We start from the raw sequence: 144179 nt of genomic DNA, 5'->3' as shown, positions 1-144179 counted from the left end.
GGGACAGAAATGTTACAATCAACAAAATTATTTAAAACGTTTGGGCTATAATTCCAAGCCACACGGTGACAATTCCTCTGCATTTGGCATCTTGTGGTAGCTGTCAGTGTTTGTGAGAAGAAACCTGAGAAAATTCTGTGGCACTTCCAAACACTCAGAACATAGATCCAGAAATCGAGGGAAAGACAAATGGAAAAGCTAAATCAGAACCCAATGCCTATGTAATCTAAGACATACAGATTAATAATTCCACAAGCCATTATATTATCAAAGGTATTAGGTGCTTACTATGTGCATAGCACTGTACTAAGTGCTTGAGAGAATACATTACAAATGTACAAGTAAAAGTCCTTGGGTATACAGGAATAATTCTGAGCATGTGTACTCACAGATCAGCAAGGGGGACAGCACTCTGCAGAACCACAACAGGAAAACAGAAAGGCATTGAGCAGCTTTTTCCTTTCCTGAATTTAAAAAAGCTGCTCCCACTTTTTGGCTTGGATTCTGGGAAATGCAGTTTCCGAGTATCAGGTACTGCATATTGTACTCTCCCAAGTGCATAGTAGGGTGCTCAGCACATAGTAAGCACTCAATAAACACCCAAACTTGCACGCTTCCCTACTTCAAAAGCTCACCTCCTCCAGGAGGCCTTCCCAGACTGAGCCCCCCCCCTTTATTTTCCCTTACTCCCCCTCCCCCTTCTTCACCTCCTCCCCACAGTACTTGCGTATATATGTGCATATTTATTATTCTATTTTATTAGTGTGTATATATCTATAATTCAATTTATATTGATGCTATTAATGTCTGTCTACATGTTTTGTTGTCTGTCTTCCCCCTTCTAGACTGTGAGGCCGTTGGGTTAGGGATTGTCTTTATCTCTTGCCGAATTGTACATCCAAGCGCTTAGTACAGTGCTCTGCACATAGTAAGTACTCAATAAATATGATTGAATGAATGAATACGATTGAATGAATGATTGATTCAGTCCCCTGTCCTCAGGTCCACTTGCAATAGTAGCCTGAAATTGCCAAACCGGGCTCTTCCAACATTGAAAATGTCACTTTCAGCTATTTTTATAGTATGACTAAGATGGAGGCAATTTTCATGTGTAATAATAATAATAATTATTATGGTATTTGTTAAGCTCTTACTATGTGCCAGTCATTGTTCTAAGCAGTAGGGTAGATACAAGGAATTGTAGTTGTCCCACGTGGGGCTCACAGTCTTAATCTCCATTTTGCAATAAGAAATCACTGAGGCACAGAAAAGTGCAGTGACTTTCCCAAGATCACAGAGCTGACAAGTGGCGGAGGCAGAATTAGAACCCACGTCCTCTGACTCCCAAGCCCATGCTCTTTCCATTAAGCCACACTGCTTCTGCAGCGTGTAGTGTAGGTACAAATGGATTTTTAACAGTTTAAGCCCTTCTTTAGGAGGAAAGCCAGAAGGACATTTCAGCATCACAATTTACAGAAAGCGCAGTAGTCATTTACTGCTCATCATGATCATCTTCAACAGCACTGAGAGAAAAGAACGACTTTCCCTGAGGAGCTTAAAATGTAAAAAGTTTCGCAATCAAACCTAATTATCTTGTAACTTCCCCAGCATTTAGTACAGTGACTGGTATATTGTAAACACCTAAATAGTATTAAAAAAATGGAGTGTTAATGGGTCCTACCTTAGGCCTGTTGGTTGGTGGGCCAGAAACCCACATAGCACAATCATTCCTTCTTATCTGAGGCTTTTGATCACCACTAGTTGATTGCCCTAGTTATAGTGGTTAATTGTCTGCAACTTCACTTATCTCTGGACCTTCTTCCATGAATCTTAGTATGTAACAATGACCCGATTAACTTGAGCTTTCTGTGCCTCCATTTGCATCCTTGAGGTCGTTAACATCTTTTAACTTGAGAAGTCTAAAAGTCTTCTGTTTCTCCCCCACCAGAAGGCCCCTTACCTCTTCATGGTTGCCTAATCACTGGGGAGGAAGAATGGCCATCACCATTACCTCTTTGCAGAAGCTAATCGTTTTAAATAATCATCTAGGTCTGGAAAGGGATTCGATTCCTCCAGGGCCTAGCTTGAGGAAGCAGCTGGAGGGAGTCGGATGTTAAACACGGGAGAACAAACAACAATAGGGTTTGATTGAATTTTTTAGGCTCTGAAAAAGAAATGCTATTTTTTCCATGTCTAAAATTTCACACAAAAATCCTTGATTTCAGACCCTGTAATACTTGTGTAATTTGAAATCTCAGATTTACCTCTCTGCCTGCCTGCTCTGGGCCCCCTCTAATTTAGTGTGGTAGAGTGTGAGTCCATCTTGGACTCCCCAAAATCCCCATCTCCCACAGGATAGGGAAAAGGAACTCCTGGAACCCCATTTTCATGAGAGATCCCTTTTATTTAATTACTGAACATGGGATTGAGTACCGAACTGTACCATACATAATTGAAGTACTTTGTTAAGCACGAAGTATTTTTTTGTGAGTTTTCAATGCTGCCATCTAGTGCCATCAGAGAAAAAACTTTGGCATTAATTAGACAAGCAACTAATTATCTTCTACTATTGTCTTGATTGAATGGACAGAGGTAAGAACAGCTGTGTACTCCCAAGGGACGAAAGGGACGACCCTTCTTGGGGAGAGGGAATGAAATGTTAAGGTGAGTTGTCCAGAAAGGCCCGCAATCCTATCAGGACAGGCCGTCCTCAAGAAAAGTCGGAAGGTTGGGCCAGCTTAGTTCTGTTTGAAAGTATCTCACTGGATTCATATTTTGTAAAGATTCATCATCTACACCTCCTTTACAGCTCTGTAGCATAAGAGAGGCATGACTAAACCTGAGCTCTGGGTGCATCTAAAAGAATTTTGGCTGTCCTAAAATAATTACCTAAATCCTAAAAATGCTCCATGATAATGTGGTAGCTGGGTCAGAATTGGAGGTTCCTGTCAATCAGTGGTATTCATTGAGTGCTTTCTGTGAACAGACCTCTGTACTAAGCATGTGAAGAGTACAATGTAATAGAGTGAGCGGTCACATTCCCTGTTCACAAGAAACTTACAGTCTAGGGTGGGAGCTTACGGTCTAGAGGAGATCTCTCTCTTCACCTCCAGAGTAAAACAGGTCTGGGCAGCAGGTTCAGACTTGAACAAATCAAAAAAGCCAATGTGTCCTTTTGGCAAATTCCAAGGCATATTTTGGCTCCAATGTGGCATTAAGATGGAGACCAAATCGAAAGAATATAGGTAGCCTCCAACCTTCTTTGATCAGTAAGTGATATTTATTTGTAATGGTATTTGTTAAGCACCTACTATGTACCAGGTACTGTACTAAGAGCTGGGGTAAATCAGAGCTAATCAGGTTGGATACAATACTTGTCCCACATGGGGCTCACAGTCTTAATCCCCATTTTCTTCTGTTCCTCTCCACTTCCCTCTACCTGCATGGTCACTCACCAGTAACTACTGACATGGCTTTTATTCTGTTTTTTTCATAGAGATGTCTGAGAGGAACTGAGGAAGATCTGTGTTCCTAATGGAGAGGTAAGTGGGTGAGGTGGTGACGTTACCCTATCACCCTCTAGACTGAAAACTGGTTGAGGTCAGGGAATTCGTTTTATTGTAGTCTCCCAAGGGCTTAATAGAGTGCTTTATATACAGTTAGCACTCAAAAGCCATTTATTTAATAATTGTGGTTTCTGTTAAACACTTACTATGTGTCAAGCACTGTGTATTAAACTCTGGAGTAGATTCAAGAAAATCTGTGCCCGTGTGGGATTCACAATCTAAGGAGGAGGGAAAATAGGTTTTGAACCCTCATTTTGAAGGAAATGTGGCACAGAGAAGCTAAGTGACTTTCCAAAGGTCACACAGTAGACGAGTGGTGGAGACAGGATTAGAATCCAGGTCCTCTAACTCGCAGGCCCTTCCTCTTTCCTCTAGGGCATGCTGCTTGATTGATGAAGGATATTATCTATTTTGACACCACTGATTATTTAAGTGAGGGAAGGAGGGAATGTGATATCTCAGTAAGGTAGTGTGTAGAAAACGAGTCTAATAATAATTAAGGTATTTAAGAGCTTACTATGTGCCAGGCACTGAACTAAACACTGGGGTGGGTACCAGCAAATTGGGTTGGACACAATCCCTTCCCACCTGGGCTCACAGTCTTAATCCCCATTTTTCAGATGAGGTAACTGAGGCCCAGAGAAGTGAAGTGACTTGCCCAACGTCACATAGCAGACAAGCGACGGAGCTGGGATTAGAACCCATGACCTTCTGACTCCCAGGCCCATGTTCTATCCATTATGTCAAGCTGCTTCACATGGGAAAAGTCTAGTCTAGTTGGGAAAATTATTCACTGGACAGAAACCACAACTACTCTTAAGGTTTTTGTTTTATTTTTAAACAGGAATAAGCACTCCAATTTAAAGCAAGTGAAAGCAGTGTTTGGTAGCAACATAAACTACCCAGAAAGCTCTTCCTTGTCCTCAGCATAATTCAATCCGAAGTGATGTACTGAGTAAGATTTATTATATTTCTTATCTAGGACTCAGAAGAAAATTGCTTCTTTTCTGAATGCTAAATTAAGCTGAAAACTCACAGCTTCCAGATTTTAGTCATTTTATTATTTGAATATTAGTGCACCTAGCTCTTCAGTGACAAAATTTATATTTTATTCTTAAATCTTTAATTCATTCAATAATGGTATTTATGAAGTGTTTGCTGTATGCAGAGCACTTTACTAAGGCCTTGGGAGAATGCAGTGCAATATAGTTGCTAGATATGATCCTTGCCCTGAGAGTGTTAATCCAGTTAATTCCCAGGACTAGATGTCTGATCAGCAAAAGTTTAACTTCCCAGTCAGATATAATCCATTACCTCCTCCATCTCCCCCACATTTTCTTTTTCTCACTTTCAATATAGAGAGAATGAGAAAATGTATAGCGACCTCCCCAGTAGATCTAACAACTTCACAAGGGATTAGCTTTCCCTTGACACAGTGAAGCACAGAATTAGATCAATTACCTACGGTTGAGGCAGAATTCCCAGCTTCTAGATAAAACAAACCCTGGCATCTTGTGGGAGCACTGAATGATCTCTGTCACTGTCTCAGGTCACCAGGTTTCTGTTGCTGAGGAGATTTGGCTGGGCAGTCATATTTATTTCCTTGTTCCCTACCTCTGGGTTTAAAAGAATGTTCCCTGATCCCTCGACATTTACAGGGGATCACTCCAAAAAACCCTAGTGAAAACCAGCCGCATTTAAAATATGACCCTATTCTTAGCTGCTTTTGCAAGTGGACTATTCCAAATTAATTCTTACACGGCTATTGCAAACATCCCATTGAGAGGAAATACCAGCAATGCTAAACATACATAGCACAACCTTTTAAAATTACACAGCTCAAAATGAGTCTCTTGATTCCTAGAGAAATGAGAAGAAGAAAATCAAAGAATGGAAAGAAAACACAACACATTTCTTTCCTTATTTGGCATAATAGTTTTTTGAACAAATTCTAAAGGCTTTAAGAATACATTCTCAAAAAGCCTGGATTATTATTATTTTTTAGTTGCTCTCCTCTCAAACCAGCTTGCCCTTCACAAGTAGTCAGGGTTCAATTTTAGATCAAACTTCATTACTTCCTATATGCCAGACATAAAGAAGGCCCATCTGTCATTCAACTCGCATATTCCATCTGTTATTAAGTCCGGTCAGTTCTACCTACACATCTCTAGAATCCTCCCTTTCCATCCATTGACTTGACTACTGCATCAGTCTCTCTTTCCTCCTGTCTTTCCTGTCTCTTTCTCTCCAGTCCAGGCTTCACTCTGTTGCCTAGATAAATCCATGTTTCCCCACACCTCAAGAACCTCCAGCAGTTGCCTGGAGTTACCTTAGTCCCATTTTTGTGGATGAGGAAACTGAGAAGTTAAGTGATTGCCCAAAGTTACCCAAAAGGTAAATGGCACAGCCTGAATTAGAATCCAACTCCTCTGACCCCTACCTGCATGTACTATTTCTACTAGGACACACCACTTGTTACAAGTCTTATCTACACCAGGCCTACCAAATAGTGGAGGTGTTTTAATGGTATTTAAATGTTTATTATGTGTCAAGCACTGTTCTAAATCCTGGGGTAGATACAAGATAATCAGGTTGGACACAGTCCAAAGGGAGAAGGATTTAATCTCCATTTTACAGGTGAGGTAATTGAGGCTGAGAGAAGTTAAGTGATTTGTTCAAGGTCCCCACACTAGACAAGTGGCAGGGCTGGGGTTAGAACCTAGATCATTTGACTCCAGGCCCATGTTCTGGGCACTGTGGCCCTTTGGGCCACACTGGGCCACTCTGCTTCTCTGGGTTGAAAAGGTTTTGCATAATCTTCACTGTAAAAGTTCCCTGTGATAGCTGGCTGATCATTTGAGATTTTTGTTTAGTATTTGTCTCAATTCTGCATTGCCTGATTCAGAAGCCATAGGATGAGTTTATACTAAGCAGCGTGGCTTAGTGGCAAGAGCACGGGCTTGGGATTCAGAGGACGTGGGTTCTAATCCCGGCCCTGCCACTTGTCTGCTGTGTGACCTTGGGCAAGCTGTTCAACTTCTCTGTGCCTCAGTTACCTCATCTGTAAAATGGGGATTAAGAGCGTGAGCCCTACTTGGGATAACCTGACTTCTCTGTATCTATCCCAGTGCTTAGAAGACAGTGCTTGGCATGTAGTAAGTGCTTAATAAATACCATAATTATCATTATTAATTGTTATTATTACAGCAGACCATTTTTTCCAAGGAGATGATGTCCTACTTACCTTCTAACTGGTTTGGGAGTTCCCTCAATTGTCAGTTGTCAGTCATAACCCAAAGGATCCAGACAATTTTGTGCTGCCCTTTTACTCCTTTACCAGCCCATCTGGACTCTGATGATTGATTGGCCTTGGTTACTGGGGTATTGGAGTACTAAGGTCTGGCTCATAGGGAAGCTCTGGGATGCCTAGTGATTTATGCCTCCAGAAATTTTAGTTTGATCTGCATGGACCAATCCCCACTTGGGACCCGGTGTAGATTTGGACCAAAGACATTAACCAGCTCTTTGCATGTATTTAAGACTTCCCTCCCTGCATAAGAATAGGTCTCCCTGGTATATGATGGCCAAATAAGAAGCAGCATGGATTAGGCACTAGTATAACCAGTCAAAGGATCTGAGTTCTAATCCTGACTCTGCCACTTGTCTGCTGTGTGATCTTGGGAGACTCACTTAACTTCTCTCTGCCTCAGGTATCACAGTTAAAAAGGGGATTCAAGCTGTGAGCCCCACTTGGAACATGGACTGTGTCCAACATGATGATCTTTTGTCTACCCCAGTGCTTAGGACAATGTGTGGCACCTAGTAAGCGCTTAACACATACTATTTTAAAAAATAAACAAAAATATTGGGTTTGGAGTCACTAATTATGTCATTTAGGCAGTGGATTTTCTCATTTAACTAACATTACCCTGCAAGGGAATGTTGCTAGAATTAAATGCTTGCAGGGTGTTTGAAACGATTCTCCAGCAGTACAGCTATGGAGAGAAGTGCCCAGCCTTGACACTTCCCATTCCGGAACTGAACAGGCCTGTCTGATTCACTGGAACAGGGAACAAGTAGAGATAGAACACACTACTGACCTGGGCCTGTGTGGGGTTCATGCAATTTGGAGAGTTCAGAGGCACCACTGGTATGAATCAATTACCCTATTTGGGATTCCAGAAAGGGCATTAACATGAATTGGGTCCAAGGCTCCAGAATAATTCCTGGAGTCTGGAATTGTTTTGGGAATCATCGTAACCTCTCCCTACCATGGACTCACCCAAAAAGAAAATCAAATCAGTCAATCTATCAGTGATACTTATTGTATGTAGAACACTGTAGTAAGTGCTAAGAAGAGTACAACAGAGTTGAAAGACCCGTTCCATTCCCACAAGGAGTTTGAAGCCTAAAGGGAAATGGTCCACATTAGGTTTACTTGTTCCAGATGGACTTACTTCAAGAGTACTTACCACATGGGACAGAGGCGGAAGGAGCATGGGCCTAGGAGTCAGAGGTCGTGGGTTCTAATCCAGCCACTTGTCAGCTGGGTGACTTTGGACAAGTCACTTCACTTCTCTGTGCCTCAGTTATACCTCATCTGGAAAATGGAGATTAAGACTGTGAGCCCCGCGTGGGACAACCTGACTACCTTGTATCTCCCCCTACCCTTAGAACAGTGCTTGGCACATAGTAAGTGCTTAACAAATACCATTACTATCATCATTATTATTATAATGGTAGGGTTGTGATTTCAGTACTGATTTGCCAATGATACGCTCCCAAATGGGACATGCATATAGAATATTTATAGAAGAAGGACTTCAGGATCATCACCTTCCAATTCCAAAATGGATCGGTTTCCAACATCGGAGGTATGCCCCATGCTGGAACAGCATTTAGTATCCAGTCTCAGGGGAAGAAGGAAATAGCGAATTTCCTGCCAGGGTTATCCCAGATGGCACCCCCTGCAGAGTAATGCTCTTGATTAAGGAATCAGAACAGTGTCCAGAGCTTAGAACAGTGCTTTGCACATAGTGCTTAACAAATACCATCATTGTTACTAGAGATATTATGTGCAAAAGCACCATACAAAGTGCTGGGGCTGATATAAGATAATCAAGTCAGACACGATCCCTGTCCCAAAGAGGATTCAAAGTCTAGAGGGAGAGCAGATACATAATTGATGCTATCTTTAACTGATGTGCTTGTTCCCCTATGAGGAACTAGTCATAGGTTGCTAATTGGTGAGCGATGAAATGGCTCTTTGAAATAAAAAAATCAATTAAAATAAAAGAAACATTCCCATTTCATCCTTATCATCTGCTCCAGCCACCAGTTAAAATTAGAATACAAATACATAGCCATTCAATCACATCTTATCTACCTTTTGGAATCCTAATGGAAATTTTTCTTCATTCCTATCAGCTCCTTTGATAGGACTTTCACTATTTAAAAGGAGGAACATACAAGGGTGATACTTCTTTTCACCTGTTTGAACGTTCAGAGGGAAAACAATGTTATTTATAGCTAATTATTCTAGTAGATCCTGCATTTTAATTAGCTCTTCAACTAACATGAAAAAGTCTTGTTTTGTGCCACAACACACCACTTGCAGCTAAAATTAGCAAAATGTCAACTTGTCCAACTTGCTGTGTGCTCTGATGATACTTTTCTTACAGATTTCAAGATAAAAAATTACATTTATAAAACGGTGGTTTGTGAGATGTGAGAGTTTGAGAGAAAGACATAAAATGATTTCCTCCAGTCTTCTTGGAATATTATGAATTGGGAATGAAATGCAATTATCCTTTCCCTCTCACCTCTGTCTGGAGTACAGAAGATGGATGAGCAAAGCAACTATCTCATATTGGCTGTCTCTTTTAAAAAAATTCAGGTTCCAAATGATTGGGGCAAATTATATATCATAGCAGCACGGCTTAGTGGAAAAAGCATGGCCCTGGGGGTCAGAGGACCTAGGTTCTAATTCCAGCTCCCCATTTGTCTGCTGTGTGACCTTGGGCAAGTTTCTTAACTTTTCTGTGCTTCAGTTTCCTCATCTGGAAATTGGGAGGTCAATCTTATTCACTCCTATGTAGAACTTTGAGCCCCATGAGGGACAGGGATTGAATCCGACCTAATTATATCTTCCCCATTGCTTAGTACAATGCATGGCACATTAGTATTGTTATTGTTGTAATATTTTTATCATTTTGAAAAGCCTTCTCAGTGAGGAAAATCCAACTATCCTCAGAAATCTGTTTCTGCTTGAGTCATAGTACATTCTAGCCCTTCTATTCTACATCTGTGGCTTTGGAGATCATTCCTTCAAACAAAATGTAGTTTAGTGATTTCTTTTTTTTTTTTTTGCCAGAAGCAACGTTTATGTCATCTATGGGGCTATTAGCAATGAGCACATCCTGTAAGTATTCTTAAACAGTAATACATCAGTCTGGTTCTGTACCAAACCTACAGGAAATATTCTGCTCTGCATTGTAGGGGAAATACAGCTGTGTTTAGGTTACCCAAAAAAAACCCCAAAACTATCCACATGTACTTCACACATTTCCTGCATGCTGGCTTTGCTTTCTCTATCTCCATTTGATCTTCACCCTCGGTTTGGGATCTGCCTTCCTTTTCTTGCTCTGTAATTCTGAAAGGAGGTCCCAGGGTGTGGTGCATTTTTTTCTGTAAAGGATTTGAAAAAGTGTTATATTTATACCCAGTTGCTAAAGGTAGATGGGAATATAATCATTTCCCCTCTCTGCTGTCCATATTAAACATGGAAGACTGAGTACTACAGATGCAGTGGTAAACATGAGAATAACATTCCATAAACTTGAAGAGTTATCAGTTGAAAAATAATGCAGGTGAGGCATTTTTTAAATGCCTGTTATAGGGAGTTCTTGCATATGCAAATATAACCACTACTTACAACTAATAGTTAAATATCCAGAAGCCCAAGTGTCATCAACTTGCCAAGAGTTAACCAATTAGAAATACCTATTGATTTTGGTGGGGTTTTTTTTTTAATTGTCAATTCGACTTTTTTTTATGTCAAACATCAAAATCGATAAAGCCATTTCCTTGAAAATGATGTGTTACCAGGTGACCAAACTAGGGTATGATGTCTCCATTTGGGCCTCTTAGCTGCCCATTTTCTCATCAAGAACTTTTGAGGCTTGGAGAAGGGAAAACCCTTCGGTTGTTATTTTCCTCCTTCTTTGTTAGCTTAACAAATAAAAACTGCATTTTTCCCTACTGGTGACAAATTCCCTTTCCTGAAGGGGGCTCATTCACTTCTTGCTGGATTACAGAGAAATTGTTGGATGGGAGATGTAAGTCAGAAGAAATGTCTTAAAATTATGCGGCTCTGCAAAGATGACTGCCAATCCATTGCTTATGGTGAGGCTGCAGAAAAACAATCTCTCAATCATTCGCCTTTACTGGGAGATTACTGTGTGCAGAGCATTGTACTAAGTGCTTGGCAGAGTACAGTATAAAAGACACATTCCCTACTCACAATGAATTTACAGGGAAACAACTCACTGGAACCTTGTCTTTCTCCTATTTGAAATTAGATTTAATGATGTCTCTATTCAATGAGGGCACTGTATTACCGTACTTGTTCTTAGTCATGATTTCCCCTCACACTATGTAAATGCTTTAATAGTAGCAGTCAGGGCTCCCAGTGCCAAATATTGTTATTCCAGGTTATTCCAATAACTTGTTATTCCAGTGGGCAAACTTGTCTGGCATGGGTGAGGCTAGATTAAGTTCCTAGTGGTTTGAAGATGGTGAAATCCCCTAAAACTCCCATTTATTCAATTTATTAACTTTCTGCTCCTTCTCCCCTAATCGGAATACATGCGGCTGCCCCCTGCTTCTGCGAACACTCCCCTCCTTAAACTCGTTGTGGGCAGGGAATGTCACTGTTTACTGTTGTATTCTATTTTCCCAAGCGCTCAGTACAGTGCTCTGCACTCAGTAAGCTCTTATGATTGAATGAATCAATCTTATGATTGAATGAATACATCTCCAGGCTATTTTTGCCAAGAGTGAGAGGGTAAGGGGGTGTCTCAGCAGAGATGACAAGGGTGGAATAATGATGGACAGCTCCTACCATCCACCTGGTTTGGAACTCTGTGCCCTCGGATCCACTAAGACCACTTGTCTCCCCAACTTCAAAGCCTTCGAAGCAGGCTTTGTCCTCGAAAAGGCATTCACTGACCAATCCACCCTTCACTTGTCCTATCAGCCACCCGGAGCCCGCATGTTTGCTCGTTTTACTCCGTACCTCAGTGGGAACACAAACAGCAGGGATAAGAATATGACTATGATGCTGCTCAGACCACTAACACCAAAATGAAATCCTTTGCACAAGTTCTTGGTCTTGAAGTCTCAGGACAAGGCTCAGGTGTTGTTAACGGCAGAAGACTCCATCATCATGACTCAAAAAGCAGCGTGGCTCACTGGAAAGAGCCCGGGGTTGGGAGTCAGAGGTCATGGGTTCGAATCCCAGCTCTGCCACTTGTCAGCCGTGTGACCGTGGGCAAGTCACTTAACTTCTCTGTGCCTCAGTTACCTCATCTGGAAAATGGGGATTAAGTGTTAGCCTCACATGAGACAACCTGATTACCCTGTATCTACCCCAGCACTTAGAACAGTGCTCTGCACATAGTAAGCGCTTAACAAATACCAACATTATTATTTAACATTTTACATTTTGTTTCTTCCCATTGAATTTGTGTTTTCTAGTTTGTTAGCAGTATGAATAGGGCCTGCACCCCCTTGCCTCCTTCATTATACTGTAAATTCTTCAAGGATGCGGAGCTCTCATCCCATTTTTATTGGTTGCTCCTTAGCACCTAGTGTCCTGCTTTGCACATAGTTCACGCTCAAGTAATACTGATGATGTTGTCCTGTAGGACAGCCAAAATGAACCTGGGGCAATTGCCACTTTGGTCTGTAATGGAATATAACCCAGATTTTAAAGCCTTTTAATGTAAATGTATAAGGTGGTGATTGCATTGTTTGCAAATGGTATACAATACCTAAGCTATGCTGGGTATTTAGTATATCTCAAGTTTTAAATTCAGATCTGAGGCGTTTTAAGGGGTTTCTTATTCTTCCTTTCCCTTCCTAAATTAAACTCCAGAAGGGGACACTGGGGTCAAACATCCTTTTGAATGGTAGAGCCTTAATAATGTCAGGATAGTCCAGCAAAGCAAATGCTGCACCATGTGTTAAAATGTGTATGCTTCATTATTTTCACTTACGATTACAAGGAAAATAGGAAATGACACCACATTCATTTAGTCTCATGAAAATTTAGATAATAAGAATAACAAGTGGTATAAGTTCATCTAATTTTTATTAACGATCTTCATATCTAACTTTTCTTTAGACGCTGTGCTCTAGTGCTCCAAAGACAGTGCATGACCACAAGGAAAGTGAGATACACACCAACCAAATCACACTTCAAGGACCCTTCTAGTGTCATTTCACTTCTACCTCCCCTTCACAGAGAAATGCAGTGTGTCTTTCTGCATCGTGTGAGGATGTACCCTAATATGTTCAAATGTCATAAGCAAGCTACTATGCCTTTAATACTTAGGCTCAGTAAACCAGAATGGATCTTGAAATTTCTAGGAAATGGAAACATGATTAACACTGTGGGGATCCATTTTTGAATTAAAAGTGAAGGAAATTACACATCAGAAATAGCTGAAGATATTTCAAATTCACTGAAGGACATGTGTCAGCAAAATATGAGCTTCCTCACTGAGAGGAAAATGAAAGTGTTCTCATTGACTACTGCTCTTAACTAAATAAAAAGCTCAGCATAACTATTCTATCTCCGGTTTATATTAATGTGACAGGGCCTAAAGTCATCACAACTCATGGCTTCTGAATTTATAATAAGATATAAGATTGCAGCACATTTGATTCTAAATTGTACTTTTTTTCTTGAAGATTTATGTTATCCTTTCATCTCCGACACTATTGTCTCATTCCCTCAGGTGTCTATCTCATTGCTTTGAGGCAGAAAATGTCCCAGACAATATCACCAAACAGTCTCCATGTTTTAGACAGTTTCCTCTCACACCCAGCCTGTCACTCTTTACTGTTCCCTAATGTTTTCCAGAAATATGCCTGGTCAAATATATCCACTCACTAGTATTATTATTTCCAGACAGGGCTTGTCACTTCTATAATATGGAGTCTCCCATCAAATGATGGGCTAGCCTCTTCCTGAGACTTTAGGACCAAAAACCAGAAAGAAGGAATTGATTTATCATAGTGCTGGTGGTTTGCACAAATCACACCCTCTCATTCCTGCCAGGCACATTCCTACTGGGGCATGGAGTGCAACAAACAAATAGACAGGCAGAGGTGCTGCACTTTGCAAAGGACATCTAGAAACCTTGGGGTTCTCAGGACTATTTTCAGCCAAAGTGACTCAGCACAAGGTTAATGTTACGTCTTTACACTGCAGACAGTTGATTTGAAAGCAACTTTGGCATACACTGTGCATGGTAGCAAAATATTTCCAGGATTCTTCCTGGACCTGACCTTGTGAAACACCCTGGAGGGTTCTAACCCCTAGGGGTTCCTTTGGTCAGATACCTTCATCTTTGATGGTATAGCCTCAGCAGACAGTACCCTACTGCAGAGTTAGGACTAGAACCCAAATCTTCTGATTCCCAGACCTGTGCTCTTTCCACTTAACCTACAGCAGGGCTATACTTCCCTATTGTAAAACTGGGATGGCTATATTCGTATAACCTTCCATTTTTGTCACCACCTTCAGATTTGCCAACTCCTTTGAAGTGTTTTTAGAACTTTTGAAAGTCAAAATACTGTCAATGATCAATTATCCAAAGAATGATTTTATTTATAAATTTCCAAATTTCATAACCAACCGTGAATTATAGTTTCCATATCTCTCGGCTAGAGTGAAGCATATTTCCTCCAGAGTTTATGGCAAGAGAGAAAATATACATATCTGCCTTTCCTCTATTCTCTTGGAGATGGGCAAGTAATGGATATTTCCACAACCCTACTAAGGGATGCGAGAGAGGCAGGTTAACATGTTAACCTATAACTCTTTCCCAAGAAGCAGTCACTTCACAATGACTAGAGGATATCGAAAAAAGTGGTAGAGAGAGTTCACATTTTGCTTCTAGGACTCTGAAGAAGCATTCATCCTATTTGGTTTAACTCAGTACAACTAAATCCCCTAATCCAGAAGGAGATGGGACCATGAACTATTTGGATAAATGGGTTTTTATTTGAGATAAAATGTGGTTTAAACTAGCTTCTGGAACTGTTGAGGGTTCTTTTCAGAGGGACTGAGCACCACACTATCAATAGTAATAAGCTATCAATAGTAATAAGCTACCTGTGGGAAATACAAATGGAGCCCAAGGTGCAGTCCCTGCCCACAAAACCACCATATAAAACTCTCTTCCCTGACTTGAGGAGGAGGATCTTTGATTCATTTTTTATAAGACAATTTTATTCTTTATGTATGAGTCCTATTCCCTACCTCCCTAATGGTCCAAAGTTCTGAGCACTTCTTTCTCATCCACTAAATTGTAAATTCCTTAAGGTTAGGACTGTCCTGAGATGTCCAGCCTTCAGCTGTAGCAATTCTTTTGAGTGATAATAATAATTAATGATTATGGTGTTTAAGTGCTTACTGTGTGCCAAACACTGTTCTAAGCGCTGGGACAGATGTAGAGTAATCAGGTTGTCCCATGGGGTGCTCACAGTCTTAATCCCCATTTTCCAGATGAAGTAATTGAGGTACAGAGAAGTTAGATGACTTGCCCAAGGTCATACAGCACATAGGTTGAGGTGGCTGGATTAGAACCCATGTTCTGACTTCCAAGCCTGTGCTCTTTCCACTAAGCCACGCTGCTTGAAGAAGAATCATACATTCAGTTGTATTTATTGAGCACTTAATGTATGCAAAACAATGTACTTGGGAGAGTAATCTAACCTGAAATTGATTCACTTTCTTACAAGACATAACATTAGTGTATATTTCTCAAGATATCACTCAATATCTTTGCAATTTTATCTTTGATTCCGATGATCTAAGGACACTCTACTGACTTTAAAAATCAACCAATTCTGACAAAGTTAGAAATGGATCTTCTTTGCCTCCTTGATTTTCAAATATCTAATTGCCTGGCTTGGCTGGCAAAATGTCATCTCTAGACTGTAAACTCAATCAACATTGTCATTTAGGGCACTTTCGTCTCACCTTGTTCCACATGATTGCTTGACTTTGATAGCAAAAGTATTTTCTTATAAAAAGTAAACATTCCCTAGGAGGTACAGCGCTGCTATTCTTCCTAAAAATCACTTCAAGCAAAGAATGTACTTTTTCCTGATACTATTTCACTTGCATATGTTCTGGAAAAGTTTGCAGAATGGATAGGAGATATAACTGTGGGTCATCCTGCCCTGAACTAGAACAGACCTGAATACCAATAGTCAATACCCTAACAGAGTGAGTTGCCTCAGAAATGGAAGATAAAGGGTATCTACTGTATTAGGGAAACAGACAAGAAACCTTTAACCTTCTCCCCCATTTTTATGCTTTAAACAAGAAGGGTAAGGTCCAAACAGTCCCTTGAAAGAGCTCTGTGTAAACAGCTATTCCTTCCATAGAATAGAAAAGAATTAGCTTTATGGCTCAATGGCATCTTTAGTTAAGTACCTCTTGCCCTAAATGGCTGCTTACTGACACTATAGTGAGAGTTATCTGGTTGTAGGGGATCACTTAAGTAGTTTTTTTCCCTCCGGTTTGGATCTAAAATTTATGTCAGAGGGATTCTGAAGCTGACCTAAACTATTAAGCCAGTCAGAATGGAAGTTTTAGGGCTTTAATACATCTCTTCATTCTTGGTTGCTATTTTCCTATATCATCTCAATTGAACACCCTTTGGAGCAGTAATGTAAAAAGATGGCACGCCTAACCTATGATCACAAAGGCAGACAACCAGCTATTTCTTGCCCCAGTCAGTGTCACTTCATAAGCTGACTGCTAGAACGTCCCTGAGAGGGATGAGATTTTTACAGAAGTGCAGAAGTGCCCTGGCAATACATTCTCAGAGTCACACATTCATTCATTCATTCAATAGTATTTACTGAGCACTTACTATTTGCAGAGCACTATACTAAGCGCTTGGAATGTACAATTCGGCAACAGAGACAATCCCTGCCCAATGACAGGCTCACAGTCTAATAGCTTAATCATTTTTTGCCAGCTATTTTGAGTTTCATTTGAAACAAACGATGTCTTCGGTAGATATTAAGTTTGGCAATGCCCTCGAATCTAGACATAATGACCTTTTTTTTCTGGATACCACAAGAACAGTGCCATGGATTCAGTGTGCTTAACACACTGCCCTAAACTCTAAGAATGTGTACTGTTTATTACACTGATGTTAAGAAGATTTTACAATATGTGAAACTGCTCAGATTTCTTCTAGGGAGACCCTTCTTCCTGAGAATCTGGTTCAAATCACTAGGGTGATGATGCTAGCAATGTTAAAAATGAGGAAAGTATAAAACTTATCAGTTATTACAGAAACTATAACAAAAAAACAAGTAATTTCCTGCAATAAAGTAGGATAAACTCATTTTGTTTTAAAACCAAACATTTAAGTTCATGGCAAGTAAAGCATAAAATGGGAGCAGCAACTCATAAAGTCTCAGCTGCAGTTGAACTTATTTTTAGAAATAGTACAGGAAGAGAAGGGCTTGGGGAGAATGTACTTTTGGAGCCTATATCTAAACAAAATTCTGATACAAATTAACTCCCAGAACGGAACTGCAAGCTCTGGCTGTACCAGGGCTCGCTGAAGAAGGGCAAAGGCATCAACGAATTGGGAGGGTTTAGGGGAAAGAAATAGGGCTCTGTGATTCATAACAAAGAGATTACCACCTGTGAGATGCCTTTGAAGAACACTGCTGACATCTGAGACCCTGACTGATTGAATCCCAAGAACAGTCATAAGGTTGTGCAACCCCAATACTATTCTGGGATTTTGGGTCGGCATCTGTGCTGCTTGGGACTGTTTGTTGGAAGGTAACTCTAAGCTACTTATCTCTGAGCAACTTGGAACTGAAATTAACTGTCATGTTCCCTAACCATGACCACATTGTCAGTTTTGTTTCTCTACCATCCATCTCCACTTGAAGCATAGTGGAGATGTCTCCGTTGACTTCTGAGATGGCCCCAAGTCACGTTATATTTCCTGACAGTGTACTGTTTAGCTAGTAGCACAACAAATATATTCAGAATCACATTCCTTTTTCAAATTCATTTTTGCCTGAGTTTTGTGCTTCTTGACTGAATCCCTTCCCATCGCATCTCAGGAATACCATTTATTTATTAGATTTTAGGCTTTGCCAAATATCTTATTAAAACTCTAAGTCACAAAGTAATGTCACTGATCCTTGTGACAGTTTGGGAAGAGAAGGTCAAATCTTTCTAGTGGGGGAAAAGATTCATGTTGAGCCAGCTATTTTCGAGAAACACGGAAAGTTTGATGAAATTCAAAAAGGGCTTTTTGCAATATTTCTTCAGAGTTCACTCTTGGTTAAGGAGGCTGTTTACAAACCAGGCATGACTACAGTTAGCTGAAAGCAGAGAAAAAGAGGTTAGAGGTTGAAGGGCCCTGACTAAACTCAAGTTTCAGGCCTCCTTCAACTAGGGAGGTAGTAGATCCCAGTATGGCAGGCTACTGGAACAATCCCCTGAGGATGGGTGATCTGGCCAGATGAGAGAGCCCCCAACCCTAATAGGAATAACCACATGTTTGTGTCCTTCTGGGCGTGGAAAATGTCACTTTCTTATTCTCTACTTTTCAAGTGCCTAGTACAGTGTGCTGAACCATGCAGGTACTCAAAAAATGCTACGAGAGAGGTGAGACTGGAGCCCACTGGGCTGGCCTCGAATAAGCAGGGTGGCATAATAGATAGAGCAGGGCCTGGCAGTCAGAAGGTCATGGGTTCTCATCCCAGCTCCACCAATTGTCTGCTGTGTGACCTTGGGCAAGTCACTTCACTTCTCTCTTCCTCAGTTATCTCATCTATGAAATTGGGATTGAGACTGTAAGCCCCATACAGGACAGGTACTGTGTTGAACCGAATTGTACTTTCCAAGTGCTTAGTACAGTTCTCTGCACACATTAAGTGCTCAAAAAATACGATTGAATGAATGAATGAACCCAATTTGCTTGTATCCACCACAGTGCTTAGTACAGTGCCTGGCATCTTTAAGTGCTTAACAAATGCCACAGTTTTATTGTTATTATAGCATCGGGGAGAGTCCGCACTCCTCATGCAAAGCTCGGGCTGGCCTGAACCTCAGGATATGGATCTGTGTGGAGGCTTTTTTAGTTGGATAAGCCATTATTAATGGTATGAGAAAAGAGCTAAATGCTGTAGAACCACTCATTCCTTTGGGTTTTCTGTAAGCAGAATTGTTATATGTTTGAGGGTCACACTTTAAGAAAAGCCAGTTATTGCTAATAAATTATTTGTAAAAATATTAGCAACTTGACATAGTATCATTACATGGAACAAAAGAAAGTGTAGGGACTCTATTATTTTCTTGCATGTACAGTGTGGGAGGGTGGGGTTCCGTGGAGGAAAACGGAACGGTCCAAGATGAGGAGGAGATGACAATAAAGAGAGAGAGATGAGGCACAGATTGAATGAGACAGAATAAGAGGTCATGCCTGACAGAGACATAAAGAGTTAGATGCCAACACACAGAAAGAAACATTCCCAAAGCATACACTCACATGTTACATACTCTCCCCTAATTGGTTTTTCTTTATTCAGCAGTGACAGGAGGAGCAGAAGAGCAAAATGGAGAACACCCCTCCAATTTGCCAAGCAACCTTCTTTCATTCTTCAGGCCAGAAGATTGTTGCCGCTCTCCTGGATGCAGATTGACCAAATTGTACATTCCAAGCACTTAGTAAAGTGCTCTGCACCCACCCAGTAAGTGCTCAGTAAATATGATTGAATGAATGAATGAATGAATGATCCTAGAACTCTGGAAATCACAAAGGCCGCAGCAGCATCCTGATTCTGGAGTAGGAACCTGGAGCCAGGCGGCCAGTGGCAGTTCCTTAACTTGCCTTCCTCCCACACTTCCCTGCTGTGGAGCCTCACGATAGGCTGCAAGGATCACTCTTACAAGAGACTGTGAAGAGAATGGGTTGGCTATAAATGGAGGCTACACCAAAGAAAATGTGCAGAGTTGAAGGAAGTAATGAGGCCACTGTGCATGGTAACTCTGCCTTTAATTCTACCTAGTGCCATGGTATAATATATAAATAACAGGAAGATAAAAAGAGAAAGTATACAAAGGTATACACGAACCACATTGGATTACCATCTTCTGCTTATTCTCCCAGTCCAATTAAGAAGTCATCTCAATTTTACGAAGTTTATCAAGAAAGCTAAAGTAGGATAAAAGTCAACTGGTTATTTTGAGAATTGAGAGTGAGTATACGTTTGGACACCTAAACAATTACAGTGTAGCGGTAAGAGTTCTGTGGACTGTTTCTCCTGGATTTTTTCAAACATTGTAAACATAGCCCTTAATGAAGGATATCCCTCATGTTTCTTCAGACGGCTCCTGCCTCTCTTTTTCTTCTTTCTCAGGTACAATCCACTGACATCATTTTTCTTGGGTTGTTTTCTTTCTACCTGTTTTAACCAAATCTTATTTGTACCTGGGTGCAAATGCAGGTGAGTTTACAATGACTTATTCCAAAAGAAGAGTGATTGAGGTTACTCAGGAAACTCTATATGTACTTCACCTCTAACCAACCTTCTTCATCAATCAATCAATGGCATTTAATGAGCGATTACTGTGTTCAGAGCACTGATTTAAGCTCTTGGGAGAGAACAGTACAAAAGAGTTGGTAGAGATGTTCCCTGCCCAAAGCAAGCTTAATGTAATTCTAGGGTGCTGTGACGTTTCTTGAGTTTCAACAATCAATTTAGCTTAATTGGATGTACAATAGTGAAACTTTGCTGACAGCCTCCTTTTAGCTACTTAACATATCAGTGTAATCTTGTGTTTTGAACAATTCTGTCAGTTATATATTCACAAAAGGGAGCACATAATATTATCTATTATATAGAGATACAACCTTATAGATGTCTATGCACGTAACTTTAGATTGATAAACCTTTTTATAATAATTTGTACTATTTGTTACGTGCTTGCTATGTGCCAAGGACAGTGCTAAGTGCTGGGATAGATTCGGTAAGATCAGACACAGTCCCCGGCCCCCGTGGAGCTCTCAGTCTAAGGGGGAAGAGAAAACAGGTAGTTAATACCCACTTTACAAATCAGGAAACAGAGACTCATGAAAGTTAAATGACTTGCCCAAGGTCACATGGCAGGCAAGTAGCAGGGTGGGAATTAGAACCCAGGACTTCTGACTTTTTTAAAATGGTATTTGGTAAGTGCCAGGCCCTGTACTAAGTACAAGGGTGGATACAAGTTCAACAGGTTGGACACAGTCCCTGTCCCACACAGGGCTCCAAGTCTTAATCCACATTTCACAGATGCAGTAACTGAGACACAGAGAAAGTGCCAAAGGTCATACAGCAGACAAGTGCCAAAACGGGGATTAGAACCCAGGTCGTCTGACTTCCAGGCCCGTGTGCATTCCACTAGTCCATGTTGTTTCTTTGTAACAGCCAATACCCAAGAAACCCTATACACAATCAAACCTTGTCACTGGTAACACAGAATTCAAGCTGTCCCTGGATTCCTTAGATGAATATGTGGAAAACAGATCACAAGAGGCTAGTATGGCTTTCGGCGTGTTACAAGCAGAAGTTGGTGACAGGGACCATCAGGGTTCATATTAAATTGCTATAAAATGTATGCACCTTCAGTAAGACTGTTGTGCTGTTTGACCTTGTTTATAGTAGTGAGGTCAGGGCCTGCTAAAGAAGCTAGTCAGAGTCTTGCTGCTCACTCATTTCAATAGCACCACCATGCTAAATATCAAATAGCAGGACAATATTACTAACTTCTGTCAGTGAAGACATACCAAAAACATGTTTCACTGTAAACATGGAATATCTGTGATGTGGGCACATGACTGCAGCTCTGACTTTTGTGGAGTTAACATTTGCAGTCAAAGCCGTGAAAAAATGGGAAAGCATCCAGATCAGGTGACATTCCTGCAGAAATCAACAAGCAGAGAAGGGACCCATTTAGCAGACATCCTCATGAGATTTTCTTCCATATCTGGAACACTAAAGCAACTATACTTCAGGAAGAAAGGGGAAAGAGCTAACTGTGGAAATTACTAGGGAATGGCTTTGATTTCCATTAACGACAAGATTCTAGCCCAAATCTTCCTGAGCAAACTACCACAGAACAGAGACAACTGGGTACGCCCCAAAACATGCTGTGGCTTCAGTTCAAAATACAGCACACAGAATACGATCTTTCCAAGACAAAAGGTTCATTAAAAGAGATAGTTTGTAGTATGAAATGCCAGGTAGAACATCAAAAATAAAACCCTTAAAAATCTAGGGAGATTTTGGGTGGACTTGACAGTTGAGTCAAAGTTATGAATGATTGTTTGTGATTAAGAACTCAGTTTTCAAATGAAGAAACTAAGTCCTTTCTTATTTAGGGAAAATGCAAAGGCGGGATAGGGCAAGAATTTAAGATTCCTCACTGGTAGATATCTCAAACTTGGTCTAGAGGAACACTCTCCAAGGGTAAGAGTAGAGGAACTAAACCTATTCAACCCCTTGATCGTACCGCAGCAGTTATAATAATCATATCCGTGATCCCTTTGATTCATTCCACAAAGACCGCAGGACACTTTGGCTTATTTTATTGTTCTTTTACTTCCCAGGTTGGAGTCAAGGCTTAAGGCATCATAGGTTTAGTGTATATTAGCAATTCCCTGACCTGACCCACCTAATCCTACCTTTGCTCTTTCCTCTCTTGGTTATTGGCACCATTCTTCTCTCACTTTTTAATTTTGGGAGTCCTTTTAGTTCTGCAATAGCTTCTCCCTGAAGCTACCATCCAAATGACTCAAACTGACATCAGTTCCCAATGAATTCTGATGTAAAAATTGGGTAAAATAAAAGAAATGATCCCAAACTCTTATGAATCTAGCAGATGGTCCATTTTAGTATAAAACCATATTATGCAGCCCTTGCCGTATCGTTTGCATTGATAATTTTCGTGGACTTATATGTTTCACCATTCATTCCATACAATTCGTTTGGTGCTAATTACCTCCATTTGTGATTTTCATACTACAATTTATTCTAAGGGGAGGCCATAAAGCTCTACATTAATTCACTTCTTGCCTTTTTTTCCTATATAATAAACTTTATGTTCAGGTGAATGTCACAGGATTCTTTCTGCTCACGGTCTACCATTTTCAGTTCAGTATACACATTCTTCGACCCACTCAATACACACCAGGGAGCCCTTTACTGTAATTGCTTATTCCTAAAGGCATGCTCTGCTATGTATCTTCTCTATGATGGGTGTTCCTTGTAATTCGTATTTGGAAACACAGACATTCATTGGTATTTTTCTCAGCATTGCACAGCCAATATATATTTGAAAGAGCAAACTGAATTCTAGTCAGCCTCATGAATCATCTGCAAAATTGTCAGCTAAATTCCAACTCAAGATTTTTATTTTTAGTAGCTGGATGAAGGTAGAGAGAAAACAGCTTGATTTGCAGTCAGGGTGAAAATTTATTATGTTGCCCATTAGAAAATATGATTTACCCTTCCACACTGAGCAAATTGAATATGGAAGTCTTTGATGAAGACTAAATGTGAAAAATATCACTTAGCAGACTTTTTCAAACCACAGACACATTTTACTGTTTCTTTTAAAGGCAGCTACAATTTTCTTGTACTAATGGATACAAATTTTAACATGTTTTGAAAATGAGCAGGGTTTACTCATATATGTAAGTGTAATTGGACAGGAAATATCATGTACTTGTAAGAACTTTGTACCTTTTTTTAATGATTTCTCTTCCTCGGTGAAAGTCCTATTGTTATTCTTTTGATTCTCTGAGGCTGAGAATAACCCTTTATTTAGGTTGCAACTGAGCCCGGAAACCAAGTCCTAACTAAAATGAACCAGAATAATTTGAAAGAGACCACATGCCCAAGAAAAAGAGTTCAAACAGGAGAAATGGTCCTTAAAAATGTGCCTCACTACATCAGGCTTTCAACTATTTCAATCCAATGAAACTATGCTTTCTATGGACACCATGAGCTCTCTCTCTACCCAAATCCAGAGAGCCATATATAGTCCATCCTGATCCCTTGACTACTTGCCTGCCTTTAATCGATTTAAGTGCTTACTACATGCCAAACACTGAACTAAGTGCTGGGGTAGATGCTAGTTCATCAAGTCAGGCTCAGTCCCTCTCCCACATGGGACTTACAGTTTAAGGAGACCATGGAGCACTTCCTCCTCCTCCAAACACAATCAGATATCAGATATGCTGAAACAGTACTAACCTGATTGTCCTGCTCCTTATCTGACCTCTCCATCATAGTTTCAGTCACAGGCTCCCTCCAGACCCAGAGAAGTCCCACTTCTCCCTCATCTCTTACTGTGGACTTTCTGCAAGGCTCTGTTCTCAGGTATTATTATTATTAGTAGGAGGAGGAGGAGTGTGATATTTTATTAAACACATATCATGTGTCAAGCACTGTTCTAAGTACTGGGATAGATAAGTTTATCAGGCAGGACAAAGCCCCTGTCCCTCATGGAGCTCACAGTCTATATAAAAGGGGGGAAAATGTCCCCTTTTTTCAATGAGGCACAGAGAAGTTAAGTTTCTTGTCCCAGGTCACACAGCAGGTAAGAGGCAGAGCTGGGAATGGAGCCCAATTTGCCTACACTTTTCTCACCCTGTATTCCCTCTCTTGGGGAGCTCATCCACTCACATATCTTTCAGCAATTACCTCTCTAGAGATGACTCCCAATTCTATCTCTGTAACTCTGACCTGCCACTTCTAATGTGATCCTATATCTCCTTTCCCTCCAGGAACTCTTCACTAGAATGTCTCAACAAAACCATAAACTCAATATGTCTGAAACAGAACTATCCGTCTTTCCCTCTATACCCACTCCTCTTCTTAATTTTCCTATCTCAGTTGATAACACCACCATTCTCCCTGTCCCAAGGAGTTGTCCTTAAAAATAACTATTATATAATAATGGTAGTATGGTATTTGTTAAGTGTTTACTATATGTGCCATGCACTGTACTAACCACTGGAGTAGTAATAATAGTATTTATGAAGTGCTTACTCTTGCACAAGATATTCAAATCAGGCACTATCTTTGTCCCTCATGGGGCTCACAGTCTGAATAGGAGGGAGATCGTGAATCCCCACTTTACAGATGAGGAAACTGAGGCACAGAAAAGTGAAATGACTTGCCCAAGGTTACACAACAGGCAAGTGGGAGATCCAGGATTAGAACTCAGGTCCTCTGGCTTCCAGCCCTGTATTCTGTCATACAAGGCCACGCTGCTGCTTCAATTCCCACACTGTCAACTGCCAAATCCTGCTGGTTCTTCCTACAGAGCATCTTTCTGTTCTACCTCTTCCTCTCAAACAATAAATCAGTGGAATTTATTGAGCACTTACTGTGTGTAGAGCACTAGACTAAACATTTAGGAGAGCACAGTACAGCAAGAGTTGGTAGACACATTCCCTGCCCATATTGAGCTTAACACAAACAGTTACCACCCTGTACCAGCTCTGATAGCTAGATTATTCTTCACTGCTCTCCCTGCCTCAAGCCTCTCCCCTTCTCCAGTTTTTTCTAAATACTGTTGCATAAATCATCTTCTTGAAGCGTCGATTGGCACATGACTTTCCACTCTTAAAAACCCTTCACTGCCTTTCTGTGTACTTCCACATCAAGAAAAAACTCCTTGTAAATCAGGTTCAAACCTCTCCACTAAATCACCCATTTTAACATATCTGCTCTCTTCACTCATTACTCCCCAATTTAATCTCTTCATTCCTTCCAAACCAACCTCCTAACAATACTGTGCTCTCAACTTTCCTACCTCCACCCCTTTCATGTTTTCCCCTGGCTTGGAACTTTCTCCTTTCAAATATTTGATGGGCTTTACCACTTCCTACAAGTCTTCCCTGATTAATTTCCAGCATTCCATGTTGAACAAACCCATCCACCTCTTCTAGCATTTATATGCTTATTTATTCTCATCCTCAGCATTTATATACATATATATATATATATATATATGTGTAATCAGTTGTAAAGTGAATTATTTATTTTGATTCCTGAATCTGTATATATTTTTAATGTGTTTTCTCTGCAGCGTGTGAGCTCTTTATGGGCAGGGAACATGCCATTTCTTTATTTTGTACTTCCAAAGCAGTTAGTACAGTGCACTGCACCCCGAGGGCATTCAATACATTCCATTACTAATATTATGAGATGGAAATACAAAAATAAATGTTACTTTCAGTTTGATAGATGCCTAAAATTATTTGGGAGGTAGCAGCATGACCTAGTGGAAGAGCAAAAGACTGGGTTCAGGTGACCCAGATCCTAGTCTCAGCTGTGCCACTTGCCTTCTGTGAACTTTAGCAACTCATTTAACTTCTCTGTGCCTCAGTTTACTCATGTGGAAAATGGGAATAAGATATCTACCTGCTTCTCCTCCCTCCCTCTTAGATTGTGAGCCCCACATGGGACAGGAACTGCATCTTGAATCTACCTCAGCACTTTGCTTGGTATATGTGTTTATTAATAACAGTATCATTAATAATAATGAGACATATAAATGAATCATTTTTGTTAGCAATGACTGTGACTTCGCCATCTTCTATAAGGAGAGACTTCATCACCAATAACAGGAGAGAAAATAAAGTTACAGTACTTGATAGGGGGATTAATACTGGCTAATTCAGATCACAACAGGGCAGCCAGTTGAGAATTTGATTTCTTGGCTTGGAGTTGGAATTAATGAGCTGTCAGCTATTGAACAGGGAAGGCGAATGAACCATTTCTTTGGGACCCTATCCTGCTTTGGACATATAGTTGCGTTACCCAAACTTATCGAATGTATTCTTATTGAGAAACTACCTGCTTCCTTTCAACCCCCAGAGCTGAGAGATGGTAGTTCAATTTCTCCGAAGGATTCTGTCACTTGCACTGAGAAGAGAATAGCATAGTTAGTCTCCTGACATTAGCCCACAGATGTCAAAAAGTCTGTCTCCTTCATCAGAGCACTTTTCTCTGTTCCTCCCACCATGTCACTGAGGATGAGCCGGGAAAGAATTGACTAAAACCTGGCAGAGTAGAAAATAATCTTGGGACCAAAAACCTGAGAATTATTAACTTGACCCAGGTTATCGGTGTGGGGTGAATGCAAGAAAGGAGAATTGCATTTTGGGAGGCATCAATGGGAGTATTACGAGAGAAGAAAATTACCCTTTTTGCCACTCCTGAAACCTTAGCTGGAGAACTGTATGAAAATGCACTTGGTAAAGGATGTGCATAATATGGATAAGGGATAGAGGAAATTTACATTCATTCATTCAATCATACTTATTGAGTTCTTACTGTGTGTAGAACACTGTACTAAGCACTTTGGAAACTACAATACAACAATAAACAGACATATTCCCTGCCCAAAACGAGTTCACGATCTGGGTGGGGGAGACAGAAACTTAACAGCATGAACTAGAAAAAATCCTGGAGTGGACTGGTGACCGAGTGGGTCATGGTGGTAGGTGAGGGAGGCCCGTACAATTTAGGAGATCCACAAGATTGTATACTCCTCCATTAAATTGTTTGATAAATGATCCAAGATTGGGAGACTATGACCTGCCGGAAGATGTTTCCACAAGCCTCTGTTACAGAGCCCTGCATGCCTTAGGTGTGAAATTAATATGATTAATAGGATGAGGAGGGGGCTGGAAAATTCCCTGCAGGCCTGGAGAAAGAGGCTGATGGAGTGAGCTGGTAATTTGGAGAAGAAACTAGAGGGTTAAGAAGCCAGCTGAGGATAAATTGGCCCACCTCACCGAGAAAGCAAAGATGAAGATGATGCATGTACAAGAAGAGTTTCTGCTTATTAATTTACCATAGATATTGGTTTTTTTGATATATGATCAGAGGTTTAGCGAATATGATCTGTAGGAAGAGACTGTAAGTGATTGCTTTATTCAAGCTAAAGAGAAGGTTTAAGCGTGGGTTTGAAATACTTTTATGGTAAGGAATCCAGGACATGTGGGCTGTGGCCATTAAGGAAGGAGGAAAACATTGAAGACATACTGAAAGATATTTGGTTAATCCATTAAGGGGGGAAATTGGCAATCAGTTTGATTAGGCGATGTGAAATAATGTACTCAGGGAGGCAGTGGAATCAACCCTGTAAGAAGCTTTTAAGATTATTACAGGAGACAATTATTTGAAGGGGAATGGATTAGGACTGTGACTCTATATTTCTAATAAAGTACATCTAGAAATAGAATGCATTTGCATCCCCACTTTCTAGTTAGGTGTTTTAAAAACAGATTCATTGCTCTCTGTATTGGCTTCAGGGTGGAAAAAGAATGTTCTTCTTTGACAAGCTTTCAGCCTGCTTTTCTAGATAAACTTCTTCATCTACTTGGGTTGGAAATGTTTTAAATAGAACCCATCGCATTTTTCCATATAGAAATAGCTAAAATACTAAATACTGTTGTTTTCTTTTGGTAGAAAATGAACTTCAGTCAAAATCTGGTACTCTCCTCTTTTGCAAATGGAATTTCTATTATTTTATCTTCAAGTTCTATATATATTTTCTTAAAAGATTTGGGACTCTCAGTAATGTTTTCTCCATTAATAGGATTTTTATTTTTCCTTTCAACAACTATAACGACAATTGGAAGAATGATCAAGGAGGCTAATTTCATTTTCACATCTGGAATTTTGGACAAGTTTGGTAAAAGCAGACACTTCTCCACCAGGCATTGACATTCTGTTTTACAGGTGTTTGGTGACATTACATCAGTTTCTAGTAACTAGTTCTGCCATCGCAAAGGGCACCAGTAGGAAATCCACGGGAGAAGCTCTGTGGTTCAGTGGATAGAGCACGAGCCTGAGAGTCAGAAGGACCTGCTGAGAGACCTTGGGCAAGTCACAACTTCTCTTTGCCTTAGTTACCTCATCTGTAAAATGGGGATTAAGACTGGAAGTTCCACTTGGGACATAGACTCTGTCCAAGCTGATTAGCTTGTGTTTACCCCAGGACTTAGTACAGTGCTTGGCATAAATGCCATAAAAAATAATATTTTGAAGAACAGACCTAAGCAAGATAGGGCTGATTTATGTCCCATCTCTTAATAGACATCCTTAAATGAGGTCTGCTTAGTCTAAAAAAAGTAGAGGATTCATCTGAATGAGTTGGATAATTGTCTAACTACTCTGTTTTACTTCAATTGTGGAGGCACAGCTTATTATGGCTATAACAAGATACTTGACTAACTTCCAGCTGTAGTAGGAAAATAGGCATTAAACCAAACCTGTTTTTGTCAATGAGAAAAAAATGTTTTCCAGCTCTTTTCATTTCCTCTTCCATTTGCTGCTGTGCTGAATACTTTGAGTCATTTGATTTTCCTCACACCTACTCATTTTACTCAGTTTGTTTCTTTCAACTAAGCTAAGAAAATTTAATATATATGGATTGTTCTTAAACTAGGAACCTATATGGAACTGTAAAGGAGAGCTAGGCTGGCATCCAACAATAAATAGGAAAAACCAATTCTGAGTTTTCTCCAAAGGGACTTTCCAGGATCCCTTAGTCTTGTTTAGGGGAGAATTGTCATCTAAATGGAATTATTTCTTCCTGGAAAGATTCCTGTTTTTTCCGATAAATTAGCTGTTAAAGAAGCAGCATTCCCAGGCTATGGATACGGTCCTATGTGGGGAGCATAGAAGGAGTCCTACTGTGTTATTTCACTTATGCCACTAACTAGTGGAGAGGCTCTGGATAAATAATAATAATAATAATGTTGGCATTCGTTAAGCACTTACTATGTGCAGAGCACTGTTCTAAGCGCTGGGGGAAGATTCAGGGTAATCAGGTCGTCCCACGTGAGGCTCACAGTTAATCCCCATTTTACAGATGAGGTAACTGAGGCACAGAGAAGTTAAGTGACTTGCCCACAGTCACACAGCTGACAAGTGGCAGATCGGGGAATCGAACCCATGACCTCTGACTCCAAAGACCAGGCTCTTTCCACTGAGCCACGCTTTTTCACTGAAACTTAAGAGCAATCTTAAGGGAATCACAAGAAAGTTAAATAATGTTTAATTCCCTTCAAAGGGGTAAAACAAGTCTTATGATAATAATGAGAATACTTGTTAAATGCTTACTATGTATCAAACATTAAACTGATCACTGGGGTGGATTCAAGCTAATCTGGCGGGACACAGTCCCTGTCCCACGTGGGGCTTGCAAGTCTAACTGGGAGAGGGAACAGATATTGAAGCCCCTTTTTTTGCTTGTTTTAAGTTTTATCTTGTCCACAATTGAGAATAATGTGTCTGCTCTTCCTTCAGAATGTAAAGGGAGGAAGAGCTAATAATTCAGGGCCATCTCTAGGAGAGAACGAAATGAGGCATTTACATCCAGCCCTGTATATTAGGGAGCCCCATACCCCTTAAGGAAAGCAATGTGGCTTAGTGGATAGGATACGGGCATGGGAGTCAGAAGGACCTGACTTCTAATCCTGGCTTTGTCACTTGTATGCTGTGTGACCTTGGGCAAACCCCCTAATTACTCTTTGCCTCAGTTACCTCATTTGTAAAATGGGGATTAAGACTGTGGGCCCCTTGTGAGACAGGAACTGTGTTTTAACTTGTGTCTTAACAGTCTGATTAACTTGTGCCTACCCCAGTGCTTAGAATAGCGCTTGACACATAGTAAGCACTTAACAAGTACCGTAATTATTATTATTAATTCTTATTATCACCACCCTGATGAAGTGGCAGCAGATCAACTGGAATCAAATCTTTTCCCAGAACCATCAGACTGTAGGCTCAGATCACAGTCAGAGCAGTTTTAAACAGTGGCCCTTCTGTACTGGGATGCAGTTCCACTCATCTTTAGCCCTGTAAATCCTTGCCCAAGCCTGGAAGCGAGGGCTCTACACTGACCCTGGCCCTGGCCATAATAATTCCCATAAAAGAAAAAGAGAGAAAAGAGTCTTTGTGAAACCACCATTAAATACAACCCATGACAACTTGATGAGTCATTTATTTATTACTTTCATACCTACACTTCACAATCCCCTAAAAATTAATGGCCCATAAGTGAGGTGGCAGGATGAGGAGCCGAAAGACAATTTCGCTAGAAGCTCTTGGCTATTTTGTGCCATTTGAAAGCACTGCAGACAGCCCGTATCTTTTCAAAGCAAATTAAAGTCTGGATGAAGATTTTTAAAAATAATAATAATAAAAAACCCACCTGCCAAGGTCAGGTCAATCAGGAAATAGGGATTAGCTTCAATCTTACTGAAAAATAACTTTTAATTCATTTGCCATTCTATTTACATAAGTCATTCAGAGTTTTATCTCTTGTGAATTATGTCGATAACCTCTGCCTTGGGGAAAATTGCATTTTTTATAATGGTCTTTCAAATGTTTTAGGGGGGTCTTATACTTGCAGTGTTATAATACTACCCATATCCAGGCATTAATAACATTAACGTTCAGTTGTCCCCAAAGCAAAATCGAAATTCCAAGCTTTCCGAGCAACAAGAAATAATATTTGGTGCTACAGTAATGAAGAGATGAGAAGAATACTAAGTGTTCTGTTCTGGTGATATGAGTATAAATCATAGACACTATCTCCACACATTTTGAGCTTCTCATTTAACTATAGCTCAACCCATACTAGTAAATCAAGAAGTGAAATTGGATAAGCAAAGACATGAATTGGATTTTATTTATAAATAGAGATAGCATGTTTTTCACCCTTTTTTTTTTTTGTATAGCCACAGAGGAAGTCTATCATCAAACACCTTAGCCACTTAACACCTGTGACACGCACAGTCCTAGATTCTCTTGCAACAAGGTTTCAGGGCTCTTTCCTCTTGATTTACTTAATTGCTACCATGACTATTCCGATACTCCCCCATTTTCTTTGGGGCAGAGTAGAGTTCGCAGTTTCTCAAAGGTGGAAATTCATCTCATCAGCTCACCAAATAGGTCGGTAGTTTCTTGTCAAGATGCCAGAGGAGCTGGAACTGCTGTAGAAGGCCTCAAAACTATCCCATTGTTGAGATTTGAGCTCCGTCGGAGATGGTTCAGGCCCCACTCTCTTTATTCCTCTCCACGGGTCCCTCCATCTCATTCTTTCAATTATACCTATTGAGCACTTACTGGGTTTAAAGCACTTGGGAGAGTACGATTATAACAATAAATATTCCCTGTCCAAAACGAGCATCTCCAGATTTGCTTTTTTTCCTACTGTAACCTGAAGCATCTTCCAGGCACTTAGTACAGTGTTTGGTACAGCATAAGCATTCAATAAATACTATTGATCGGTTGATTGATAAAATTTTTTTTAAAAGAATGACCTGCCACAGGGTAAAGGAAGTTGGGAAATTTGAGCTTTTTTTTCTCCAAAGTTAAGAGCATTGTAATTTAATTTGTAACAGAAAATAATTTTGAAAATTATGCCTAGGAGCAAAAGAATATGATTTTTTACTACCTTCAGCTACTGCTATCTCTGATTGTATATAAAAATTATAATAACTGCAGTGCTGGCAGAAATTAAATTATTAATTTATTATTCATTTGAGATTCCAGCCATTTAAGTGAATTAATTTGTCTTTATGGAAGTCTTTGAAAAGACAAGTGACTAAGAACATACAAGAGTTTGTTGAACTCCTGTTATTAGTAACAGCTATAGCAGTAATAGTTATCCATCAATATTATTTGTCTGTTGAAATGAGCAAAATTATTGACCTTTCGATAACAAAGTCAAGTGACAAAATGGAAACATTTCCTCATTATTTAAAATATGCTATGAAAACTCTCTCTGTTGCTAGGGGCAACCCTGTCAGAGTTTCATAAAGTTTCATCTTCTCATAAAGATGATCAGTATGATCAGTATGATCAGTATGAAGTTGCATAAGCAGATAATGCTTATTGTATACCTAGATATAATGTTTTATAGAGAAGCAGCGTGGCTCACTGGAAAGAGCACAGGCTTTGGAGTCAGAGGTCATGGGTTCGAATCCCGGCTCGGTCACTTGTCAGCTGTGTGACTTTGGGCAAGTCACTTAACTTCTTGGTGCCTCAGTTACCTCATCTGTAAAATGGGGATGCAGACTGTGAGCCCCACGTGGGACAACCTGATTCCCCTGTGTCTATCCCAGCGCTTAGAACAGTGTTCGGCACATAGTAAGCGCTTAACAAATACCAACATTATTATTATTATTATGTTTTCATCAGGAGAAAACTGCCACGGGAAAGAAGTTTGTCTCTTAGGAGAATATTTATTATTGGCCTTTTATTTTGGGGAAACCAGCTCTCTAATTTAAGAGAAGCAGAATTAACTTAACATCATGGGAACTCATAATTATGCAGTTTGAAAGCCATTCCTTTTGAACAAAATTTGTTAGACTGGATAAAGCTTTCCCCTGATGTAGGAATCATTCGTAATAGAGGAGCGCCCTCTTGTGAGGATCTGAATTTTAGAGTTTTACTGTGGGATAAGACACACTAAGTGCTTAATAAATATCATTTATTAATTCTTAAAATTAATTTAATTAAAATTAAAATTCTGCTCAATCTCAAGAGGTATTTTTCCCCTCCAAAAGTGGATGAGGCGTTATTAAGGACACAAGAATGAACTCTACTAATAAAAGGAATGGTGAATCAACTCATTTAAGTAAGAACTCTTCCCACATCATATTAAATGATCCACATATAGCAATTGGGCAACTGATCAGGGACATGTAACTAGATAACAGTGCTTGTAAACAAGCATGAAGTTAGTATGGCCAGGATAACACTCAAAGGATACAAAAGATAAGAAGGAAGTATTTTACAAACATCAGAAAAGAGGAACCCCGGGGAAACAGATCATTAGCGAGAAGGCATTAATGGAAATTTTAAATTTCCACTTATTTTTTTATGGGTCATAAAGGAGAGTATGTAGAATGCAAGATTCCACACCAAGATTTCAAAAAGGCAAACTTAAGACCTATACTTAAAAATGGGAAAAAAAATGACCTGTGAATTAGACTAGTCATCCTACTCTTCCATACTCTTACTACCGTTCTCTTCGCACAGTAAGCTCTCAATAAATACCATTGATTGATTACTTGTGTGTTCATTTTCAAAGGAATGATTGGCAAGAATCTTAGAACTGGAAACTACCGACCAATATGGGCTAATCGAAACATAACTATTCCTTTTTTCATTCATTTGCTTAGATGTTAATGTTATTGTTCTCCCAAGTAGGTAGCTATGTAGGCAGGAGGAATTAGTAGACACTAGAGTATCTCCAATAGGGAAGTGTTGATTTATGTTCTTACTGCATATAGCTGCCCATGTTTGAAGGTGATGCTGATGGTGAATTTTCTCTCTGTGAACTCCTTCACAACATTGCTTAAATCCACCCTTTCAAGTCATCCAAACTGTTACAATGCAAATCCAAGCTGGGGTAATATAGGGTATTATATAGGGTAGTATGGGGTAACAAGATAATCAGGTTGTACACAATTTGTGTCCCACCCTTCCTCCAGCCTGAAGCTCCCTACGCCTTCAAATGTCCCGGGTCATAGTGTCTTCACCTCAAAGTTCTTATGAAACTCCCTTCAGGAAACCCTTCAGGATTATTTTTTCTTCTCTCCCAAAAACCACCTAATACTTTTGCACCACCTCTGCACTTAAACCTACATAACCATCCGTAGACTTCGGATCCTATAGACATGCATAATTTAAGGTTCAAGCATTAACTCATCCACATACCGATTTTTCCATTTCTTTCTTCCTCTTATCTGTAAATGATTTTGTGCCTGTCTCTCTTGATAGATTGTAAGCTCCTTGAGGGCAGAGATCACATCTTTTAACAGTATGTACTCACCCAAGTGCTTAGTATAGTGCTCTGCATACAGTAGATGCTCCATAAGTAGTATTGATTAATTGATTATATGCCTTTTTAATGTGTCCTTCTATTGGCTTGGCCCAGAAAAGGCATCTTCTAGGGCATCATGGTTCCCTTGCCTGTGGCTTCATGGTGGATGTATTACAGAGCTGGGGGTGGGGAGGTGTTTATGTTTTTATTCCATCTTTTTCCAAACTACTCCTTCACTTTTAACGGGTGTAACTTCTACACTGAAAACCCTCTCTGACTGATTATGAGAATTGATTACCCCAAAAGACTGGGGTCACATAGCACAGTGATTGTCCAAGTGTAGAGTCGCTACCCCAGCACTGAATAGCCTGATGAGTGAGAGCATAAACACAAAAATGAGGCATCAAAAGGGCATTCAACTGCTTTCTAAAGTGTTCTGCACCCAGTAAGCCCTCAATACCATTGACTGATTAAACTGAGAGCAAAAACATGAAAATACCACTGTTGTTTATGACTAATTTAAGCACCAGATGGCACCAGGGTATTGCCTGCAGAATTAAACTAATGGTTTCACTCTCTATTTAGATCAGTCACTGAGATGAGCAAAAATCTTGGTATCAGATAGAGTGCAATTGGACTTCAATTTATCAATTCTCTTTAACTCCCCAGTGAGCAATTACAAAATGCTGAAGGGAAATGTTTTAGACTTAGATTTGATATAGTGAATCAAGTTTCTTCCTGCAAAGCGTGACTAATCCTAAGTAATTTTTTTATTCCAAGGTAATTGCTTGCTTCGATTTACAGACTTCATTCTTATACCGGATTTTATTTTTGCATCCTACATAACCTTCTGACTCTGTTGTATTATACTTTCCCAAGTGCTTAATGTAGTGCTCTGCACACAGTAAGAGCTCAATCAAACCTATTAATTCCTAGATGACAGCTTTACCTCATATATATAAAAGGCATGTGAAAAATAGATATTATAATAAGTGTGGTATTTAAACACTTACTACATGCCAAGTGTTTTACTAAGTGCTGGGGTAGATATGAGATAAGATATAAGATATAAGTCCAGATAACTGGACTAAACACCCCAGTTCCGTGGAGGAAGAACATGTATTTAATCTCCATTTTACAGATGAGTAAACTGAGACATAGATAATTAAGTAACTCGTCCTAGGTTATTCAGCAGGAAAGAGGCAGGACTGTTTCTTCTAGCCCATGATCTTGCCGCCCAAATATCCTCCTCTCCTTAAATCCTGTCTGAGACTATGCCTCCCCTAATATCTAACTGCATGAACAGGCGCTGTTTGGAGCACTTCCTGGTTTCTGTTTAGGTTAACCTACATTTACTACACTTCATTCTTTTGTATTTCTCGCTAAGCAAACCTCTAAATATTTAGTCAAAATATACATGAACTCAATCCCTAGCTCTTCATCATCAGTGGTATTTTTTTCTGGTATTTGTTAATCACTTACTATGTGCCAGACACTGTACTAAGTGCTGGGGCAAACACAAGTTAATCAGGTTGGACACAGTCCATGTCCCAGATGGGGGCTACCAATCTTAATCCCCATTTTACAAAGTAACTGAGGCACAGAGAAGTAAAGTGACTTTACCAAGGTCACACAACAGACAAATGGTGGAGCAAGGATTAGAACCCAAGACCTTCCGACTTCCAGGCCTGTTTTATCATTGGACACTTATTTTGTGCAGAATGCTGTACTAAGTGCTAGGGAGAGTATCATACAACAGGATTCATGGACACGTTACCTGTCCACAATAAACTTACAGTATACTATCTATAGTTGGTAGATTTAAAAGATATAAACTCAATTAAAAATGCTATCTTTACATGTGCAAAAGCTAGGTATTGGTGAACCTAGATTCACACACTAAACCATCTTAATCACTTTTCCTTTATATTGAAATATCTTGCCTTGATTTTTTTATGGCATTTGTTAATAATAATAATAATAATTATGATATTTAAGTGCTTACTATGTGCCAGGCCCTATGGTAAGCGCTGGGGTGAGTACAAGCAAATTGGGTTGGACAAAGTCCCTTTCCCATGTGGGGCTCACAGTTCCGCCCCCATTTCACAGATGGGGCACAGAGAAGTTAGGCAACTTGCCCAAGGTCACACAGCAGACAAATTGTGGAGCTAGGATTAGAACCCACTTCCTTCTGATTCCCAGGCCCCAGCTCTAACCACTAGTCCATGTGGCTTCTCAAGAAAGCATTATGCATACTGATCTTTTCATCATGCATAATTTAGCATCTTCATTTCTCCTTTCTCTTTCACCCTGTCTCTGATTTTATCTTTATGATCAGTGCATTTTTTCTGGGAACAGAAAAGGGTCAGGAACTCCCATTAAGCCAGGCAACTGGCTGGGGCATTAGTGAGGGGGAATTAAAGGGCTGGACCTTAAAAATTGGAAAAAGCCAACATACAAATATATTGAAGTTTTATCTCCCACCTATCCCTACTTTCTCCAAGCCGTTCATTTTTCTTCCACCCATTGCTTTTTAATTTATCAATCCCCATATGCTTTTGGTCTTTCTTTTCACATGTTGCTTACTCCTCAGTGCCTCCTCATCTTCTTTCTTTACATTCTGTTCTTTTACTTTTCATTTTGCTTGTGGCTAAGCCTTTTGACTTGTATATTCACTTTCCTGATCCTGAATAGCAATGATTAGATTTTTAAAACAGCTTTTCATATTGTTGTATATAAATGGAGACAGAAAATGCTTGCTTCTAAATTTAAGCTCATTAGAATCACTCCATTGATGCTGAGTAATAATTCTTGAGATTTTTCACCTCCATATATCACATCTGGGAGCAGAAAATTGCCTCAATCTCTAGATAGGCAGCAAATATAAAATTAATCAATCTCTAGCAGTGTAGAAACCAGGATGGGAAGGACCCAGCTAAAGGCAATTTGGGATTTTGCGAAATCTCCAAATCAAAGCTCACTGTGGGCAGGGAATGTTTCTGTTATATTGTACTTTACCAAGTGCTTAGTACTGTGCTGAACATACAGTAAGCGCTCAATAAATACAATTGATTGATAAAACTGTTTTGATGGTGATACAATCAAGGTTCCCACAATGTTTCCATTTCCAGTGCTGCTGCTCCATACAATTAAGTGACAATATTTTTTGGAATTCATTTGGAAGGGGGTGTGGTCAGTGATCCAGAGAAGATTGGAGAAATGGGAGACAGAAAAGAGACCAGAAACTGAACTGAACTGAACTAAGGTCTTAGGAAAATATGACAAAAAGAAGTGAAGATTTTCCTGCCCACGAGGAGCTTACATTCTACTGTAAAGAGAGCAGGCAGGTTTGCTAGTCATACCACACTCACACATACTTATGCACAGACACTCACATGCTGCACACAGAACAGGAGGATTCAGAAGTGGTCTTTGGCTGCTCTGCAGAGCTGTCAGGGCCTGGTGGAGTCAGAGGTGAGGGGTGATCAACTGTCTTACTCCTTCATATTCTTGGCCATTCACTACCGGATTGCCCATCCTCATCTCTGCTGTGTCTGCCCTTACTGAAAGTGAGTTTTTCACAGTCCAGCGCATCATCTTCTTGGGACAGCTGAATCATCAGGCAATAATTAAGAAAGAATCAGGAAAATTGATTCTTAATATATCTGAAGTCCCCAATCTGTCCTGTGTTGTCCCACTACTTTAACTCCATCTTAAGTAAATGAATCTTCAGGTGTTAAGAAGCAAGGGACTATCTTGGCTCCTAAATTGGGGAGAGCCAGTTGTACTAACAACACTTAAGTGTCCACTTGTTGTAATGGCCTGAACTGGAAGCTTGGGGAAAATACAAAAGAAATAGAAGAATTTACATGCTAATAGGGGAGAAAGACAAATATTTTTTACAAATAATGGAAACAGAGCAATTAAAAGTACAAATAAACATACACAGATAGGTGCTGATGGAACACATAAATATGTATCTAAGAACTTGAGGTGGCTGTTGGGTTGATATGACAGAGCTTGTGAACTTAATTTGGAGGGCTTGTGGGAGAAGGTATGATTTTAGGAAGGGTTTGGAAGTGGAGGACGGATACATGTCAGATTTGCGCGGGCAAGGATTTTCAGGCTGGGGAAACATCAGGAACAAAAAGTCCCAAGTGGGCAAGATGAGAAAGGGGTACAGTTCAGAGAAGTTGGGAAGAGTGAAGAATGGCGAGGGCACTTTAAAGAATTGCACCATAAAATATAGGTCGAAAAAGCATCTGCTTCTATTTTCATCACAACACAGGTGATGTGACTGGATGTCTGGTTGTGCTCCGTTGGATAGTCTGGGGGCTCTTCTTGAGACGTTGCCAAATTGAAACACTCTAGCGGAGGTTAAACCTATTAAAGTGGTAACTCAATAGGCTTTGTCTGACTTGTGGATGGATGCTGCTAAAAGCCCTGCATCAGAAGATCTAAAATGAGTGAAAGGAAAGGCTAGGCAAAATTTATGGAGTAAAGCAATCTGGCATTCTCCAGAGTACTCATCCAAGCTGGCATTTTACTCCCTGATACTTCCATTCAAACAACAGCATTTATTATGCAACTACTATGTGCAGACCACTGAATTAAGCACTTGAGAGAGCACAAGAGAAATTTTCTACTATCCCTGGCTTCAAGAACCTTACAATCTAGGGCGACATAGAGACACTTGTTACGTACATTAGAAGTCTTAAATATTCTATTATTCCCACCTATGTACAATAGTGTTACTGGGGGATTATGAGTATTTGTGTGTCTGTGAGGTTCCAAAGAGGTATGGTGGCAGTTGGGGAATAAAATATGAGGAGACAAAGGATTCATATTTATTGAGCTTGTAGAGGAAGAATTAATAAATCATATTTATTGAGCACTTACTATGTGTAAAGCACTGCACTGAGCGCTTGGGAGAGTGCTCAGAGAAGAAGCGTGGCTTAGTGGAAGGAGCACGGGCTTGGGACTCTGAGGACGTGGGTTCTAATCCCGACTCTGCCACTTGTCTGCTATGTGATCTTGGGCAAGTCATGTAACTTTGTGCCTCATTTACCTCAACTGTAAAATGGGGATTAAGACCGTGAGCCCCACCTGGGATAACCTAATTACCTTGTAACTATCCCAGGGTTTAGAACAGTGCTTGGCACATAGTAATCGTTTAACAAATACCATTATTAATATTATTACTACAACAACAAACAGCCATATTCCCTGCCCACAACAAGCTCACAGTCCAGAGGGGGAAACAGACACTAATGTATGTAAATAAATAACAGGTATAAACGTATGTGGTGTGGGGAGGAGAGGGAGGATGAATGAAGGAATTGGAGGGAATCCTCCCTGGGGGAGATATTTCAGAAGGCCTTGGAAGATCAGGAGAGTTGTTTGTTGGAGAAGCAGCATGGCTTAGTGGAAGGAGCACAGGCTTGGGAGTCAGAGGTCATGGGTTGTAATCCTAGCTCTGCCACTTGTCAGATGTGTGACCTTGGGCAAGCCATTTCACTTCTCTCTGCCTCAGTTACCTCATCTGTAAAATGGAGATTAGGACTGTGAGTCCCACCTAAGACAAACTGCTAACCTTGAGAAGCAGCGTGGCTCAGTGGAAAGAGGACGGGCTTGAGAGTCAGAGGTCATGGATTCGAATCCCAGCTCTGCCAGTTGTCAGTTGTGTGACTGTGGGCAAGTCACTTAACTTCTCTGTGCTTCAGTTACCTCATCTGTAAAATGGGGATTAAGACTGTGAGCCTCATGTGGGACAACCTGATTACCCTGTATCTATCCCAGCGCTTAGAAACAGTGCTCTGCACATAGTAGGCGCTTAACAAATACCAACATTATTATTATTACTGTATCTCCCCCAGCGCTTAGAACAATGCTTGGCACATAGTAAGTGCTTAACAAATACCATTCTTATTATTATTACTATGGGGAGGCATTTCCAGGTAGGTGGATGTGAGCAAAAGGTCAGCAGAGTGAGAGATGAGAACAAGGCGCATTGAGAGTTATTAAAGGGTGTAAGGTGTGGCGTAGTGGGAGAGGAGATGTCTAGCTAGAAGGGTGGGATCATATATCATAATCATTCTCTCCTCGGTTCTCCTCAAGCCTGCTCTTCTGAGCTGACCCAGTTTGGAATCCCCAGGAGGATATTGGCAAGTAACACTCCTGCTAGAGTCAATCAGAGAAAGCTTCTTGGAAGCTCAATGATTCTGACAACCACAAGGAAATGTAACCTGGCAGAAAGGTATACTGTATTCTGGTCATTCAGAGCTGAGGGTCTACTTGTACAGGAAGAAATTAGACAGCCAGATTCAAAAAAAGGCCTGAATGGAAAAGGGGAGGAGAAAAGTGAATATAGTGAAGAAAATTACTAAAGCATATGTCTAATTATTCATCCTACTAATTCATTCTCATTTTTCCTATTTAAATCATTTGTATCTGTCTCCCTTAGTTGACGGTGAGCTCTTTGAGGGATTTTCCTTCCATCCTTTCCCAGTGTCTGTGTTCCCATCCTCCTCTCTCCCACATTTTCCTTTCGCTCTAGTCGAAAAGCATTTAAATTATGTGAACTGTGATGGGCGGTGGATGGACTATTAGTTATTTCACATGAAAACTAAACCAAGCAAAGACAAAGAGAGATGGGTGAAGCTGTAAGCTGCTATGGGGAATAAGTGACTCCGTGGTGCCCCTTGCCTGGCACTATCTGCAGCTGCGTTTGGAAAAGGTGTCTGCTCGGCCCTCATGGAGCCGCGCTGTGCCCCCTTCCTCATCAGATTCATTTCTTCACTTATTCATTCACTGGGAGTCAGAGGAGGTGGGTTCTAATGCCGACTCTGCCATTTGTCCTGTGTGACCTGGGGAAAGCCACTTCACTTCTCTGGGCCTCAGTTACCTCATCTGTAAAATGAAGACTGGGAACCCCACGTGGGACAACCAGATGACCGTTTATCTTTCCCAGCGCCTAGAACAGTGCCTAACACATAGTAAGTGCTGAACAAATGCCATTATTATTAATCATATTTATTAAGCGCCTACTGTGTGCAGAGCACTGTACTAAGCACTTGAGAAAGTACAATAAAGAGTGGCAATCCCTGCCCACAACGAGCTCACAGTCTAGAGGGGGGGAGGTAGACATTAATAAAAATAAACAGACAATACAAATCAATAAAATGACAGATAGATACATAAGTGCTGTAGGGCGGGGATAAGGGGGAAAAGCAAGGGTAGCAAGTCACGGCAACACGGAAGGGTGTGGGAGATGAGGAAAAGGCAGTCTGGGAAGGCCTCTTGGAGGAGATGTGCCATCAGTAAGGCTTTGAAGTATGTGTATGGCGGAGGGGGAGTAAATGTCTGGTTCTTCGGAGCCTATCAATCACCCATAGCTTACCAGCCCTTGCCACGGCAATTCTAACACGGCCTAGTAGACAGGGCACAGGACTGGGGATCGGAAGATCATGGGTTCTAATTCCGGCTCTGCCACTTGTCGTCTTGTGACCTTGGGCAAATCGCTTCACTTCTCCGTGCCTCAGTCCCCTCATCTGTAAAACTGGAATTAAGACTGTGAGTCCCACGTGGGCCAACCAGATGACCTCGCGCCTCCCCCAGCGCTTAGAACGGTGCTTGACACATTATTATTACTATTGGGTCGTATTTATTGATTCGATAGTATTTACTGAGTCCTTCCTGTGTACTGTTATTATTATTGTTATTGTAACTCTGCCTCTGCCCAAGTTTGCCGGGCACCCAGCGATTCCTGCTTCCAGAGCATCTCCTGGAGGGGGTTTTCCTCGACCGCCCGTTGTGTCGCTTCTCTGGGGGGTGGGGAAAGAAGGATCCCGGTTTACGGTGATGCTGCCCGGCCTCCTCCTTTTCCAGCCCTTTCCCGGTTCCAAAACCCTCTCCCTCGCTCTCCTCTCCCTGCCACCGCCCCCATCCCTTCCTTGCTCCTCCCAATGGAGGGAGGGGGTGCGCGGGCATTGAAGGGAAGGCCAAACGGAGACGTCAGCCTGCAGAGCTCATCCCTCCCCTGCTCTTGCAAATTCCCGGGGGAGAGGGGAGGGTTTTCCCCTGTACGGTCACCGTGGGGGAGATGCTGCGGGAGCTGCCCTGCCCGACCAGCCCACGGTGCCCACCGCCCGTGAGGCCATAGGGAAGGGGGGAGAAAGGAAAAGGGGAGGAGAGAAGGGGAAAAAGGAGAAGAGAAGGAAAAAAGGGAGGGGAGGAGAGAAGGGAAAAGGGAGGAGAGAAAGAAAAAAGGGAGGGGGAAGGGGAAAAGGGAAAAGGGAGGAGGGAAGGGAAAAGGGGGAGAGAAGAGAAGGGGAAAAGGGAGGGGAGACGGGGAAAAGGGAAAAGGGAGGAGAGAAGGAAAAAAGGGAGGAGAGAAGGGGAAAAGGGAGGAGAGAAGGGGAAAAGGGGACGGGAGGAGAGAAGGGGAAAAGGGAGGAGAGAAGGGAAAAAGGGAGGGGAGAAAGAAAGAGTGGAGAGAGAAAAAGAGGGGAGAAGGAAAAAGGGAAAAAGGAGGGGAGAAGGGACAAGGGAAAAAGGAAGGGAAAGGGGAGAAGGGACAAAGGAGGGGAGAAAGGAAAAGAGAGGGGAGGAGAGAAGGGAGGGAATAATAATAATCATTATGGTTTTTGTGAAGCGTTTATTAAAAGCCAAGCACTGTTCTAAGCGGTGGCATAGATACAAGGTAATCAGGTCATCGCACGTGGGGCTCACACTCTTAATCCCCATTTGACAGATGAGGTCACTGAGGCCCAGAGAAGTTAGGTGACATGCTAGAGGTCACACCGCAGCCCAGGGGCGGAGGCGGAATTAGAACCCACGTCCTCCGACTCGCAAACCGGTGGTCTTTCCGCTCGACCACGGGATGAAGGGAGGGGGTGGGGATGGAGGGAGGGGAGAAGGAGAGAAGGGCAGCGGTGGGTGGGTGGGGCTTTGCTAGGAGCAACGTTGGGAGGAGGGGCCGCTGATGCTGCTGCTCTCAACTGCTGTTCTCCTCCTCCTCCTTTCCTTTTCCTCCTCCTCCTTTCCTTCTCCTCCTCCTCCTTTCCTTCTCCTCCTCCTCCTTCCCTCCTCCTCCTCCTCCTCCAGATCAGCAGAGCGCAATTCTGCAGGCCACCAACAACCTCTTACGGACATTTTCTGCAGCGGGAGACCTCGGGCGGCGGGAGACCCGAGGCGGAGAGAGCAGGCAGGAAGAAAAGCAAAGCAGGAGTAAGGCAAGCGGGGTCTCTCCGGGGGACGCATTCCTTCAGGTGGCGGTGGAAGGCACGACCGGCGGGCATGGTACCAGTAAGTGGCTCTCCTTTGGCTTGGCTGCCTAGGGTGGGGCCTGCTCCCAGGCCCCGACCCCCTCAACACCCCCCTTCTCTCGCCCTCCACCACCCCCCGGGCACCTGCTCCTTGCAGGGAACATCCTTAGGAGTGGGAAGGGAGAAGCAGAAATCAGTCGTCGCTTGGAGACCGGCCTCCGCCTGTTGCTGTGCTAGGCGCTCCTCCCTGACTGCCAAGCAGCCTCCAGAGGTGTGGGCAGGGAGAGAGGAGAATGGGAAAGGGGGGAGGTCAAGCTGCCCCCTAAATCCAGTCTCCTGAAGAGGGGCTGGCTCCATCAACCCTCCCTCCACTTCCAATTCCCAGTCTCTCCAGGGAGAAGGTGTGGCTCTCTCCCAGATGGAAAGCCGGGGGGGGAATCCAGGTCTCCTCCCAGCAGCTTCAAGCCATCGAGGTAAAGGAGAGGCCCAGCAGCTGCAACCGGTTCTAGCCCACGCGTACTTGATTTTTTATTTCTATTTTTTAAAATAAACAGGGATGCTCAGCCCATCCCCGGGTCTCGACGGATGATCCCGCCTTCCATCCATTCTGTAGGCTGAGGGACAAACGGGCTCTGGTGGGGAGGGACAGCAAGAAGGGGCAGCCTTGAGTGTCGGGGGCAGTGCAGGAGGCAGAAAAGAGAGCAGGTAATCCACAGGGAAAGGAAAAGGCCAATCCCGCTGTCAGCTCCAGTGGCAGAAGTAACGTCCCAGATTCCCTTCAGGCGTAGGTTCAGTTGTTTGTTCGCTTTGCCCGTCTTTTCTCCTGGAGAGAGAAAAACAGAGTCACCTCCTGGACTTATAATTACAATCATAGTATGTATTAAGTGCCTACTGCGATGAGCACTTTTCTAAGCAATGGGAGAGAATATACAAGAATCAGACATGGTCGCAGTCGCTTGAGGGGCTCACAGTCCATTTATCCCAGCAGTTCTTCCCGTTAACCTCAAATTCTGTAAGAATAATGGTGTTAATTGAGCACTTACTGAGTGTCATGCACTGTACTGAACGTTTGGGAAGTAAAACAGAAATCCAAGGAATTTACATCTTAGTGAAACCGTATGCTGAAGAAGGCTAAGTGTGGCTATGGGCATCCTGGCGAAATGAAATTAAGCCGCAATGCAAACCCTGGCCCTCTTCTCTGCTCTCCTGGGCCCCTCCCACTCTGGGAGGAATCCCCTTTGGATTCATACCTCCTTCCCAATATCAGGCTTTGAAGTGTCAGGATGAGGGGGGCAGGAGATAGGAAAGCAGGTTTAACATTTGGTTCCTTTCATTCCAAAGCTTTTGCAGGTGAGAATAGAGCTAGGGAGGACTTACAGAACCATTCATTCATTCACTCGTATCTATTGAACCTGTACTGTGTGCATACAGAGCACTGTACTGAGCGCTTAGGAGAGTACAATACAACAACAGAGAGAGACATATTCCCCGCCCCAACGAGCTTACAGTCTGGGGTGGGGGGAGACAGACATTAATATAAAAAATAAATTACAGATATGTATTTAAGTGCCATGGGGCTGGGGGGGGGAAGAATAAGGGGAGCAAGTCAGGGTGGCTAAAGCTGGTATTAACTAGGGCATAATTCTGCCTCTCTCTGCCCGGCTTCCCTGTATCCTTGTGGTTTGGAGTAGCATTATAGCTCCATCCCTCAGCCAAACTGCCTTCCTGCTGGAGACCCACTCCTTTTTTTTGGTTCCGAAAAGCCCTGGGTTTTCCACATGACCGCAGGGACAAGTAGACTTGGAAATAGGAACAAAGGAAATCTGAGGACTCCTCATTGGAAGGAAGCAATTGTGAAACCCCCTTAAGAGTGAGTCATGGCTGCTCTCAGGAGACTGCCGTAGAGGCATGACAGCTTGACCATCCTCAATCAAAATATGAAATTCAGGGAGAAAGCCTGCTGTATGGGCCTGAGACATGAGCAAAACAGACTGAATGGGCAGTAATGAAATTCAGGGCAAGCCCGTTCCTGGTTTTATGGACTGGAAATCTGGTCACTCTGGAGAGTGGCTAGAGCTGGGGCCTGGGAGTCAGAAGGACCTGGGTTCCAGTGCCAGCTCCCGTTACTTGTCTGCTGGGCGACTTTGGACGAATCACTTAATTTTTCTGTGCCTCAGCTCCCTCATCTGTAAAATGGTGATTATGACTGTGAGCTCCATGTGGGACAGGAACGTAGCCAACCTGATTAGCTTGTATATACCCCAGTGCTTAGTACAGTGCCTGGCACATGGTAAGGACTTAACAGATACCATAAAAAAACACCCAAACTCCTAACCGTACACTTCTACCACTAAATTCAAAGAGGCTTTGTCAAGCACAGTGGCTTTTTTTTATTGGCGGGGTGGGAGTGGGGTTCCTTCATTTATCCAGTCGTATTTATTGAGCGTTTACTGTGTGCTGAACACTGTACTAAGTGCGTGAGCTTGTTGTGGGCCGTTAATGTGTCTGTTGTATTGTACTCTCCCAAGCGCTTACTACAGTGCTTTGCACACAGTAAGTGCTCAATAAATACGATTGAATGAATGAATGAACAATAAACAGTGACGTTCCCTGCCCACGACAAGTTTACAGTCTAGACTGGCCGGCAGGGGGGCGGGGGGGCAGATATAAATACAAATAAATGAAGTTACAATATGTACATAAGTGCTGTGGGGCTGGGAGGGGAGAAGAGCAAATGGAGCAAGTCAGGGCAATGCTGAAGGGAGTGGGAAATGAGGAAAAGTGGGGCTTAGCCTGGGAAGGCCTCTTGGAGGAGATGTGCCTTCATTAAGGCTTTGAAGTGGGGGGAGAGTTACTGTCAGATTTGAGGAGGGCGTTGCAGGCCAGATCAGGTCGAGGGCTAGGGGTCGAAAGTGAGATAGGTGAGATCGAGGCACAGTGGGAAGGTTAGCACTAGAGGAATGGAGTGTGTGGGCTGGGTTGGAGAAGGAGAGAAAGGAGGTGAGGTTGGAGGGGGTAAGGTGCTTTAAAGCCATCTACGTAGGTGGATGGTCAACCACTGAGTGAGATGAGCTGGGTGAGTGAGTACGCAATATCCCTGCATAGTCCTCAACCATCCACAAAGAGCACTACGCAAAGAGACGCTAAAATTAGTGAATCAGTGATATTTATTGAGCACTTACTGTATACAGAGAAACAGCGTGGCCTACCGAATATATCACGGGCCTGGGAGACGGAGGACCTAGGTTCTAATTCCGGCTCTACCGCTGCCTGCTGTGTGACCTTGGGCAAGTCATTTAATTTCTTTATGCCTCAGTTTTCTCATTTGCACAATGAGGATTCATACCTGCTCTCCCTCCCACTTAGACACTGAGCCCCCGGTGGGACCAGATTTTCTTGACTCTACCCCAGTGCTTAGTATAGTCCTTGGCTATAATAAATACCATAATTATTATTATTTTTACAGAGAATTATACTAAGCACTTGGGAAAGTGCAACACAATAAAATTGGTCTCATGTAAATTCCATCCAGAAGTTCTTTCTTCAATGTAATCACAGTCCTTCCTTTTGCTGCAATTTAAACCCATTCCCTCTTATTGGTTAATCAGTGGAGATGGAAATCAGACAGTCAACGTCCTTTAGAGAATAGAAAATGGAATTAAATAGATCATTTCAGGGCAAAAGACACTCAAACGGGAACCGAGACTGGAAAATTGTTGGAAAGGATAGCCAGGTCTGTTGTTGGCCTATAAGTCCTTTCACCTCTGTGCTTCCATTTTCTCCCCTGCCTGCCCAATCATGCCAAGAAAGGGGTAGCCCTACCTGGCAGTCAGAGGAGGGGGTGAGTAAAATTAAATTCTGAGCCTGCAGTCTGAACATCAGTGCTGCTTTATTTTCTTGCCATAACACTTCTCACTTCTTCCAGCCTATCTTCAACTAAAACGATGATCCGATTGGAAAGTTCTGATGGATTTAGTTTAGTTTTAGAAATAATGAAGCCAGTCACTTATTCAGGAAGGAGGGCTCATGAGGTTGTTTGCACTAGTCTTGACAAAACAAGGGTGATTTTACATTTTGTGGGAAGCTTCTAGGAGGTAGAACAAAGAATTATCTTTACCAATCAGGCCAATATGCTTTAGTGAAGATAAGATAAATAGCTAGAAAATCAATCACACCTTTTTAGCAGATAGGTGATTTCACAAGCAAAGAGAATGAAACTGGATTTTTTTTAAAACCTATGTCAATAAAGAATGTTTTAAAGGAAAGCAACAAGAGTGCATTTGTTTGTCTAAAGAAAAATACCCTAAAATCTAGGCCATCCTCACACTGTTGTTTAGTGAGCACTTCAGCTCTAAATACCTGTTTGTTTCTTTGGGCATTGGGAAAGAGTATATTCCCTATACGGCAAAAAAAAAATTGAAAATAGGTATTTTGGGATTTTTAAATATTTGTAGTTTTAAAGTGTTTAAAATCTAGTAACTTATTCTTTCAGTTTTTTAGATTAATAAAGTAGTATGTGAGAAAAATCCCACTGTGTTTCATGCCTGAATATTAGAGAATCTTTAAACTCATTAGTGCCAGTTCTCTGTAGTGTCTATCTTACCAATGTAAGTCTTGAGGTCAACTCTGCCAGGAATCAATACTGTTTATTGAAAAACTACTGTGGACAGGGCATAACACTCTTTGCTTATAAGAGTATAAAAGAGGCCAGATAACAAATACCATCATTATTGTTATTACTATTATTAAGTGCTTACTATGTGCCTAGCGCTGTTCTAAATGCTGGGGTAGATATAGAGCAATCAGGTTGTCCCACGTGGGGCTCACAGTTTTAATTCCCATTTTACAGATGAGGTAATGAGGCACAGAGAAGTTAAATGGCTTGCCCAAGGTCACATAGCAGACAAGTGGCGGAGATGGGATTAGCTCTCACGTCCTCTGACTCTCAAGCCCCTGCTCTTTCCACTAAACCATGCTGCATCTGGTTTACAATCTAATGAGGGAGACAAGATGGACAATAACCGATTTGCACAGTGGAGGAAGTGCTTTAGACAGTGAAGTCAAAGTGATATGGGAAGGTGTGATGCAAAAGAATGGAGGTAGTTGAAGGATGTGATCTGGGAAGGTCTCCTGGAAGAGCTGGAAGAGGTAGCATATTAGAAGGATTTTGAGGATGGGGAGAACAATAGACCGGCCGACTTAGTGTGTGTGTTGGGGCGGGGGGGGGGGGGGGGGGGGGTTATGGAGCGGGGCGGGTGGAGTTACAGGAAGGAGGAAGGACAAGAGGCCAGGGTTTGAGGTGGAAGAGGTGAGAATGTGGTGAAAGGTTAGTTTGGATGAATGGAAAGTGTGATCTGGGGAGCAGTAGGAGACATGTGAATAAGTAGGTAAGAGGGAAAGAACTGATGGGCTGCCTTAAAGCATTATCCCTCATCTCCAAATGGGGAATCAATACCTGTTCTCCCTCCTACTTACAATGTAAGTCCCTTGGGGGACCTGGTGATCTACCTCAGTGCTTAGTACAGTGCTTGGCACATAGTAAGCACATAACAAATACCACAGTTATTACTGATTGTAAATTATGTACTTAATGCTTTTCCTGAAGAATTTATTTTAAACTCCAGGCGAATGCTTAAAAGGCTAAGAGAACATATTTTTCTCATCTGTCCTCCATTTCAGATCTTCCTGAGTATCAGCAACTCACCAGAAGTGTAGAGAGCACAGAATTACATCTGAGTAGCATTATTACTATCCTTCATGTTTATAATTTAAGAATTTTGTAAGTTGATCCTGTTTGGAGTTTCCAGTTGGTACCTGTAGTGTATAGAACACTATACTGGGCTCCTTTTTTTAAAAAAGTGCTTACAATGTGCCAGGCGCTGTACTAAGCACTGGGGTAGATACAATCTAATTCATTAATTCAATCAGATTTACTGAGCGCTTACTGTTTGCAGAGCACTGTGCTAAAAGCTTGTTGGACACAGTCCATGTCCTGCATGGGGCACACAGCCTTAATCCCCATTTTGCAGATGAGGTAACTGAGGCACAGAGAAATTAAGTGACTTGCCCAGGATCACAAGGCAGTCTAGTAGCAGAGCCGGCATTAGAACCCAGGTCATTCTGACTCCCAGGACCATGCTTTATCCACGAGGTCATGCTCCTCAGTGAAGCTTAATGAAGCTTTTTCTCTAGTAGGAGTGGTCTGAAAAAACAGATACTTCAAGAAGTTCCTTTGAGCACATTTTGTGGATGATGGTTCATTGGTGACTTGTTTACTAGAGAAGCAGCGTGGCGCAGTGGAAAGAGCATGGGCTTTGGAGTCAGGGCTCATGAGTTTGAATCCCAGCTCTGCCACTTGTCAGCTGTGTGACTGTGGGCAAGTCACTTAACTTCTCTGTGCCTCAGTTCCCTCATCTGTAAAATGGGGATTAAGACTGTGAGCCCCACGTGGGACAACCTGATTCCCCTATGTCTACCCCAGCGCTTAGAACAGTGCTCTGCACATAGTAAGCGCTCAACAAATACCAACATTATTATTATTATTATTACTGGAACTCAAAGTAAGGGCTGGATTTTACCAAACACAGGTCCCCAGTCTAATCCTCACTCCACCTCTAGCCTGCTATGTGACCTTGGACAAATCAGCTAACTGCTCTGTCTCATCTGTAAAATACTCTCCCTTCCCTTAGTCTGCAAGCTTTTTGTGGGACAGGGATTGTGTCTGATTGGATTGTTTTGTATTTACCCCAGAGTTTAGCACAGTGCTTGACATATAGTAAGCATTTACTAAATACCACAATTGTTTATTAAGGTCTACCTGGAGTTTCTTTGGGTTAAAAGTGAGTTAGGTGACCTGCCTTCAGCAATACCAGTAATATGCTTAGGCAAGGTACATTCATTGTTGTTCACGTAACACTGCTAGAATGATACAATCCCATCTAACATAACAACCTTCTTGCTCTTTCATGCTTAGCATCCCAAGTCTCTAAGAAAATGGTGAATAGAAAACTTTATAAAATCCTGGTATTTTCTCAGTATATCCCCAAGGTTTGTTGGATTCTTTCTTCAAAACACAATTTAGTTCTAAGTATACCTGAAACTCTCATTTGGAAATACCAAAAAAAAAAGAGAATATTTGCCATATCACTATCCAAGCTTCCGTGTAAATAAATACCCTGCTCTACAGTATCCTTGTTTTCCCCTCCTATTTCTTCTTCATGCCCTGTTCCTTCTTAATGTCCATCTCATTTATAGAAGTCATCCTCCAGGCATTTAAATGTAATTCCAGCCCAACCTAATTCCATGACCAGTTGGACAACTAGTGCAAGCAGCTAGCTTCAGAAAACCTGATGAGTTTAAAAATATGTACATTTAAAATATTATTCTGGAATTGTGGTAGATACTGGTTACAACATGGTTTGAAGGTATGTCTTTAGAGTCTACATTCAAATTTATCAGGGTCATTTTCTCATTAACAGGAAAACTTATTTGCAACAAAATCACTTGTCTGTCTTTCACTATCCGACTGTGAATTACATGTGGGGAAAATTCTAGCAATGAATCTCATTTTAAAAATCTTAGTCTCTAAATGAAATGTGCGTTAGAAACTCAGTTCTGAAGGAAATGGTTAAAGTTTTTAGAGTTCTAAATTTTGAAGGAATTTTTTTCTTATGAGATGTTCCCTGCCACTGAGTATGCTCCACTAAATTATTTATCCTTTCTAAAGACTGAATAGCACTTAAAAATTATTCAAAGGGTGTACCTCCCATTGGGGATGGGGAAGAAGAAACGGTAGCTCTACTTAAAAGTTTTATTTTATATTTTGTTTGAAATAGTAAAAAAAAATTCCATTTGAAAGGGAGCAAACCCCTGAAAATTTACTTTCCAATTCTTCCATGTCCTGGGTTCACCACCTTTATGGATAACTTGAAGCAACTCTGCTTTTTCAGCAGAGACACATTCTGCATTAATGGCCCTTCCAGCGTCTGCTGGGAAGTTGTTTTTGTAGAGATTGATATTTGCTCCTTTCTTCTAGGGAAAAGCTTTACAAATAGCCAGGCTGAAATTGTGCAAGTGAAAAGCTGAGTTTGTGATGTCTTCCATTGGCAAATAAGGCAGAATGAAACCTGGATTTATGAATTTAACCTATCTGACTATTTCCTTCAGAGGTTTTTCAGCTTGGCCCTTCAAAGGAGTTCTTTTATGAAGGCACGTTGAATTCAAAAGAACGCACGAAGTGCCCTTCATTAACTAGTATTTGAGACGAGTGAATAAGAAAAATAATTGTTAACCCTCTTAGCAAAGAGTCCCGCTATCTTGCGTCTCCTCAATCTCAACAGCTAAAAGCCTAGCTGTGTTAAATCTGTCTCTGTATTTTGAGTTAGAATTTCAGTTTAAGATTTTCTGTTCACTGTAATCCATCAGTGGTATTTATTGAGCACGTACTCTGTGCAGACCACTGTACTATACGTACTGTCTTGGGACAGTACAATACAGCAGAGTTAGTCGACACGTTCCCTGCCCACAAAGAGTTTACAAGAAAAACACCAATATTAGGTTCATGAAGCAGTGTAGAAGACAACAGCGATTCCTTTTTCAGTGATGCTGCTTTCATGTTAGGTGAGTACATCAACCCAAGAACATTTTTTCTTTATTTTTACTTCATTCCTTCATCTTCACACCCACCCTTGCCCTCTGGTTATGCTAATTTCCCCTTTCAGGTACAATTTATTTAAAAGTTCACTCATATATTTTGTTTGCAATCCCCTATCATCCTAATTGAATCAAGCGTAATAATAATAATAATGACATTTGTTTAGTCCTAAATTGAATCAAGCATAATAATAGTTTAGTGGTATCTTTTGAGTGTTAAATATATATCAAACACTGTATCCAGTGCTGGGGTAAATACTAGGTAAGAAGCAGCATGTCTAATAGCAAAGAGCATAGATCTGGGAGTCAGAGGATCTGGGTTCTAAGCCTGGTTCCACCACTTGCCTACTGGGTGGCCTTGGGCACGTCACTTAACTTCTCTGTGCCCTCAGTTTCTTCATCTGTAAAATGGGGATTAAGTACCTGTTCGCCTCCTATTTAGACTATGAACGCCACATAGGACAGGGACTCTCATTTCAATCCGATTAACTTGTATCTACCCCAGTGCTTAGTAAAGGGTTTGGCACATAATAAACACTTAAGTACCACAATTATTATTATTACTATTAAGATAATTAGATTTGACACGTCACTGTGATGGCTGTTATGTCAGTGGAACTCCAACTGCAGGATGAGTTGTATTGCTAATTTTTCCTTCCGTATCCATGACTTTTCCCTCTAATGACCATCTGAGACCTTGCATTCCAATGAGTTTATTTAGACCCTTTCTGAACCTAGTGCTATTTTCTCCCAGGACAACTTCCTGTGAAAACAAATTTCATGTTTTCCCACTCACTGTGTGAAGAGGTATTTTTGTATTTCTCAACCTTCGGTGGGATGACATCTCATCCCATTGGTGCCAAATGGGTCTGTGATTCATTTATGCCTTTTCAGTGATTCTTCTCCCAACTGCTATCCTTTGGCCCATTCAAACTGTGGGCAGCCTGCACACTATCTCATCTGGGTGAGGATGGCGATGGGAGGAAATCCCTATGGAGTTTGTGGTGACTGTCTGCCTTTTGTAAGGGTATAAATTTTGGCCTACAGCATTTTATATCTGAAATATTTCTCTTTTCTCAGTTGAGTACTGTCAGTTGGATTCCTGAAATCATAGAATACATCTCTCTGACTACCTGGCATTGGGCAATCCATTATGATCTTATTTAATCATTGATCTCTAACTTGTTCAAGTAGTAACTGAAGGAATTCCCATTCTTTTCCTGGAATTCTTAATTGGAAGACTTTTTTTAAAAAATGCAGTATTCCATGAACTCCTGCTAATTATGGTAACCCACTCCTTTAAGGTGATCTATCTTCCTGTCTTTTAAGCCAGATGAAAAAAATGCTAAAGATACGAACAGATTTTTCCTCATGAAATTCATCTTCGGACAAAGAACAGCCTCCCTTTGGCATGCTCAATTTATCTTGTTTTCTAGGTTTTTAAAATAGTATAATGGTATTTAAATGCTTACTATGTGTCAAACACTGTTCTAAGTGCTGCTGTTTTTCTTTGGGGGTCTTTAACTAGGGAACACTATTCCGTGAAACGTTCGTGTTCTTAATGATGTAAATATTGCTGGCACAGCAAGTGACTCCAGTTATTGCCAGCCGGCAGCTTGCTTTGGGGCAAACACTTGCTATAGCTGAAGATAGGTTTATGATCATTTCCTTTCTTTCCATGTTGTTACATTTTAAAATGTAGCTCTCGATGATTTCACATCCTTACTTGTTCATTATTAGCGTACTGCAATTCTTACTGTATATAGTTATCTAGCCCCTCACAGCCATCCACCACTATGTATTCTCTGTTTCAGCTTGGTCTCCAGTTGGGGAGTGACAAGGGATGAACTAAGTGATGCAGTCGTCAGGTGCTTTGTAATCTAATAATAGTAATATTAAATGCTTTCTGTACACCAGACACTGGGGTAGATACTAGATAATCAGGTTGGACATAGTCCCTGACCCACATGGGGCTCGCAATCTAAGTAGAGAGGGACAACAGGTACTGAAACCCCATTTTGCAGAGGAGGAAACTGAGGCACAGAGAAGTTAAGTGACTTGTGCCAGGTCAGACTTTGGGAAAGTGGTGAAGTCAGTATTGGAACCTATGTCCTCTGACTCCCGGGCCCACGTTCTTTAGTCTAGTGGCAAGACCCCGGGCTTGGGCGTCAGAGGACGTTTGTTCTAATCTCGGCTCCCCCAATTATCTGCTGGGTGATCTTGGGCAAGTCACTTAACTTCTCTGTGCCTCAGTTAACCTCATCTGTAAAATGGGGATTAACACTGTGAGCCTCATGTGGGACAAGAGAAGCAGCATGGCTCAGTGGAAAGATCCCGGGCTTGGGAGTCAGAGTCATGGGTTCGAATCCCGGCTCCACCGCTTGTCAGCTGTGTGACTGTGGGCAAGTCACTTAACTTCTCTGTGCATCTGTAAAATGGGGATTAAGACTGTGAGCCTCATTTGGGACAACCTGATTACCCTGTATCTACCCCAGTGCTTAGAACAGTGCTCTGCACATAGTAAGCGCTTAACAAATACCAACATTATTATTATTACCCCAGCAGTTAGAACAGTGCTAGGCACCTAATAAGCACTTAATAAATATCATGATCATCATCATTCTTTTCAGTGGCCACACTGCTTCCCTAGGCTTGTACTGCTTTACACCTACCTTTATTGCAAAGGCTTCCCTCCTTTGTTCAGGACATATTCAACCGCACTGCTTACTTACGGGATCACATTACTTTCTGCTCATTCAGTCGATCAAGTAATAATATTTACTGAGTGTCCAATATGTGCAGAGCACTGTACCAAATGGTTGAGAGAGTACGGTAGACAAAGGAGATATACAATCCCTGCCTATACAATGTTCAATTTAATTCTGTGTTATTTACTCCTTATCCATTCCCTCTCCTGAGCCCTTTCCGAATCCACTTTCTCCCCTGGTCTTTAACATGTTTTGTCCTAGTGCACACCTAGAACAGAATGCTATTAGATTTTACTGGATAAATAGGATGAGGTGGACACCAAAGGGAGGGTGTGGGATTCCTGTGTTACATCATTATGTCTAATTCAGAATATCTATAATAATTGAATTAGAATAATTTAAAATTTGTAAAATTAAATTAAGCTTCCACTATGTGCTTGACCCTGAACAGTAGAGTGGGATATGTACAAAACATTGTCCCTGACCCTAAGGAAATTTCCTTCCAGTGTGTAATTTTTTTACTTAGTCTAATCAGATATGGGTGCGTAGATTTTTTTAATCTATAAAAATGAAAAAAAGAATCACAGAATGCATGCATATGCTTATTATGTTTTTCTTGTCCCAGTTTCATTTGCATTGCCATATTATTTTTAACAATTTGAAATCTTAATATTCTTTTGTCTTAAACACTTTACATTGTATAATCTATGCTGCAAAGTGGCCAAAAATAACACTGTTTTCACTCTGTCCATTTTTTAATACTTAGATAATTAAAAAGAGATGTATCATTTACATAATTCTGGAGTAAGGCTTTTTTTCATAACCCTGAAGGGAGAATGAGTCTTTAAGAAAATAAAGGATGAATAAAAGCCATCCTTTGTCCATAAAAGTTGAATATAACTTTGCCAGTGAAGATTATACCTGTGTTTTACACAATACCCTATTTGCTATTATCTTATTAACCTCCAAACAGTCCTAAATAAAAATAACTAATTTGCTCATATGGCACAATAATTCATTTTTTTTCTAGATCTGTGTCTCTCTCTTAAAGCTTCTTCAGCATTTTTGAAGGTCCTGTCCTGCCAAGACTACTTTGCAACATCTGAATAAAGAGGAGATTTGTAGTGGGACTCTGTTGACAGTAAGAGCCAGAGAGAATCCAAAAGGGGAAAAAAAATTCAAGTGGTTAGTCAGATCAATATTTATCAATAAGTTATGTCTCATTTGTATATTGGGAAATGAAGAACGATGTCCCAGAAAGAGAAGCCCTAATCCTTCTAGGACACAGTATTTTATCTTCATTTAGAAATATTCATGTGTATACTAAAATTCATCTGCTCATATTGTACTCTCTCAAGTGCTTAGTACAGTTCTCTGCACATAGAAATCCCTCAATAAATACCATTGATGATGTTGATGATGATGATGATGATAATATGGGTATTAGTCTTTTATTTGGTAGGGTTGGCAAAGGTGTGGGTTTTTTTTGAGTGGTCAAGTATATGCTAATATAAGGTGAGTTTATTGGTGAGGCTTTGTGGTCAAGTGGAAAGAGTAGGGGTCTGGGAGTTTGGAGACTTGAATTCTGGTCCTTATACTCCCCCTGGCCTGCTGTGTGGCCTTAATCAGATCTGAGGGTGGGAAGGAGGAGTGTGCACAGGGTTCAGATGATAAACTATCAGAAAGAACCTCTATTCAAAGGCCACCCAGTAGTTGAAAACAACTACTTTGCTTTAGATTGGTGAGTGGGTGTCTAGAACTAGTTTCAATATTGCTATTTATTCAATCCTATTTCCATGGCTAATTAATAGCGCTTTTAACAGTGGATCATAATGGAAACATCAAAGGTCCAGGAGGCCAAGTGTTCAGAAATCAAGCTTTTTATATTTCTTGTGAAAAATTCATCTATAACTATGAAACCTGTCTGGCCAAAAAGGACAGTGCATTTCTGGAAATGTTAAGTGAGCCTTTGGTCAACAATACTTAAAGCCGCCTCATAGGTGGCTACCTATGAGGTACAAAACTACCCAATATGATCGCCAAATGGGTCACAGAGGGGGCCCTCTGCCCTACCCCCGTACCCTGCCACCAGGGAAGATAGATGATTCAACCAGGGAATTCTCCATCAGACCTGCTTTCTATAACCACAAAGTCAGGAAATGTAATCAGAGGATTTTGTCTGCCAGAGCAAGAGCTTTCATAATGGGTGAGTAACTGTGACTTCGGCAATAGCATCCATTAGACAAAATGATTAAATATACATCAGTCATTTGGCATGAGAGTCATGAAGTTATTGCAGTAGAATGTCATTATATGCTCAACCTCTTCTGGTTGGAAAAGAAACGTTGTATTTTTACCTTTTGACATTTATCATCCCTGAATCCTTTAAACCTGACAGCAGGAAACCATTATCCTGTGACAAGATTTTATTTACTTCATGGTTTTTTTCTTTTTTCTTGTTCTGAATTTGTAAACTGATTGTGTGATGAGTAAAGTATTATAACAGAAATGCTTTAAATAGAAATAAACATATTTTGAAGTAAAGATTGCAATTTAACAATATATATATATATATATACATTAAGGGGTCTATGTAACAGTTTTGTTTTTACATGGATAAAGTATTAATCCTCTTGTTAAACTGTGTAGTTGAGTTGGCTCCTTTCTCAGCTGGAAATATTTTTTCTAAATTATTGAATTTACAACATCAAATGGCAGCATAACTTTTATTCTTAGGATAAGTCAAGGAAAAAACAGGTATTCCTGAAGTATATTTTTAAAATCTCTTTAGAGACATGAAGTAAAATCTAGGAAACGTATGCATGAAAGAAAATGCTGTTAGAAACAGTTGCTTCTTGGGATTGGGTGATTTAATGATATAACATTTAACTAGCAATATGACCCCTTGCGGGAGTGAACAGTGTCTACCAATCTGTTATATTGTACTCCCACAAGTGCTTAATAGAGTACTCTGCACACAGTAAGTGCTCAATAAACATGACTGATTAATTGGAAACAACATGGACCAGGGGAGTCACAGGACCTGGGTTCTAATCCTGTTTCTACCACTACTTTGCTGTGTGACCATGGACAAGTCATTTAACTTCTCTGTGTCTTAGTTTACTCATCTGTAAAATGGGGATTCAGTAATTATTCTGCTTCCTACTAAACATGTGGCATGGGGATTGTGTCCAATGGGCCTGAGAGTCTGGAGTCCTGGGTTCTAATTCAGACTCTGCCACTTCCCCCCACTTTGTGTCCTAGGGCAAATCACTTAGTATTTCTGTGCCTCGGTTCCCTCATCTGCAGAATGGGGATTCAATACCTGTTCTCCCTCCTACTTACACTGTGAGCCCCATGTGGGACCTGCTTATCTTGTATCTCAGGGTTCAGTAGAGTGCCTGGCATATAGTAAGCACTGAAGGCATGCCACAGTTATTATCGTTTCTATCCCAGGGCTTAGAACAGTGTTTGGAACACAGTAATTGCCAAATACCACAGTAATTATATGAATATAATATAGTAATAGTAATTGTTATTAGGACTAAAACTGACTAATCTTTATTCAGAGGAATCCAGGGGAAATGTGGAATTCAAAACTCCACCGTGAACCCAGAGAGAGGTCCAGAGTGAGGATACCTCTTTGAAAGTTCATTTTAATATCCTCTTGAACTCACTTTCAAGACCTCATCTTTTGGGTGAATGAGGCTCTTAAATCCTGAAGTTTAGGCAGTTTCTAAACCTCTCCTATGTTGACATTTCTATAGAGGATGGAATATTACTGGCAATTCACAGGTGTGTTTCAAGCCTTAATTGGTTATTCCTTAATTAAAAAATTGGCTAGAAGGACCTGCCAAATGGCATTCAGCTGAGGGTAATATCTTAAAATGCAACTGACTCAGGAGGAACGATCACAATGGAAACTTAAGATGGGAATACCCACCAGAATCTTGGTATCTCTGTTAGTGGATGGGATAAGGCCCCCTGATAATTTAGCCTTTCCAAGAACCCCAGGCTTAGGTAAATCTTGTATTCTTTGGAGACTATTAATTTTATTTTGAGAAATTTATATTTACCATTGGCATTTTATTCCTTTATCAACACATAGCTAGCTCAATTAAAGCTGTTAAACAGGTCGTAGGTAAAAGAAAAGTGCACCAATGGAAAAAGATATCAACTAGGAAGAGAACCCTACAGCTAAATAGACAGATCTACAAGAAAAGGGGAAAGTTGAGGCACCTCTTTAGATTTTATTGTTTTATGTTAAATAGAACTTTTTTCTTAACCTCTGATGTCTAGATAATTCATTCAAAAATAGCTCATTCTCTTGAATGATCAGATTATGGCTTCATTTTTTCTGCTTGGCTTGTAAACATCCATTTACAATTTTGTGATGTGAAGAAGGTCTTTTATTCAGGTTTGGTACTTTTATTTCCTTCTGGAACGCTCACTGGCACGTGAAGTATTGCTGTAAGATACTTTCTGTGCCTTTGTAAGAGTTTCTTGCATTTCCAGTTAACAGGGTTCCTTTTCACATTATTGCTACAATGGACATCATTGAAAAATGGCAAGTTTCTAGTCATGGGGCCTCTAGTAAGTTTCCATTCTTGTAGAGGTAAAGCATGAGCAGTTAGCTCTGTGGTCCCTTGGGTGGCTGATGTGGATGCTGTCTGTTGCCCAGGTAGGTAGCTGCTGCCTTTTGCTTAGACAAGCAGGTGGTAGAATTTTATTTAGCTTGTCCACAATATCTCACATTCAACAGGGGGAGAAAAAAAAAGTCACTGGATACCGGTGTCTGTAACACAGGTATTACACAGATAGAATCAGTTCTGCCAGAATGTATGTTTTTGCTCTGCACTTTGGCTATCGTGCAATGGCAAACTGTGGAGTGTTCTCCAACGTGAGTCCAGATACAGAGTGAAATGCTGTTGAATGCAGCTGTGTGCATGTGAGTGGCAATGGGAACAGTGAGTACAACATAAATTTTACCTAAATTTGGGGTTTTGCAAGAACACAGTGCTGTGTTACAGGAGGAGTGGGTGTACTTAAAAAAAAAATCCTGGGAAAACATGAGTCCATAATAAATGGCATTACCAGGACAGGTCAATGGTTTATCCAACCCAGGATTCTGTCGCACAGGGAAACAATATGGTCTGAGGGGAAGAGCCCGGCCCTGGGAGTCAGGTGACATGGGTTCTCATCCCAACTCCACTTTTAGCAAGTCATTTCTGTATGCCTCAGTTTCCTCACGTGCAAAATAGAGATGAAATACCAGGTATTTCCTCCAAGACTGTTAGCTCCATAAGGGATAGAGACTGTCTGATCTGATTATCTTGTATATACCCCAGTGTTTAGTACAGTGTATGGCACATAGTATGTGCTTAACAATTACCACAGTGCTCTCCTTGACATCCATCCAAATGGTTAGGGGTGTACCAACACATCTAACTTTCCCTCTCTGTTCCTAGCTTTTCCATATATAAGGTAGTAGAGAATTGTTCTTTGTGGAAATTATCCAAATCCCTCTTGAAATGGATTCCTTTGGGACTGCACAACCCTCTGTGGCATATATTTACCTTCGTCATGGGCCTACCACCTTAAGCTTCACTGGGTGCCCTTCTGAGCCTATTGGTTTGGATTCGTTCAACTGCAATTCTGTTTCTGCTTTGTCACAGCCTACATGACTTTGTAAACTCTCTATATGTCCTCTCAGCGTTCATCCTTCCAAATTGAAGAATCCTAATCTTTTCAGCCTATCCCCAAGTGGAAGCTTATCCATCCACTTAAACTTTGTATAATATTTTCCAAATATTTCCTGTCTTTTCTAAGATCTGGGGACTAGAACGGCACCCAGTATTTCATGTGGATGTAATTTTTTTTATAGTATTTAAGCGCCTACTATGTGCCAAGCACTGTTCTAAGGCCTGGGGTAGATACAAGATAATCAGGTTGGATATAGCACTGTCCCACATTGGGCTCGCAGTCTAAGTAGGAGGGAGAAGGATTTAATTCCCATTTTATAGATGAGGTAACTGAGGCATAGAGAAGTTAAGGGACTTGCCCAAGGTCATATAGCAGACAAGTGGCAGTCAGGATTAGAACCCAGAACTTCTTGCTCCCAGGTCCATGCCCTATCCATTAGGCCGTGCTGCTTCCCCTAATTATTCTTTTTCTTTTCTAAGCCCTCCTGATGATGTCTAGCACTTTCTTGACAATGTTTACAGCCTCCACACATTGAGCCAATGATTTGAAGTATTCCAGAATACCAGAAGTCTGTGTTTTTATCATTTATCCTGTAAATTTAAGACATCCCTTGTGCTCTGAGGAGAGAGTTATAAAGATCTAGCTAGTTTCAATCTTTTCACTTGCTATCAGTAATTGTAGCTTGCAGTGCAATATTTTTAAAATTGTTCTTGGCAGTACACTCTGCTTTTACTATTGGGATTTAAAATTAAACACTAAACGAGCATGAGAAGAAATCTGTGATCATTAGAAATATATCCAAAGCAAAATTTCAAAATCTTCCTTAGCTCATCAGATGTTGCTTTTGAGACGCTAGTCAGGATCAAAATGACAAAGCTCATTTCTTCAAGGAAAACCTCCTTGTATTTGTTCAGCAACAACTGATTTCACTTAATTCCTCTACCAACTAACAATAACAGTGGTAACTGTGGTATCTGTTTAGCAGTTAGTATATGCCAAGCACTGTACTAAGTACTTGGGGTAAGTTGAAGATAATCAGCTTGGACACAGTTCCTGTCCTTTACTAGGTTCACTGTCTAAGCGGCATGGAGAAGAATGATTGAATTCCTATTTTACAGATGAGGAAACTGAGGCACAGAAAAGTTAGGTGACTTTGCCAGGACCACACAGCAGGTAAATGACAGAGCCAGGACTAAAAAACTCAGGTCTTTTCTTTCCACTAGGTCACTCTGCTTCTCTTGCTTCTGTGCAACTCTCCAAATGAATCAAAAACATTTAAAAAAAAAGAAGTGGGATGGGTTAATGGACCATTTTATTGAACACCATCAGACAGAACAGTTTGTGTAAGTAGAATCAATAGTCAATAACATATTCTGACTACTCTATTTGCTTCAGTTGTGCTTTCCCAAGTGCCTAGTGTAGCACATTACTGTCAGCGGTGCTTAGTAAATAAAATGACCCATACTAGTAATAGAGAGTACAGGGCAAGGATCCAGAGACAAGGTTCAAAAACCATCTTCTTTCACATTAACCTTAAAGGATTTTTTGAGGAGAAAATAAGGGTTATGAAAGAGCACTGGAAAAGTAAATGGTGTACAAATTCAAGGTATAATCATTGTTATTATTTAACCCACCTAATGAAGAGGACTTTCGTGTGCCCATTTTGTTTTGTTATGGAATATTGACATCATCAATATTAGGGTTTATCCTGATGCTATTTTCTGAATCGAGAGAGAGAAAGAAGTGCGTGCATGTGCACAAGTGCAGAAGTCTGGCTGGGGATGACATATCAATTCCAGTTCCATCTGTGCCGAGGTGTTTTGCCATCTTAAAATGGCAAGATCTAATCCTGAACACCGAGCCCGCGCAATGTGTTTTGAAATAGGGGTCACAAGACCCTGGGTTACTGGGATTCTGAAGAATTGTATGTGTGAGATGGAGATACAAAGATCATAACATACCCAATATGGTTACTTTATAATACTACCGCTACAGGGATGCAAGAGGGATTTGTTAGGATAATTGCAGTCAAACCGTATACACAGAGGAGAACGTCATAAAGAGCTAGAAGTAAAATGCTAGGTGTCAAGGAAGAATAATAGCATAGGAGCGTCCTTCTGGGTTGAGGGAGCAGCAGGTTTTCAAGTGGACCTTCTATTCTCACACTGTTTTGGGTTGCCTGCCATCAGCTGCAGCATTTCCAGACCCAAAACTGAGGCTCGACTTCCTACATCTTTCAACAGTCTTCTTACCCCTTTTTTGAAAATGGCATTTGTGAAGTGCTTGCTATGAGCAAGGCACTGTTCTAAGCACAGAGATAGTTACAAGATAATCAGGTTGGACATAGTCCATGTCTCTCATGGGGCTTACAATCTTAATCTGCATTTTACAGATGAGGTGACTGAGGCACAGAGAAGTTAGGTGACTTGCCTGAGGTCACACAGCAGACAAGTGGTGGAGCCAGGATTAGAACCCAGGTTCTTCTGACTACCAGGCCTGTGCCTTAATTGCTAGGCCACGCTGCTCCCCGGGCCCATTTGATTGTCTTCAGGACTGCTAAATGCTTTTCAAAGTGTTATGGAAACTGTGTGTCGGGCTCCCCAGGTTGCATGGTCAGCACTCAGGCACAACACCCCACATTCCTCTTGTTAACCTTAGATTTTCCTCTGTGAAAATTGATGTTCTTGCATGAAGTTGATGCCTACATACCCAGTGTTGCAGGATCACAGAAACCTAGGAGATGCCAATATGTTATGAATGGTAAAAGGACTCCTTCAACAAATTTTCATGGAAAATTTCAGTGCATTTCAGAGGTGGCTGGTGGAAAAGGTACAAAGATGTTCTGAAGACCATTGTCAAAACATATTCCATTGACACTAGTGCTTGGAAACTTTACAGTTCTGCCATTCATTGATTCTGTTTTTTTGAGAACTCACTGCTACACCAAATAAGAAATACACCGGGTGGAGGTCAATTCTGAGGACTGACAAACAACCAGTGACGATCCTCATTTGCAATGTCGGCAGTCGGCCATATGTCTCATATCCGGGCCACTCAGCACACTCTGTAACACACTGGGCTGAGGCTAATCTGTTGCTTTTGATGGGAAGCCGCCCGGCGTAACGGATAGAGCATGGGCCTGGGAGTCAGAAGGTCGTGCATTCTATTCCCGGCTCCACCACTTGTCTGCCGTTTGAACTTGGGCAAATCATTTCACTTCTCTGGGCCTCAGTTACCTATCTGTAAAATGGGGATTGAGACCGTGAGCCCCCATGTGGGACAGGGACTGTGTCCAACCCAATTTGCTTGTATCCACCCCAGCGGTTAGTACAATGCTTAACAAATACCATAATCATTATTTTGATGGGATGCTCCATTACTGTTGTCATCCTCCCAGGGACAAAGCATCCAAAAGGTGGTGTGGGAAGCTTTGTATGGGGGAGTGCATTTCGACAAGGAAAGACAACTGAGGAGTGTTTCATGTCCCAGAAAAAATGAAAGCAGCAGCATTAAGACCACAACATGGCAGTCATACATCTGCTTAAAGGAGTTATGATGCCATCAGCAAGCCTACTCCCCGGTATCATTATTATTAAATATTTATTAAGCACCCTCAGGAAGCTCATTGAGACCAGAGATTGTTTTCTACTTTTATTGTATACTTCTAAGTGTCCAACTGGACAGCGTTCTGCACGCAATAGGTGTTCAGGGAAAACTGATGCTTGACCGACCCATAGGCTACTTGCCATTGTATTTGGTGCTAGGTGTGTCTGGATATCCAGAAATGATCATCAAGATTCATTATTAATGATGATAATCATTAATATTATTAGGTATTTGTTAAGCACTTACTATGTGCCAAGCACTCTTCTAAGCGCTGGGGTATATACAAAGCAATCAGGCCACGTGGGACTCACAGTCTTCATCCCTACTTGACAGATGTGATAACTGAGGCACGGAGAAGTTAAGTGACTTGCCCAAGGTCACACAGCAGACAAGTGGCAGAGAGGGGATTAGAACCCACATCTCTGGCTGCCAAACCCGGACTCTCGCCACTGGGACATGCTGCTTCTCAACCACATGCAAATATGGCAGGTGAGGCTGTAATTGAGACCAGCTTCCGTGTCTAAAGACCGGCAGTCAGGCTTTGAAAGAGGTCCAGTTTTATACAGTCCTCTTTACTGGCTTAATAAGGGTGCAAGAAGAAACCTGAAAGCAGGTGTTAGGATACTACATTTCCAGTCATCTGGGACACTCTTTCCAGCTGAACAGATCATTATCAAAACCCCGAGAGACCGTCGTACTGGAAGTCTTGTTTTTCAGTGGCCGTGCTCCAAAAGCGCTCACCACCGCAAGGTGTAGAATTTATGGGCTATTTGCAGATTCAGCACGGCACCGTACTCTGGCCGTCGGCCTGAGGAGGACTGAAATCGTGTCAACTCGGAGAGGCAGAACTGAAAGATCAGCTAGACGTTTCTGACCAAGGAGACGCTGTGAGAAAGGGAAAACTGAAGTCCTGAATGTCCACTGGGAGACTAGGTGAAACACGTGGTGCAAAGGTAGCAGTGAGTCTCAATCTTACCTATCTCACCGCCAACCCCTAGCCCACATCCCGCCTCTGGCCTAGAATGTTCTCCCTCTGCTCTCTTCTTCAAATCCGACAGACAGTTCAGGTCTTCTTTTACTTTCCTCTCATTCAAAGAGCCTTGCCTTTTCTTCTGTTAAAGTAAGGATAGCTATGTTTTTCTCCAAATGGCTCATCCAGTGATGTTTTTAAGTTAAATTTTTTTTGGAGTTGGGGACTATTTCCATCATTTTGTACCAACTGCCTCAAAGGTGTTAAAATCAATGAAGCAAGCAATAAATGGAATTTATTGAGCACTTACTGGGTGCAGAGTACTGTAATAAGCACTTGGAAGATAGAGCATTACAGATTTGGTAGACATATGTCATGCCCACAAGGAGCTTATGGTCTAGAGGGAAAGTTTTGTTCTCATAAAATGAATAGAAGTTTACTGTGTTCTAACCAAAGGTGTTCTCACAGTTTGTGCTTTCCAATACTATTTATGTATGATTTTGTCTATGGTTTTCTCCGAGTCACAGAATAAAACTGTAAGGAAATGATGTCATAGGATATCAAAATAATCAGAGAATGTCAAATGAAATAAAACAGTATGTAGTCTTTCTCTTGAGTGCTCATCCTCACTTCTCTGTGTATCTGTGACTCTTTGTAATGTAAATCTGCGGCAAAGTCTGTGTAACATCCAGTAATTATAGGAAATCTGTCAGACCTTGTAACTGAATCTATCACTCTCCCATTGCAATTGTAATAAGCAAAGGGGATTCATTCGAGGCATTAAATCATCAATCATGAATCCTCATAATCCCCATGCACAGGGGAGACTTTTGTTAAAGCCACTCCTCATTTATGTTATTCCCTAATTGTCAAAATGAAGAGATCTTTGTTCTTTGTGGACCCTTACATGGTTGGAGGGGGGAGATCAATTTACTGAGCATTTACTGTGTGCAGAGCACTGTACTAAACACTTGTAAAATACAGTATTACAGATTTGGTAGGGATGCATCCTACCCACAAGTAGCTTACAGCCTAGAGGGACTCTTAGATTTATGCAGTACTGGCTTTTTTAAGAAGTATTCATTCCAGAGTAAGGCTTTTCAGAGAAGTTATTGGTCAGTTTGTTGCCCTAGCTGCCAGATTCTGACAGCAAAAATGAGACAAGAAAGGTTTATTAATGGAAACTTGGCCATGCAAGTCGAATATAGCTTAGAACGTGATCTTTCCATTAAATATTGAGATAATCCTACAGTTATACTGGCAATAATGGTCCCTTCTTTGTACCATTACCACCTCTTCGTGGATGACTCCCAAATTTACATTGCCAGTCTTGGTCTCTCTCCTCTTCTGCAACCTTGCATCTCCTTTTCTCTGCAAGACAATTTTACATGGCTATCCCACAAGCACCTCATGCTTATTAAGTTCAAAGTGAAACTATTCATCTGCCCTCCCAAATTTGCTCCTTCACTCAACGTTTTCATCACAGTTGACATCATCGCCATCCACCTTATCCTTAACTCCTCCCTCTCTTTAAATTTCCCCAATATTCAGTCTGTCATCAAATCCCATTGGTTTTTCCTTCACAACATTTCCAGACTCTGCATTTTTCTCTCCATTTCAATAGACACCAATGAGTCCAAGTAGCATGACCTAGTGGAAAGAGCCCGGGATAGTAGTCAGGAGACCTCGGTCCTAGTCCCGGCTCCATTGCTTGCTTGCTGTGTGATCTTGGGTAAGTCACGTAATTTTCCTGTGCTGCCTGTTTCCTCTTCTGTTCTATTCCCCATGAGACCATGAGCCTAATGTTGAATAGGGACTGTGTCTGGTCTGATTGTGCCCTCTCTCTCTCTCTCTCTCCCTATATATATATATATATTCACCAGCCTTAGAACAGTGATTCGTACATAGGAATTGCTTAATACCACAAATTAACAATAATAATAATAATAATATTTAAGTCCCAGCTATGTGTCAAGCACTGTTTTAAAAGCTGGAATAGATACAAGTTCATCAGATTGGACACAGTCCCCATCCCACATGGAGCTCACAGTCTTAATAAGAGGGAGGATAGGTATTTAATCCCTTTTTACAAATGAGGAAACTGAGGCACATAGAAATTAAGTGACTTGACGGTCACTCAGCAAGCAGCAGAACTGGGATTAGAACCCAGGTCCTCTGACTCACAGTCCCATGCTCTTTACATTAGGCCAAGCTTCTTCTCATAATAATAATGATAGTATCATTCCAACTTGATTTCTGCATCAGCCACCTCACTGATTTCCCTGCTTACACTCCAGTCTCTTTCCTCTCCAGTCCATACTTCATTCTTCTCTTCAGATCTTTTTTTAAAAACATCATCTGTGCACTTCCCTTCACTCCTCAAAGACCTCCAACAGGTACTCAATCATCTCTGCATCAAGCAAAAAGCTCCTGATACTCAGCTTTAAGATACCCAATATATTCTCTACTCCCAACTTTCCTCTCCTCCTTCTACACACCAGCTCTTACACTTTGTTTTTCAATTAATCATATTTATTGAGCACATTGTACTGTGTACTTGGGAGAGTACAGTGTAACAAATTGGTAGACATGTTCCCTGCCCTCTTTAAGTTTGAAAATGAACAGTTGCTATCTTCCCTGGTGCTTACTTGTTTCTTTTCCACTTTCTAGTAGTAACTTGACACTTTCCCTGCCAAACCTCCTGAGCATTCTCTCCCCACCTTCAGTGCCCTATATTTTTGCTGGTTTCCCAAACTCTCCCCTGACTCAAGGTTCTTTCTTTCTTCCCAAAGCTTCAAAATTAGCAGCAGGGGCTTAATGCTGTTATAAAATGATTACACTCATCATCATCAAATAGCATTTGGTATGCCCCTGCTTGTGTTATTCCATGAGATTTTTAATTGAAGGTGTAAAGGGAAGGAGGAGGAAAGGGGTGGGGGGCGGTGGGGAGAGAGAGATGGTATGGGAGAGAACGGAACAGTGTTCAAAAATACATAGCTTAGGTTAAAATGTAAAGGAATCAATGAGTATAACAATTAGGGATTTTTTTGTTCAGCTTTATACAATTTTTAAACATTAAAGAGTTTCATAAGGAATTATATCTTCTGGGAATAGAAACAGTGTTGCACTTCCCCTTTGGGATGTGTGGATTTTACTACTGCATCTGGCACAGTACAACATTATCTCCTGGTTCACTGAGAAACTCAAAAACTGATTATGTCAAAAAACAGAAGTTAAAAGGCTCACAAGAGCTACAATCCTCAGTCAGTTTATAAACACATATGCACATTTTAAAAACAGATACATTAGGCTCAGCAGGAATCATTGACTCATTCAAGAACCTCTCCCTAACTTTGCAGCCTTGGAAATTAAATCAGGGAATGCCTTCTCTGACACACCACCCATCAAATCAAATAATCCAATCACGAGCTTCTTAATTGTAGCGTGACGTAGTAAATTTCTCCCCACCACTGACACCTGGAAATATCACTGTGCGGTGGCTGGTGTTTGGAGAAACTGAGCGTATGAGACATGCCCACTGTCCCTATTTAACTTCAGAGAATGAATCTGTATTCCCTAAGTGGTAGACTGGATTCTTACTGCAACCCAGCCCACATACTTACTCTACTAATGTCAACCTGCTTTGTGTACCTCAAACTTGTCTGCCTCGCCATCAACTCTTGCCTACATCTTCCCTCTGGCCTGTAACTCCTCCCTCTTCATATAAAACAGACCATCACTCTCCCCACCTTCGAAGCTATTCTAAAAATAACCTTTAAGTTAATCAGTCCTATTTATTGAGAACTCTCTCAATAAATACATAACAGAGGTGGGACATTCCCCTGCCACGTAGCCTTTGCGTATATTGCATCAATGGTTCCTTTATATGAAGGAAACACATCTTGTGCACTTGGGTCTGGTATCGGTGAAAACCTTGTCTTGTGTACTTACAGATCAGTACAAGTTAATTAGGTCAGACACGGTCTCTGTCTCACAGTCTAAGTAAATTGCATGTCTTTAAGCTAAACCCACCTCAATCAACCAGTCATATTTATTGAGTGCTTATTGTGTGCATAGCGCTGTACTAAGTGCTTGGGAGAGTAGTATATAACAATGTAACAGTCGCATTCCCTGCCTCATAATATTGTTTCTAATTGGGCTTTCTTCTGCTATCCTAACCAGTGTCCTTCCTGCTTTCGTTAATTCACGCAGGCTCTTCTTGTGTAAAGAGATAACAGGAAAGACCACATTACAGGATGAAAAGATGGCAGTGTTGGTGCCCCCAGGACCCGACAGCTTCGCCTACTTCACCCGGCAGTCCCTTGTGGCGATCGAGCAACGCATCGCTGAAGACAAAGACAAAGAATCCAAGGAAGAAAAGAAAGACGACGATGATGAGGATGCCCCAAAGCCCAATAGTGACTTGGAAGCTGGAAAACAGCTGCCGTTCATTTATGGCGACATTCCCCCGGGAATGGTATCCACACCCCTGGAGGACCTGGACCCATTCTACATGGATAAAAAAGTGAGAATTTATGGTGACTCGTAGTCTAATATTTCTGCTTAACTTTCGAGTACTGCTAGAAAGTGATGGAGTTTATTAGTAACACTGAGAGAGCAATTGAGTTGAGCTCAAACTGAATAAAATGTCACTGAAATGGAGTAGAATCCTTACCGGAAAGATCTACATTCTTAAAGGTTAGCTGATCAAATCTGATTCGGCTACAGGTGTGATATCTGGATTCCTTTGTGTTTCCAGAACCCACCTAGTGACATTATAGATATAAAAGAATTCCTGGATCCCATAATAAAGTAGGAAGGGTTTTTTTGCATGAAAATTAGAAGCCTGGATAATAATCTATAACTTCCAGTGTTTATTGTTATACTGTACTCTCCCAAGTGCTTAGGACAGTGCTTTGCACACAGTAAGCACTCAATAAATCCTACTGAATTGAATTTTCCCAATCTCCAATAAATTCCTTTAAAAAGTGTAAGGATCTTAAAGTGCCCTGCATGGTGCAGTACATTTCAAGTATCCATAGGAACTGTTTCAGCAGAAGAGTGCCAGTGTGTCCTGCTCTTTCTTAGGACTCCAAAATATTCTCCTTAGCAGCGTCACAGGTAGGCAGGTGTGAATCCAGCTCCTTCCCTTGCTTCTGAAACATACATATAAGTGTCCAGAGGAATAGTTATTTGCCCTACTAATTAACTGTTGGTGGAGTTGGCACAAGGAGCTGTTGAGCAACTATTCCTAGAGAGGACCCAGGAATGTCCAGAGATATGGGATTCTGAGCAGAGAGGTGTTGAACTCCAAGAGATGTATTCATCTGCTTAATTGTACCACATTTATTAAAATTGTACGCTGGCTGGTATTTTCCCTGGCATGTGCTTAATGCATTTGGATGTGTTTGAAGAAAGGTGAGAAGGGAGTGGAGGAAAACTGTAGCCCCAGAAATTTCTATTGGCCTATTCATACCGACACCACCTCTGTTCTCTCAGGGAGTACATTCAGACTGGAGGATATAGGTACATCTATAGACAATTTTCCCTGAAAATATTTGAAGTAGTACTATTAAAAGGAGGCCAAACTAATATCTTTTAGGCCTCAACTGGTTTATTTGAGGACCAGGGAATAAATTGGTCCTAAATACATGTCTTATTTAAACAAAAACTATAGAGAATGAGGATTCAGAGAGCAGGTTATTTCCTTATACGTGTAAAACAGGTGGAGATGGAGGTCAGGCATGTGCACCTCATCCGAGACTTGTTTCCTTTAAAATATAAGTAATCCATGTGGTCAATGCTTGGAACAGAGCTTAGAAAGATGACATTCATGTTTTATATTCATGGACCCAAACCAACAACAAAGGTTCTTTCTCTTCCCCAAGGTAGTAAGACAAGTTTTCCTTACATTTATCCACTCACGGTTAAGCCATGGGCCATCTAATCTTTCCTGATGAGTCTGAATCCTTTTATCATCTGTATGTAGCACCTGGTCTCTTGGAAATAAATACAGACCCCTAAAGATACCCAGGGAGCTTATTAACCAGTGGCTAGAGGCTTCATGGAAGAAGTAGAAAAGTAAAGACAGCCCTTCAAAATTTTGTCATAAATGAATGCAAACAGAAACCAAGTTAGCTGACTTAGTAAAAATACAGAATGCCTAGAAATGGCATAAAGCTTTGTTCCTCTGACCACCTCATCTGTAAAATTTGTGATATTCCAAATCAGGCACAACCAGTTGGAAAATCCGACTCATTTAATTTCTGTTATAATTACCAACTGAAATCTTGTTGTTGGATAGCCTCAGTAGGTACCTTTTTGAGGACAGTTAAAAATTGAATATGGGGAAATTATTAATTTGAGCAAGGTTAAAATGTTTTACCCTGGTCCAAGGTGACATGTGGACAGTCTGTCTACAAACATATTCTATAGATAATGTAGACTCCCAAAATTTCTTTAGACAGAATTATCCAATAACTTCAGATGAATGAGGACATTTTAGCCTAAAATATCTCAGTCATTCTGAACAACATATCTGAATTATTTGTGGGAGTAAGCCAGTGATGTAAGTAAACTAACTGGCAGTCAACACACTATACATTTTAGACACTATACAGAAAGAGCAACTGGGTTCTTATCCTAGCTCTGCCTCTTGCCTACTGGGTAACTATGGGCAAGTCACTTTTCTTTGTATCTTAGTTTCCTCATTGGGGATTCAATGATGATTAAATACGATTAAAGTAATATACCAGGAATCTTTACACTCCAATATCAGCTGTCTCCTCAGGACCCCGGATAAACCCTCGTGATATGATGCCAATGTTTCTCACTACTTCACTGGCAGTTGATGGCAGTGAGGCTCTTGCACTCTCATCTGATTGGCGTACCCAGTAGGAGGGTGGGGTACCGACAAGTAGCCACTAGAATTTTGCCAACTTTTGAGGTACTTATTTGGAACATTTTAGCAATAATGACAGAGTAAATTAGGAAGAAAACTGTTACAATTGCAAAAAAAAAAGCACACTAAATTGAGTGTATTAAGGAAAGAGAATAGTAATTGAATTCAAACCAATAATTTTAAAATAGTAATTGAATTCAAACCAATAATTTTAACATATTAAAGATAGTGAATGAATGCAGTGGGCTTGTGACTTGCAAGAGCAAATACAGTAGTGACTGAGAAATTACCAAAATGCCTAAAGGAGGAAAACAAGCAAAATCCAAAGGCATTAACAATGAAAAAACAATGAGTACTTTAATCTGAACTGCTGCCTTAGGTTTAAAAATTATCCAAAAAGAGCAGTGGGAAAAGGTTAATGCATCCCTGAAAGAATTTCAGTAGTAAAGTAGGATGTTTGAATCCATTGAAGGTGACCACAGGACTTCTTAAATGTCACATTTGAACATGTAGGAATGTTGGGATTAAATTTTAACCAATTTAATCCAAATGAAAAATGCAAATACACTTGGGGGTAACAGAACATTATTTTTCTAAGATTGTGTTGACAACATTTACTGGTTCCTTATGGAAATTTCATATCATTTGAAAAGCTTAGCAGGTGACACCTTAGCTGGAGGGAGATGAACACAGTGATTCTCTGATATGTTGTATGAGAAGGTGTCACAGCTGTCCCTACCCACTAGACATTCCAGTGAGGTCATGCAATTGTAGTTAGAAAAGTTTACTGGGTACTTAGCATACCCAAGGAGAGCTAAGCAGACTTTCTGAACACATTGGTGGCCCAGGCAAGACTAGGGCTGTGTCTAGCCTAATTATCTACCCAGCACTTTGCACGGTGCTTGGCACATAGTTAATGCTTAGGAAATACCATAATCATTGCTATTATTATTATTCTGGAGAGCCATCACTGCTGTTGATCTTGAGAGAGCAGGCACACACCTTGCAGAAAGTTATTTAGTGTGATCTTTGACTCTCCCTCTAAACTACTCTTTAACTCCTTTCTCAACTCCTGTTTTTTTGCCTTCACCCTTCCTTTCTTTTATCTTGTCCTGTTTTTTCTCCTAATTGTGATTAGCTTAGTCCTCCCTGTTTCCATATTCATTCTATTGTCCAAACCTCATACCATGCTTTACCTCTGCTTTTGTCCCTTTCTGTTCCTAAATCTTTTTTTTTTAATTCCTCCCCTATTATTGACTCTCTACTTTTCCTATTGTGTGTGTGTGTGTGTGTGTGTGTGTGTGTATACTTGTTATATATACACATATAGATACATTTCACTTTCTGTCCCTGCACCTCTCTTCTCTTCTCAGTCCACCAAACCCCGCAAAAATCCCCCAATACATATGCAGGCAAGGAAATTTATTTGCTATTGTTTTAATGAGATGTTCTTCCCCTTGATCCTGTTTATTGCCATTGTTCTTGTCTGTCTCCCCCGATTAGACTGTAAACCCGTCAAAGGGCAGGGACTGTCTCTGTTACCCATTTGTACATTCCAAGCGCTTAGTACAGTGCTCTGCACATAGTAAGCTCTCAATAAATACTATTGAATGAATGAATGAATGAAATAGAGTTAAAATAGAAAAAAAAAACTTTCCTAATTCTGCTACCCCTCCTTCCCCGCTCCCCAACAACAACCTTTGAACTCTGACCCTCCATGAATGTCTAATTTAAGACTTATGGAATGGTAGGCAAGAGAAGACATTTGTAGACTGCAGGCAGCATTTTGGATTGAATTTATAAAGTCATTTGGAATTATGCCATTATAATCTTACTAATTTTACAGTGCAATTTTTTTTAGAAATTAGTCTTTATAATTATTTAGTTTCCTGTTGAATACCACTGTTTTCCAAGAGCCTAAAGGTTTAGGAGCCATAAACACTGAAAGAGTGGCTTAGTCCATATGCAAGTAAGTGGTAAAATGGTTTTTGGTTACTTCAAAGACACTAGTTCATCAAACTAAATAATGTTTAATCAAGGTCGTTCAATGCATTGCCTTTATTTTCTTTTAATAGTAAACGTTTTCAAGGGAAATATATTTGTTGCCAAATTCAAATATTTAACTTCTAACATATTTTTACCTTCTATTTGCACATAAAATATATATGCTATTTCCTCTCAGAAGGCCAGCTGTAAGGATATGTGGCTGGTGTCCAGGTGGCTTCAATGAATACAGCACAGTTTGACTGTCAGAAAAAAGCTGGCCATCAAATACAGATAAAGTTAAACCACCAATGTTTTCCCTTAACTTCTCTGTGTTGGAAGAAAGTGACTCTAGAGGAAGAGATGTAAAGCTTGGCATAGAAGAGGTAGCGTGTGTGCTAATGTTCACAGGGCAGATACTATGAAATATATATTAAGATAAAGTTTGCTTTCATCCTGTATTTTTTTCCCCCACAGACTTTCATAGTATTGAACAGAGGAAAAACAATCTTCCGATTCAGTGCCACCCCTGCCTTGTACATTTTAAGTCCTTTCAATCTTCTTAGAAAAATATCGATTAAAATTTTAGTACATTCATATCCTTTCAAAAGACTTGCAATGTTTCATCTGGCAAATCAAACTGGAAGAAAATGCACTTCTGTGTTGTTACTCAATTGTTTCTTATAGTTTGAACCTGTAATTTTGGTTAATCGTGGACCGAACTCAGTCGGGGAGAATGATGCCTGGCACATAGTAAGTGCTTAACAAATACCATTTAAAAAATATATGCAAGAATATATGTTTAAGAGTTATAAGAAACATTTTAAATATTCTGCATAACAAATATGCCTGTTTTGCTGGGAATGATTGTTTGAAGCTAGCCTAGTTATATTTTTAAAGTGAGAAGTGTGTTAAAATTTTCATAAATAATTTTATCGGGTATTTACAAAGTGCTGGATCGTACAGTTTCTCAGTGTATGTTCCTTGACTGTTCTCTACCTTATTCAGCATGCTCATTATGTGCACTATCCTGACCAACTGTATATTTATGACCCTGAGTAATCCTCCGGAGTGGGCAAAAATTGTAGAGTAAGTTTCCGGAACACTTTTTTGAAATATTTTCTCAATTAGAGCATGGATTTCTTCCTGTCACTGCCTGTGCCTTTGACTTCCATTTCTTTCAGTCTGTCAGCAATGACTCCACCTGGGCGAGGCTGTCCCTCCCATGAGTTATTGCTACTCTCCTTTCTGTGGTTTTTCACTTGCCATCCCAGGGGAGGACAATTATGACTAATGTTAACCCAGCCCAGGGGGACATTGGGTGAGTGCCCAGTGATGTGCCGGCTAGCCTGCATTTGTCTGGAGACGGTGGCAGCTGGGCATCGAGTACATCATTCTGAATCTCCCAAGGAGGGTCATCGATCCCCAGAAACTCTTCCTAAAAAGTCAGTCGGGAGTTTTAGCACCGGGGAATTTGCCAGGTTTGAGAGACAACTGTTTGACCCTAGTCCTCACTCCATTCAGTGGGTGGATGGGTCAGCAATCAAAAGAGCTACCATAAACAACAATTTGGTAAGATAAGAGTTCATCTTTGCGTCTGGGAACTGATTTGCTATATGGAGTTAGAGCCGATTCCTTTCAGTGTTACGGCTGCATTTGTTACAATTGATTTTTCCATGAATACTTGCCTGTAGGTATACTTTCACTGGAATATATACTTTTGAATCACTTGTAAAGATCCTTGCAAGAGGCTTCTGTATAGGACCATTTACTTTCCTCCGCGACCCATGGAACTGGCTCGATTTCACTGTTATTTCATTTGCGTAAGTATGCTTTCTTTCTTCAACAGGGTAAGGGTAGGCAATTCTTGGAAGGCAAAATATTTCAGTCCAACTGTACCTCTACGGAAGACACCTTTTTAGCCGAATCGTACTTTGATGGATTAGGAAATGAAGCTTGAATTTTCTATCCCCCCAAAAACCTCAAGGGATTTATTATCTTCTTTTATCGTCCATTGTTGCTATGAAGTCCTGGATTGTTTGGTAGGAAGTGTAGAATATCTTGGTTTTATAGGTGGAGAAAGTCAGGCCTGACTGAATCACTGTCAACCAGGGAAGAATCCAGTGAGAGGCTGAATAGGAACTCAGGTCATCTGATTTCCAGCTCAGAGCTCAATCCCCCAGAAATTATTCTTCCACTTTTATGTAATTTGTAAGACAATATATTCAGAGAAAATCCAGAAAAAAATCCTCTGACAAAAAAAGTTTTTATTTATTTTTCATGATCTACTATATGAACAGGACATTTTTCAGGGGAAGCAATTTTTTTTTAAGATCTGAATTTTTCACTGGAAAAATTTAAGTTAATATTGCAACAAAACATTATTTTCAATTTTTAGTTACCTGAAAATCATTAATGTGCATTTCTTTCAAAAATGGATTAAAACTAACAGAGTGGATGTTCATTTTCCCAATTTCATGTGATTCTACAAAGTGAAGGCAATAAATGTAGAGCACCATTTTTTTCCAGGGTAAGAAATGTATCATTTTACAGATAATTTATTTAAGGGAAATTTGTAGTGTCCATCTAATTTTGAATTATATTTAGTAGCAGACTATTGATGAAATAACTGATAGATTATGTTTAGATACCTGATACCTTAAAAATTCAATTTATGAGGTCTATTTTAATGAAATACAATTAATTGTAACTGGTGAAAAGAGACAGATTTATTTGGTGAAAAGACTATACCTCAATTTGGAATTTTTTTAGCAAGTTCACTCATTTTAGAAAGGTCTTTATGAAAGGCTGAGGTAACCAGTATGCATTCTGTCTCAATTTTGAATAACTCTGATTTAATTCTACAGGTATTTAACAGAGTTTGTAAACCTAGGCAATGTTTCAGCTCTTCGAACTTTCAGAGTCTTGAGAGCTTTGAAAACTATTTCTGTAATCCCAGGTAAGGATAAAATGGTGTGCAGCAATAGGCCCCTTATGTCTCCAACTGTTTCTTGTGTGTTGTCATTGTGTCTGTGTGTGAACTCCCCTATTACAGATATCTGACAGAGTTTGTGGACTTGGGCAATGTCTCAGCATTGAGAACATTCAGAGTTCTCCGAGCGCTGAAAACTATTTCGGTCATTCCAGGTGAGAGCTAGGTTAAACACTGAGGCTGATTTTTTGTCCAGTTGGAAAAAAAAAATTAGCAAAAGATTATCATTCATGTTTCCAAAATCAGGAATCAAAGTAGAGTAGATTTAGCTATTTATATATGATTCCTTGCTTTTGTTAACATTGGATTTCTAATCAAAATCAGCCTCTGAGTTTAATAATTGCATGAGACTTGCAGTATTCATGCAGCCCATATGGTTTGCATATAGTTTTGAAATTTTCTCTAAGAATTTCACATTTGGCACTGAAAATTTCAATTAGTTTAAAAATTGTTTTCTAACAGAATAGGCAATAAGATTTTTTTTTGGAAGAGCATGGGATACTGCATGAGGAATTAGTTGTCTTTCCCTTTAGCCTTTCCTCATTAAACCATTTCTAGATGAAAATGAAATGCCATTATAATTTTCAAAACTGTCTCAGGTGCATCACCAAAATGTCTATATCAAGTGAAACGGATGGTTTTTTTTAAGAGGAAATGAGCATTAGTTTTTTGGTTGTTTTTTTGTAACATGGATTTCATAATAAAGCATGAACATCTGCTTCTGTGGATGGCAAAGCATTCCAAATGCTTTTGTTTTGCATAATAAACTAAGTGATTAGAACACCTAGCCTTTCACAGAATCAGATAAATTAAAAAAAAATCCGTTCCTAATCACCATCACAGGTAGCAGACTTTTCACGATCACTTTACTACATTGTCAAGCCTTGTGGTCATTGATATGGAACAGTGCATGGACTCATTAACTTTGGAATATAAACTGCTAATGTTTTGAATGTTTAGGTGCTTTCTTTCATCATCCTAAACCCATTCTCTGTTTTTAGGGCTAAAGACCATCGTGGGGGCCCTTATCCAGTCAGTAAAGAAGCTTTCCGATGTAATGATCCTGACTGTGTTTTGTCTGAGTGTATTTGCACTGATAGGACTGCAGCTGTTCATGGGTAACCTGAGGCATAAATGCTTGAAATGGCCTCCAAGCAATTCTACATACTACAATGAAACAATGCAAAACTTAACTGGAAACCTGTTTAACAAGGAAGAATACCTCAGTGAAAAAAGTAAGAAATGCTATTAAAGATGGGGAGAAGGAAGGGGAAAAACAAATTCTTTCAGGATATTCTACCATTTTTTCTCTCTTTTGTCCTTCCTTTTCCTGCTCCACCCCAATCCTTCTTTCTCCTTCTCCTCCTCCTCCTGTTGTCTAAAGCAAACTATTTAAATGCAAACCATTGAATATAGAAGTGTATGCAGGAATTTGAAAATGATGTTCTGTCATTTTCTATTTCCTTCCTTGTATAGCCTCATAATTCAGTGATACAAAAACCCAAGTTAGTAAGATTTGAAAGAATGTTTGTTTTAAAAAAGTCCCACCAGACACTGCCATAAGTAGAACAAGTACCCTTTTAAAAGGACAAGTTTTTATTTCCCATCAGTTTTTGTCATTATTTGCATGAGTCACTGATTTTTATGTTCCTTAATTAGGTTTAATTTTTAAAATTCCCGTTTCCAGTTTTTTACTTGACTACAGTCTTTGCTACTCATTTGTGCGAGTGTGCAACCACGTGGTTTTAAACTTAATTTTTAAAAGCCTAATATTAAAAAATACAGAAGAGATTTTCATTCTTAATCGCTTTTAAATCCTGCCTTGAAAACAAAGCTTCAGGTCCAAGGTAGTCACACTCCCCTAGTTAAGGTCTATTTTGAATTCCTTACAGTCCCACCCTTTCAGCGCACTACCTCTTCCTCACTCAATTCTCCTATGTTTTTGGCCTACATTCCCATATTGTCAGACATTGCCAAAAAGAGCTTTGAACATTCTCCAGCACATCACCCTTCAGGATATCATTTCATTTGTGGCTCTCTTGAGTATAGTTGCAGTCATTTTCTGGCCATTCCTCATAGCATCTCTTCTCAGTGCCCATGAGTCAACTTGTTTTTAGTATCCCCATCCTTCCCCTAAGATGCAGTATTCTGGGAAACAGTAATAATGATAATAATGATGGTATTTGTTAATTGCTTATTACATGCCAGGCGTCTGGGTGGATACAAGCAAATCAGGTTGGACACAGAGTCCCTGTCCCACGTGAGGCTCACGTGGGGCTCACGGTCTCAATCCCCATTTTACAAATGAGGTAACTGAGGCACAGAGAAGTGACTTGCCCAAGGTCACACAGCAGACAAATGGCGCAACCGGGATTAGAAGCCATGACCTTATGACTCCCAGGCCCTTGCTCTATCCACTATGCCAGGCTGCTTCCCAGTAGTTACATACAGTAAGGAACTGTTGGAAACATTGCACTCTGTTCCAGTGCTCCTTCAAGTTGATTGCAGAAGTTAAATAATTAATAAGAAGGGGAATCGTGTTGCAATCACCCATAAAGATCGAGGCTTTTTCCCCTCAAAAATAAGCTCTTTTAATTTTTGATAGAAGACTATTTTCTTTCTATTGTGATTTTTTATGGAAAAAAGATTGCTTGAGGTATGCCAATCAGCATAATGTTCAGGCAGAGAAAAGAGAAACAATGAAAACTCAGAGAAAATGTTTCCCCACTTTAATAAAGGATGATAGTGGTCCATAGTACATTCTTTATTTATACGGAATGCATTCACCTTTGGTAATCTTCACTGCTCTCCATTTCCTAATGCTCCTCAGTTCTCCAGTGGAGAGCTGAATTCCTCCTCACATCTTGGGTGTGGGGCAAATGACCGTCACAGTCCTTGAGGGGGTGAAGATTTCTATTTCCCCAAATGCTGCCCCAATATCAATAGGGCATTGTTCACCACAGCCATCAATTAGTCGTTGGTATTTATTGAGCAATTTTTACTATGTACACAAGCACTGTACTAAACACTTGGGAGGGTGCTGTACAACAGAGTTCACAGACATGTTCCCTGCCCACCATGAGCTTACAGAAGGGGAGACAGACATTAATATAAAGGAATGAATTACAGATTAAATCATATATCATAAATTACTCATTTACTCAGATTAATGTCTGTCTCCCCCTCTAGACTGTAAGCTTGTTATGGGCAGGGAACATCTGCTAATTCTGTTACATTTAATTCTCCCAAGTGCTTAGTGCAGTGCTCAGTAAATACGATTGATAGATTGATATGTACTTAAGTGCTGTGGGTAACTATCAAGAGACACACTCCTCCAGACAGTTCCAATTATTTTCATTACTACTATTATTATTGTTATTATAATTATTATGGAATTTGTTAAACGCTTACTATCTGTCAAGCACCATTCTAAATGCTGGGGTAGATACAAATTCATTAGATCAGGCACAGTCCCTGTCCTACATGCACATTCTCATCATCTTCATAGATGGTACAGGATTTAATGACTGCCTCTATTAAACACATTAGTCAGAACGATACAGAAATTTTATTCTCACTTTTCTGAGTATATCTGATTCCCGCACCTATTCATAATCATTTTCCTAAACAATCAGGATTTCTGTACCAGTTTTCATAGTTTTCCAAATGGTTACTTCATCCTCTTTCCTTTATACTGGTTTTGGAATAATGATGTGTGTAAATTATTGACTGTGCAATGCCATTATTCAACTGGAACATTAGCTCTGCCAAAAAACTTCTAAGATACGAGCATAACACTTATTTGGGTAAAGTAAGCTCCAAAATCATGGTTTCATTCCATCTTCAACTACTTTCCTCTCAGTTTTTTTCCCAGTATAGGAGAAAGGAAAGTTGACTAATGACCATTTAGTCCAGTTTGAGCATGGCAGCAAATCTTAGTTTGGGGCAAACTCGTGCATTTGGTTGTCACGTGGGTAAGCAAAAGTATGAGTCAGAAAGAAGTGAATGGATATAAGTAATTCTAGATTCCACATCCAATATGTAGCAAACTAAAGGTTCTCTTTATGTATTAACACTGGAGATGACGGTACTTGTGTCACTGCTAAGTCCAAAGAGACTTAAAATGAACTGGAGCCAACATAAGACATGGCAGCCCATAAGGTAGTTGAGCGGTTCTTAGCTGGTAACTGGGGGAGGAAAGAGAGAGTGGGCCTAGAGAGTAGAGAATCAGGTAAAGGTAAAAAGGGGCAGCTTGGAGAAAATGGCAAGGTGAACAGCTTCAGGGAGCTGCTACTCTAAGTCTGCTGCAGCCCAAATACAAACAAGCATATCTGGATCCAATACAGATCCACAGATGGATACATAGTTCCTAGCTCACATAGGAAGAGCTTATCTATAATGTTGGTATTTGTTAAACGCTTACTATGTGCCGAGGACTGTTCTAAGCGCTGGGGTAGACATAGGGGAATCAGGTTGTCCCACGTGGGGCTCACAGTCTTCATCCCCATTTTACAGATGAGGGAACTGAGGCACAGAGAAGTTAAGTGACTTGCCCACAGTCACACAGCCGACAAGTGGCAGAGCTGGGATTCGAACTCATGAGCCCTGACTCCAAAGCCCGTGCTCTTTCCACTGAGCCACGCTGCTTCCCTAACATAAAAGCGCACAGACAGATATATTTGTATAAACGGCATGTATTGGCACCTTCTCTGGGCAGTGCTTGGAAGCATATTGTGAAAACAAGAGATGTGGTCCTTGTCCTCATGAAGTTACAATCTAATGGGGGAAGCTGGACAGATAAAAATGATTTGCATGCAATAGAATAAGAGGAAAAGTATATCTATGACTGGTAAAAATAAAGTAAGTCGAACCCAAACTAAGTAAAAGGAATCATATGCATATTATATATATATATGTGCATGTGCCAAAAATGATGGCATGATATCTGGGGAGGTGGGGAATCATGTACAGAGGAATGTCACAGAGATAAAAATAGAGATTTATCTAGAAAGGTAAGAGCAGAAAGTTAGGAGGATGGGCAAAGCCATCAACCATTTGTATACAGGTGCTTTTCTAGTTCATAAAAATTAGACAAAACTTGTTGCTGAATCACTTGTTGAGAATGGAACAGATGCAGTAGCTTTTTCAGGCCCCTAAAGGTGCTCCTTATTGCCTTGGATATTCTAAAGGCCCAGAAAAGGTAGTGCCCATCCCCAAGGAGAGCAATTACCTGACAACTACAACTTTTTCAGTGCATCCATTTTTGCATTCAAAAGCTATTTCTTTTCTTTAAATGTACTTAAATTCTCAGGAGGCCAATTATACCCAAATCTTTCGCTGTTACCTGTCTAGGAATTATTCTGAAGTGTTAAGTCTCTCCAGCTTGAGCTTAATTGTCATATCTTTCTAGTCTTCAACAGAGTGGTTGTTGTAGTCTGATGTTGTTCTAGGACAGAGTTTCTCAAACCAAAATCCTCCTCAGTAGGATTTGTAAAGTGAGATGGCCTATCTGCTGCCAAGCTAGTTCCCTATAGAGTAGGTGGTAAAATAAATGGCCTTCAGAATTGTACTATGAATGTTCTAGAACAAAACATTCTTGTTGCCAGAGAGCCAAAAATGAAGAAAGTGGATAGCTCTTTGGGAATAAGCGAGCATGGACACAGTGCTCCAACAACAACTAATAAAACAGCTTTCACTGATAAGTAACTTTGCTAGCAAAAGTACAATAATTACACTGACTGTGATATTTGTTAAGTGCTTACTTTGTGCCAAGAGTACTACTAACTAGAGAAACACTGTGACGTAGTGGATAGACCATGGACCTGGGAGTCAGAGGACATGGATTTTAATCCCGGCTCCGACACTTGTCTGCTTTGTGACCTTGGGCCAACCACTTAAATTCTCTGTGCCTCAGTTACCTCATCTGTAAAATGGGGATTAAGACTGTGAGCCCCACGTGGGACAACCTGATTACCTTGTATCTACCCCAGGGCTTAGAACAGTGCTTGGCACATATTAAGCGCTTAACAAATGCTATTATTAGTAGTAGTAGTAGTAGTACAACTATTCAACCCATATTTTACAGATGAGGAAACTGAGGTAGGTGATTTACCCAAGGGCTCACAGCAGACAAGTATAGACCTGGAATTAGAACCCAGGTCCCTTGACTCCCACTCATTATTAGCATTACTAGTTGTATAGAGTGCTGTGAAATTTATACTTGCATTTTTGTTCTATTTTCCTCCTGATTTGCTCAGTGGGAACTTGTTCATTCTAGCTAGCAAGCTAACCCAAAGCCTCTTATATTCAGGTTTAAGCATATTTACTGGATTTATTGACTTCAGGTTTCTAACCAACTATTTTAACTCTGCTACTAGTTTTTAATCCATGAATTATTTTTTTTTATATTTCAACAGAAAACTTCTATTATTTGGAGGGACAAAAGGATGCTCTCCTCTGTGGTAACGGTTCAGATGCAGGGTAAGAAGTATTTTCAAAGGCCAATGTTCTTTTTTTCACATTAGAACCTATCAAATATAGACTCAGGCTAACTCATTTTTTTGTCCAGAAACTCTTAACCAACCTCAAACTCTAGTAATCTTTCAAATGGCACTATGTTTGATTTCTTACTTGGGCTCACAGTGGATAATAGGGAATGGGTTATTAAAGCTCATCCTTGTTCAGACAGAATTTACAGAGTGGCTTGGGGCTGTGAAAATTTGCTTGCTACTAATAGGTTAAGCTGGGAGTTAGTTTAGGGCTAGGGATGGTGATGATGAGAACTCTATGAAGATGATAACTTACTCATTTGATAGAAATTGGTGCCTATTGAGGATGCTCATATTTGACCTAGAACTTTTACGTTGACAAATGTCTTCCCTGCCTGTGCATTGTAATCTTGGCTTTGGTGTCATCAGTACAGACCAAGGTTCTGCAATAACCCCATCTTTTCCCCTCCAAAAAAAAAAGGGTCAGAACATCTGTTGGCTTTTTGGAGGAGGCCAAGGAAGCGGCACTTATAGCAAAGTGTAGGGGATGCACAGAGGAGATGCCATCCAGACTGATGGCGGCCACAACCTGCTATGGACCCAACACTGCTGAGTGCTAGGTTAGATACAAGAACTTAGTACAGTGCTCTGCACACAGAAGCACTCAATAAATGCGATTTAATGAATTAGGTAGTACGTTGTCCCTGTTTTCCAACCAGGGCTCAAAGCTGCATCTGCTACAGCAGAATGGAGAAGCTGGAGGTTGGCATGCAGCATATTTTCAGATTGGCAGTTTAGATGTGAAGCTAAGAAATGTCATATTCTTGGGATTTTTATCGTTTTTTTCATGGCTCAGTGGAAAGAGCACGGGCTTGGGAGTCAGAGCTCATGAGTTCAAAACCCAGCTCTGCCACTTGTCAGCTGTGTGACTGTGGGCAAGTCACTTAACTTCTCTGTGCCTCAGTTACCTCATCTATCAAATGGGGATTAACTGTGAGCCTCATGTGGGACATCCTGATGACCCTATATCTACCTCAGCGCTTAGAACAGTGCTCTGCACATAGTAAGCACTTAACAAATACCAAAATTATTATTAAATTATTATTTTTCCTCCAAGTAGTCAATATCCAGGTGAGGCAAGTACATGATGAGATGCACGAGTGATATAGTGCATGGCCATTTTGAAATCTAAAACTGGGGCAATCTGTCCATTTTATTTTTCATTATCATCATCATCATCATCATCATTATTATTATATGTGAGTTTGATACTTCCCTTGAGCCACGGTGGTGCAAGTATGCCATCTAATCGTACATCGCGTTCAGAAAATTCATCACACCTTCCACTGCTTCCAAAATCCCTTTTGCCTTCTCGCAGAGCCAGAACTGGTAATGTGAGGCAACCTATCAGATCACTGTAGGCAAGGGATATGTCTCTTTCTTCTGTTTTACTTTCCCAAGCCCTCTGAAGAGTGTTCCGTAAGTCACTGGGCATTCAGTAAGTAGCACTTTCATTATTACTACTTGTAAGCTGCTCTTCTGGATCAGTCAAGAAGCAAGAGGATAGATTAACGGGGATCGAAAATAGGATGCCAGTAGACCTCAGGTGGTTGCCTCTGCTGGTGTGCTATTTTCATTTCCTGCTGGTGTGTTATTCTCACCGTCTATTAATGGGTGCTGTGGGAAATGAGAAAATCCCTGATGTAGGGTCTATTTTTCTGGTGTTTGTTTTTTTAAGGCACAAACGCTTGGATGACGTGTTGCTGTTCTTAGTGCCTGACATGTTACCTTGTTGGTGTGCAGTAGATTTTAATGTCTCCAATTATTTGGTGGCTGAAATGTTTGTGGACTGTTAAGTCATGCATCAGATAGGCTTTCAGGCCCCAGCCATAAAAGATATTAGGCTGACTCTAAGAGAAATTAAATTGTGAGCAAGTTAGAATCTTAAAAAAGTCAAAAGCAAAGTAGAAGTAATAGTGGTATTCATTGAGTGCTTCTGTGTCCAGAGTACTGCATTAAGAACTGACCTGAATATATAAAATAAAGCAAGTCAGTATTATCAGAGTCTCGTCCTGGCTCCTGAACCTCTGATGAATGTTGCAATCAACTGCTTAACCCTGGCAAGTATGGAAAGACCTGGTGAAATTTAGAGGACTTGAAAAAAATCGTCATATGCTGAAAGAGCTCTTGATCTGCATACAAAACTAATCCTAAAGAAAATTAATTTCAGAATTTTTGTAATTTGAGCATGGAAAAACATAGTGACCTTTCTGGTGAGCAACAAGAAGCCTTCAATTAATCGGTTCCAGGTTTACAAATTATAATTATAACGATGCATTGAGGGTTTTAAATGCTTACTACATGCCAAATACTGAGCTAAGCACTAAGGTAGATATAAGAAAATCAGGACACAGTCGCTGTGGTTCACAGGAGGTGGGAGGGATAGGGAGTGGATTCTGAAGTCTAGGTCCTAGGATCCTAGGGTTGTTACTCACTAGTGTTTCCCCATAATTTTAAGTGAAACAGAAAAGGATTTAAAATAAAACACTACCTTTTTTTTCATTTATAGCCAGTGCCCGGAAGGGTATGTGTGTGTGAAAGCTGGAGTGAATCCTGATTATGGCTATACCAGTTTTGATACCTTCAGCTGGGCCTTCTTGGCTCTATTTCGGTTGATGACTCAGGACTATTGGGAAAATCTCTACCAGCAGGTGAGAACATAGTGAAACAAAAACTATTTTGGGGGGAAGGGAGGGGCGCGGGGGGAGGAGTGATATGGGAGTGATACGTTTAATAAATTAGGAACCCAACTAACCTGTAGTAAGTTTCTTACTGACTTCATGGTGTTTTCATGCGGCTAAAAGTTCACTTACCATTTAAAAACACTCAGTCACATGCTTTTATTTTCCTGTTCAAATTATTTTTGATACACGATTAACCTAAGTGAAGAGCTCTTACTGGGATAATTCACATACCAAGATTTGCAGTGGGAGAGGATGGAAAGAAACAGAACGGGTGACTTGACACCATTTCCTGTGTTCTGATACGATTAACAACACTATTCTATCGCTATCTGATTGGCATCACTTTGGTACAATCACTGCTGCCACAAGGATTAATATAGTTCCCAAAGATATCTAAAATACTCCCAAGAAGTAGTTCATGCACTTGAAATATCTACTTTGTTAAATATTACAAAATGCTTCTCTGTACAATGGAAATGTGAGAGTTCATCAGAGATTACTGCCATTCTGTAGTGCGATTACCACCTTTAATTGGGTATTAAAATGTTCCTTGTTTCATTATGATTTTGCTAAAAAAGGGAAATTGCAATGTTAAGTACAAAAATCACCTCCTGCTTTCATCTCTGCATCTATTTGTCCAAATCAATTACTATCTTTTTGGGTTGTGTTTTGTGGTTGTATTTTGAAGTGTGAATATACTAAGTAGTATACATTGATAAAGCTGTCAGATTTTGATTATTCTCACTAATTGAAAAGAGACTCCACAGGACGATAAATCAATGCTGTAGGCAATTCCAGAGAGGACCTGGTGGGGGACTTAAGCCCTGCCAGGAAAGCGGGGTGATGTGGCATCAGGGCTAGGCAATGGAGGAAGGCATAGGTAAATGGAGAAAGTTGGCCAAGGTTCAGAAGGAAGGCAGACTCCCAGCTAATGACATCATGAAAGTCTGCTACAGATAATCTACAAGGTAGATAGCATACATCCATAAAACTGAAATATGACTGTACTCTAAAATGCAAGCTAATGCATACTTTTCTTCATCTGGATTTATTACCCTGTGATTCTCTTCTATAATTGTGGACCTTCTGTCCTATGATATAAAAATATGTGATAGCAACAGAATTTCTGATGATGCCCTGAACCAGCTTAAATACATTTATAAATGTCTACTTCATATAACCTGATTAAAATGTGTCCTGCATTCAAAAGCAGCATAACTGTTCCTAGATTCAATGCTGAGACTTACAGATGGCATATAGGTTCTAGAGAACATAAGAGGCAAAGAAAAGAAAAAAATTAACTTTTTGTTCCCCAGACCTTACGTGCTGCAGGAAAAACATACATGATATTTTTTGTCCTGGTGATCTTCTTGGGCTCTTTTTATCTGATAAACCTGATCCTGGCTGTGGTCGCCATGGCCTATGAGGAGCAAAATCAGGCCACCATGGAAGAAGCAAAGCAAAAAGAAGAAGAATTTCAACAGATGTTGGAACAGCTTAAGAGGCAACAGGAAGAAGCTCAGGTATTACTTTAATTTAAATATAAAGTAATTAATGTGGTTGACAGATATGAAATGAATAATGTTGTGGTATTTGTCAAGCGCTTACTATGTGCCAAGCATTATTCTAAGTGCTGGGGGATACAAGGTGATCAGGTTGTCCCATGTGGGGCTCACAGTTTTAATCCCCATTTGACAGATGAGGTAACTGAGGCACAGAGAAGTTAAGCGACTTGCCCAAGGTCACACAGCTGACTAGCAGCGGAGCCGGGATTAGAACCCGGGACTTCTGACTCCCAAGCCCACGCTCTTTCTACTGAGCCACACTGCTTCTCTAATAATAATGATGACATTTGTTAAGTGCTTATGATTTTGCAAGAATTATACTAAGTGCTGGGGTAGAAACAATATAAGCACGTCGAAGTCCCCGTCCTAGGTGGAACTCACAGTCTAAGGGGGAGGACAATGGGCATCTCGCCCCCATTTTAAAGATAAAGTTACTGAGGCATATACAGTGAAGTTAAGTGACTTGCCCAAGGTCACACAACAGATAGCTGGTGGAGCTGGGATTTGAACTCAGGTCCTTCTGAATCCCAAAGCCTTACTTTATCCACTAGGTCACACTGCTTCCATGCTCCTTCCCAAGAGAACTCATTGTGGGCAGGGAATATGTCTGCTAAGTCTGTTGCATTGTACTCTCCCAAGTGCTTAATGCAGTGCTTGGCACACAGGAAGTGCTCAATCAATTCCACTGGTTTATCGATTGAGAGCTGGACACCCCTTCCACCACTAATATCACGTTGACATTGTGAATCTTTTGTCACACTGTCCTGTCCCTTAACCAACAGTTATTTTAACAATTTGTAAGATTGTGAGTTCCAAGAGAAGCCCTTAGAACCTATATATCGTCAGTTCAGTGTGCCCTGGGAGGGGGCTACAGATAATCAAAGGAACAGCTTCCAGACGTCTCTGCCTCTTCCAGAAGATTGACCATAAAATGCCAATGACCCTAACTTTAATCCAACTAAATTGGATTTTCTAAATTATGGGATTATCATTGATATGCAAAGACAGTTTCTCTTTTCAAAGGTCATTCCATTGCTTTGTAATTCCCTTGAGCAAAGCTTGATTCAGTTGAATGATGTGCTTTTCTTATATACAGTTCAAACCCTGAGCATCAGAATTAAGTACAGAAGGGAAACTCCTAGATGAGTTCTACACCTCAGAATCTCAAGACTGAGTCTTTAAAGCATAATAATAAAATTAACAAGGACTAAGAATTTTCTTCATAGTGTCTGATTGGTCCTGAATGTGGGTTTAACCTTTTGTTCATGCAGGCTATAGCAGCAGCAGCAGCAGAATATAGAAGTGCCGGTGGAGGCAGAGGAATGGTACTTTCAGAAAGTTCTTCGGAAGCCTCCAGGCTGAGCTCTAAGAGTGCTAAGGAAAGGAGAAACCGGAGAAAGAAAAAAAACCAGAAGAAACAATCTAGTGGAGAAGAAAAAGGGGATGATGAAAAACTGCCTAAATCTGAATCGGAGGAGAGTATCAGGAGAAAAAGTTTCCTCCTTGGTGTAGAAGGCAGCAGGCAGGCACGTGAAAAGAGACTCTCTTCTCCCAACCAGGTACTGTACATTCCAAAGATCCATGTGAACGGAGTCAGACTGAATATATTGTTGAGATTAACCATCTGTGTGGGGTGGACGTCATTCTGGGGAGGAAATTTTCCATTTTTGGCCCAGATTGGCCCCAAACAAAATGAACAGGCATCAAACTAAAATGAGTGTGGATTGCTTTCAGAGACCGATAATAAGCCCCACCAAACAGCTTACACTTTGGTGCACCAGTGTCAGTGTGTCCTCTGATGGATAGCCTGATTTCAGGCTTTTCCAACCCCCTACGCTGTACTCCTATCTGACTGCCCTCTCCTCTTCCTCCCCCACCACCCGGGAGGAGTCGTTGAGCAGCATCTGGCACCCAGGCAGACTGGCAGCAAATAACATGGAATAATGGAGCCACGATTGTCCCAATAAATCACAACCTCCCCCACACAATGAGCAGTTGTGAATCGGGCAAAGCTGTGGCGAGTCAGGAGTTGCACTCAAGGATAAAATTCCCCATCATAACCAGCTCAGGTTAACACTGGTGATGCCAAATCTTAGTCCCTTCTAAACTGACTGGTAAAACGAATGGTTAAGATCGGCCTGGTATGCAGAATGCAGGCCCAAATTGGAGTCATCCTGTAGCAGGGGGGAAGCTCTGCCATTTTTATAAAGGTGAAATCTAGTTGTAACAAACTCCGGTATTATGCTGTACGTGTCAAATTGCAAAATGAATGAACATTTATTGACTAACACAGAAATGAGATGCACCCATCCACATTCCCTCTTCACTGTCTCCTAGCTTCTGGTTCCATCCTCACATTTTGAATCCTACAACCACCACAGCAATAAAGGCCAAAATTGCAATGTATATTTACACACTGGATGAGGACAGAGTGGTATCTCTGAGCCTGTAGCTATTCCCGGGGCTGTTATTCTGATACTCCACAACCTGCAGGTGGCCTTGCATTTAGAATATCATTAGAGCCCTAAGAAAAATGTGGATTCTGTAAGATTATTTTTCCACAGGCCATTACGTGTGTCCTGGCAGATGTAGCTAGTTTGGAAGGAAGGAGAGAGAAGGAAAATAAATGGTGTGTTGCATATGTGTGGAGGGAAAAGTACTTTGTAACTGGCCAAAACAAGTTGCTCTGGAATTTGAGGAAAGGCAGAAACATAGGAAAAAAAAGTTTTAAAAAAGGATGTTGTTTCATTGTTTCATTTCATTTTTCATGTTTCATTTCACTCTTACAGGTATTTTTAGTTCATGAGTGGTCTGTTCATTCTTCCATCAGGATGTTTTGTAGGAAAAATAGTTTTTCATAAATTCATTTCTTCTGAAGATCACCTTGGAAATGATGTTGACATTACTTAGGGAAAGCGCAATGTGTTTAGTAGTTTGTATTTTATAGTGGCACTGTGAATATCATATTGGTTTAAGGAATGTACATTAGATAATTATTTATGAAAAGGAGCACATGCAAATTAGATTGAAATTAATGTATTTTTTTCCCTCCAACATTAGGTGATTAACTTTAAAAGTTAATCATCGTTCATGGCTCTAGGAACCCATTGACATTCGAGATCTGTGGCTGTTGGTCAGCAATTGTGTACAAGGATTTCCAACTCCAAAACTCTGTGTTTAAACAAACCCTCTTAAAGCGGTTTATAATTTAGTCCTCACCATGGGAGGTTAACCATGTTAACTCAGCAGATATCTGTTGCCTTTTTATTTTTCCTGCAGTCACCGCTCAGCATCCGCGGCTCCTTGTTTTCTGCAAGACGCAGCAGCAGAACAAGTCTCTTTAGCTTCAGGGGCCGAGGCAAAGATGTCGGATCCGAGACTGAATTTGCCGATGACGAACACAGCATTTTTGGAGACAACGAGAGCAGGAGAGGCTCTCTGTTTGTGCCTCACAGACCCAAAGAGCGGCGCAGTAGTAACTTGAGCCAGGCCAGTAGGTCTCTCCGGATGCTGCCGGTACTTCCGGTGAACGGGAAGATGCACAGCACCGTGGATTGCAATGGGGTGGTCTCCCTAGTTGATGGTCCTTCGGCCCTTATGCTGCCTAATGGACAGCTTCTGCCAGAGGTGATAATAGTTAAGGCAACTTCCGATGACGATGTAAGGAGGTTTGAGTTGTTCGGGCATGGTAGACCCATTGTGACTGCGTCAGCTAACTCTTCTGCTGAATGGGCTTTCATGGGGGTCGTCCCGGATTGGCCAGCCTTTGAATGGCTCTGCACTTGCACATCCCTGACATTTTAATTTTGCAGCCGCTGACCAAATACATAAATAAAATGCCCTGTGGAATTCTAGACACTAAGAAATACTCGGGGCGCTACAAAATAATCGGATAGGATGCCATTCTGTTGAATGTGTGATCCCCAAATGATCATTTTCTTTATTATGGTATTTGTCAAGTACCGTCCTAAGCACTGGGGTTGATACAAGTTAATCAAGTCAGACACAATCCCTGCCTCACGTGAGGCTCGAGCTAAGGGAGGGTGAAGAGGAATCGAATCTCCATTTTACAGATGAGGAAACCGAGGCACAGAGAAGTTAAGTGATATGTTAAGTTTGAAGTGGTCACTGGACATCTAAGTGGAGATGTCCTGGTGGCAAGAGGAGATGCAGGACTGCAGGTTAAGCGAGAGGTCAGGACCAGAGAGGTCGATTTGGGAGGCATCTATATAAAGATGGTCACTGAAGTCATAGATCGTATCTACCAACTCTGCTGTATTATACTCTCCCAAGGGCTTAATTCAGTGCTGTATACATGGTAAGCATTCAGTAAATATAATGGTAGGATCAGGATGTGGTAGATAATGAGTACCCAAGGCCCAGAATGTGTATCTTTTTGTGTCCCCTCCCATCCAGTTCTCCTAAATTTCCCCTCTGTGTCAACCTACCACTATATTTCCAAGTCAATTTCAATCAGTGACTCAGTGGAATCTGTTGAGCCATTTACTGTGTGCAAAGCACTGTACTAAACACTTGGAAAGCACAGAGTAATAGAATTGATAGACACAATTCCTGCCCTCCAGGCATTTGCAACCTATTGGAAGAGTTTAGTAATCTGTAAAATCCATTGCTACCTCATCTTCCCTCATTACATTAGGATCTGCATTCATGATCTATTGAGATTTTAGAAGCTCTGGAAGGGTGAAGCACAACATCGTGCTGTAGGTATTTCCTTCTAAGTGATGCCTCTAACCATTTACTTAATGTGAGATCTAGAGTGTGCTGTACCCCTGATGCTTCTGAACAAGGGAATCTTAGAATGAAAGAAAAGAAAAATGGAGCAACTAGGGTTGAAGTGGGGAAGGAGGCAGTGCAAGCAGGTGGTCTTATTGACCTGTCCTGAGGAAGAATGGCCTACTTTGAGGAGAAATGACAAATTTCTTGTTTGGGTTAGCTATTGAACTTCATTCATTCATTCATTCAATCGTATTTATTGGGCACCTACTTTGTGCAGAATACTGTACTAAGCACTTGGAAAGTACAATTCGACAACAGAGACATTCCTTACCCAACAGTGGGCTCACAGTCTAGAAGATAGATAACAAAACAAGTAGACAGGCATCAATAGAATCAAAATAGATAAAAGAATTATCGATAAATGTACAACTTGGCAATACTAATGATTGAGATAACAGAAACTTGGCCTGATCTTCCACTAGAGTTCCCATGCACACTTCTGGCTGGTATCATACTTCCCATTAAGACCTTTCAACCTCATGACTAAATCACTTCATTAATTTTTTTTCAATATGACCCCTTTAATTGAATCGGGCTGGTTTATTGTTCCCTTTTATTTGCTTGGACATGCCACAAACCCTAACAAACAACCTCATATATCCCATGACATAATTAATGCAGTTTAATCAAAGCCAAAATATTGCATGGAGATGCCTTTAAGTAGTATATGTGGATTCTATTATCTGCATGATATAGCTTCAGGCTATTAACAAATCAGTCTATCCATTACTATTGACTGTCAGACTTTTGTTATTTGTGGTATCCCTGGTAGGATAAGTGGGGATTCTAGCAAAATTTAAGCAATAAATTTAATATTACCATTTCGTAAGCCCAAGAGGATTCTGTAGTTGTACTTTTTTTTATCTGAACAGATTTAAATGCTCTATCATCACTGTTACCAAAATCTCCAATTCTGAGAATGAGAAAACATTCTGTGACCATCACAGTAGAAATACAATAAGAAAAGTCTGACATCGTAAACCGCATAGCTAAGAAACTGCTTGAATTGCCTATTGCAAGGACCTAAGACGCACTAGAGAGTCCTGTACTGTTCAATTACCATTACCATTCAGCAACCGGTGGTAACGCTATAATTCATCAGCAAATGTATTTGCAGGGCTTGACTACAGAACTAGACATGAGGAAAAGACGATCAAGTTCCTACCACATTTCCATGGATATGTTGGATGATCCCACTCTGAGACAAAGAGCAATGAGTATAGCCAGCATAATAACAAACACCATGGAAGGTATTGTGGCTGTTTATCTTGGAAAGAATTCTGAAGTTTTTCGCTTTAATTTTCAATGAATTCTGAACAAAATTTAAATGGCAGAATCAGGGCTTCAAGTGAAATTTAAGGACAAATCTGCCTGTGTAAACACTGGAAAGTGTTACCCATGAGGATGGGGGAATTTCATTCCCTAGGAGTCTTTGAAATGAAGCTATTATCACCTGTCAAAAAGGGTTTGTGCTAGAATCTGCCTTAGATCAACTGGTTCTATTTATTGAGGGCTTACTGTGTGCAGAATACTGTACTAAGTGCTAGAGAGAGTACTTTTTAACAGAAATGGTAGATACATTCCCTGCCTACAAAGAACTTACAGTCTAGAGAGGGAGACAGACATTCATATGAATGAATTACAGATATGTATCCAACTGCTGGGGGGCTGAGGGTGGGATGAATATTGGAGAACGTATAAGAACCATTCTAGCCCTACAATTCTGATTTTTTCATGTGTAACTATCAATGCTTCAGTAGTAGTGTCAAAAGAAACCAATCTCTTTCATGGGGCAAAATGTATAAGTATGGGTTTGGACTGAATTGTTTTCCTTTATGACAGTCTATAAATGTCACATGCATGGTTCTCAACTCATTTCATGAGTTTGTCTATGTCTTGTGTTACTTTCACAATACAGTTTGCCTTACTCTTTTATTCACTCAATCTTATTTATTGAGTGCTGACTGTGTATAGAGCATGGTAGTAAGCACTGGGAGAGGTCCATATAACTGTGACAGACACATTCTCTGCCCATAGTGAGCTTGCAGTCAAGAGGGGGAGAGAGACATTAATATAAGTAAATTAATTACAGATATGTATGTACATGAATGCTGTGGGGCTGGAAGTCAGGGGGTGGTGAATAAAGGAAGCAAGTCAGGGCGATGATGCAGAAGGGAGTAGGAGAAGAGGAAAGGAGGGCTTATATAGGGAAGGCTCCTTGGAGGAGATATGCCAGCAATAAGACAGTTGGCCTTCAATAGAGCTACTTTTCAGTATTAAAAGGAGATCTAAGGAGATAAGATGTTAAATGGTCAATGCGGTCCTACTGAGTTTGCAGATCTCCACTGACAACACTGGTTTCCATCTAAAACCATTATACCTCCTCCCCCTTGAAAAAAAAAAATAATAAAATGGTGAAATCCACTGGGTAAGGAATAAAATAAGGACTTTTATATTTTATTATATATTAAAAGTAAATATACATATTTACTTTTCATATCTTACATTTTTTCCTACTAGAACTTGAAGAGTCCAGGCAGAAATGCCCACCATGCTGGTATAGATTTGCAAACACTTTCTTGATCTGGAACTGCTCTCCACATTGGTTAAAATTCAAAGGCATTGTCAATTTAATTGTAATGGACCCATTTGTTGATCTCGCCATCACCATTTGCATTGTTTTAAACACATTATTTATGGCCATGGAACATCATCCAATGACTGAACACTTCCGAAATGTGCTCACTGTGGGAAACTTGGTAAGTCTGACATTTTGTGCCATCTTTGAATCACTATCACAGTCATTCTTCTCATTTACTATTATTTTCAGTACTATTATTTAACATTTTGGGGCATGAATCTGGATAGGAATGATTCCGGTACATTTCATTCTTGTCCTGTGACTTCTTTAAGGTTCTAGACTGTGAACCCATTGTTGGGTTGTTGCCTCTATTTGTTGCTGAACTGTACTTTCCTAGTGCTAAGTACAGTGCTCTGCACACAGTAAGTGCTTAATAAACACCATTGAATGAATGAATGAATGAATGAACACTGGAGGTAATACTTTCAAACTTTCTCTGGTGAATATTCAGTGAATGTATGTACCTGTGCCTGTCCAGAACAAACATTGCATGCACTATTTCTTTGGCTTGGAGAGGATAAAAACAATGCAGATATTCTTTTCTATAAGTCATTGGTAACGATATGGATTCCACAGTACCGTCTACCTGGACAAGAGGTCCGATTGAAGGCAGAGATACAGCATAGGAGCAGTTGAAAAAGATGAACTCTTTATACAACCATATGTTGTGAATTGAATATGATTATCTACCTTTTCTGCACTTGGCAAATAGCATCAAATATCATACTGGTTATGCCTTGTGAATCATATCACAACTGTGTCTAAAAGACCAGCAGTTCTTTATATACTCTGAGGACCCAAAGATTGCCATTTGCTCTTTCATTGTATTTGTTATTTTTGGCTCTTTTCATTGATCTCCACCCAAATTCTCCAGGTGATTCCCTATTCCCGATGCTCATTCCAATGTGTATTTTCAACCACAGAGCATGTCTTGTTGTCTCTGTACCCTAATTAATATCATTTAGTATCTGGGAATCGTGTTGGTGGGTGAATAGACAAAACTCGATGGTGCCCAATCAGTAATCTGATTTGTATGAAAAATTTCTGATCTTTGAGTGCAGTGATTTCAAGGCAGATTTCAAAGACCTTATAGAAGGTTCAAGTGTTAACTATAATTGTTCTGGTCATTTATAAAATGTATAAACTGGAAATAATAAGTAGTGCAATTTTCTAGAATGACTGAAATATGAACACATCTGACTGAGCACAAATTCCTCTGCTACATATGAAAGTGTTGCTAAATGTTTACCAAGTACGCATAGTGTACCGGGCCTCTTATGCAGCAGGTACACAATCTATTTGCTGAGGTCTAGGAACCCCCATTTTAAGGCAATAACGGATTTGTCTGTCGAAATGGCAAGTGGTCTTCAAAAAAAGAAAAAAGGTGAGTTATTTTTAAAGAGGTGAGGGGAAGTGAGTACCAGGATGCGCCTATTAGTTCTAGGTTATAGTGATGTGGATGTTCTGTTTTTCCACCAATCAATATCAAATGCGGTAAAGTTAAGGTAATAACTTGCTCTCTTATCCTCTTTAGGCCTATTATAGAAAGCTTGACAATGTTTCCTTTTATTCTAAATTCTATTTACATTACATTTAGCCCCACATGAAAATTACATTTGTGGGTTTTAATGTGCATCCATATAAATATCCATGTTTTGATTTTCTTTTGTTTACTGCAAAGCCTTTTCTTCCTGGAACCCCTGCGCTCAGAAAGGATGAATCGGGTTTTGAATGGGGCTGACTTGGCAGAATTCATCAACTGCTGTTGTAGAAGGGGACTGATTTGGGTTTTTCCCTTTCCCTTTCCTTGTCTTTCTTCCTGTGATGGTGCCGATAGCAGCAAGATGGCCAGGATTAGTACAGAAAGAGGGAAGAGAGAGGTAGAAAAGCATTGGTGGAAGTAGGGCCTGGAAAATCTGCATACTAGTTGATCATACTTGAATAATTGTAAGTGTGACTATAGATGTATATAATCCATAAATAAATAATCCATAGCAACCCTGTTCTCTGTAGGCAAATGCACTACAGAAACTTATATTTCGAGAATGAAAAAAAAAAGCTTAACTTTGGCAGTGAGTTTTCTGATGGGCCTTATAAATAATAGGAAGCAGAATTATTTTCATAGCACACATAGGCTACGGTGGTTGTGATAAACTTGATGCCGCAACCATGTTAAGCACTGTTCAGTCATAGTGACTAGTGCTTTTGAACTAGGGTACCAGTCAAGTGTAATCAAATGGATGTGACAGAGCTCACAGGTCTCTCCACATCAACATCTCTTTTACACATTTTTGTGTGTGTCTCGATACCAAGGCCATGAATTAATGATGACCTGCAGTGCACTTTGGGTCAGTGTTGCAGGAATCTTGCTTTGGCCGTCACCATATCAATTATGATTTTCTTTTCCTCTCCTATTGATAAATCATAAAACAGCTCATTAGCTGGTCCTGTGTAGTCTGGAGTGCTTCAGACTGGAAGATTCTAGTCACTCAGTTTCCCCACTCCAGCTGGGCAGTTCTGCTTTGGCTTGCTTCCAGAAAGATTGTGGTTGGAGCGGAAGCTTGCAGCATCAGGCAATGGGGCCAACCAGGCCAAGGCCAAGTGTCTATCACCTATTGCATCCTGGACTATCCTTTGGGAAAATTGGAAAGGGTCTGAGTCTTTTGGTAGCTTGGGATACCTGTCCAAAAGGACAGACATTCTCGAGGGATTAGATCCCGGCCAGGCAGTGTTTCAGGGGTCTGGCAGTGAAAAGAGGGACAGGAAGAAATTGGGCTGTTTCTAGAGAATAGTTCGGCAGCTTCCTCGTTGACCCTTGGTCAGATGCCTTCGGGACGTCCACACTGACCCATCAAGATAAGGTTCATCGTTTGTCAGGAATGCTCAGTATTTTTATTTTATGCACTTGACATCCCTCTGCTCCGTTCCAGAAGCTAAGTCTTGCAGGCTCAGGGAAACTGGGGGATGGTGTTTGTGTGCGTGTGTGTGTGTGTGCTGTGTTGTATGCACAGGCACCTGGGAGAGGAATGCAATGGCTGCGCAGCAAGTGGTAATGGAAGTGGTGGTGGGCAGTGGGGCAGGAATCACTCGCCCCCAGACGAACACTTTGTCTTCCAGCAGACACTACATGGTTCCATCAACATCTGGATGTTAGAGTGAAGCCTGATGTATCATATGTAATAATAATCATGGTACTTGTTTAGCATTTACTTTGTGCCAAACACTGTTCTAAGTGCTGGGGTAGATAGGAGTCATTCAGGATGGACACAGTCCCTGTCCCACACGGGGCTCATCCTCTTAATCCCCATTTTACAGATGAGGTAACTGAGGGTCAGAGAGTTAAGTGACTTGCCCAAGGTCAAACAGCAGACATGTGGGACAGCCGGGATTAGAATCCAAGTTCTTCTGTCTCCTAGGCCCGTGTGCATCAACGTGTTCAGTGGAGGCTTGTGCTATTTCAGTGGCCACCCTAATTGAGATATTGGGAAAATCCCTATGTCAGCCCAAGAGCTAGTTGTGCTGTGGGTGGAAATGAGAGGACTCAATTACAAGGCAATTTCTGCTCTTCTCCGTCCCATCCTGTCCCACACTCCTCACTCAAGGCTGGTGCTGTCTCCAACTGCCCCCCATAGGCTGAAGCCCCACACACAAACCCCAGCTTCCTGTTAATTCCCCACCTCACCCTCTTCTGCCCTCTTCCTATGAAACTCTAAACTGTGAGCTCATTGTGAGCCGGGAATGGGTCTGCTTCTTGTTGTACTGTATTCTCCTAAGCTCTCGGTACAGTGCTTTGCACACAGGAAGCATTCAATGAATACGATTGAATGAATGAATGAATGGCTAATAGTCAGTCCCCAGGTGTGGGGAGGCAGGATTTCTGAGGCACAGGTCACACCTGCCCTGGCTTCATCACTTGCCTGCTCTGTGACCTTGGGCAAATCAATTAATGTCTCTGGGCTACAGTTTACCCATCTGTAAAATGGGAATTAAATACCCATTCTCCTTTTCTCCATAAGGGATGGTATCTGACCCGATTGGCTTGCATCTAGCCTAGCACTTAGATTAGTGCTTGACACATCTCATCTTGTCTTACTCTGTCATCTCTGACCCATAGCAACACCATGGACACATCAATCCCAGAATGCCCCACCTCCATCTGCAATCATTCTGTGAGTGGATCCATAGAGTTCTCTTGGTAAAAATATGGAAGTGGTTTTCTGCTGCCTCCTTCCATGCAGTAAACTTGAGTCTCTGCCTTTGAATCTCTCCCGTGCCACTGCTGCCCGGCACAAGAGAGTTTTGACTTGTAGCAGATTGCCTTCCACTCACTAGCTACCCCCCCAAGCTAGGACTAGAATGGATATGCCTCTGCTTGACTCTCCCTCGTGTAGTCGAGACTGGTACAGTACTGGAAACTCTCCAGGTGCGACCCTGAGAGGATGTTTGACACGTTCTTAACAAATTCCACAACTATTATTATTATTATTTATTATCATTATTATTACTATCATATGAGAACAGAGCAACCCTGAACACTAACCTGAATGCCAGCTCACCCTGCAGTTTCCTCATACAGGAAGGGAGGTACAGGGGCTGGGCAAGAGAGAGGTTTTCTATGACTCACTTTGCAGCTTCCAAGGCAGCAACAGGAAGGTAGTCAATGAACAAAGGGGTTAGTTGGTAAATACCATATGGTAAATAACAAATACCATTATTTGGTAAATAATGGTAAAAATGTTCCTTGCCCAAGAGGATTTTATAGTCTAGAAGACTTTGATCTCTCCAGGCCTCTGGGCCTGGGAAGTTTCTGGATAGCCTCCTGCTCTGATGTGTCTTTAATTGAAGTCTCAGAATAAATCCACTTAATCATTTCTTTCCATTCTCCCTCTCTCCACGCTCCTTTTCAAGTGCCAGGAATCATTTCAGAACCAGCCCAGTTCTGTCCCCAGGAGATGTGCAGAACATGCATCTGGTCTAACTGGTGCTCACTTCGGGCAAGGCCTGAGGGATCCATTGCCTCGGTTGTCCAATGGGTAGGGGAGTCATCCTAGCGATTCCACCCATAAGTAGCATAAATAAGCCTGTTTCCCTCAAGGGATTGGAAAGGGGATAATAATGTTGGTATTTGTTAAGCGCTTACTATGTGCCGAGCACTGTTCTAAGCGCTGGGGTAGACATAGGGGAATCAGGTCGTCCCACGTGGGGCTCACAGTCTTAATCCCCATTTTACAGATGAGGGAACTGAGGCACAGAGAAGTTAAGTGACTTGCCCACAGTCACACAGCCGACAAGTGGCAGATCTGGGATTCGAACTCATGAGCCCTGACTCCAAAGCCCGTGCTCTTTCCACTGCGCCACGCTGCTTCTCTAGTATTGTGGGATGTAGTCAGTCTGCACATCTCCAGGGAAGGCACAGCTGATTCCTTTGTAACACATCCTAGGAAATGTGACTCAGCATTTTACGGAGTAAGGGGACCATTGAGAAAGGCATATAATTTTTCAAGTTTTCCAGTAGGTATCGTTCGGGTAAGAGATGCTGGAGATTTGATGAATTTGAAAAATGCTAACTTCTAAAATAAGTTTATTTTCCATTTAGGTCTTTACTGGGATATTCACAGCAGAGATGGTCTTCAAGCTAATTGCCATGGACCCATACGAGTATTTCCAAGTAGGCTGGAATATTTTTGACAGTGTAATTGTGACTCTTAGCTTAGTGGAACTTTTTCTAGCGGATGTGGAAGGATTATCAGTTCTCCGGTCATTCAGATTGGTAAGTGGTTTTTGCCATTTGGACACCACTACTGATGAGCTAATTAGTCATTAAATCTTTTGTTTTAATTCAAATTAATCATAATTTTTCAAATTTGCAAAGTAAAAACAAAGGTAAATTTTGAAAGGGTTTTTGGCCAGGAGAAAGAAAAAATTCAGGAATGTTGACAGGAAACATGAACGGCCAAGTATACTGAAACATTTTTGACTTTAAGAGAAACTTAAAATTTGTGTGTTAGAATGACAGAGTCATGGGGCCAAAAAACTCATAAAGAAGACCTGCTGCCACATTTAGAAAATGTGAAGATGTGGTGCCCAAAATAAATGTAATGGCTGTGATGTTCCTAATGAAAAGTTATACATCTGGGTACATGATTTCCATTGAAATTATTTTGCCAACAATTCTGAAGTTATCACTTTTGATCCAGCCCACCAGGATAAAGCACACTTAGAAAAAAGATGACTTTTCTAGAGAGGAAGACCAGGAGAAATTATAAACTCTCCAGAATATGTTAATGAAGATTTACACTCGGAGATGAGATTAGGCAATAATTTCTTGCTACAGGGAATTCCCCTTAAATAGGAAAGTCACTTGTGACATATAAAAATAATTACATGTAATTATTAATTACATATAATAAATGGATATTTTCATGTTTACATTTATATGATGTACTTTGTGGTAAATTTTATGCACACATTTTGAAATCATTTAAAAAATATTCCTGAGATGGAGTAAAAGGTGATCAATATGAAAAATTATTTTTTGGTGAATAGTTCTTGAAATTTTCTTAATATTATGGAAGCAATTACATATTTTCTGGGAATTCAAATTCTTGAAGACTGACTAAACAGCTGAGTTGATCTAAGGCAAGACTAGTTTTGAAAGATGTTTTCCCATTATGAAATTCTGGAGCAAGGATAGACAAGGATAAGGATAATTCTTGCTTGCCTGATAACCAAGCAAAATTATCAAGGGTTGTCCAGTGACTGGAGTATTGACCTTTTGAAAGCTGAGGGTACTGGAGTCTCCTCCAAGCCTGCCTAGTAAGTCCAACCGATAAATTTCAGGATCTCTCATCTTCTATATCTGCACACACCACATGCACACATTATGCAAAAAGCCAGGGAATTTAGGGCAGTTGCCAGGGTTGACATATGTTGTTTGATAGAGTAATGGCTGATGAGGGAGGGCAAGGAGAGAAGAGAGTTTCCAGAGCCTCCCTCCCCAGAGTAATGGCTAGCAATTCAGCAGTTTCTAGGGACATCCGCAGACCTACCCAGCTCTTCAGTCTCAAGGGAATAAATACCCTTTGTCCCAGCCTAATCATCACTGTCAATCATCGGTGGTATTAATTTAGCGCTGTGTGCAGAGGACTGTACAACACTTGGGAGAGCACAATACAACAGAGTTGGTAGACATGTTCCCTGCCCACTGTTAGTACCCTAAGCCCTGCTGATTGTTCACATGCCAAACTGTGATAAGAATTTCAGTGTCAATCCCAATGGCACGTGGCCAACAAGAGAGATAACATTAAGGCCACAGTGATCGATGTGGATTTGGTGAGGTAGTTTCATCATTAAGCCTGCCTTCCGTAAATATACCTAATGTGTCCTCAGTTCTGAAATCTTTTTGGTGTTTTCATAGTTTATATTAGCAATGTTTCTATCATTCTTGTTTCCCCAGCTTCGGGTTTTCAAGCTGGCAAAGTCTTGGCCCACACTGAACATGCTAATAAAGATCATTGGCAACTCTGTGGGGGCTCTGGGAAACTTGACCTTGGTGTTGGCCATCATTGTCTTCATCTTCGCCGTAGTCGGGATGCAGCTCTTTGGGAAGAACTATATCGAATGTGTCTGCAAGATCAACGAAGACTGTGTGCTCCCACGCTGGCACATGAATGACTTCTTCCACTCTTTTCTGATTGTGTTCCGTGTTCTGTGTGGAGAGTGGATAGAGACCATGTGGGACTGTATGGAGGTTGCAGGTCAAGCCATGTGCCTTATCGTTTACATGATGGTCATGGTGATCGGAAACTTAGTGGTATGTACTTAAGGGACTTCAAAAATTGGCAAAATGTTTCTCCCATTTGCTTTCACTGCATTAATAACTAGCTTTCGGTAAGTGCTTACTATGTGTCAAGCACTGGGGTAGACACGAGGTGATCATATCAGATACAATCCCTGTACCATATGGGGTTTACAGTGTAAGTAGGAGAGAGAACTATTATCATCATGATCGATCATCAGTGGTATTTCTTGATTGTTTACTATGTTTGAAGCATTGCACTCAGCGCTTTGGAGAGTACAATGTAACAGAAGTTGGCAGACATGTTCCTTGCTCACAGTGAGTTTAAAAAAAATATAAAGGACTAGAAGGAAACTGAATTTAGAGGACTAGAACTATAAAGAAATGGAGGCACAGAAAGGTTAAATGACTTGCTCAGGATCACACAGCATGCAAGTGGCAAAGCTGGAATTAGAACCCAGCTCCTCTGACTCAGAGGCCTATGTTCTTTCCACTAGGCCATACTGTGTTCTCCAGCTATGTCCCTACTCACAATATTCCAGAAAACTCACATTCATTCAGGAGAAAAGGTTTTGTCTCATTCTGCTTTCCCTCCACCTTGGGAGAATTAGGATAATTCTCAAAGGAATGTCCATAAATGAATGTTTCCTTTTTTCTCCCCCCCATATAGGTATTGAATCTGTTTTTGGCCTTGCTACTGAGCTCATTTAGTTCTGACAACCTCTCTGCAGTTGAAGAGGATAATGAAGTAAACAACCTACAGCTTGCTGTGTCCAGGATTGATAAGGGAATAAAGTATTTGAAAAAAATGATGCATGAAATCATTCAAAAAGCTGTTTTTAAGAAGCAAGAGACTACAAGTGAAATCAAGTGCCTGGAAGACTTGAACAACAAAAGAGACAACTACATATCCAACCGAACCCTTGCTGAAATAAGCAGAGACCAAGATTTCCACAAGGACAAGGATAGAACCAGTGGTTTTAGTAGCAGCATGGAAAAGTACATGATGGATGAAAGTGACTGTCAGTCATTTATACACAACCCTAGCCTTACAGTAACTGTTCCGATTGCCCTCGTAGAATCTGATTTTGAAAATGTAAATACTGAAGAGTTTAGCAGTGAATCAGATGTTGACGGGAGTAAAGAGGTGAGATGCTTTTCTTATTTAGTTTTTAGTTTTTGTATTGTGATGGGGGGGGGATGGGGAGGGTAAGCACAGCACCAACAGGTTGGTGGGGAGGGTAAGCACGGCACCAAGAGGTTCTTAAACTTTGGGTTCCAGAAATGCCCCAGGGGCTCCTAGGGCTGCTACTGGCATTTTGAAATGGGATAGGTCAGCCCAAGGCACTTCTCTAGGTCCAAGTCAACTCTTTTCCAGCACCCTCTGACTACAGTGGCCTTGGATCCTCTAGGAGAGGGCCTAGGGATGGCTCTCCTCTTTTGAACCGTGTGGCCAGCCTGGGTCTGGAGAGGTCTTTAGAGTCCACCTGTAAGTGAGAATATGTGAAGCCTGCCTCAGCAGAACCCGTGAATCCACCCATGGTTCAGCGGCTCAGGCAAGGGGCCTACCAGAGGCTAAGGAATGAAAATTAGGGAACTAGCAACCATCAGCTGTTCAATAGGAGATCCTGTTACTTAATCTTAATTTAGCCCATCAGCTCACAGATCTAGGTTGGGTGGAAGATTAAGTTGCTGGGGAAGGTTCAGAAGTGAAATTGAAGAGAAACCCCATGGCATTTCCTTTCTAGACAGTATTGGTGCTGAAACTTATAGTTTCTGCTTCTGTCTCTCTCCTCTCCAAGTCATTCCAAAGACAGGGTAAAGTGCAAGCTTCACTATGTAAACAAGACATTGTTCGGCTTCTGTTCAAAGAAGAATCCCATGTTACCAAGTCAGTCACTTTATTGAGCCCCTTCTGTGTGTAGAGCACTGTAATGAGTACTTCGGAGAGTGCAAAAGAACTAGTAGATGTCATCCATCATTAATGGTTTTTACTGAGCGCTTACAAAGCGCTATGCTAAGCACTTGGGAAAATACAATGCATCAGAGTTAGTAGGCTATCCCCAACAAGTTTACAGTATGATCATTACATCCTTCAAAGGACATGCTTCTTCCAGGGCAGTTCACTTAAACCATTTGAAATAGTTCACTCTCTGTGTTAAAAATTTCCAAGGAAAAAGTTTCCCCAAATTCTCTCTCATCTTACTTTCATGTCTTTCTCGCTGCCCCCTCTAACTTGGTCCACTTCTAATAATAACTGCTTTCTAGATGTTCTCTTCCTTAGATTTCTCTTGTTAAAACAAAATATAGTTTGGAAGCTAACCTAAACTGTCATAAAGTATCTCATTGAAATAGAGGTTTCCACAATGCAGACTGAGGTTTTACTACAGTACACCTGTACGCTCTCGTGAAGTAGTAAACATTCTCTACAGAAAATGGTAGCCATGGGGCTACCATTCTCCACAGAAAATGGCAGCTTTCTACAGAGAGAAGGAGCTTGGGGGAAAGGGGTGCAGAAAGAAACAGGGAATGGAGGATGTTGGTGGAGGGACAGAGAAAGTGGGAGGCAGCAAATGAGGAGAGAGGAGAGTATGAGGACCACCTTCTTGGGGTTTTCAAACTTGAATCACCCATGAATATCCCAGCTCTCTCTTTCTTAGTTGGGAAGAAGGCTAGGAGAGAGAAAATAAAAATCCCTTCCATTCTCACCATGAGCATCTGGTGTCTAGCTTTCCCAGTTTTCTTTCTGTTGAAGGCCTTTCCTTATGCTTAGCTCAAAATGATACTTTCTTCAGCCTATATATACAATGTGAATGAGAGATACACTTATGAAGTTCCATTAAAAAATTATATAGTTTTAATTGTCACTAGAGCAGTTTCTTGTATATACATAGATGGTTTTGTGGAAAATATCTGTTTTTCCATATCTAGGGAAAAATGCTACATATATATGCACTTTAATATACTTTAAGGAAGTTTCAAATAACTCTTGTACTTTCCCTCCTTTAAATAATACCCCAAATCCTTTAATCTTCTTTTTCTTCACTGATCTTACTTTGTCTCCCTTTAATCATTTTTGTGTTCAGTTCTGAACCCCAGCCAAGACCTCCATATACCTTTTGCACTATGAGGCCCCAAATTGGAATCCATGAAATTGAATACCCTCCCTCTTTCTTTTGAAAATCCTAAATCATTCCTGCATTTTTCAAATAAGTAATATTTATTGAATAGGAAAACAAGAAAATTAGAATGATCTTATTTGAAGAGTTTAAATGGACCAATTTTTAAATTAGGTTACTTAAAAACTGAGCATAGTTAATGAGGATTTTCAGGTCCTCTCAGTTTGTATTAAAAAGTTGCAGAAACAATCTTTAATTATATGTCGGGTAGATTTATTTTGTGATTGGCATGCTTTTTAAGCTAACACTAAGAACAGTATCAAAAGTGATGTCAAGGGATAATTCAAGTGCTTAAAATTTGCACTAGAAACTAAACTGGATTCACAAAATGTTCACAAGTGCTTTACATTATTGATCCTAATATAGCTTTGCTGCCAACTTTATTTAGGGCTTTGAATTTGTCCATTTTGAATACAAGATATTTGAAGAGATTTTTTAGAGCAGGGATCTCTTGTTTTTGTCGGTTCAAGTTCTTGACTTCTTTGATTAGGGGTCAGTATTAAAATTAATCATCTTTTCATGAATATGATACCAATATAGCAGCACTGTCCTAAGTGCTTGGGAAAGTGTGAAGATCATGACGCAAATTATAGCAAACAAAATAGCTCTGTTTTGCCTTGCATTCATGCAAATTCCCTTCTCTTAGAATAAAATGGGAAGCAAAACAATTAGCTTAAACTGATTTTAGAAGCATTCATACATCCAAGTCCAACAGTTTGGCATACATTCCGGGAAAGGAATTCCCTGAAAGGGAACTAGTTTTTCTCCCTGAAAAATCCATTCTACTTAAACAACATCTAAAGAATTAATACCTCCTTTTGTATCTTATTGTATAATAGTCTTAAAAACATAAAGTTAAGAGCTGGGAATTAGGGATCATCTTTCTGCAATATGGGAGACCCTGAAAGGGGTCAAACTCTGGATTTATTTTTGTTTTTTATTTCCTCAATCTGATTACATAATTGCAGTGTTTGTTAAGTACTTACCATGTGCCAGGCACTATTCTAAGCATGGGGTGGATGCAAACAAAATGGGTTGGACACAGTCCCTGTCCCCCGTGGGGCTCACAGTCACACTCCCCATTTTACTGCTGAGGTAACAGAGGCACTGAGAAATGAAGTGACTTGCCCAGTGTCACACAACGGACGAGTGGCAGAGCCGGAATTAATAGAACCCATGACCTTCCATCTCCTAGGCCCGTGCTCTATTCACTATACAATGTTATATTGTTTGATTAAATTATATGTGTATATATATAATATACTATAATATGGTAAATTAATCAATCAATGGTGCTTCTTGAGTGCTTACTGTGTGCAAAGCACTGTACTAACTGCTAGGGAGAGTTTAATACAGTGGATTTGGAAGACACATTCCCTGCCTAAAATGACATGACAAATATGTTTTCAGATCTCACTGCAGTGATATAGGTCTACCTAAGGATCTTGAACACTACTAAATAGGAACTATGTAAAAAATAAAATATAAAATATTGTTATGATATGCTTGAGTTCTTTCTCCTTCAGAGCTACCTTAATAATGATATTATGTAGCTGGAGTAATTTTCTTAAGCAAACCCTGCATTATTTTTTCATTTGTTTTGCCTTTTTGCTGGACTTTCATTATATCTTTTGTAAGTTTTCCTTATGTATTTCTTGTTCTATGAATGTAGCTAAGATATGTTGGTTAAATGATCTTAAATGCTTTGAAGATGTGCTTGAATGACAGCTCTTAGAGCAGAAACTGCATTTATAAACTCAATTTCCTGACATTCTTCTCACAGGGGTAAAAATCAAGCTGGATCAATCAAGAAAGCCGCTCTGGTGGTTTTTCACCAGGCAGAGACAAATGTGACCACTTTTGCACAGGTTACCTTAAAAAAAATCATACATATATGATCTTTTTTTAAAACATCTGTTGACTGACCTGCATGCGGATCAGCTACGATATCTTCCCGTCCCATCCATTGCAATGTGACAGAAACATGCAGAAATTCAGAATTCTATGTCCATCACACCTTGTCTGGGGTGGGGGTGGGAGTGTAACCCCATCACTTTTTGTGATTTTTCTCACTGACTTTTTTTGGTACATCTGTGTAGTCTTTATGTGATTTCACCTGCACGCCAATCCTGTTTCTTATATGAATTATAAAATTAGGAGAAGCAGTATTTATTTTCAAAACATGAAGCCCTTGGGAGATATATAGAAGGATAAGATGTCATTCCTGCCCTTGAGAAACTGCATGATTTCTGTTGATGAGGTTAATGAGGCAAAAGCAACAAAATATTAATTTGCTCTGAAACAGTAGTAGGTAAATTTCTCCATCTTAACACATATACAGGCGTTACAACTGCATTAATTAGCTAGCATATATTCAGGAAGAATAAATGTATAAATCCTGGTTGACTTTAGAGTAGAATTACCATCATCATAAAATGCCTTGAGTCCACCCACTACTTTTGTTTCAAGTCACCATTGTATTTAATGGGGCAAGTACCCCGTATTGTTTTATACTGTTTTCAAGTGAGAAATTTCATATTCTAATGGCTATATATTTGAATCAGAAACTAAATCTACATCCAAAGGCACAAACATGTTACTAAAGTGTCTTACAGATTTCTTTTTCTATCACCTGCTTCAATCTTCCTGGTGCTATTTATTGTATGTGCGTTGGACATTTAAAAAAATGTCCTGAAAGAAACTCTAAAGACAAGATACTGTTCTGTTTTGTAGTTTCCATCCAAGTAGAAAGGTTCAGTAATTTGAATAGGATAGTTTTTAACTTTATAAAAATTTAGTGTTCTTAAAAAATTATTTTGTTGTGTAATCCAGGTCAGAAGTTTGGGTTTCTTTCCCCCCTCTCTGGTCAAAGGGTATATTATTGTGGTAAAAGTAACATAAAATTGCTATCTATGAAAGGACCAAAGCAAAGTTTTTTTTAAAAATCAGAATTGTAGAGCTGACAAAAAATATTCCCTTTAGTTCATTTCTAATATTTTAAGTATAGCTATATAGTCTAGTCTACTGGCTTAAATCTATTTACTTGTTATTACATGGATAATACTTCCTTATTCCTAAATTATACTAATTTAGAGGCAATATTCCATGAACAATTTCTTTTGTTTAATCCATACTAAAATTTAGTAAATCATCTAATATTTAGAATTTACAAAGATCTTCTCAAAGTTCTACCTAAAAGACAAGTGTTTTATTTCCATGTCGTATCTACCTTTAGACAAGTTTACTACATTGGTCTGAATTACAAAAATGAATTGAAATTTTAATTATGCAATTTAATTCAAATTAATTATTCAAATGGTAAAACCGTACTTTGGGGGATGGTTTTCTATTAAAAGAACAGGTTATGGACATCAGCTAAAGTCAATCCCCTGCTTGACTCTGGTATCACAGTTTTCTGGGGTTACTGTCGAGTTTGAAAATGGAACTCAAGTGGCCTTGGGTCTGCTGAAGCTGAAAGCATGAGAGTATTAAAATTAGATTTCAGTACAGGATTGCAGGAGGCAGGAGATACTGGATCATATTTCACATGCTGGCATTAGAAATAGAATCCAGCAACACCCAAAGGAAGAGGCACCCTAACTATTTCCTACCTCCCATGGTGAAGAAAAGCAGGTGTATTCATTTTTAAAGAATACAATATACCAGCAATATTACTGTCCTCCTACTGTGTGTCTACAGCACTGCCCTTTTTAGTTAGAGAGCATACAAAAGGAGTGAGAAGGTAAGTTCACCTGCATTCAAGGAGTCTGCAATTTATGGAGAATGCGCACATTGACAATATAATAAGGTTAATAGTGAGGAAATAGATGTTTATATTCCAAGTTAATATATAACATAATGTAAGTTATAAGAGATGGAGTGCTTGAGTGCTGAGGAGATTTTAAGAGGACTAATCTCCTGGAGTGGAGAGCAGTATTTCAGGAGGATTTTAAAGAAGGGGAGAAATATGGTTTAGTGAACATAAAGACGTTAGTATTCCAGGCAAAAAAAAGTCTGAAGCACGATTGGAGAGGGGGAAATCAGAGACAGTGAGGAGATATATTGGAGAGTGAAGAGCATGTCCTTGGATGTCAGAGGGAAAGATAGGTATGTAAGAGAGAGCTATTTGATGGACTGTCTCGAATCAGGTGACTGGGTTATGTTTTATGACAGGCAATGGAGTCATTGTGATTAGGGGGAAAGGAAGTGATGAACTCTAATCTTCATTTTAAATCCAGAGTCACAGGCAGTTACACTAACTCAACTGAAGATCAGGAGAGCAGGTGCATGGAATAGTGAATTCATGAAATATTATGAAAATGATTATAGACTACTATTATGACACTGTTCAATCTGAGAGGTTACTCAAATACTTTGGATTTTAAAAAATTAATCCTGTTAGGACATCAAAAAGTTTTGTGAAAGGCTACATAGAATCTCCTGTTCATTTTCATACATTTCTAGCACATTTAACTTAATGGTTTTAGCTATTTTTGTCTTATGTCAGAAAAAGCTTTAAGAAGTTGAAGGTTAGAAGCACCTATCTTTGGTCAGTGCTCCACAGTATCCAATTTATTATTCACTTTAATAGCACTGATTTAGAGGAAGATTTACAACAATAGAAAATTAGAACTTTTACTGTTAGTATTGCTTTTATTAGATTCCTGCCCACCAGGTCCATTGTTGCCTTTAGGAAATGCTTTCTTAAGCTTTCTTAAATTGCCTTATTTAGGTAAGAATGTGAACCATGATGTCAAGAAAGAGAAAAGTAAGAAAGATGTTTCTTAGAAAGTGGGTATTAATGCTCACTGCTTTTACTACTTTTAATGTAGAGAAAAAAATCCTCTTTCAAATATTCAATTTGTGTGAGAGGATTATAGAATTATCCATTGGATAATCAGAGTTACTCTTCCTTCTTATAATGCCATGGTGGTTTGATATGTTCAAGTATTCACAGTAAACTAATGATTAGTAAGTAACTGTTCTACCTGTGTACTCTTGCTGACACTCTTCCTTATTTAGCATTAGAAGATCTGGAATGCAAATCAAAATAAGTAATAAATGAGCAGTGTTAAAAGGTTCCTAGAAATATTATTGACCTCATGAAAAATTAAGTCCTGAACATGGAATCATAATACTTGGGGGGTGGTCATTCTTCTGATACTGGTCTTTAACCTGACTCCCTGTCCCTTGATTTTGGATGATTTTGATTTCATGTGATCATTCTTCCATGTTCTTTATGTAATAGCTGGGACCTTTATGTCATATTGTTATGCTTTTGATAATTCTGAGTAGAAATCATGTAGTGGTTGTTTTTTGATCTTATTTTTGATTTTCAAAAATCCTTTGGAAATTATTGTTTTAGTTTCCCACCTGGAAAGTTATATTTGGAACCCAGAAAGGATGTGATCATCAACTTTAATGACAAAATTAATTAACTAGTTCCCTTGGATAAAATACCTCAGGATTCAGAATACGTACACTGGGGAATGACTTAAGCTGTGTCAGCAATTGTGCAACAGGCAGTTTGCCTGAAGTTTTTTATTGCCTTTCCTCTATGGAAAAAGACTCACGTTTTTAGATTTCAGTAGAATTTCTCCCTTTATCCACAGGAAATTTGATTGCATCAAAACTAGTTTAGTTGCCAAAGTGTATGCACTGAGAACATAGACCCGAAAACTCTGAAGTGACTAGCTTTTCACTTTCTATTATGTATTATATAAATAAATGTACAAACTACTCTCCCATAACATCTAACAATTCAGCTATTTGGACTCCTCCTCAGTGCCAAGATAGCGCCTTAACCTCTGCTCTCCCACATCTCTACCTTTTCTGTCCATCCTCCACCTGCTGGAGAGAAGAATGCTGCCATAGTATCTATCTTCCATCATTTCATCAGAATTTTTGATTTTTCACTTATGAATCAATCAGGAGTATTTTTTTGAGCACTTGCCATGAACCTAACACTGTACTAGGCACTTGGGAAAGAACAATGCAGTAGCATTGATATGAACTTTCCTTGCTCATAAGGCACATAAGGCTCATGAGGGGGAGACAAATATTAAAATGAATTACTGACAGGGAAATGGGAGAGTACATGTAATCTGTACCTAGGTGCTTTGGGACTGGGGGTGTGGTGAGTATCAAGTGCTTAATTAGGCTTTTTGTTAAGCGCTTAGTGTGTAACAAGCACTGTACTAAGAGCTGGGCTAGATAAGAGGTAATTAGGCCAGGACACACATGGGGCTCACGGTCTAAGTAGGAGGGAGAACAAGTACTGAATCCCCATTTTTCAGATGAGGAAACTGAGGCACAGGGAAGTTGTGACTTGCCCAAAGTCATCATAATTAGGTTTTGGTATGCTCCTCCCAGTCCACCTCTGGGCCACATCCGTTTTCTGGCTAACTCTCTCGGTGTGGATTACAGGAAATGAGATGGTGGGAGAGCTTTGAAGATGGAAAGATCCAATGTCTGGAAGATATAAAGACGGAGTTCCAGACAGGGGTCAGAGGTGGAACAGTTGAGAACAAGGTGTAGTTAGAAAATAATCTTGGTGGTAAAACACCATCAATGAAGGTGGCCAATCTGTCCCCGGGCCAGAACGGATTTGGCACCAGAAACCTTAATAGCCTCCATTTTTATGCTCAGCATTAGACTTCTAACAGCTGAATTTCTTGGCTTAGAAGTGGTTCCCATATTCAGAGGGTCCTGGAAAGTGAAATTAAAGTCTCTGGAGCAAGTGGGGAAAATCAAGAGCTCACTCAGAGAAACATCTAAATTCATATATATATGTGGATATTCTTCCACATAATGTATTATAGGACATCATCTGAACTTCTCCTGCAGAAGGCAAATAAGGAACCAAGTCCTTTTAAAGGGGGGAATCCCCCAGGCTGCTGTTTATAATTTAATTATCTGTTTAAGGAAAAGGAAGTGTGGCTTCCTGTCCCCCAATTTCTTTTCTCCCTCCTGATTCCAGGCCTGGTTGGTGCAGAAAGTTTCTGTATCCCTCTGCTGTCTGCATGTTTCTGAGCTCCTAGTGTAATCCTCTGGCCATTGTTCTGGACATCTCTTTCCCCCAACAATCTTGCCCCATCCAAGGGAGGGAAGGTTGAGTTCTTCTCCTTTCCTCAGGTTGAATTCCCCATTAGAGTAAAGGGAATGAGTCCTGGAGTTTTCAGTGAAGTTGTGCATTTGTGGAGCATGTAGATGTGCACAGTGAGAAGTACAGCATTTCCAAATGTACATTTGAACATTGGCAAATGAGAATCTGCATCTGGGCCTGGTACTCTTCAGAGAGCTTTCCATCACTTCAGAAATAGCAGAATTTAGAGAAGAACTGAATGAGCAAAAGTTGTGTTTTGAACACAGGCTTTTCTTGTCTTTGAAAGTACACTTTTTTTTTTCTGTACACATTTCTACTGGTTTGATCATCATGTTGGAACAGAAAAAATGTTTGGACCCAATGTAATTGGTTTTATGATTATCATGGTGGTGAACTCCACCGGGCCATATATATATATATCTGTCATGTTTTAATACCATTTAGGCTTTGTTTCAGGATCTTCATGTCATGCTCATTTTAGTAACCAGACTTGCCTTGACATAGTGAGTATAAATGTTATCACTGGAGAACTGTCTGCGCTGTTTCTAATTCAAAAAAGTCACTTAAAACCTCATAGAGAAAGTTGGCTTTACATTTTATGGGTTTAAGTGGATTTAGAGAAGATAAACTGAATAATCTTTTGTAAAACCTATGCCATATATGATTTTTTATCATTTAAGTACATTTTCACCTGCTTCTCCCTGATTCTAATAATCTCTTAATCTAAATGATGGAGCAAAAGTTTTAGGATTCTTTTTTTCACTTTTCCTCTTCCTTCATTTTTTCTCCCATTCTTCAGTACTTAAAAACAGCTTTCTTCTGGCTGATCTAAACTGACTAGCAATTTGCAGGAATTGGCAATATGCCCACTGGTGCTGGTCTTGTATTTGTGGCTTTAGGAGATGTGCGGTCCTAAAGTGTCATAGTGTTTATTTCTTTGAATCATATCAAGATACCCTTTAAAAATTTAAAACTCTCACCAGGTTGTGAAATACAAGAATAGACTGCAAGCCCACTTTCGAGTCCCAAGTTGTGTGCATACATCCTCATATCCCAAAATGTTGTTGGGTAATCATTCACATAGTATTTTGCATGTTTAAAAAAATTAATGCAGTTTTAATGAACTTGAATGAATGCTAAAATCTACCCCTCTGTGGGGATCTTATTTTTAGAAACTGAATGGATCCAGCTCCTCTGAGGGTAGCACAGTTGATATTGTTCTCCCTGGAGAAGGAGTAGAGGCAGAAGCTGAGCCTGAAGAATCAGATGAACCAGAGGCCTGTTTTACAGATGGTAAGGGTCAAAATGATGCCAGTATGTGCCATTTTGCTAGTGCTTCTTGTTTCATTAGATAACTGTAGTGTTAGCAATAATATGACTATTATTAATTGTGTAAATGTTAAGGGTAGTTGTGTAAACTGTACCGTGGTCCATTTTCAGGAACAAAACTCGAGTCGGTGGTAGTGCTGCTGGAGGGCTCCATTACTGTTTCTCGTTGTCACTGTTTTAGGTAGTTGGGGGATTCCCAGATGTTGGCTATTGGACAGTGCTACAAGGATTGATGTTCCAGAGATGCTCAGGACATAGGAAGCCCTAACTTCCCCAAATCTTGTAGAAGAAAGCTTCTGCCCACTCTTGCCTCCTAAATGGGGAACTGGGGCTTCACATCTGGGATGAGGAGAGAGGATTTGTGTCACTGGATCCTAGGGATCTGTGTCTCCCCCCTCTTCTGCCCCGTTCATCCCCCAACTTCCTGGGGGCCCAGTGGTGAGGAAGTGCAAGGCCTATGCTGACAGGATTCTGATTTTATTGAAAAAATACTGATAAAACATAGAGCTAGAGGAATCAATTAAAAATACAGTGACCTAAATTTAGGGTGGTTTTAATTTTTATCCTAGGCCTTTTGACACTCTCATTTTCCCTGGTTTCTTTCCCTGTCTCCTCTTCTTATCCCTCTTACCCACAAACACCCTATATAGTGGTAGGAGTGCTCCTTTCCACTGAGAAAAGAAAAACAAAGGGAGAAGGAGCATCTTTGAAAGGATGAGAGGGAGGAGCCAGAAAAGAGAGCAGGTCACTTGACTTCTCTTTGTCTTGGTTTCCTCAACTGTAAAATGGCAATTAAATACCTGTTCCTCCTCCTCCTTAGACTGAGAGCCCCATGTGGGATAGGGTCTGACCTGATTTTTTTTAATCTGTTCCAGTGCTTAGTACAGTGCTTGGTATATGGGAAGCATTTAACAAAATCCACAATTATTGTTTTTATTATTATTTGTTACAGCTAGGAGTCAGTGGTCCTCAACTTCTTATGCTCTTCGTTACTCTTCTCCACACCACTTCAGTCCAAAGAGCCAGAGTTTTCCCAATTATCCAAATGTGGTGAAAATACTTTGTGTCTGCCCTCTCCTGCATGGACTAGGGCTTCTCTCTTGCAATGGCTGCTGGGAGATTGGGGTAGGGGAAAGTTGGGCCACCCCCTGTGGTAGCCATTATTCCATTGGCAAGGGAGGGCTTGGAACCAAATGGCTTATACACCCTAGTTTGTAGGTGATTGCTCTGAAGTGGTGAGTTAAAATATGTTTTATTGATCATTTTTTTATAAGTACCTGATTAGTTTGCTTCAAGTTCTGCCAATGGACTAACCTTATTAAATCCCTTTCATCTCAGAGCTTTTGTTGAAAATGATGAAATTCAATGGGGCTTTTGTGAAATACTTCACCAAAGCTGCCTAATGGACCTAGCCCAGACAAATAGGAGTGTTCCCACTGGGGCCTATTAAAATGTCTGAAAGATTCTCTCTTATGTTTACATCCAATTTATCCTTTCTAAAAGAGAGTTGTGAGAGCGTGATTTGATGGAAAATCCTTTGAGTTTGTTTCTGCCCAAGAGTCAGACCCACAGTGGGTCCTTCAGGTCTCATAAGGACATAGACTGTAAGCTCACTGTGGGCAGAGAATGTGTCCATTTATTGTTGTATTGTACTCTCCCAAGCACCTAGTACTGTGCAGAGCACACAGTAAGCGCTCAATAAATACGACTGAATGAATGAATGAATGACATCGGGGAATCCCGCTAAAGGGAAGCAAACCCAGAGAACAACATTTACAGACCTCCATCCCACATGAAAAGTCTTCTGATTTTCTAATTGGGGTAGTTACATGTTTTCATCTTGATCCATAAGTTCTTCCTATTCAAAGACCAGAAAACCAACCCTAAGCCTTTCTTTTCCAGTGAAAATATTTTCTGCTAGTGTAATTCTGCAGAGTTTTACATAAATCATGGGGAAATTAGTTAAGGAGCTAAGGATGGATGGTAACCTTGAGGACCACAAAATGGTAATATTCAAGCCCTAGGAAATGGGTAAAGTTAGGGTAAAGCAAATGATTTCAGGAAATGTGACCAAGCCTAGGGGTGCTAGTAGGAAGAAAGCCTAAGAGTACAAGAAGCCCAAGAAATGTTTGTGTTTTATACACACAGAGTTCTACAGGCACAGGACCTAAAGAATAAGAAAACACCACAGGTGATGAGATGTTATTCTTGGCTCGTCTTTAAGGAACAGGGAAAACTACAGAGAGGAAATTAAGCCAAATCACCAAAGAGGAGAAGCCTACTTAAGAGCAAGATTAGGAAGCTAAACTAGGAGTGAAATATAGTTCACCTGATACAAGAGGCAACTAAAACCTTTTTTTAAAAGCCCAAAGAGGAGGAACAGAGAACTATGGATGGGGGCTGAACTGATGAAGTCCCTTACTTATCTGTTCCTCAGTTACCTCATCTGGGTGAGGCCCATGTGGGACATTGACTGTGTCCAACCTGATTAGCTTGTATCTACCTATCCCACTGACTGGCACATAATAAGCACTTAATAAGGCCTCATTAACATAGACAATGACAGCTAATCTCTCCTATACCTTCAGCACAGAGTCCTCTCTCCTCTGCATCTTCCTTGTCCCTCGGTAATCCTCATCTCTTTCCACTGTAAACTTTCTTACCTCAGTGACTCCATCTTCAACATCATCCCAACCACTCCTTTTTCAAAACCAATCCCCATTTTGCCTTTGCTTTTTCATCTCCCCTCATCCCTGCTTCCTCCTGGGCTCGCCTACTCTTCCTCAAATGCCCTTCCTCACCGTCTTGTCTGTCTTTCCTGCCTGTTTCTCAGGAGGTAAGCAAATCAACTGTCACTACTACTAAACACTTATACCGCAGAGATGTAAAAATAATACGTGTTTCATTCACATTCTTTACTTTAGCGTATTCACTGTTCCGATGGGAAATCTTTCTTTTTTCCATCTTTTCCTATCTTTTCTTGTCCAGGGGATAGAGCCCCTCCGTGTGGTGACTGTTTGAATTCCAAATGTTTGACATTATTATAGGGAGATGAAATTCCCGGCTCCTTCAATCTCACCGGAGCCAGATCCGAGTGAATATAAATGCAATGTATTACCATATTTTGGCTGTTCTAACGATTTTATCATTTATGTGAATATAACCAAATTACACGTGTAACACCTTCCTAATTGTGGAGTGTTCCCCCTTAGTGAAACCTAAAGATTTTCCTCCTATTGACCGATTACTGTGAATAAGTGATTCCATTCCTCCTCTGCCTAGCCGACAAGGAAAACTGTCTCCCTCCCCTTACTCCACACCCCGTCCCCAACCCTACCCTTGTCCAGTGCATAGAGACAGTTTGGGTCAGGAACCTGGTGAGCAGATGCTAGAGAAGATTCTTCCATTCTCCACTTACCCACAAACACCCTATATAGTGGTAGGAGTGCTCCTTTCCACTGAGAAAAGAAAAAGAAAGGAAGAAGGAGCATCTTTGAAAGGATGAGAGGGAAGAGCCAGAAAACAGAGCAGGTCACTTGACTTCTCTTTGCCTTGGTTTCCTCATGTGTAAAATGGCAATTAAATACATGTTCTTCCTCCTCCTTAGACTGACAGCCCCATGTAGGATAGGGTCTGACCTGATTTATTTTTATCTGTTCCAGTGCTTAGTACAGTGCTTGGTATAGGGGAAGCATTTAACAAATTCCACAATTATTATTTTTATTATTATTTGTCAGCTTTGAGGCCCTGCAGCCAGGGGTGTGCGGAAGCACAAAGGTAGAGGAGGTGATGTTTTCTCTCTGCCTTGGCTGAACCTGCTTTCTGCACCCAAATAATGGGGGAGAAACAGGATGCATAAATGTTGTTTTTCAGTCCCTCATTGTTCTTGTCCTTTCTTCTTTTTCCTTTGAATATTCCTAGAGAGAAATATTTCTATGGCCCTAACAATACTTTGAAGCTTTTAGGACTCTATTTTGAAGTCTTTTTTTGTTTTATGAATTACCTACAGATGGGGAATTTAGCATTTAGTCTCAGAGTGGAAATGTCCTTTTGAGTCTTTTCCACTGGATCTTCTATTCTATGGCTTAGCCTAGAGTGTCCTGAATTGCACTAGATCTGGACATTTATTATCTTAGCTTCTTTCCAATTTCTGGGTAAGGGAAGAAAAAAACACAAAGTTAAGACTTGTGAACAAATTAACTTTGTCATCATTCCCTCTCACTTTTGGGATTCTTATTGAAAAAAGAAGAAAAACGATGATGAATTTTGAAAAACAAATGTTCTCGACCTTTTGAAATTCTACTCCCTTCCCAAACCTGAAAGTAAATGGCATTGTTACCCCTCCACTAACATTGCCAATTCTCCTCTTTCTTTAAAATGGTTTACTGAATAAACATCTTTTCAAAACTTTCTTTTCACTTTAAAGTAGTAAATGAAAGTAATTCCTGTTTGCTTCAAGGTTATCAGAACAAGAGGAATGAAACAAATTTGGAATTGTTGAGCATAGGTTCAAATGTAGTAATGTGATATCTGAAAGCCAATCACTGGGGTTAGAAAAAGAGAAGCTAGTCAGGTGGATTATAGGATTATCAACAGCGATTTGTTCATTCAGGCATGCTGCCTTTTGTTTTCTCATCAAAATATCATTTTTGCCAGGCTGTATACGGAGATTCCCATGCTGCCATGTCAATGTAGAGTCTGGGAAAGGAAAAATCTGGTGGAACATCAGGAAAACCTGTTACAGGATAGTAGAGCACAACTGGTTTGAGAGTTTCATTGTCCTCATGATTCTGCTCAGCAGTGGAGCTCTGGTAAGTGACTGGTAAATAAAGAGAATGGGTAGAAGCCAGCGCAAGCAATCTCTGAGGAAAATCAGTGTGTCAGGGATAAGTTGTGGCAAAGCTTTCTCATTGTCCTGTAATTAAACTATCTGGGTGCTTGGCACATAAGGTCAGTAAATACCATCATCACTACCGAAAATCAAGTGTTTAAACTGAGAAATGCTCTCTGAGGAAAGGAAGCTATGCATTTACCTTTCTATCAGACTCTTGAAAAAGATACTTTCTTGGATTTTATGCAGCATGAATAAAAACATGTTTTCTCCAAAATAAATAGTTTTGTCTTTAACATGAGGAATTGCAATGGGTTCTCAGCCCTTGAAACTACTCTTAAAACCTCAATTTTGGGTCACTTGATTTCTGCTAGGTGAAGTGTTTTTTATTTTGGAGGGGGATTATTAGTTAAATTCACAAAGGTATTAATATGGACTTTTAAGATAAAGATTTTAGGAATCAACTATGCCTCCTTTTTAGTAAGCAGAGTCACATACATGAAGCAGCGTGGTCTAGTAAAAAGACTATGTGCCTGGGAGTCAGAGGATGTGGGTTCTAATCCCGCTCTGCTGCTTGCCTGCTTTGTGACCTTGGACAAGTTACGTAACCTCTCTGGTCCACATTTTTCTCATCTATAAATGAGGATTCAATATCCCTAGTACACCCTAATATTTGAGATTTTGTTCACAGGCTTTTGAAGACATATACATTGAACAGCGAAAGATTGTCAAGATCATATTAGAATATGCAGACAAGATCTTCACGTACATTTTCATCCTAGAAATGCTACTAAAATGGGTGGCATATGGTTATAAAACGTATTTCACTAATGCCTGGTGCTGGTTGGATTTCCTCATTGTTGATGTAGGTATTTTTTAGTACATTTAAAGACTGTTAACATGAATCCAAGATTATCACTGTCACAATAGAGGAAATGATATGGGCAAATTGCTTAAAAAACCCATCCCCATTGACCTTTTAAGTAGCAGTGTGCTCATGTGTATGTTATGTTATTTTATTCCATTTCCTTTATGTTTATGTTACAATACAGTTGAAATCATATTTCATACTTTTAACTTGCTATTATACATTTTAAGTGTTGTTCTTTTTGATGTAAATATTCTCATGTGCATGCAACTGTGCCAATATGTGTGTCTATATTGGAAGGGGATCTATACTTAATGATGTAATGTCAATTTCTGAGAATGAAATTGTTTCTCTGTGGTTATTAGTTGATATAAATGATCCATAAAGTTTGAAGAAAGGGCAGTTTAAACCCAAAGAAGTCATCCTGCTAAGTAGTTCTAGATCATAAATAATAATATACCAGAAGAGCATTCCTTGTAGACATGCCACTTTAAAACGGCATTTTCTACACAAGCACCTCTGCATATCCTTCCAGTAGTCATTTAGGTTTCAAGTTTTAAACTGCCAATGGTGGGCTCAAGAAGCAATCTTCTGACATCCTCTTTAATTGAAGCAATCTCATGGAGATCATTATTAAGAGTGATGCAACGTCTCAGGAAGGAGATGAATTAAAAAGCAACATGGTCATCTTCATATTTACATTTAGCAGTTCATTGATATTATTCAGAATCTGTCCTTAACATAAGTACTTTTCTCAATTACTCTTCCAATTTTACCAATTTAGGATTTATCCAAGCCTCTGGATATAACAGAGTCTTCATTCTCTCTAATTGCAGTTTATGCAAACATATACCCACTGATTGGTTGCTGGGCTCCTACATGAATCTAGGGCTTGGTCACAGGATAATTAATGCTGTTTAATCAATCATCATTACTGAATACTTACTGTGTATAGAGCACTGTACTAAGTGCTTTGGAGAGTGCCCTAGAAGCAAAAGGCATGCCTTTGAGGGACTCAGAAGCAAGGATAAATTATTTACATTAAAGGAATCATTCGATTAATTGGATGCATTGAGTGGTAGCTGTGTAAAGAGCAGTGTACTGACGTCTTGGGAATGTAAAATACAACTGTTTTTAAACATGGTCTCTGCCCACAAGGAACTTACCGTCTACAAGAAGAGACAGACATTAAAATAGATTAATAATAATAATAATGTTGGTATTTGTTAAGCGCTTACTATGTGCCGAGCACTGTTCTAAGCGCTGGGGTAGACATAGGGGAATCAGGTTGTCCCACATGGAGCTCACAGTCTTAATCCCCATTTTACAGATGAGGGAACTGAGGCACAGAGAAGTTAAGTGACTCGCCCCCAGTCACACAGCCGACAAGTGGCAGATCTGGGATTCGAACTCATGAGCCCTGACTCCAAAGCCCGTGCTCTTTCCACTGAGCCACGCTGCTTCTCTGCAAAAGATGTTGGTATTTGTTAAGCGCTTACTATGTGCCAAGCACTGTTCTAAGCGCTGGGGTAGACACAGGGTCATCAGGTTGTCCCACGTGGGGCTCACAGTCTTAATCCCCATTTTACAGATGAGGTAACTGAGGCACCGAGAAGTGAAGTGACTTGCCCAAAGTCACACAGCTGACAAGTGGCTGAGCAGGGATTCGAACCCATGACCTCTGACTCCAAAGCCCGTGCTCCTTCCACAGAGCCAAACTGCTTCTCTTCTAATTCAGATTAGGAATAGTGGAAGTCGTAGAGTATAATAATATTTACTTAAGTACAATTGGTTGTATTATTGTAAAATTACACTAATTTTGATTGTTCTCCTTGATAATCTTGTTGCCTGCTCAGCTGCACAGTATTGCATTCTCTGAAGTGCATATTACGGTGCTCTGCACAAAGAAGGAACTCAATAAATTCTATCTATTGAGTGGATGATCACAAAATTACACTACTTTTAATTGTCCTCCTTGAGAACCTTGTTATACACTCAGCAAAACAGTATTGTACTCTTTCAAGAGCTAAATACAGTATTCTGCACATAAACACTCCATAAATACCACTGATTGATTGATAGCAAGGACCAAAATCTACCAGTTAAGTGTGGTCATCTTTTCATTCGGTCAGTCAACCAATTGTGTATTGTTGGGCCCATTTCTGGATCTTCCCCACTTGAATCTGACCTTGTCTGTCTTTGTCTGCTATGTTTGTACCTCAACTATCCTGAACCCACTAATCTTAGGGGTAATTTTGGCTGGGATCATTTATTCCATTTCTTGCTTTTTTTGGCTGCTTTATAAATTGCTCTTTTTGTTTCTTCCTGGTGTGCTCAGTTAAATGGATATAAAATTTTCCCTTCTGTCTTTATGCAGGTCTCATTGGTCAGTTTGGTGGCCAATGCTCTGGGGTACTCAGAGCTTGGTCCCATTAAATCCCTTCGGACACTGAGAGCTTTAAGACCTCTGAGAGCTTTATCCCGGTTTGAAGGAATGAGGGTAAGACAAATTGAAGTTACCTGGATTGATGTACGCATGTGGAAAGAAGCAAATATCTTTAGTGTGAGGTGATAAATGGAGCAAAACAGTACTTTACTTTCTTTTTATTGTATATTAATCAGTAGCATAGGGCAATTTTGATATTATTTAAAACCAGATAGTACCATACATCTTAGCTAATAATTATTGTGCTTACTATGTGCCAAACACTGTACTAAGTACTGGGGCAGATGCAAGATACATCAGAGTCCTTGTCCTACACAGGGCTCACAAAGTAAGTAGAAGGGAGAACAGGATTGAATCCCCATTGTACAGATGAGGAAATAGAGGCACAGAGAAGGTAACTGACTTCCCCAAGACCACCCAGCAGGCAAGTGGAAGAGTAGAGACTCCCAAGCCTGTGCATTAGGTCGTGTTGAGATCATTTTCAGTTCTTATCCTATCAACAATTGATGAGTGACAAAAGTATATTTGTGAAAGCCAAGGATACCTCTGACAGTAGGTGTTATTAAAAATTTCCACAAGAAATTCTATTTATTTATGCTCTGTCATTTTCCTATTTTATCGCTCACTAAATAATCTAAGACCTTCTCACCCAAAATGGGTGAGTTTCAGAAAGAAAATGCATCACCACTACAAGCAAATAGTAATAATGGAGTTTTAAAAAATCAAATAGGTTTAATGGTAAAATTTTCTTTTCAAATTTATTATTATTGTTGTTGTTATTGCTGCAATTTCTTTTGTTGTTTGGCTTTGCCAGCTCCTGCAGAATGAGTGACCTACTCTATGTGAGTGGGCTGGTACTTTGGAGGTCATTTCCAGGGTCCCAGTGGCTTGGTAGAGTGAAAGGTGCCTCCAAAGTGCCTTACTCCACACATTTCCTCTTTCCTCTTCTCCCGCTCCATTCTGCGTCACCCTTGCACTTGGAAATTACACCCTTTTTTCACCCAGTCCTCAACCCAACAGCAATTATGTAATTTATTTATATTAATGTTTGTCTCCCCCTCTAGATAGTAAGCTCACTGTGGGCAGGGAACATGTCTATCAGCTCTGTGATACTATATTCTCCCAAGTGCTTAGAACAGTGCTCTACACACAGTAAGCACTCAAAAAATACTATTGATTGACTTCACTAACATCAGCTGACTCAGGAGTTCCCGCTGTGACCTGACATGGGTATGAGATTCTCTCTCCTCAGCATTGTGGTTTGCAGATCCAAGCCCGGGAGTCTTTCCTGGACCTCATCCCCCGCCACACCGCAGTCAGTCTGTGGTGACCACAGTCTTGCCTTCGTTCTCTTTCCTTCACCTTCTCTCTTCCCCATGCCGGAATGCCCCATCCCAGTGGAGCCTACCTCAGACAAGTAATAAATCTGCATTCTCAGAAGTGATGGTTCCTCAGTGGAGATTTACACTAACCTACTCTCCCTGCCCGCTGTTACTGTTGAGTCCCTCTACTCCAATCAACCAGTCAAACATTAGTACTTATTCAGTGCTTAACATGTGTGAAAAGCACTGTACTAAACACTCGAAAATAAAATCCAACAGAATTCATACCTTCCCATTTCTCAACCTGAATGAGGGCTGTCTCTGTCAGCATCTCAGGCCTTCCTTCTCTGACCCACCACATTTCCAGCCGCTACTGCTTAGCTTTCAAACTTTGGAAAAAAACACAAATTATTTCAGGGGCCTGTATGTTTGACCATCCTGCATTAGCTAGCTAAGAATTACCATTTTATAATATTTTAAATTGGGAGTATATAACTCCTCATTGTAAGGAGCTCAGAATGTTTTCCAGGACCTTGATCTCAATAATCTGCACAACTTCCATTAGTGGTAAGTGATGTACGAAACCTGAAGGAAAATAGGCCTCTGAAATAGAGAAGAGTAAATATATCTCCAGATGCTTTATACAGAAAGGTAACTGCTGAAGGCCAAATAATGAGGTGCTAATTTTAGGTCATATAGCTAAAAAGAAGGCCATCTCTCTTCACTCATTAGGCTTCTGTGAGTCCCATCAGCTTATAAATTTTAGTTTCAGAACAGGTGTTTCTATAATGAGCCAGACTAAAAATATTACTACAAAATCTCTCTAATTCTCTAGTCCCAAAACCATGTTAGAGAGCATAGCTGGTCTCAGTCGTCCTTTTGAGTCCATTGGATGAGATACTGAAATAACAAGTAATCTGTCAACACACACACACATATGCTCCTCTTTCCAGTTATCTGCTAGCTGGAGCCAGGCACTTGAATCTCCCCAGCTGCTCAATCGAAACCATCTCGTCTGTGGAAAGCAGCTGTTAAATCAGACAGAGAACGGACCAGTTACTGAAAGTGATGTTTGAACCCAGGCTTCATAAAGTAATGGAGCCTGTTCTAATGCCATATTAAAATCCCCTCATTGATATGATTGGTTCTCCCTTTAACCATCCCTGGCTTTTGTTAGCATTTGAGCTATTTCTTGAGCAATAGCCAAAGGTTTGGGGTTTTTTGGTTACAGAGTTACTCCATTATTGGAGCTCAGAATGATTGGATTTGTATTTATTATATATAATAATAATTACGGTATTTGTTAAGCACTTATTATGTGTTAAGCAACTGTTCTAAGTGCTAGGGAAGATACAGGGTAATCAGGTTGTTCCACGTGGAGCTCACAGTCTTAATCCCCATTTTCCAGATGAGGTAATGGGGGCACAGAGAAGTTAAGTGGCTTGCCCAAGGTCACACAGAAGACAAGTGGCGGAGTCAGGATTAGAGCCCACATCCTCTGATTCCCAAGTCCGTGCTCTTTCTACTAAGCCACACTACTTTTACCCTGATCCCAGTTCTAGAAAACAAGCAACTGTAGGTACTGGGGCACTTGGAAAACTCTAAAATACAAACTAACTTTAGGCCTTGAACAATATCCACAGTGCTAGAATTTAATTAGTGGTTTTCCGTTACACTATTCATTTCAATCTACTTCACTGCATTCAATATACGATAGCTCTCTGCATTCCAGAAAATGCAGATTTTATTACTTTCCATTACCACCCCCAGATTTTTTCTTTTTTAAAATCTTTTATATATATTTCCACCCAGTCGCTTGAATAATTTTAGCCATTTTTGTCATTTATTACTTAGCATATGTGCTCATTTTAATAGTAAAATATTTTAGGTATCAAGTTTGCTGCTAAATCGTTGCTTTCCTTTGCTGATAAGTGTATGTTGCTCTGTTTTATGTACTTACCAGGTGGTGGTGAATGCACTGGTGGGAGCTATTCCTTCGATCATGAACGTGCTTCTGGTGTGTCTCATATTCTGGCTAATCTTCAGCATCATGGGGGTAAATCTGTTTGCTGGCAAGTTCTATGAATGTGTCAACACCACAAGTGGCGAGAGGTTCCCTACGTCGGAAGTCATGAATCTGTCTGATTGTGAGCGACTGAGGAATGAAAATCCAGGTGATGTGCGATGGAAAAATGTGAAAGTCAACTTTGATAATGTTGGAGCTGGATACCTTTCTCTGCTTCAAGTAGTAAGTGTCCCCTCTTTGTGGATCATATATATTTCTATTAGTATATTAGTAGGATTCAGGTCAGCATTTTAGTTTTTCACGAAGTTATTAAAACCAGAGAGGATAGTTTTTGAAAAATTGTTTGAAAAATTGAATTTAGGAACAGCATTTAGTAGAATGTTAGGCCAGAATTATCTCACTTCTATGCTTATCTTAGTCCACTGAGCATTGGAGCAGCAAATGAGTAGGTGGTCATGGTTACAACCCATTTAGAGGTACATCAAAGAATCTGGTGGACATGACTGATTTTTGGTCAACTATTAATATTATTTATTATTATTATATTTGCTAAGTGCTTACAATGTGCCAAACACCATTCATTCATTCAGTCGTATTAATATAGCTCTTACTGGGTGCAGAGCACTGTACTAAGCACTTGGGTAGATACTATTCCAAGCACTGGGGTAGATAAACGGTAAGCAGGTTGGACACGAACCCTGTCCCACATGGAGCTCCCAGGCTTAATCCCCATTTTACAGATGAGGTAACCGAGGCACAGAGAAGTTAAGTGACTTGCCCAAGGTCACACAGCAGACAAGTGGCAGAGCCGGGATTAGAACCCATATCCTCTGACTCTCAAGCCCAAGCTCTTGCCACCAGGCTACACTGCTTCTCACCGCAGCACAGTGCTGATGCTGTAGCAGAGCACCATAGGCTACGTGTCAGTTGCCAGGTTACCTGCTTCAGCAGTCACTGAAGCCTGCTAGTTTCAGGATTTCTGTTGAGATGCTCCAGATGGTTCTTTGGTCAGAAGCATTTGTCATTGATGACTTAGCCCAGCATTCCCCTATTTCAGGTTCTTTCACCTCACCCGCAGTTCAGGTCTGGGTATGATTTGAAGGGGGATCATTGGAGAGTACTGTTCATTTATGGTGTAGTTAGGAAAGAATATGAAGGATGTGATTAACTTATAAAGCAGCTTCGATATATGAAATAATATACATTTCACATTGTAGCAGTATTTTGAAATGCGGCAAAATGGACCCGATCTGACTAGATATTTATGAAATGCACTGACTCTGCTTGCCTTTCTTTTTTAACATAAGCTTCATACGTACGTTTAATTAAATGTCCTGTTTGTAGGCCACATTTAAAGGATGGATGGATATTATGTATGCAGCTGTTGATTCAGTTAATGTAAGTAGAATGTATCATTTAAGACCTGTAATTTAAACTGCAAAGTCTCTAAGATTTTAGTAATGTCATTTTTGTATTTAAATGAAATGGCCCCAATTGGCAATAAACTGTAAATTGTTAACTTGGAATATTTTATCTTAAAATGAACATGCTTGATGGGATTCCATGTTTCAGATTCCTTCGGAGTTTATGTAGCACTTAGTAGTTTTGAGTTTATGGTTAAGAGCCAGCTGAATTTTCCACAGACGTATGAATGTTTGCTAGACCTATAAATAGGTAGGACTTGAAATCTATTAAACATACACAGGACACAGTAATTAAAAACAAAGCAACAAAAAGTAACAAAGGCAGTAATTGTTTCAGGACAGATGTTTTGATATCTTATTTAGAGATGTAGAATGAAGTCAGCTCTAAAATTTAGTATTGATATTGCTAATTTTATGGGTTTTGTAGATAAACGAGCAGCCCAAGTATGAAGAAAACCTCTATATGTACATTTACTTTGTCATCTTCATCATCTTTGGGTCATTCTTCACCCTGAACCTATTCATTGGTGTCATCATAGATAATTTCAACCAACAAAAAAAGAAGATAAGTATTTTAAATCTTTTGTAAGCCAAGAATGATTCTTTTCTAAGAAATCACAATTGAGTATCTTTAGTTTGGGAGTTTGATGTGATCATTTGAAACAGTTATTATAATTTATGATCAATTTAGAATACCTCATAAAAAACAATGTTTATTCCTGCATATTGATTTGTAGTTATTTCCTGAAGATGCCAATATTAAACTTCAGTCAACTCTCCATTATTTTTTATTTGTAGCATGACCTAAAATTTGCCACAACTTTCATTCTTTATGTGGGCATCTGTTTATAACTTGAAGTGTGTGTATACATATATACATGCATACATAGATTTCCCTGTCCATATCCATGTTTGTGTGTTTTTAATCCCACTACGCATCATGGCCAGAGGCCCTGGATTTACAACGCTCCCTCTTACCTGCACTTTGTCTCTTGCCTCTCTTCCCTCCTATCTGCCCTTCGCCTCTTGACTCTCCTGTTGGCTACTGAGATCATGTGTGTTTGCTGCCTCTGGAATGCCAGATCAAGAGATACAATGAAAACCATTACCTTTGCCAGTGGTCTCCTTTTTCCTCCAGTGTCCATCCCCAGCACCACCTCTTGCCTTATACCTGCTTGTTTGCCATTTGGAAGCATGTCTGAGCATCTGCAAGATAGCTTTCTTTTCAAAGCTTTCTCTCTGTTTTCTGAGGATGCTTCAGGTTAAATAGCCTGGAGATGCTGTTTTGTGGGTGGTGGTCAAAGAGGGAGATTTTCAGATTGGGTGCCTTTTGGATCGTAAAGGTTTGCCGGGCTAGTCCTGTTGATATTCACATATTAAGTGCTGAGTGAACCCAATTGGTCAGGGTCAGGGTGGTCTGGTGGGTTCACTGTCATGCAGTGGGTGCCATGTGGGAGAATAGATGACCATAGGATAACCAAACAACTGCTCCATGATGAGCTGAAATGAAATAAACACAAAGAGGAGAAGCAGAAGTAATATTTGAAAGATGCAATAAAGCAGAATGTCAGACCATGTGGCAATTATGTGTTGGGCCTCGGAAGAAACAGCAGAACACAGAATAGCCTGGCACGTGACAGGCAGAACAAGGGTGAAAGTCTTGGATCGTGATGATGAGGGTATATACTGTCAAGAATGACAGCTAAGTGTCAGTCTCGAGATTTCAGGACTGAGCACCTGTGTGGAGGAATTGATTATAGTAGCAGTGGTTTGGTCAATAACACTCGCCCTCAGTCTTTCCCAACAGTCAAGTTTCTACTAGAGCACAGAGTGGAATAAGCAAGTAGGTTGACAGGGATCACTCTTTTGGAGCAAAGACTTTGGAAAGATCATGATATCAAGGTGGAGAAATAAAAACAGCACCAGGCTGTTATTGGAGTAACAAATATCAAGTGCTGATAGAGTTAAGGTTCTACTCCTCTCTACCCTTCCACCTGCCCATCCCCTCGCCTTACAGCATGAGTTTTCTGCTCCCCACTATGAATGGTTTAAGGGATTGAAGGAAGAGAGGTGGCCATAAATCATGGATCTTGTAATATGGGTTTCATTTTATAGCCATATTGACTTGAATGAAGAACATTTCCAGGGGTTCAACTTATAATACCACATCTCTTAAAATAATATCAATCAGTGCTATTTATGGAGCACTTTTGTGTGCAGAACACTGTACTGAGTGCTTGGGAGAGTATAACAGAGTTATAGGCACATTCCCTGCCCACAAGAATCTAAAATCTCTATAAATGATTTAAGGGAAAAGTGCAGCAATAGAGATAGTTTTAAATAGGTTTGATTTGTTCTTCACTTTGGAGGTCAAGACATCTTTATGACGGAGGAACAGAAAAAATACTACAATGCAATGAAAAAACTGGGATCTAAGAAACCACAAAAACCTATACCTCGACCAGGGGTAAGAGATTTACTTTTTAGTCATCCAGATTAGCAATTAAAAATCTTGATTTCAGGTTTTCTGTACCATAAAGCATGAGTGATTTTGGTTCTGGGAAAAGATATTTCCCTACCTATCAGAAGATTAAGAAAGAGAGCTACTTGTATACATGCTGAGGTGCCTGAGGCCTTAAAGAAATCTATGAAACAGACCTAATGCAAGGGGACAGAAAGCAATTTGGTAAACACTACCTTTAGCCTCCATTTCTTTCTGATGGGTTTTCCTATGTATCTGGGTTCATTGGGAAATGCTCAGAGTATTTACTAGCCCAGTGAGATAAGAAATGATGATGTGGTGTAGTTGCCTTGGAGGGCGAAGAGTAGCTCTGAGTTAAGAGGTAGTGTTGAAATGAAAATTGTGTGCACCTAATGATCTTTAGAACCTACTTGCAAGTCTGCTGAACAGAAGGTAAGTCTTCCCTTGTTTTCACAGAACCGATTCCAAGGATTTATCTTTGATCTGGTGACAAAACAAGCTTTTGACATCACCATCATGGTGCTCATCTGCCTGAACATGGTAACCATGATGGTGGAAACCGATGACCAGAGCGAATACATGACTGACATTTTGTATTGGATCAACGTGGTGTTCATCGTGCTGTTCACGGGAGAATGTGTGCTGAAGCTGATCTCCCTCCGCCATTATTACTTCACCATTGGCTGGAATATCTTTGACTTTGTGGTTGTCATTCTCTCCATCGTAGGTGAGACTACCGATTGGTCTTTACAGTTAGACTATACAGAAATCAGACAGATTTTCTTTCTGGAATCTCTTTTTAGAGAAAGGAAAAACAAAAACCAATATGCCCTGAGTTCCCATGAGGAATTTTTCAAATTTCCCATAGTGAAAACACAGTGTTTGAATTGACTGTCACATAAGGTTGTGGCACAGTTTTAAGGAGTCAATTTGGAGTTTGATATGAAAGAATAAGCATTTTAGGTTGATGGCAGAAAAGGAAGTGGTGTGAAAGTACACGCAAACCCCTGGTTCCAAATGACCACAAGATGAAAATCCAGAGCTATGTTGCACACTAAGTCCTGTCCAACATTCAAGCATTAAATCCAATTACCACCAAAAGGACACTTCCCTTCCCAATCCCTGTCTTCCCTTCTTGCTATCTTGCCACCTCACTTATCAATCAGTAACTTGAATACCTGGCTCTGTGCTTTTGCGGGGGGCTTCGGAGGAAGAGAAGGAGTGGAGATCTCTTCTGCCTTGATTCTGAGTCGCCTTCAGCGTGAGTGAAAGAATAACCCATTTGGTGTCTTCCACCTTCCCTGCTTTCCATTCATCAACTAGAGCCAGACTTGCATCTTCTTCTCCTGCCCCAGTTTTGTACCTCCTTTGGTGAGGCCAGGGAAGGGAGTTGCAACTTGTTGGGGAGCTGTTGTCCCTATTCCTACCTGGAAATGCCTCCGGCTTGAGGCTACCCGTGGTCTCCGTGGCTATGAGGACTGACAGGCAGCTGAGAGAAGGGACAGAGGTGCTTGTTAAAGGAGAGTCAAGAAAGTTCCTAGGAATAGTGGGGAAGGGATGAGGGGAGTAGGAGGGGCAGATCAGGATCTACATTGTTAACTGCCTGTGTTAAGCACTTACTATATGCCAAGCACTGTACTAAGCATAGGGGTAGATACATGAGACTCTCTTACTAAGTAGGATGGAGATCAGGTTTTGAATCCCCTTTTTACAAGTGCCATTTGCCTGTAAGGGCTCAATGACTCGGGGATGATTTTGGAATGGAATCTGATTGTATTTAATTCCATTTAAATTTACTGGAAGATCTATCCCACAGCGTGATGGGTCCCCGTGGCATAGTGGATAGAGCACGGGCCTGGATTCTAATTCTGGCTCCACCACGTGTCTGCTGTGTGACCTTGGGCGAGTCACTTAACTTCTCTGTGCCTCAGTGACCTCATCTGTAAAATGGGGATTGAGACTGTGAGCCCCACTTGGGCCAAGGGATGTGTCCAACCCGATTTGCTTTATCTATCCAAGCGCTTACAGTGCCTGGCACACATTAAGCACTTAACAAATATCATAATTTTTATTATTATTATTATCTGCATTTTTGAGAAACATATTACAGACATATAGTGGGGAAGCAGTGTGGTCTATGGGAAGTAGCACAGCCTAGTGGAAAGAGCATGGGTCTGGGAGTCAGAGGACCTGGGTTCTAATTCTGACTCCACCACTTACCTGCTGCTGACTTTGAGTGAGTCAGTTAATGTCTCTGCAAAATGGGGATTCAGTTTGTGTTCTCCTTCCTACTTAGACTGTGAACAACCTTGTGGAACCTAATTATCTTGCATCTACCCCAGTGCTTAGTACAGGGCTTGGCACAGAGTAAATGCTGAACAAATGAGAAGCAGCATGATCTAATGGAAAGAACACAGACCTGAAAGCCAGAGGACCTGGTTTCTAATCCTGCATCTGGCAAGTGCTTACTGTGTGACCTTGGGCAAATTACCTAACTTCTCTGTGCCTCAATTTCCTCAACTGCAAAATGGGCATTAAATACCTCTTCTTTCTCCTACTTAAACTGTAAGCCCCATGCAGGACAGGGACTGACCTAATTAACTTATACCTACCCCAGCACTTAGAGTGGTGTTTGACAAATAGTAAGTGCTTAACAAATACCATAAAAAAGTAAAAAACCAAATTCTACAATGATTATCTCTGAGCCTCCTCTTCCTTCCTACCCCCAAAATGCTTCTTGTAGAGGCTTTTTTTTTCACCTTAGAAGTATTAGAAAATGAATGCCAAGGAAAAATAAGAAAAACATTTTATAAGTTTACTGCAGAACCTTACTATTTTTCCAACTACTTCAGGGACTGTTTTTTTTTCAAAGATTGTAAGTTCTAGGTGGGCAGGAATTTTATCTGGATTAATTTACCGTATTCAGTGCCTGACAGAACACGGTACATGTTTAATAAATATTACTTAATAATGGGATAGTATTTTCTGGCAGATGCTATAATGTTACCCCTGAGTATAGTGGGAGTTGAAAGATAAAGGAAAGGAAAGTGTTTCCTATCCCAGATATCACCTCCTCAGCACTAAAATATCTACAATGCATAATTCTTAGTTCTGCCATTAAGGAACATTATTGGCAGTCAAGAAGTTATAAACTTTAATGGATGAAATTATATGTGATTGTAGTCTTATCAGTGCTAGAAAAATTCCTAGTCTCCATGACATTGAGTGTAAAACGTTTTAAACATTTTTGTTATGTTGATTCTCCACAGGCATGTTTCTAGCCGAGCTGATAGAAAAATACTTCGTGTCCCCGACCCTGTTCCGCGTGATCCGACTGGCCAGGATCGGGAGGATCCTGCGGCTCATCAAAGGAGCCAAGGGGATTCGCACCCTGCTCTTTGCTCTGATGATGTCACTTCCTGCCTTGTTTAACATCGGCCTCTTGCTCTTCCTGGTCATGTTCATCTATGCAATCTTTGGCATGTCCAACTTCGCCTATGTTAAAAAAGAAGCAGGAATCAATGACATGTTCAACTTCGAAACCTTCGGCAACAGCATGATCTGCCTGTTCCAGATCACCACCTCCGCTGGATGGGACGGTTTGCTGGCGCCAATCCTGAACAGTGGAGAGCCAGACTGTGACCCAAATAAAGCAAACCCTGGAAGCTCAGTCAAAGGAGATTGTGGCAACCCCTCTGTTGGGATTTTCTATTTTGTGAGTTACATCATCATATCGTTTCTGGTGGTGGTGAACATGTACATCGCTGTCATCCTGGAGAACTTCAGCGTTGCCACCGAAGAAAGCGCCGAGCCCCTGAGCGAGGATGACTTTGAGATGTTCTATGAGGTGTGGGAGAAGTTTGACCCCGACGCAACCCAGTTCATAGAGTACAGTAAACTCTCTGACTTTGCTGCGGCTCTGGATCCCCCGCTTCTCATAGCCAAACCGAACAAAGTCCAGCTCATCGCCATGGACCTGCCCATGGTCAGCGGGGACCGGATCCACTGCCTCGACATCTTATTCGCTTTCACCAAGCGTGTTTTGGGTGAAGGTGGGGAGATGGACACTCTTCGCTTACAGATGGAAGAAAGATTCATGGCAGCCAATCCTTCCAAAGTATCCTATGAGCCAATTACAACTACACTGAAAAGGAAGCAAGAGGAGGTATCCGCTACTATCATTCAAAGTGCATATAAGCGTTACCGCTTAAGGCAAAATGTCAAAACTGCCCCCATTGTATTGAACAAAGACGGTGGCGTTGATTCATCTGTTAAAGAAGATAGATTTTTTGACAAGCCTAATGAAAATTCGATAGCAGATGTGACCCCCTCCACCACGTCCCCACCTCCCTATGACAGTGTAACAAAGCCAGACAAGGAAAAGTACGAAAAAGACAAATCTGAAAAGGAAGACAAAGGGAAAGATTCCCGAGAAGGTAAAAAGTAAAAAAAGAAACAAATAATTCCATTTGGTGAGCAATTGTTTACAGCCTGTGACGGTGATCCTTTTGTGTCAGTGGAACTCCTCTAAGAGGTCAATGCCAAACTGACTGTTTTTACAAACCTACTTACAGGTCAGAGCCTATAACGAGACAGTGACCCCACATCAGTAAACTGTGACACTCTGAGAAAGGGAACCAACTGTACGCTCTACTGGCCAAAGAAGAGAGATCAGTGGCAAATCAGATTGCAGGGAGCATTGATTGAAGAATACAAAAATCTAAAACTTTTCTGCTTAAAATAAAACTCACTAATTTGCTAAAGATAGTCCTAATTTCAACTGTGATCATCTTTTACTATGTTTCTGTTGCTCAGATTCATTTTTCATGCATAGATGAGCATATATAAGCATTCTAGCTAAGTTTCAAGAAGGTCCTTGATTTGATTCTCTGTAATGTTATGATAGGAATGATATATTGGTTCCTGAGTCTTTGAACTCTGAATGGCAAAATGTGGTCACGGGAGAGTTTTATTTACTGCCAATTATGAAAGGGGTTCTAAGTTTTGAGGTGCGAAAATTCTTTTTATGCTGCATCAGGATTTTTCTGTATTTTTTCCCACCCAAAAGAATATGTAAGCTGTTGACTCTTCGTCATATACAGATCACTAAGCCTTATAGCCTTCGCTCGCAAGTTCTTGTGCCCAGTATTCTGGATCTTCTCCTTATAGTCTATGTGTGCAACTTCCATTTGGTGCGAAGAAGGGATGCTAGGTATGTAGTGTTGAGAGAAAGCATGCAGATGAAAGAGAGAGGAAGCAGCTACTTCTGATTCTTTTGAGTCTTCTCTCTAAAACCAACTACGTTAGGGATCTACCCTAAAAACCTAAAGTAACCCAAAGTAACACTTTATGACTTTCTTTGTTTTGCTTCCTCTTGCAGTATTTCTTAACAATCCTTCAACAGTTGGTGAGATAGGAATTTGTATCTCAGTAAATGTGTGCTGATATGGAAATAGCTATTTGACAGAATGGGGCATGTCTCAGCAGGAAGATGATGATTTCAGCACAGTATTTCTTGCATCAAATATGTCCCATATTGAGTGTTGGCAAGCTTCCATCCAATAATGAGGTTTTGATAATAATAATGTTGGTATTTGTTTTGCATTCCATGTCTTTATAGTACCAGTAACTTGTGGGCAATTACAGATGTGTGTTTGTACACCTTAAATCTGGTCAATCAAGACTTCCTCAGAAGTCTAAAAAGTGCTTAGTCCAAGGCTCTGTACACAGTAAGCGCTCAAATACCATTCATTGATTAATATGGTAAGCCACATGATAGTTGTAACTTGAAAAAATAGTTTGACTTCATTGCTTCTTGGCCTTAAGCAATTCCTTGTGATGATTTCAGGGCAGCTTTTCTTTCTTTCTTTTTTTGGTAACTATATAACGCATGGTCCACCTAGACAATTCCTGGCATTGCTAACTATTCAGTCTAATGAAAATGTGGTTAGAATTTTATAATATAAAAAGTTGTAAAAAAAAAATCTGTTTTGTTTAGAACTTTTGTACATTACAAGAAAGAAAAACAGTTCATTTTCATTTATATCCATGTTACTTTTTCACCCAGAAAACGGACAAAATCCAATATGAAGAAACAGTGGGAGGGTTTACTTCGATATCACTTTAAAATGAAAATAGTTTTTACTGAAACTGGGAACTATATTTATTGGCTTCTTAGAAGTGATAGTTGGAAAATGAATGCTTTATTTAAATTCTTAACACTACCAGTCTATTAATGGGATATTTTGCAAGTGAATACTTATATAGGGCTACTCAATGTTATTTTATGCTGTACTAGAACTATGTAGGTAATTCAGTCTTCCCCATGCCCCCCACATGAAAACTAAGTAGTGAGCTTTGCATCATCAAATCATATCAGGGCTTTAATACAAGATAAAGGTCATTAGAGACTCGTACTTCTAATAAGATGACCAACTTGTAGCTGCATTATTTAACTGCATGCAAGTGACATTACCATAAATAATGGTAAAACCTCAATGCTAACTGGCTTACAGAGTAACGGTTCTATTATGTCACATTTTTCCATTCAACCTTTTCCATTTTTATTAAAAATGACTGTAAGGTAGAAAGTGAGGCACTGTACATACATGCATCAATAAGTTAGAATAAAGACACACAATGATACAGAAGTGTTGAAGCCCTTCTGTTCTGTGACACCTGATCAAAAATGGCTCAGGGAGAGAATTTATTTCCTCTCAATGACGATTGTGTGGTTTCTGAAAAACAAATCACTGTTCTTAAGTACACTCCTTAAGGGCAAATGGTTATGTTCTTTTTTTTCCCCAAAATTTATTATGATTCAGTTTCTCATGATAGAGGGGGCCAGGATGAAGTACTGTGGACACAACATGGAATTGGAAGAATCAGTGTCCACGTAAAGAAGACTGAACAGCACAGGGGCAGAAGTTGCAGGTCCATGTGTTTCAGAGTTGAGTTTGGCCCCAACAGAGGCATCAATTTCCCTTGTCTTGAGGAGCAATTATTTTTAAGAAAGCTTTGTGAAAATCAATTTACGGAATGGCTGTAAGTATACAACATAAATATTATCTGTGTTGTTTTCACGATACTTAATGATTTTCCCAGATTCCCAACTGGTTAAGAAAATCTGAATGTCATTGATTGATACTGTAATATAGCCACAGCTCTACTAAAAGAAACACACTGTAACAGAAGGTGAGAATAAAGCCACTAGAAAATTTAAATCATGTGTGTCTGTTAACGTGTGTGTTTTATTCTAGGGAGAGTGACTACTTTTGTCCAATGCAAAAAAGCATGCCCTTCTGAAAAGAGCACTGGCCTGGGAGTTGGAAGACCTGAGTTTTAATCCCTGTTCTGCCACTTGTCTGCTATGTAACCTTGGGCAAGTCCTTAACTTCTCTGTGTCTCAGTTGCCTCATCTGTAAAATGGGAATTAAGACTATGAACCCTATGTGGGACAGGGACTATGCTCACCCTGATTATCTCGTGTCTACCCCAGCACTCAATACAGTGTCTGGCACCTAGTAATCAATCAATCAATTGTATTCATTGAGTGCTTACTCTGTGCAGGGCACTGTAGTAAGCGCTTGGGAGAGTACAACACATATCAGAAAAAAAAAAGGAAAGACATTAGGTATTTCTATATGTTTCCAAGTGGTAGAGAGAAAGAAGAATCTGGTTGCCAAGGCAGAAGGAGATTGCTTGTCTCCTCAGGCAAGTCATTTCACTTGTCTGTGCCTTCGATGTCTAGTCTTATGCCGTCGAGCATCTCCGACTCATAGCGACATCATGGACGCATCTCTCCCAGAACGCCCCACCTCCACCTGCAACCATTCTGGTAGTGTATCCGTAGAGTTTTCTTGGTAAAAATACAGAAGTGGTTTATCTTTGTCTCCTTGCACGCAGTAAACCTGCATCTCCACCCTCGACTCACTCCCATGCTACTGTTGCCGCCCAGCACAAGTGAGTTTTGATTTGTAGTAGACTGCCTTCCAATCGCTGGCTACTACCCAAGCTAGGAATGGGTAGGCCTCTGCTTGACTCTCCCATAGTCAAGACTGGTAGAGTACTGGAAACTTTGCAGGTGCAATCCTGAGAGAGACGTGCCTTAGTTACCTCATCTGTAAAATGGCAATTAAGACTGAGCCCCACGTGGGACATGGACTGTGCCCACCTTGATTAGATTGTATTTACCCCAGTGCTTAGTGCCTGGCACATAGTAAGCACTTAACAAATGCCATCTATCCAGCCTTTCCACCCAAGTTGGAGGCCCCTTAGGAAGAAGTTATCAATTTTTGTATAAGTGTAATAAAATACATAAAAATCTTAAAGGTATTTTTGCCCACCTAGAAAATTGTCTAAAATAGGTACCAGCTTGTTTTCTTATATCATCAGATATGTTCTTCTTGTTTTACATGCAATTTAAGTTCTCATATGTAAAGTGATGAAAGCAGACTTCCTAAAGGCTTTTCCTATCTTCCAAAAACCTACCTCTGCCCAAGGAGAAAAGCAGCCCCAAAACATTTAGGATAAGCAAGAAGCCACTCCGTTAATGCTGCTTGACTTGCCCATCAATATCTCTTGACAGCTCATCTGCTTCAGAGAGGGATAAAAAACTCTCTTAGTGGGCACTGAATGTGGAAAGGAAATTGCAAAAGATCCTAGTTTGTACTGTAAAAATATGACTCGTGTTCTCGCATATGTAAGGTTGTTGCTGAGAAATCAATCCATGTTATTTATTGAGAGCTTATGGTGTGCAGAGCACTGTACTAAACACTTACAAAAGTATAATACAAAAGAGTTCAATTAACTATATTTATCGAGTGCTTACTATAAGTGCATGGGAGAGGACAATATAATAGAGTTGGGAAGACATGTTCCCTGCCCTCAACAAGCTTCTGTGGCATTTACTTTCGCAGTCTTCACGTGAAAGAAAAATGCAAGGCATTCCCCTGCCCAAAGGAAATGGTTTTTCCCAGTCCTTTTAGCTCAACAACTCTCTCTTTTTCTGCAACCCCTGAGAAAAATGGCACCAAATGTAAAATAAGACTACTTGATCTGAAAGCCCGCTCCCAGCTTAAGCCTTGACCTAGGACGAATAGACCTCAGTGAGCTAGATCACTACATAATGCAGGATTGCAAATCAGCAAAACAAAAACAAATAAGAATCTATGTCAGGCCAACCAGCATGCCCTAATAGTGACTTTAGGTGGGTAGGACAGGTTCACAGTAGGGCAAAAAGGGACTAGAATATTTCCATCTCTGAAGTCATGGACCAAATGTTACTGGCAAGTTTCAGCAGAGAATGTCTTCCGATCAATTTTGTCCAAGCTAGGGAACGATTGAGATCGATCTTTAGTAAGTATATTGGTTCTGTAGTAAGATATTAAGTCTGACTCTGTTCCGAATCCTAGGGTTAGAGTTTCTGCAACAGAAAACACCAGGTTCCCCCAGTGTCTGGCTCAGAAAACAAATCATACTGAAAGTAACCTAAGCAAACTAAACTGCCGCGCATGGTTGTATTTCAAGAGTGAGGGGAAATTGCAAATTAGAGCACACATGATCCTGGTGTGATGACATTTGTTGCATTCAAGAAGGAAATGCAAATTATTTAAGGCTTTAAACATGTGGCTATAAACATATGGCTTTGTCAAACACTCCACACTTAACTATATTAGACTGTGAGCCCTATGTGGGACAGGAAAGTTGTTCATTTGTGTTACTCTAGTGGAAATACCACAGAAGTCAGAAGACCTGGATTTTAAGGTAGATTCCTCACTTGCTGGATGATATTGGATGACACTTGGCCTCTCTGCGCCTTAGTTTATCCACTGATAAGTTGTGTAGGTGGCATTATTATTGTTGTTATTATTACAAATAATAACCCCTAAAACTAAGGCTTTGGGATAATGTGAGTCCCGTATGGCCTGCCCTTGGTTTAGTAACTAAAGATGTCATTGTACTGCAATAATTTGTGAATAATGGGAAGTTTCCAGTGTTTCTTGAAAGAAACTAGGTGGTCAACCACTACCCAAGTGCATTGTTAAGATAATGTATGCATAAACTGTAAGACAATACTCTTATAATTGCCCATGTAATACCTTTTACATTATTCCCCCTAGTCTGTAAGCTCCTGTGGGCAGAAAAGAAGGATACCAACTCTGTTGTACTGTACTCTCCCAAAGGTTTATTACAGTGTTCTGCACATAGCCCTTAATAAATGTCATTGATTAATTACAGTATAGTATCCCCTGCAGTGACCCTCTCTCAGAATTAAGGCACCCTCCCCCTGTTCCAGCTCAATGCCCTCATTCCATCATGGTTTTAAAGCCGTGCCATGTCCATTTAGTCAATCAATACGATTTACCGAGTGTTTACTGTGTGCAGAGCACCGTACTGAGTGCTTGGGAGAGTACAATATAACAATAAAACAGACACATTCCCTGCCCTCAACAAGCTTACAGGTTAGAAGGGGAGGTAGACACTAATATAAATAAATAAAATTATACCCCACCTCACTGTGTAATATCTGCTTATCATTCTAGTAAAATGTATGCATTACTTTCATCCCTGCTTGGGGATTGCTATTTGTTGGGCATCCACAGTGTTAAGGACTGCACAAGGCATAGGGCTTGTGGCCTGAATGGGAGCTTTTTTTTTTAACAAGCTCCAAGGGGCTCTAGAAATTCTGTAGTTATGGACAATTAGAAAATATGTCTCTAGATTGGCCAGTCGACAGGATTTCAAGTAAATTACTGTATTTAGTTGTCCTTTGGTTGAAAGCAGCATGGCCTAGTGGAAAGAGAAAAGGCCTGGGAGTCAGAGGACCCAGGTTCTAATCCTGTTTCTGCCACCTGCCTGCTGTGTGACCTTGGACAAGTCACTTAACTTCTCCATGCCTCAGTTACCTCATCTATAAAATGGGGATTAAATCCTTCCCCCTCTGATTTATGCTGTGCACCCTATGCGGGATAGGAACTGTGTCCAACCTGATTAGCAAGCCCAGTGCTTAGAACAGTGGTTGACACATAGTAAATGCTTAACAATTACCATAAAAACACTGACACAGCTAGCAGTGTGGGATTACATCCCGAGTGTGACCATCACAGAGAAAGGTTCACTTGGAAATTCTCCATGAAAATACATGTTACTTGTCTGCTGTGTCTTGACCTGCAGGGAAAGCACTGCTCAGACGTCAAGAGGGGAAAGGTATGTCTTACACTTTTAGCTCAGAAACAGCAAACTTGCAGTTCATGCTCAATTCCACGGAAGGAAAAAAAATCCTTCCCTGAAGAATATCTTGAACTCAGAGGTATCAAGTGATTCAAATGGGGGTTTCATCAACTTAGTGCAAATTACATCAATATCCCACAACACCAGGGAATTTAAAGTAGGTTGGTTTCAAGGCTCCCGCGAAACTGAATATGAGGACTGCAGAAAAAGAAAAAAAATAAGCAAACTTCAAGGGCTTCTTGAAAGCAAAAGCAGTTTGAGCTGTGAGAAAAATGGGCTGGAAGTCTAGGCTGCAATAATTCCAAAGCTGCCTGGAACAGGGCGAGTGGGAAGGGAAGAAGAGGAGTGGAACAGGAAGAAGTGGGTCTTCTGCTGCAAATCTCAACTTTGTGGGCTAGATTACTACTACCAGACTGAGGGAGAGAAGAAAGGTTTGCTGAGGTATCTGCACCCATCTTGGGGGACCGCCAGTCACAATTTATCCTTTAAGCAGCATAACATGTTTTATTACAAATATTGTGATGGCCACAGACACAGGTATGACACAGGCTTAGATAGGCACGGTCCAAATTTCTTTAACACAGACCCAGCCAAATAAAATGACCCTCCTGCCCAAAGCAAGCCAAAGAAACTAAAGCTCTTTTTGCATGGGATATAGATCATTTTTTGGTTAACTTTTAAGACTGTCAGTCAACAAGCATTCACTGATTTCCCCCCTTCCTCACCCCAAGTGCTATGTGCTTGGTATTTCTTAGGATATGAACCCCTTATGGGACAGGGTCTGTATCTAATCTGATTATTTTATATCTAGCAGAGTATATAGTAAAATGGTTAGTGCCTAGCAAGGGTCAAAAAAACCTTTTTTATTATTATTTTAGTCCACATTAAAGTAGACAGCAACTTTACAAATTCAAACCAAAGACAATCAACATAGACCTAAACTGAGAAACTGAATTTCAAGGGATTTAGTGGAAACACATGTGGAAGAGTAGGTGTGGACTGTGCCGTGTTTGCAAAGAGAAGCCCCAGGTGAATTGATGAGGTTAGTGGTGTGCAGCTGGGAGCAATCAGTTGGCCCAGACAACAGAGCTAAATCCTCTCCTGAGGAGAAGTTTGACAAGGGGCTTGATCCTGTGTGCTTAGATAAAGCTGGAAAGACCTGCTGCAAATGGGACTAACATTCATTCTGCATCAAGGTAAAAAAGACAAAAAAAGGACTTGAGAATGTTAGGATATCCAAAACTTGAAGGGAGTAACTTTAGATGGTAGTAAACCCCAAAGGGAATGTTTTCAATTTGCTGTTAATGTTCTTTTGCTTCACAGATGAACAGACCTCCCCGGCAGAAAAAAAATGCCATGACCAAAAATCCTAAGTGAAAACATGTGTGGGGGTAATGGGGCTGTGTTAACCATTGAAATTAGGGCATCTTGAAACTGGAAGGGGAATTTCTGCTATACACAGCCCCTACATAGTGATTTCATTTATGGGGGGGTGGGAAGTGTGTTCTTTCTGTCCAGTTTATGTATGTCTCTTGAGACAGCGTAGGAAGGGATTGAGTTGGGAAGAAGCTCATGGGCAGGGAACATGTGAACAACTCTGTTATAGTACATACACTCTCTCAACTGCTTAATACAGTGCTTTCCACATAGCAAGTGCTCAATAAATGATTGGCTGAAAATGTTTAGCTGGAGGCATGAGGTATATTAATCCTCTAAAGTAGATTCCTAGGAAATATTTTTCATTCACTCCTCCTCTCACCTATTTCATTTCCATTTCCAGTAGTGGGAGGGAAGAGGCTGAGTTGGCAGTACGGGCTCTGAACCAGTGTGAGAGGATTGCTGTCTCAGAGGGACATTTTTTACTCTTTTCCCTATTTGTCCTTATTTAGGTTATTAAAATGTAGTATCTATTTCAAATAGATACTATTTGAGAAGCAGCATGAATAGAGAAGCAGCGTGGCTCAGTGGAATGAGCCCAGGCTTGGGAATCAGAGGTGATGGGTTTGAATCCCGGCTCTGCCATTTAGCTGTGTGACTGTGGGCAAGTCACTTCACTTTTCTGTGCCTCAGTTCCCTCATCTGTAAAATGGGGATGAAGACTGAGCCTCACGTGGGACAAACTCATTCCCCTGTATCTCCCCCAGTGCTTAGAACAGTGCTCTGCACTTAACAAATACCAACATTATTATTATTATTATTAAATAGCCTTAGAACTGAGCCGAAGAGGAAATTCCAGGAACGAATTCCTCACATAGTACTGTATTCTCTATTAGACAAAATAATATCTATAGGAAGTTTCCTGTCTAGAGAGGAGAATCCTTGTCTTTGTTTTTCTTGGACTTGAAAAGATACTTGATAAACCTGAA

At 40.4% G+C, this 144179-nt stretch overlaps 1 protein-coding gene, 1 long non-coding RNA gene and 1 other non-coding gene across 5 annotated transcripts in view; 2 read left to right on the top strand and 1 right to left on the bottom strand.

Moving 5' to 3' along the window:
• LOC120638610 overlaps positions 1 to 9987 on the top strand; it is an 11877-nt gene extending 1890 nt beyond the window's left edge. The window contains exons 2-3 of the long non-coding RNA XR_005660355.1: positions 3497 to 3542; positions 9940 to 9987. This is a non-coding gene — a long non-coding RNA (uncharacterized LOC120638610). The remainder of the gene's footprint in view (positions 1 to 3496; positions 3543 to 9939) is intronic.
• A 33708-nt stretch (positions 9988 to 43695) lies between these two features.
• Positions 43696 to 137807, top strand: LOC100083071 (sodium channel protein type 9 subunit alpha). 3 transcript variants are annotated; one of them, XM_029072111.2, is made up of 27 exons: positions 43696 to 44061; positions 69873 to 70185; positions 75022 to 75140; positions 75544 to 75633; positions 76239 to 76367; positions 77412 to 77503; positions 78538 to 78771; positions 83953 to 84016; positions 86594 to 86735; positions 88085 to 88291; positions 89605 to 89892; positions 91613 to 91960; positions 94248 to 94380; positions 95651 to 95889; positions 101368 to 101541; positions 103228 to 103584; positions 104240 to 104716; positions 115026 to 115146; positions 119839 to 119993; positions 120705 to 120878; positions 123259 to 123381; positions 126613 to 126897; positions 128020 to 128073; positions 128527 to 128664; positions 130462 to 130566; positions 131038 to 131308; positions 133851 to 137807. In XM_029072111.2, exons 2-27 carry the CDS (start codon positions 69925 to 69927, stop codon positions 135026 to 135028), a joined length of 5958 nt encoding a protein of 1985 aa, XP_028927944.1. In that variant the 5' UTR covers positions 43696 to 44061; positions 69873 to 69924; the 3' UTR covers positions 135029 to 137807. The 3 variants fall into 3 exon arrangements, with proteins under 3 accessions (XP_028927944.1, XP_028927942.1, XP_028927943.1); XM_029072109.2 differs by having other exon boundaries at positions 91613 to 91993; XM_029072110.2 differs by lacking the exons at positions 43696 to 44061; positions 77412 to 77503 and adding an exon at positions 77600 to 77691 and having other exon boundaries at positions 69879 to 70185.
• Positions 100074 to 100212, bottom strand: LOC114814406. The gene has a single exon (XR_003762204.1). It is a non-coding gene; the product is annotated as a small nucleolar RNA SNORA7 (small nucleolar RNA).
• Positions 137808 to 144179: the final 6372 nt, after the last annotated feature.

The sequence above is a fragment of the Ornithorhynchus anatinus genome, chromosome 9 (assembly GCF_004115215.2).
Source record: "Ornithorhynchus anatinus isolate Pmale09 chromosome 9, mOrnAna1.pri.v4, whole genome shotgun sequence".
Lineage (NCBI taxonomy): Eukaryota > Metazoa > Chordata > Mammalia > Monotremata > Ornithorhynchidae > Ornithorhynchus > Ornithorhynchus anatinus.
The sequence above is the reverse complement of the archived record's forward strand: the minus strand, read 5'-3'. Positions and strand labels throughout refer to the sequence as shown.

Bases quoted from the DNA above. Each gene is read 5' to 3' on its own strand.
- LOC100083071 (XM_029072109.2), top strand. From the start codon at position 69,925: ATGGCAGTGTTGGTGCCCCCAGGACCCGACAGCTTCGCCTACTTCACC. The intron at 70,186-75,021 runs GTGAGAATTTAT...TTTCCCCCACAG, and splicing joins CATTCTACATGGATAAAAAA to ACTTTCATAGTATTGAACAG. The intron at 75,141-75,543 runs ATATCCTTTCAA...ACTGTTCTCTAC, and splicing joins ATTAAAATTTTAGTACATTC to CTTATTCAGCATGCTCATTA.